The 122,217-nt window shown below is 38.6% G+C and overlaps 7 protein-coding genes across 8 annotated transcripts; 4 read left to right on the top strand and 3 right to left on the bottom strand.

The window, feature by feature from the left end:
- Positions 1 to 4,624: 4,624 nt before the first annotated feature.
- Positions 4,625 to 14,309, bottom strand: cmpk2 (cytidine monophosphate (UMP-CMP) kinase 2, mitochondrial). Its single transcript, XM_079458888.1, has 5 exons — positions 13,592 to 14,309; positions 12,953 to 13,067; positions 12,444 to 12,645; positions 11,233 to 11,466; positions 4,625 to 8,549 (listed from the first exon to the last, which is right to left on the bottom strand). Exons 1-5 carry the CDS (start codon positions 14,165 to 14,167, stop codon positions 8,429 to 8,431), a joined length of 1,248 nt encoding a protein of 415 aa, XP_079315014.1. The 5' UTR covers positions 14,168 to 14,309; the 3' UTR covers positions 4,625 to 8,428.
- rsad2 (radical S-adenosyl methionine domain containing 2) lies at positions 14,258 to 17,681 on the top strand. Its single transcript, XM_079458889.1, has 6 exons — positions 14,258 to 15,439; positions 15,518 to 15,679; positions 15,860 to 16,089; positions 16,268 to 16,417; positions 16,755 to 16,787; positions 17,041 to 17,681. Exons 1-6 carry the CDS (start codon positions 15,106 to 15,108, stop codon positions 17,203 to 17,205), a joined length of 1,074 nt encoding a protein of 357 aa, XP_079315015.1. The 5' UTR covers positions 14,258 to 15,105; the 3' UTR covers positions 17,206 to 17,681.
- Positions 17,682 to 18,399: 718 nt separating this feature from the next.
- On the top strand, positions 18,400 to 47,712 carry rnf144aa (ring finger protein 144aa). Its single transcript, XM_079458729.1, has 8 exons — positions 18,400 to 18,538; positions 28,800 to 28,950; positions 31,112 to 31,216; positions 32,108 to 32,168; positions 37,487 to 37,697; positions 39,427 to 39,574; positions 40,358 to 40,447; positions 43,006 to 47,712. The coding sequence occupies exons 2-8, from the start codon at positions 28,816 to 28,818 to the stop codon at positions 43,135 to 43,137; spliced, it is 882 nt and encodes a 293-aa protein (XP_079314855.1). The 5' UTR covers positions 18,400 to 18,538; positions 28,800 to 28,815; the 3' UTR covers positions 43,138 to 47,712.
- A 1,426-nt stretch (positions 47,713 to 49,138) lies between these two features.
- Positions 49,139 to 67,787, top strand: adam17a (ADAM metallopeptidase domain 17a). The gene is made up of 19 exons (XM_079458730.1): positions 49,139 to 49,590; positions 50,069 to 50,201; positions 50,749 to 50,882; positions 50,974 to 51,062; positions 51,832 to 52,009; positions 52,515 to 52,645; positions 52,739 to 52,825; positions 56,548 to 56,661; positions 57,062 to 57,206; positions 57,289 to 57,380; positions 57,482 to 57,634; positions 58,101 to 58,300; positions 62,661 to 62,764; positions 62,865 to 62,999; positions 63,864 to 63,994; positions 64,095 to 64,173; positions 64,272 to 64,360; positions 64,673 to 64,729; positions 66,175 to 67,787. Exons 1-19 carry the CDS (start codon positions 49,476 to 49,478, stop codon positions 66,565 to 66,567), a joined length of 2,559 nt encoding a protein of 852 aa, XP_079314856.1. The 5' UTR covers positions 49,139 to 49,475; the 3' UTR covers positions 66,568 to 67,787.
- A 75-nt stretch (positions 67,788 to 67,862) lies between these two features.
- Positions 67,863 to 70,837, bottom strand: iah1 (isoamyl acetate hydrolyzing esterase 1 (putative)). The gene is made up of 6 exons (XM_079458731.1): positions 69,693 to 70,837; positions 69,567 to 69,619; positions 69,339 to 69,481; positions 69,095 to 69,256; positions 68,347 to 68,468; positions 67,863 to 68,249 (listed from the first exon to the last, which is right to left on the bottom strand). The coding sequence occupies exons 1-6, from the start codon at positions 69,753 to 69,755 to the stop codon at positions 68,076 to 68,078; spliced, it is 717 nt and encodes a 238-aa protein (XP_079314857.1). The 5' UTR covers positions 69,756 to 70,837; the 3' UTR covers positions 67,863 to 68,075.
- itgb1bp1 (integrin beta 1 binding protein 1) lies at positions 70,163 to 74,195 on the top strand. Of its 2 annotated transcripts, XR_013786792.1 has the most exons (8): positions 70,406 to 70,531; positions 71,153 to 71,282; positions 71,385 to 71,463; positions 71,547 to 71,677; positions 72,587 to 72,679; positions 72,815 to 72,964; positions 73,280 to 73,532; positions 73,711 to 73,863. XR_013786792.1 is itself a non-coding variant. In XM_079458732.1 (7 exons), the coding sequence occupies exons 2-7, from the start codon at positions 71,211 to 71,213 to the stop codon at positions 73,349 to 73,351; spliced, it is 597 nt and encodes a 198-aa protein (XP_079314858.1). In that variant the 5' UTR covers positions 70,163 to 70,531; positions 71,153 to 71,210; the 3' UTR covers positions 73,352 to 74,195. The 2 variants fall into 2 exon arrangements, 1 of the variants encoding a protein (XP_079314858.1); XM_079458732.1 differs by having other exon boundaries at positions 70,163 to 70,531; positions 73,280 to 74,195.
- Positions 74,196 to 74,936: 741 nt separating this feature from the next.
- Positions 74,937 to 121,024, bottom strand: asap2a (ArfGAP with SH3 domain, ankyrin repeat and PH domain 2a). The gene is made up of 28 exons (XM_079458157.1): positions 120,469 to 121,024; positions 106,827 to 106,899; positions 98,148 to 98,293; positions 97,613 to 97,687; positions 92,643 to 92,692; positions 89,988 to 90,117; positions 89,796 to 89,881; positions 89,243 to 89,318; positions 88,988 to 89,074; positions 87,593 to 87,696; positions 87,312 to 87,381; positions 86,301 to 86,388; positions 85,568 to 85,616; positions 85,281 to 85,447; positions 84,589 to 84,722; positions 84,016 to 84,110; positions 83,731 to 83,920; positions 83,036 to 83,121; positions 82,712 to 82,827; positions 82,033 to 82,100; positions 81,599 to 81,706; positions 81,318 to 81,525; positions 79,418 to 79,564; positions 79,107 to 79,212; positions 78,602 to 78,687; positions 78,408 to 78,493; positions 77,388 to 77,501; positions 74,937 to 76,580 (listed from the first exon to the last, which is right to left on the bottom strand). The coding sequence occupies exons 1-28, from the start codon at positions 120,592 to 120,594 to the stop codon at positions 76,506 to 76,508; spliced, it is 2,946 nt and encodes a 981-aa protein (XP_079314283.1). The 5' UTR covers positions 120,595 to 121,024; the 3' UTR covers positions 74,937 to 76,505.
- Between the last annotated feature and the right edge of the window lie 1,193 nt (positions 121,025 to 122,217).

Genomic DNA, 122,217 nt, shown 5'->3' on the forward strand with positions numbered 1-122,217 from the left:
TATGTTCATTTAAGGTCCAATGTGTCATTTTTTGGAGGATCTATTGACAAAAATGCAATATAATAGACATAACTGTCTTCAGAGTTGTGTAAAGACCGCACATGAGGAAGCGTTATGTTTTTAGAATGAGATTCTATGTAGATTTCTAACTACATACACCGCCGGTCTCCTTACATGGAATTCTTGATGAAATTCTTAAAGAAGTAATAATCGAATCCAGTCATATGGCTCTACTTTACTACTAAGTCCCTCTGCACTTCTGTCAATGATCTAAGGAGCAACACAACAGCGCTCTTTCCTAATGAATCAAATAATCCATGCAAATGAAATCAATAACCCTTCACATTACACAATTAAACAATCTGATCATTCATCTTGACATGCTCGAGCCAGCACTGAGCTCTTCTTTAAAATAATTGTATAAGTGTATTGCTGACCCCATCAAGGCGCATTCGGCCCAGGACACTGAAACCAGAGAGTTTGAAAATGTATATCTGTGTCGACTACAGGACTGACAGACGGGCCGCAGCACGGCTGTCTCAGCACATCAGCGTGTAACAGGATCAACATAAACCCATTGGGACGTCTGTCCCATTCGGCCAATTATGGCACTCTGCTGCCAGCATCCGACTGAATAATGTCTGATTCCTGATAAAACTATAAATTACAGCCATATTCTGCAATGTGTTTTTGTGTGACTGGGCTATGAAAGAAATATCAACCATGGTCGCTCATAAATGCCAATCACACACATACTCGCAAATGCAGGCGCATCATCTTATCTTATCTGGTCGCTGAGCGCAGGATCATGCAGACTCGTTGGAGACCCTGAGGTTGTAAAGCATCCCGATATCATGGCTGGTGGTTTATTAGCATCTCATGTAGGAGATATTACTCTAACACAGTCATTACACAGCTGCTGATATCAGGACTGATGCACTGAATCATTCGCACTTAATCGAAAGACCAACGTGCCTGCTGTAGTCGAACTAAGAAAAGGCCATGGTTTTATAGTTTGTGCCTTTGTTCTGGTATTTTTGTTATATTTAGTTCCATTCATATTTTGCTAGACAGATTGAAAATGAAATTTCAATAATTAGTTGTAACCAAACTAACCATGCCAGTGATGAATCATAGTATTTCACCCTCATGTTGTTCAAACCCACATATCTTTCTTTCGTTCGTGGAACACAAAATTTGGAGAAATGTCTCAGTAGTTTTGTGTCTAAACAATGGAAGTCAATGGGGGCCGATGATGTTTGGTTGGCAACATTCTTCAAAAAGATGTAAATGAAAAAAAGTGTTATTTTTGGGTGAACTTTCCCTTTCAATCAAAGGTGTGGGTACAAAACAGAACTGTTTATTTTTATCAATTGATCAATGTGTTTAAAATCAAATATATTTCTTGCAAAATGAACAAATGCAATTCTTTAAAAGTTAAGGGGGGTCGATTACTTTAGCTTCACTAGAGAGAGGTTTTTTAGGAGTTTAAGGATTCTCGTTTCTATGGTAATAGCAACCAGGACTATGGGTAGTGTAGTTCTTCGCCAGCTGTTATATCGTTTTTTCAAATAAAGCTAGAACCACACTTAATTGGCCACTACAGGAAGATAAATTATGGCTTAACAACCTCAAAGCACATAGTAAATCTCTTTTTAAAGATCTATATTATCACTAAAAATCTATTTCTTTACAGAGACAATGATTGGCGTTTATCTACAGTTATGCTTTACTCATTTAAATATGTTAAGTGCATCAGTTAAGAAAAAGGCCTTCAGGGGATTCTGTGAAAATTGGACTTATCACGCTTGTGAGTGGGTGGCTGCGATGTGTAGTCTCATAAGGGCATTCTGCTCTCCCCTGCCTCATGGCTGGATGGCTGCCCTGGTTGCCGCGGGTGTAAAGGCTCATTTAAAGAGCTCGGCTGGGATGGGACACTGAAGGTCAGTCTGAGAAATGCCTGCAGCAATTTTCCCTCACACATCCTTGCTATTCCCTCTACCATTACCCCTCTCTCGCTCATTCTCCATTTCTTAGCCTGCTGGTTATAAATCCTCTGGCTATCGGTTGCAGTGGCCCTGCTGGCATTTTCACGAGCTCACGCATGTCTGCGGGGCCTGGGTGCCGTGTCACAGTCTCTGAGCAGCCAGTGCTGTGACAGACAGTGAATGTGCGACTGAGCGCACATATGGCAACCGATGCTCTCTGTATTTATTAGGTCTCAACATTTATGACTATATTTTGTATAAGGCCGACTCTCCTTGAGATGCTCCTGTAAAATACAAGTTGGAAGGTTAACGTTGCTATTTGTGGTCTTGTGTAGTGAAATGTAAATGGATAGTTCAGCAGAAATATAGCTTTCTGTAATCTTGAGTCCCTGCAAAAAGGATATTCAGTATTAAAACATACATGGTATGTTTTCATTGTTTTAGACTGTTCTGATTGGCTGATTAATTGTGATATACTGCTTGTGTGTGTGTGTGTGTGTGTGTGTGTGCGTGTGTGTGTGCGTGCACGCATGCATTTGTGTGTATGTGTGTGTGTGTGTGTGTGCGTGCGTAATAATTATATTATAAATTTATAAATATATAATCTAAATAATTTAATATATCTTTGAGAATATATTGAATGACACATAATATCACTGCTGTCCTTCTGAAACATCCTGAGTTTTATTTTTAGCCATTTGTGTTTGTCACTGGGATTTGCAAATATCTAACCAATAATACTAATATTTTTTCCATTTCCTGAGAAACAGCGAATTCGAGGTAGGAGGTCTCAGAAAGACGTTGACAATATATTACAATATTAATATAATACTGTGCATAAGGAATTGCTGCTTTTCTTATATTTAAAACTATAAGCACTTAAAGTTCCAATACATGTAAATATATTATTTAATATATTGCATTATATTTTCCAATATATTCTTATATATATATATGTGTTCCATATGTAAGGCTGAATTAATGACGTTCTTTGTCATTCAACACTTTAAAAACCTAAAAACAGTGGCATATTTCAGAATAACAGCTTTCAAATCTCGAAGGAACATTCAGCAGTGTTACCTTTGGAACAGAGCAATAGGAAGCTGGCACTGAGCCCGAGTTCTTGTTACCTTTTCTTGGAGATGGCTGCCAAGCACGCACACAGATGATTATAGAGATGAACAGCTTTAAGCTCCATATTTTACGAGGAGGAGTGGGTGAAGTCTGAAGTATGGAGATGTCCGGGTCACAGTCAAGAGATTCACACAGTAAATGGGTGTAAAGGGATTCATGAAGCTTATTCTGGATAAGGAGGAAGGATTTAACTCATTTCTCTTGATCCCTCCTTGGGATTCTTTCTCAAACCCCCTTCAACAGTCAACAACCATGAGGTGACAAACTTGAGTTGAAATGTCAAGGAAACTATTTTAAAGCAAGCGTTCATCCCAAAATAAAAATACTTTCATTATGTTTACATTCCAAATGTATGTTTTTATATACTTGCTCAGTAACTGATGTTTGTTTATTTTTTATAAAAAAAACATTTAAAAACTGGACATGTAGATTAGTCAATAATGACAGAATTCGTGAATTATGTATGCAATTTTTATGAGGTATACCTTCCTGCTCGTGAGTTGTTGTAAGTGATAATTAGAATGTGCTCCCTTGTGTTCATGCAGAGCTGTTTTGCACTGTTAACCAAAATAAAATAAGCAAAGATTTGTACCAGTTAATGATTCACATCATCATTCCTCAGAGCATTGGCCCAACTCAACGGACTTCCTTATTTTCCACCCAGGACAGTCTCAGCGCCAACTAGCTTACGTCTCACTACTAACATTTATCAAAGACTCGCTTTCCCCTGACACTCCAACAAGAATGCAGAATAAAGTCGCTCTACTTGCATTCATGTTTTTTTGAAACACTCCACATTCCAAGATCTGTTTTGACCTACTATTCGTTTTTGGTGACGGAAAAAAACGAACAGCATGTCACACGAAATAAATAAATAAACAAGGAGATGAGCGAAAGGATAAAGAGACACGTTTGGATGGTGATGGTTGATGCTGATGAAGTTTAAAGCATGCCTCGCTATTATTAAAACGAAAATAAACCATTTTCAAGTGTACAATTTACACACAGCTGTGTAGCAACCAGGCAGCATTCTTTGATTTATTCCCATGGGTAAGTATGTGAGGGGGCCAAAAACTTGAGGGCTCACAAGATTCAAGCTCTCCATGGGAAATCAATGCATATGAAAGGACAGCGCAGCTTAAAATAAGAGTACACTAGCAATACAAAGAGTTAAATTTGCAAGATTTTGGCGGCACTCGGGAGAACCAAAGTTCGTTCACCATCCTGCTTTTGTATTACGAGCCGTCATACTTCACACCTTCCTTCTTTTATCCCCTCAATGCATGTGTGTTGTTTTCCTGCCTTAGGCTGTCAGAATTCAAGCAGAGCGAATCAATCTGATATTTGATGAATCTCAGTCAAAGGCTGATTCATTTCACCCGAAAATGATGATATATGATGCTCATATATGACAAGGAAGCTTTATATAATAAGTGTTGTGTCACACTTCAATGAGTTATGACTAGTATCCAAAATGACTGCTAGACACTGATAGGAGTTTTGGTGTGGGCTGCGCTTGTGCAGATTTTAATGAGATCTCGCAGCATGTTCAAATATTTAACAATTCCTGGAGTAGCTCCTCTATCTGCTGTCAGGAACACCCATCGCAATTTCAGCCCAATTTCAAGGAATGCTCTGAATGAGGCACAAACGTTTGGATGAGTTTCTTTTGCATATGTTTGTGTATACAGCATCGTTTCAGGTTTTCATTGGGATATATGATTATAGTTTTCTGCTTTTTATACAGCAGTATGTATTGTCAATACAAACTACATCAATATAAACAAGCCCAGATCAAAACGTCTGTACAGGTCAATCTCATTTAACCTGACAAGCACTCTTAAAAATAAAGGTGCTTAAATGTTTTTTTACAGCGATGCCATGAAATTAACATTTATGATTTCAAAGAAGCATTCTGTCTAAGGTTCTTTAAATAACCATATCTTTCATTAAATGTTTTATAATCTGAAGAACCTTTTTTTTGCCACAGAGAACCTTTTGCGAAACCGAAAGGTTCTTCTGCTGTTAATAGTTAGTTATGAACCATTTAGACCAAAATGTTCTTCTATGGCATCGCTGTGAAGAACCTTTTAAGCACCTTAATCTTTCCTAGTGTAGGTTATGTCATGGTTTGGGGTGAGTATGGCTTTTTAACTAAAATGTTCAACAGGATCAACAGTAATTGCCCCGAGAATATTTCTCAATTGACAAAATCAGTACGACCTATAGAGTAGATGGAAGACAGCTAGATTTTCTCTCTCACACACATGACTCCCTCTATGATCACTTCTTCCTCAATACATAGGCCCTTCAGTTGGTAGACTCCGTTGGCCCAGAGAAGGAGGGTGTCGGTGCCAAGTCTCTATATCCCACCCCAGCCACCCTCCTATACCACCCCCAATCCTTCATCACGCTTCACTCATTATTCATGTTCATAGGGACAGCTTTCATTTGATCTATTACTTTGGCGGGGGGACCACTGACTGCTGTGCGGCTCCATCCCCGCTGGATCTTTAATTATTGCAGAGAGGGTTTTCTCTATCTTGTTCTTTGTTGTGCTAATGAAATATTGAAGTGGCCGATGTAGATTGCGTGGGGCAGCTGGGGAAAAGGGTGGCTTACCTTTCCCCTCAGCACGGACCTTCTGCACTCCGACCTGTTTTTTCGTTGGCTTTTTCAAATGCAAATATGATTTAATGTTTATTTAAGGAGTGATGGGTCAATGCATTCGGCTTTGTTTTCATTTTTGATAACTGTAAAGATGGAAGCGTCTGCTTCGGGCAGAGGAATCTGCTAAATGAGTAGATTTAAATAGAAACTTTTCCATAAATACTTAAGACATATATGAAAAATTAAGGTTGCAATTTAGTTTAGCTTGTATGGTTTTAAATATGTGCATGAAGTATGTTTTTTATAGTTTATAAAAACGGTCTCATAACACAATTTCTGTAATGAATAATTTATTCACACTGGGTCCCATGCAGTGAAGCATATTTGATGCTTAGTGTCTAAAAGAATCAAACCCAAAGGTTTTCATACTTCCGTTCTATATCATATTTCTGTTATACACCACAAAGAAGACTATTAGTAGACTATTTATACAGCTCATTTATTTTACATTTAGCGCACAGTCAGTATTTTAAAAGTACATTTTAAATGATCTGATGGAACCTAGTTCATACAAACGCGCTCTCAAATGCAACTGAATATATAAAGCAACTCCCTCAGAGAGCAACAGCAAATAGATGGAAAATTGATCAATCTGACCATCTAACCATTGGGGACCCATGTGGACGAAAAATCTCAGAAATGTATCTTAAACCAGTTCAATCGTAGAAATATCAAAGACCACTGCTTTTTATGCCTTGGGTGCATTAATATTAACCCCTGACAATCTTATTTGGAAAATATGCAGTTAAATGTTTAAAAATAAACATATAACAGCATCTACAGTCTGAATCTCAATAATTGGATGAAGGGAGTGTGTAATTGCGCAGTGGTGTGGAAAGCCATCTGACAGTGATCTACAGGAGACCCTTAATTGCCATATGAATTTACCCCAGTCTCTTCTCTCCACTGCCGAGGCATCAGGGTGTGGGAGACGGGTCATTCTGTCTTTCCCGGCCCACATCCTCACTGAGCTCATAATTACTAAAACCTTTAATTAATCTTGCTATGGGTAAATGCAGCGCTTACCCTGTAAATGAATTAAGGGATAAGTGTGGCATTGTATGCGCGTGTCTACGTGTGTGTCGTTGGCGGGGGTTTACGCTGGTTTGTGAGGTGGTGCTTGGTGTGTTGGTCAATGGATTTTGTTTAGTTAAAGGAAGGGTTGACCCAAAAGTAAAAATGTATATCCATGTTTGCTCCCTCTCGTGTTGTTTTAAATGTGTATGTGAGCAAGTCCATGTAATTGTGATCCTACGATGACAAAAAAGGTTTTTACCATATAGCTAGGTCAGATGTCAAATTTGGTGGTTTAAATATCCAGGGGAAGTCTCTCGTAACGTTTTTAAAGCACTTGGGTTTTTTTTTGTTTTCAGTGAACTGTCACATCCATAATGGTCCAAATTCTTAAGAAACTAACCAAAAGTTATGTAGAGTCATGAAGAGCCATTCCTTCTCCATGTGTTGGTATTATTGCTTCTGGTTTGCACATTTTAATTCACAAATTCTCTCAAAAAACAGCCCTCTTTTTTTGTCACATACTCAACACGTTCATTTCCCCCCTTATTTAAAAATAGCCAACTCGCGCACAGACTGCTTTTTTTCTGATGTCTGGACTGGAATTCGTATTTCAAGTTTTGACAGAAAATGTCACATCCATAACGCTGGAATTGTCATGTTGCCCAAAAGAAGAATTTTGAAAACTCTTTGGCCGTATTAAAATAGACAGTGAACACAAGCTGTCCAACTCCTCATAAGACAACAACGTTCCTCAAGTTTTGTAAGGCAACACATAACTTTGTGAAAGGAACACACTGAAATGTAAGCGAAAATGAGTCTGAAGCAATGAAAATGAATTTACCTCCGTTTTCAGATTTAACGATTTTCTTTTAATATTAAAAAGATTGTATTCAATAAACTCCTTGTAGGCAGACAGATGACTAAACACCACTAGAAAGTAAATCAAAGCGTGAAGCGAGATTGTATTTGTAAACAAAATAATACGATTGCATCATTTCAGACGGGTATTAGGACCCCTAAACTGAATGCAAAGGCATATTGTCCTTTTGGTATTTCTTTGTAACTCTTAATGAATTATCATAGTCACCCGTCCAAAAGAAACAACCACAAATCAAACAAACTTAAAATTGCCTGGATCAGATCTATTGCTTTTAATATGGTCGTAAAGTCCCCTGCTTCCATCTCCTACAGGGGAGAAAACAGAGCTGACCAACAATGAGTTCTTGTGTTTAAATCTAATTGAGGTGATTGATGAATTCTCAAACCTCTTTAGTTGAATTCCTGTGTTTCAGTGGAAATAATTCAGAGTGAGGAAAGTGGACGCTTTGACCCGGCATATGAGAGCTGACATCCAGCTACAGCGCCCGCAATATCTTTCCCTCTCGTGTCATCACTAAAGCTCTGTGGGACGGGGAATATGTTGTGACATGTCCAGATATGAGGCCTAAAATATATGCTGGCTGCTTGCCAACAGCCTCTCTTTCAATCAACAGGCTCTGCTGACTGGGATTTACAGTGGGACCGGTGGAGAGAGGATAAAATGATAACACTACACTACCATCTAGTGGTTTCAGAGGGATTGCATTTCTTGTAGTCTGATCGGTTAAAGATTTGAGTGTTTACAAGTGACATTTGTTCCTAATTAACCGCAGCACTTGTTGTAGCACTTCTTGTGGAGAGGGGCTTGCGTCCACGCTGATGCAGGCAGGATTCTGGATTCTCTTGTAAGCTTCCTCCACTCTGAAATCAAGAAGACATTTTGACATTTAATTTCTGATGCCAATACGTTAAAATGTAATGATAAAAACAAGAGGCAACAACAACGTTTTTATGTTCTCTCTGACTCTGAATATGCCTGACAACCCATTTTATGCAGTAACCATATTTGAACCAATTATCAAGCACGGTAAATGTTAAATAATTTTTCTATCAGAAACCAATGCTAAAAGGGTAACATTGACGAAAAATGTCAAGTACTTTAACATCTGAATGACCTCCATTTGTTTGGAAGCTTTTTGACTCCTCCTTAAATTGCAACGCAACCGAACACACGAACCCCGTGACAGTGCATGCGGTGTCAGCATCTCGCCATGTGGCTCCTTGGAATGTGTGCTGGAAGCTAACACTCAAATATAGTCGTTAGTTTTGTTTGTTTGCACACAAAAAGTATCCTCGTCACATATTAATTTATATTGAGTCGCGTGGACAAGTTCATGATGTCTTTACGCATTTCAGCACTTTGAAGATTGGTTGCGTAACAATCTAAGAAGGAGTCATAAAGCTTCCACAACTACCTTAATTTGCATTTTGGGAAAAATGGAGGATGTTAAAGTTTAGTCGTTTATGGCAGAATTTTCATTTTTCATCAATTAATGTAAATCTGCATCTTCAGTAACTATACGGACGTGCTCAAATGTATTGGTACCCTTAAAGCTCGTTGAAATAATGCTTCATTCCTCCTGAGGATTGATAAAATGAAAAGCTATTATATCATGTATACTTGCATGCCTTTGGTATGTCATAGAATAAAGCAAAGAAGTTGTGGAAAGAGATGAATTATTGCTTATTCTACAAAGATATTCTTAAATGGCCCGGACACACTTGTTGGTATCGTTGGAAAAGATCATTCATAATTGGATTATAGGGATATTTCAAACGAATACGTTTCTTTAATTAGTACCAAACATGTATCCAATCTTGTATTCCGTAATTCAGCCTATTTGAAAAGAGAAATGTCACTGTGCTGTTTGGTATCCTTGCATGCCACACACTGAACATGGACCAGAGAAAGTAAAGGATAGAGTTGTCTGAGGAGCTCAGAAAGAAAATAATAGCATGGTAAAGGAAAAGGTTACAAGACCATCTCCAAGCAACTTGATGTTCCTGTGACAACAGTCGCAAATATTATTAAGGAGTTTAGGGTCCATGGAATTGTAGCCAACCTCCCTGGGCGCGGCCGCAAGAGGAAAATAGACCCCAGATAGATCAGAAGGACAGTGCGAATGGTAGAAATAGAACCAAGGATAACTGCCAAACAGATACAAGCTGAACTCCAAGGTGAAGGTACTTCAGTTTCTGTTCTCACTGTCCGTCGATGTTTGAGCAAAGGTGGGCTCCATTGAAGAAGACACAGGAGGAAAACATAAAAAAGCCAGCCATACAAGGCACAAATCTCTAGGAGAATGTACTTTGGACAGATGAGTCAAAACTTGAGCTTTTTGGAAAGTCACTTCAGCTTTATGTTCACAGAGGAAAAAAATCTATCTTTCAAAGAAGTCAACACAGTGAAACATGGAGGAGGAACAGTTGTGTTTTTGGGCTATTTTGCTGCATCTGGAACATCTGGTCTCAATCGCAGGTCATGGGTCCTTTTACAGGATAATGACCCAAAACACAGCTAAAATCACCCAAGAATGGATAAGAACAAAACATTTGACTATTCTGAAGTGGGCTTCTGATCTGAATCGTAACGGACATCTATGGAAAGAGCTGAATCTTGCAGTCTGAAGAAGACACCCATCAAACCTGAGACCGCTGGAGAAGTTTGCTCAGGAAGAGTGGGACAAACTACCTGTTAACAGGTGCAGAAGTCTCATTGAAAGCTACAGAAAACGTTTGCTTGCAGTGATCGCCTCTAAAGGTTGTGCAACGGGGTCCCATCATTTTCGTCCTTGACATTATCTTTTGTTTTATTATTTACAATATTATGTCGAATAAAAAATATAAAGCAATATCAGATTTCTATTAAATATGGAATTAACAATGGTGGATGCCAATCCTTTTGTCAGTTTCAAGTTATTTCAAAGAAAATTGTGCATTCTTTGATTTTAGCAAGTATGAAGATGTCCACCCCTAACCCCACCCTTTAAAACAACCATCATCGGAGCAAAAGCACATCATATGAAACCATTGATATTGTACGAATTATATCGTAAAAATGAATAAATCAGACACCAATTCACTAAAACTTAAAAAATGTATACATTATGCTATTGTGTCGGTATTGTTTATATAGCATACTGTATGTATTGAGAAATCCTGTTTTTCTTTTAATATTATTATTCCATTTATGTACAGTAGGTGGAGACAGATACAATTTACATAGATAAATCTGAAACATCCAATTCAAGTATCATAGCTTTATTAGCTAAACTAATTTGTGACACTCATCCCTGGAAGGACTTTTATATGTACTGTATATGAAAATGTAATAAAACATCATTAGAAAACCTAAACATGGATACAGGTTTGTTGCTGAATTAACTTTGTAAGTTTTTTTATTAAAAATTGCAACAGATTTGGGCTAATCTGGTAATATACTACCAATTTTGGAACAAAAAGTTTTGTGTTTTACAAAATAAAAAATCCCCAATTGAATTACATTTTATTTTATTTAAACTTGAAAGACACAAGTTTAACTTACTTCAGTCGGAAGTGTTGATTGACCTCCAGCTCATTCTCCTCAATTGTCTTTTCCTGTCCCCTGTCCCTCAATCTTCTCATTCTTTCTTCTGGATTGACAGTAAGCAGCATCACCAGGTTTGGTCGGAGTAGGTCTTCTGGCCACTGGTAGAGCTCTGAGTCTGTTCTGGGGAGATTTTCCACCCTCCCGCAGACAGCTGTGGCTATAGCATACGCTGCTGTGCTGTGCCAATACCTATCAGAAACCGATCAGAGATTAGTCTGTCTAGGGTTCAACTCTACATTCTGTACTTTTCATATTCACTATCAGTGGCGGCGTTTCACCATCATCCCTGGCCATACAACAACGACATTCCAAAGTAACGGCGCCATAAATTATACCACATAAACAGAACCTGAACAAGAATCCACGAATCTGAATGGTTGAAGCAATGCAAAATCTGTGACAAATTCATCCAAAGGAAAACACATCTAATCCAAAAGACGCGCAGATATTTAGTGCATTGAACTGCGACTGCGCAACACTGGCACATGGAGTACATCTTTGAATTATTTACAGATAACGTAACAAATAATTATTCATCTTGCAATATTTAAACATCTGGCTTGGGCAGGTGAGATAGTGACGGTTAAAATAAAAAAATGATAATTGCCAATTTATTGGCATATATCGATAATAAAGACCTCCCTTACCTTACCATACACTTTATTATTAAACACCTGTTTTTCAAATAGCTTCCTAAATAGATTTTTTGTTGAAAATAAATGTCTGTATGGTCTAATATGTGATGTATGACAAGCGAAAGGTGGAGTTGAACTGCAATAAGATAGAATCAAAATGAATGGTCACGAGTCTAGGTCACGCGTACTTGCCGAATAATCGTTGTTTTTACACTCTAAAATACACATGCTTCTTAAAAATATTTGATTATTTTAAAACTTTGTTTCCACTGTTTTGTCTGAATGCTGGGTATGGCAACTGCCATACGGAAAAAACACCGCCGCTGTTCACTATACCGCCAGGATTGAAAATGTATGATGTCATTTTCTTTTGAATTTTTGTAAAGTCACGTCACTCTTCATTTTGGGCTCTAAACTTGGACTGCTAGACAAATTTTTCACAAATCCTGCATTAATACAAACATCTGCTACATTCTTCAATGTGTTGCACCGTACACGTTCAGAATCATGGGAGTGTATTTGTGGCCCTACCTGTCCACTATGACGGGGGCTTTCAAAGATTCTTCTCCGATCTGAGCCGCAGTGATGTAATTCCCTAGAGCATAAAAGGCCCTGCGGATGAGGGGTGGTTCTGAGTCAAAGCGCTGTCTGAAAGGAGCCAGGCACTGGGGAGGAGACTTCAGCAGCGTGGCATTCAGAGACTCCCGCAGGGCTTCTGTGAGAGTAGTTTTACCTGGTGTGCGAAGAATTCGGGAGAAGATGAAGTGAAGTCATTCAATAAACTATATGGCAGTGTTATAGTTGGATGTTATTTTGTTGAAAAAACAAATTCAACTTTTTGTACTGTTTGGATACTACACCTATTATATATACTATACCTGTATAATTAATAGTGTATTCAATAAAGTAGTATTTCCCAATCCCAGTCCTCGGGGCATCTAAAATATTCTGGGAGGGGTGCCCCGAGTATGGGATTGGGAAACATTGATGTAAACTGTGGTATGTTAGTGTGGCGAACATGCAGCTGTCTCTGTATTAACCTGTGGCGTCAAGTCCCTCAATCACAATGACAGGAAAGCCATCGCCTCCGCACGACTCCACCTGTTCATCCACAAGCTGCAGCACAGCCTTTGACTCGGGAAGAATGTCAATGCACTGAGATGGGCAAAAAAAGGATCAGTTTGCTTTCGTTCATAAATTTCATTGTTAAATAATCCACGACCGATCCAACAGTAATTGATTAGAGTAACAGCATGATCAATGTAATATAATATGGTAGTTGACACAAAATGTGACCGGTAAAGTGATAGTTCAGCCGAAAATGAAAACCCTCTTGTCATTTCAAACCTTTACGACTTTCTTTCTTCCGCATGAACACAACTTTAAAGAAATTTGGTAACCGGACAGCACTGGCCCCCGTTCACTTCTATTCACACAAAACCAATGGCCGGTTAACAACATTATTATATATCTTATATATCTATTATATTACATATATTAAATATCTTATTTTGTGTATTGTGGAAGAGCGGAAGTCATACAGGTTTGAAACAATACAAAACAAGTAGGCCTATGTACAAAAATGCCTAAATGTACCCATATTAACCCTACCTAAAAGATCCATATTACTTCTGGTGTAAATAAAGTACACCTATAGTGCTTTTTGACTAATAATCTACCTCCTGAAGAACCATATAGGCTTCATCCCTAGAGTAGAAGACATCGGAGCTCCTGATGCCCAGTGTGGACGGGTGATGTAGAGGTTTTGATGCGGGAGTGATGTACTGCCTCTCCCCCTTCTCCGCTTGATTGACAGGTGACCACAACTCCTGCCAGCAGTACTGACCGTCGCGTTTGTACGAAAACATACATACCGATTCATCCCGACGAAACGTGTTTAATATTTCCTCCGACAGGCCCGGGGTGGTTTTGTCACGTATCCAAAATCCTTTAACGACGCTGTTTTTGACATCCGGTATAAAAGAACACGTCTCCAACACGTCGCAATCTCGTGCACGTTTGTTAGACAGCTTGCTCTTTATTTCCGCATGAGTTTGCGCTTTCTGGATTCGGTTGCCGCTGTCGACGTATAGCGAGAACAGTTCCCCGTCACCAAAAAAACGCAGATAATCGTGATGGAGGATGTGCGGTTTCGCGCTTAATGTAAAGTAAAGAGGTTCGGTGCGCACATCCAACTCCACGGCGAATACACGAGAACACATCTGTCCACAGCGAAATATTGCTCTCGATAGCATCGTGCACCCTACTATAGGCGTTACTGAGCGCGGTGTTTGGGAAACATATCAGAGAGAGAGATGTGTTTACAGAGAAACGAAACTAGACGGGAAAACGAAAGTAGGGGAGTCAGTCCAAGTTTACGTAACTCATGCTGCGACTGGTCAGCGAATTTAAGATAACAAGCTTATAGTCACATTTAACCTTTTACTTGTCATTCCAAGGCTACATTTTAAATAAGGAATGCACCGTTTTCAAAGACCGAGTGCGAGTACTTGCTGATGCGCGTTTCTGGTACTCACGGATGCCTGTGCATTTTCTAAACACAGTGAGATAAATAGAAATATAATAGCTTCTTAATGGCACAAAGTTGAACACATTATGAAAAATAAACAATTGTATGTTCTTTGCACAAACTTGCAATGCAAGTTTAACAACATATCTCTCAATTGATTCACATGAGGTATCTGTCTTTGGTATCGGTGCATTTTTATGAGTATGAGTAGGCTACATGACTGTCGGCCCATCCCTTATATTTAATAAGTTTTATTTTATGTTTGATAAAAATAGCCATGATTAACCTACAATGCCGTGTACCCTACTTTGTAAATTGCTGACCCATAAACTAATACAAAAATATGAATATTAAAAGTAAGCAAATATGAATTCAAATGTATTTATTCGTTGTTATCTTTATTCGTTATGCTTTATTATTATGTATTGCTTTATTCGAACGTTTTGTCTTAAAACGTGTATTCGTGTGTATTGAAATGTGGTTGCTTAATTATGCAATGAGAGTTTTTCATGAGAAACATGACTCTTGTTTACTCGTGATCAGCTGTTTGTCTTTCGTTTTCCGCTCCACCCAAATAAGAAAAAGAAACCGATCAGAACTGCAGAGCTCGCAGTATAAAAGACGAGGAGGAACTATTCGGTCCTCACACTTCAAACTTTCATCATGTTCATATCAAGCCAATTATCGCCAACTTTTGCAGCGATGCTGATGCATATCCGCAGCATCATTTCGAGCCTGTGGATATCATTGTTGATGCTGCTATCTGGATCGTGGGCGAAGCAAACACCTGTTGTTACCGGGACAAGTCCTTCCAAAACTCATTCCAACGAGAAGAAGGAGACATCTGATGCTCGGCTGACCACTCCAAGTAGTGTAAACTACCATTTTACCCGACAGTGCAATTACAAATGCGGCTTTTGCTTCCACACCGCAAAGACCTCGTTCGTTTTGCCTATTGACGAGGCAAAGGGAGGCTTGCGACTTCTGAAAGAAGCAGGTGATGTAACATTTTGGCTTTTGAAGTTAATGCGCATGTTTCCTTCTCCTTTTTAATATCGTCGTTTGGCCGTTTTAGGGATGGAAAAGATCAATTTCTCAGGTGGGGAGCCCTTCCTGCACCAGAAGGGAGATTTTCTGGGACAGCTGGTGAAATACTGCAAAGAGGAGTTGAAGCTGCCGAGCGTCAGTATTGTTAGTAATGGCAGTCTGATAAAGGAAGCCTGGTTTCAGAAATACGGTAAGGCGTGTGAGAATCATTCATAACCAGCAGAGGACAGCACGTGTTCATTGATTTACAACAAATAGCCTAATAAAAATCTCATGGGATCTATGTCTATTGCCGTTGTTTACAAATATACATCTAAGAATTCAGTTTATTCTTTTTCTTTTTGCCTAATTATACAATCATCTTATACAGGGGACTATTTGGACATTCTGGCTATTTCTTGTGACAGCTTCAATGAAGAAACCAATAAAGCCATAGGTCGAAGTCAGGGAAAGAAAAGTCATTTGGACAACCTACATAAAGTACGTAACTGGTGCGGGGAGTATAAGGTGGCGTTCAAGATCAACTCGGTTATCAACACCTTCAACGTAGAGGAAGACATGAGAGAAGACATCAGTGTTCTAAACCCAGTTCGCTGGAAGGTAAAATTACTTATTTAACTACAGACCAAAAATGACCCATATACTCTTTTGTTTACTAAAGTGCATTTGTTTATCAATGTTGGGGTGATGGGTTCAATTCCATATGAATGCACATGATGCAAAGCCTGAATGCATTATCGCCAAATGCGTAAATGTGAATGTGTTGTAATGCACACAGGTCTTCCAGTGTCTGCTTATTGAAGGGGAAAATGTAGGGGAGAACAGCCTCCGTGAAGCAGAGAAATTTGTCATCAGCGATGAGCAATTCCAAGACTTTCTGGACCGCCACAAGAGTATTACATGTCTGGTTCCAGAGTCCAATCAAAAGGTAATGTTGAAGAACAAAGCCTATATTTTGTCTTGTATATTTTTACAATTTGGGAACTAAAGTGGTTTCAATTTACCAGCAATACAACAAACAAACATGCAGTTTCATATCATACTCATATCATACTCATGTCATATCATATAATATCATGGATAAAAGCTTTCATTACCAAAGCCTTTATATACTTCCAATTGGTATACATTACCAATTGACCTGGAATGAAAGTGTACAACACTATTCTGAGATGGCAACCCGAGACTAATAATAAAGACAATTTAAATCATACTACTGTTTTTAATAATAATTGTTTATTTATTAGTCTATTTTTGTATTACAGATGAAAGACTCCTACCTGATCCTCGATGAATATGTAAGTATGGGAATATGAATGTAATGATATTTTCTTTTCAGCATCTATTACTCTGTAAAGGATTTTTATTTTATATATACAGCATTATTATATTATGCTATCAATTTAGCCCATATTTTCTTTAATATTGGCTTCAAATTACATTTCTTTCTCATAGATAATGTTTTTTTTTCTCTTGATAATCACACTGTCTTTGTTATATAGTCAGAATTAGTCAATAATCATAAATTGACTATTTTATCTGATGCTACAGATGCGTTTCCTGGATTGTCGAAAGGGCAGAAAAGACCCCTCAAAATCCATTCTGGATGTTGGTGTACAAGAGGCCATAAAGTTTAGTGGTTTTGATGAGAAAATGTTTCGCATAAGAGGAGGAAAATATGTATGGAGCAAAGCAGACATGAAACTGGATTGGTGACTTCGTGGAACCAAACATTGTTCTTCTATGCGGCTTTGCTGTAAAGAACCTTTCAAGCACCTTTATTTTTGAGAGTGTGATTAACTGTTGAATGTACATTGCAGTAAATTACATTAGGCTACTGCATTGAAAAACAAATAATTACGTATATATATTATATATATACACATTTTAATGTTTTCATTTAATGTAATGCTTATTCTTTTGTATCAAATGCAATGTACAAATCAAGCATATTTTTATATGACTGTTTTTACTACTGTGTGTTGTTCATCATTTTGTTCAGCTTTTATGCCTTTTTTGTGTGCACTTTATTGTTGTTTTTTTTAATCATGTAGTACATTTGTATGTACTTTGTCATAGGACGAAGCATTAAGATAAGTAAGAATTGTATTAGTTATTAAATCTCGCCTAATTTAAACATTGTTTTTTTAATTGTTATTTGCTATTTAGAAAATAAATACTTTTGTTGATAACACCTTGTAGGTTGTAATGATGTTATTATAATTTTATATGTAGCTCAAAGAGCATAGAAAGCTACACTGGTATTTACAATAACTGTGAGTATCGATACCGTGTAAATACTACACAAATGATAACATTGTAAATAATTTAGCCCTTGTTTAAAGTTTTTCCTTAAGAGCCACAATAGTTTCAAACCTTCTCTCTCTCTCTCTCCACTTCACTACACTCTCACTTTTGAGTAAATCAGTGGCCAAAAAAAATTTACATTTAAGATTTTTATCAAAAAGAAAAATTCCAACAGTATTGTTTTTTCTTTGTTAAATCAATAATATTGTGATAATGTCAGTATAGTAAATTATCTTGGCCAAGATGTATAATAGTGAAAATCTGATATTGTGACAGCGCTATAGTTACATTTACATTTAGTCATTTAGCAGACGCTTCTATCCAAAGCGATTTACAGATGAGGAAACATTGGAAGCAATTATAACAACATAGTCAACAAAATACATAAGTGCACCAAAACTAGTCCATTAAAGCCTAGCACAGTCGTAAATGTAGTAAATAATGTAGTAAATAATAATCAATGTAAAAACATATGCAGCAATAACTTATTGATCACATCGTTTTGCGACGCCAAAACAGTTTTTATTGAAGTGGTTGTTGGTGTGATGTAGATAACACGTGAACTCGAGTGTCTCAAATGTACCCAACAGAGGGCGCTTCGCTTCTGAGAGACACACATATCCAGACACACAGACTTTACAGCACAGCACTAGGAAATGCTCAGACTAATGGCGTCTTCACAACGCGTCGGACGGATCAGCTGATTCCCACATCTGCCTGGAAAACTACATAAAGACTTAAGGTAAAACACTCATCATCTGTTTCCAATGTGTCTGCCTGACATTACGCTCTTTCATTCACAGCATTCTTGATACACTACGACTTTCCGTAACGAAACGGCGTTCGTCCTTTTAAATAAAGCAGTTTGTTTATGTGAGCGAGCTCAAAATGCAATAACGTCTCTATTTCATTTGGCAATGCTATATTGACCTATGACGGCGAACTGCACTTTCTTCCTGTTCTGCTCTGATTAGATATATTTGTTGCGAGGTCTAAAATGGATGTTTACTATTGTTTTAGACAGGTTAATTCGGATAAATGATGTAGTCTGGAAACCTTTTGGTTTGCTTACATGCACCGCGATTTTATGCATTATTGACGCGTGCAACGCTGTGAACGTCATGATGTACAAAAATGTTGCACGCGCTCGTGATGCCCAGTAATGCTGCCCACTGTACCGTGGGCAAGAAGCACCCACGGTTTTGATAGCACGACCCTTGGCCTCCGAAGTATGCGGTTTATTGGTTTGCATTTGATAATGCCCCTGCCTCTCAGACACAATGACCTATTTGAATTATGAAGGGCAGTGCCATGTGTGTATACAGTTCAGGTGGTGGCACATCAAAAAGGTCATTTGCGGTCAACATGTATATTATATTATTATCTCAGTGTGGTATTTACAGTCAGTTTTAAAGAAAATATCTAGTTTGCTAAAAGCCACTGTTTTAGTGTACTTGCTCTGCTATTTATAAGAACATTGCTTGTGTACAGTATCAATAATGCTGTCTCCAAATTTGAATTCGGATGAGCTAGCATTATTTGTCACTTTAAACAGTTAATATTTAACAAAAAAAACTTTAGGTTATGTATACAAGTTCCTACTTTTAAGTACTTGTGAGACAGTATTTGGTTTATATTCCCAAATGTTAGAGTTATTTCAACCCAACATTGGGTAAAAAATGGACAAACCCAGCTGTTGGATTATAAATTAATCCATGCTGGGTTGTTTCAAATTAAAATTCTTGGAGAGTAGGTCAAACATTACCTAGCACAGTGGTCCCCAACGTGGTGCCCGTGGGCACCTGGTAGCCCGCATGAACTCGGGGCTAACCAATAATAAAACTGTGACTATACCGATCAGCCAATTCTTATAAGCAAGTGTCATAAGCTTTAATATATTTTTTAATATAAGAAAACTGAATTTGGTTCTGTGAGCGTAAAAATAAGGGCATCACAAGGTTAAAGTTTGAAAGTATGTTAGCCCTCTAGAGGATTTTAGATATTTTGGAAGCCCTCGCTTACAAAAAGGTTGGAGACCCCTGACCTAGCATATGCTGGGTTGTTTTAACCCAGCCGTTAGGTTTGTCCATTTTTGAAACAACGATGGGTTGAAATAATAGGGCAGAGCCTAATCTGATAAGTGTTTTCTCCTGTTAGATTTGACTTTGTTATCAATGCATTTTAAGCATTATGACCCAAAATGTTGCATTTGCATTCATTTTCTGTAAAATGCCAAACCCTCAGGAGAACAAGACTGTGCACTCATACTCTTGCACCTTATATGTGGTAAGGTGCACGGGATCGCTCTATACTAACACAATAACAATAATGGCCTGTGTGTTGTGTAATTTCACAAGAGAAATGATACATTTTATACAGAGATTAGATAAATGTCTTAGTCATTTCAAAAAGAAAGACACACCCAAATGAGGCCGTTCATTGCTTTTTCCAGACCATAAAAGGCACATAAAAAGGGTTTTGTTTTAGAAAGATAACTCATGTTTTGTGGGTTGTGGCCATCCAGCTGCACTGGCAGCATTTAAATGTGGTCATTTTCTTATGAGATATTTGGTTAAATACATAAATGTGGAACTCATGTTTAGCTGGAAGGATGTGTATGGTGTGATTCTAGACTGTACATCCCTGGAAGACAACAGGAGAGAAGTTCAGATTTTGTTTGCATTGTGGGCGTAATTGCGAGCCACTTGCTCCAATTTGTATTGTTACGTACCATCTGTTGCTACAACATTAATTGTTAAAACTGTAGTAATAAAGAAGCTTGACCATCTCTCTTGAAAAGTCTGACCACACTTTTGCCTTGAATTTCTAAAGGAAATCCATGAAGACAGTATCTAGCTGTCCTAATGTATTTTTACCCATACAATAGCCTTGTTTGACCTCTTCAACCCCCCAAAACGCAGATAAAAGGACCATTCTGCAATTGAATGACAAGTAGTATTACAACACATCCATTGTTTAACATTAGATCTTATTGCCTTACCAACTCATGAATAATGAATGACAATACAGTTTTCCAATCATGTATTATTTACTGTAAGATTCTATATCTTTACCACTGAATACCTCCTGATTCAAATCTGTGTTGCCATTACAGCTCAAGGCAATGTTTTTTCCCCATAAACAAGCAGCTAGGCTGTATATATATTATATATAATGTTGTTTCATCATTCCTATAAATGATATCAAAAGCTGCATTGTTGTTGCCTTACAGCTGTGTAATGCAGACACTGACTAGACTGTCTCAGGGCAGAAGGTAAACTCAGCTGGATCCCAATTGCAGGGTAAATACCAGTTGCTTCATGTTTACAAGTGGGCACAAAACAGTTTATTAAATGTCAATATGTCAAGAACGCATGGTTGGTGAAAACCCTCTGCAGAACTACACCATTTAAAACCTGCCATAAGGTGCACAGTTCCGTTTTTTAGAGAGAATCATCTGAGCCACAGGAAAGTGACGTCATCCCTGATTTGCTGATGGCACCACAACAATATTCAAAGTCCCAAGCCTCCAAGTGAGATTTGATGTAAAAAAAGGCAACACACAGTGGAAATGTTATGATTCTTTTATATAAATTGCTTTGAATAAAGAAATTTGAATGGAGAATCATGATTCGGAGTGAACAATCGTTCTGCATGCTTGTGGTTTCACCTGTAGCAATCTGGGTGACGGGCATCATTTTTTATTCATACAGTTCTCACAGTCGGCACCCACTCAAACCTAGAAGCTCGCAAGGCAGTTCATCAAGCGTTACCTCATGTGTTTGGTGATATAATGAAACATTGGCATGTTAATATTTGGATGGCAGTGTGTGAACTCATCATGCAGTGAGTACTGGAATTCTACGCAGGTACAACACGGCATAATTCAAAGCCTGTTTTTGCTATAAAAGGATGAAAATTCTATCATCATTTACTCACCCTCTTGTCATTTCAAACCTCTATGATTTCTTTCTTCTGCAGAACAACAGTGGAACCCATTCACTTCTGATGTACGGACACAAAACCAAGTCAATGTTTACTGCCACTGTTTGGTAACCAACTAAATGTGTGTTCTGTATAAGAAAGCTTTGCAACAACAGACGTTACAAACAAATGGTTTACTTATAAGTCCATTGTGATATATTTTTTAAGTTATTTTTTTACACGACGACTTTCAGTTTGGTGCAGTTGTTTAGCATGCTGTGTTATTGATAGCCTGTGAATTATTTTTGTGTTATTAACATTTCATTGTTTGACGACTTCACCTCGGGCCATTTTTGACTCAGTAGCTGCTGTGGCTTGCTGCCTCAATTTTACAAGCCTCTGCTTCAGTAGGTGCAAGTTAAACAAACTACAGGGGCCTTCGAGGGGGCAAAACTGAAAGCAATTCATTACTTTTTTTAACAAAGCTGTGCTGATGCGTGGTATGACACAGAACATTTTGTGCTTGTTGTAGTAGAGTTTGTGTTGCATAATACTTGTTGTTTATTGGACAGGATAAGGATTTCATTTACTTGTTTGGTGTGTTTTCGTCAGGGTGTGTTATTTGACAGCGAAGGTGAGGAGACCAGTTTATACATGTAGTGAATTCTTTGCTGATAGTTACCTTCCCCTCTTAACTGAGTACTCCATCTTGAAAAAACGTATCTTTAAAAGAGAGATTTATTTTTGTTGGAAATCATTTTCTATCATATCTTTCTTAAGTCAGAAATGTAAGATTTGTTTTCTTGAGTCAAATTATAGAGGTATAGACTTTATTTTCTTCTTTTAATTCAATAGTTTGTTTCCTAGGGCACAAAACCTTGAGTGACAACAGGCGCCGTTCACCGCAGGCTTTCAGCATTTGATTGTGTCAATAGAAATAACGGCTCCACTATATACTTGTCATTTCCACTTAACTTTGCAGGCACATATAGGGTGTGGCAAAAGGGTTCTGTGGAGGAAGATGTCGCTTTAGATCTAATTCGGACTTATTTTGTTTTTTTCAGGTCTTAACTTTTCTTTAGCCTTAAAGTTAAAAGGTTTCTCTGTGTCCGTTCTGCTATAATCATATAGTATTCATCATTGAAGATGATGGCGCTTTTTTAATCACACTGGGAAATATTTTCACAGAAGATCTGTAAGCAAATATAGATGTTCAGAGGGAAAACCATCTCATTCTGGCAGGTTGACCTTTACATCCTGATATAAACTTTGATTAAACTGTTTTGTTTTCCAGTGCCAAGGTACTTCTGCTGCAGGGTGAGTCTGATAATCTATCAGAACGTGTGTCACTTCCTCGTAAATTCGTTTTTCATAATAACTGAGTATTTGCCTAAAGACATGAAACTGCATTTCGAGAAGTGCCTTGTTTTAGCTTATAAAACAAATTGGGTTTAACAACATTATAAGCTATTCCAGCTTATTGATTCCTAACTGGAAATATACGTATTGCACAATAATTGTTTTTGTGTTTGCTTTGTTAAACTTATAAACGACAAAATTGAATTATATGTATGAAGAATAGAATAGAATAGAATTAAGAAATATTTACTGTCATTGTTCAAAAAACACTGATAGAACGTTTAGCAGTGCTGACTGTAGGGGTCCTGTCAACCACTTCAAACTGTATGGAACCTGGCTAATAAGCTCAACCAGATCTCTAAGGTTTACTTTTCTGGTCTGGTTAACCAGTATGGTCTAGTTGGTAGTTAAGTTGATGAACCACCGAAACCAGCTTGAAGCAGCGAATGACCAGCTCCAAAAACTAGAAACCATTTAAAACCATTTAAGTTTACAGAACTGGAAACATCCCATGTCTGTAGAAGTGATTGGACTGATAAGTACTATACTGTAGAAGGACACCATGTTCTTCAGGCTACCACAAAGCTGCCTACCAATCTAGCTCATGACGTTCAAGGAAGTTAAAGTGACCTATTTGTCAGATATGGAGACCCATACCCCAAATGTGACCTCTGCATTTATTTAATCCAGAGAGTAGTGAACACACACACAGCAAGACGTGAACACACGTACACCAGGCAGTCCTTACCCGCCAGGCCTGAGAATCGCTAACCTTCTGGTCACGAGTCAGACTCTAACCATTAGGCCACAACTGCCCGAAGTTTCTTAGCGAGACAGATGGTGTCATAAATGACGCATGTCAGGATGGAAGGTGCATGTTTTTATACAAGATTGGTATTGCGACCTTGTCCAACTCACCAAACTACAAAATAACCCACAATACATAGTATATAGCAGGGGTATTCAATGAAAGTTCCAAGAGGTCTAGTCTTTATATTTTCTTCCAAACGGAGGTTCATTAGAAAATGTGAACCTGCTTGTGAAAACCCAGCAAAAGTCCTACATAAAATCATCCTACAGAATATGATGTGATAGTATAACAATATCTTCAATATTGACTGAATAATACCAACATCTTAGTGAAATCAATGCTTGAAATTAATCTTTGATGCTTGCTATATTATAATAATCAATTTGATTATGAGATGTTAGCCTGGGTTTTCACAGGGTCACACATGTTTACATGCCAATGCTAAATGTAGATAAAAACGTTATGGTTAACAAAATATCACAAATCTGGTTGAAAGGTTGGAGACGTATAGCAAAATGTCAGAAGACTGACGGATACAAATGCTATTTGCTGCATTTTGTTTACTGTTGTGTGTCCATTTACCTGCTCTGCTTGTCTGCACTAGTGTTGTTAAAATAAGAACGTGTTTGCTGCTCTTCGTGTGGCGTGTCTTTGGTGGGAGAGAAGCAGCACGAGCGGAGCGGAAAGGGTTAGAATGGAGCGCGTTTGGTGCTAAAGATAAAGATATTAAAGGATATAGCGGCAAAAGATGTTCGTGTGATGTGATTCTCCGTTTTGAAGACACAAGGCTCAATTTAAACAACCAAAATAGTCAAAATTGCCTATTGAGGATGACTGGTATATAGGATAGAAGTATAAAGGCTAATCTCTTGAGATATCAGCTGAATAAAGCAGTAAAATCTATAGTAAAGTTCAGTGCTCACTTTCAGTGATAATTGTTCCTGCTCACTTCACCTCTGGGATCTCGAAGTTCTTAAAGATGTGGCCAGAAATAAAAGTGTGCTCAGTCCCTTTGGGGTGATCAATGTGGATCATTTGGCTAGGGCTAACAAACAGAGGCGAAACAGTGTTAGACGTGTGTGTGCTTTGACCACACCGCAGCTTTTGTCATCATAGTGTCATGGCCACTTGAGGTAATGCACTAGCTGCTTTCATCTTTTTATCCTCCATTAAAAAAACATGACCGTCTATTTTTTGTCTAATAGGTCATAGAAAAGAATTGACAAACAGGATCAACTTAATTCTCTAGTTAAGACATTTTGTGTTGCCGTACGTTTAACTTAACCTTGTGTTGTCCCTTTTATTTATTTAACACAAAACACAAGGCCAAACCCATCTTAAGTGCAGCAACTGCATTCCCTCTTGTTAGAAACCTGAGCTCTTATAAAACCTGCATTGGGATTTGTCAGATGGTGATTTTGGCATTCATTCAGTAGCACAGTTGTTAAATGAGGGTATAGTTTTTGACAGGAAGCTAGGAGTGACCTTTACAGAAAGACAAACTCAGTGGTGGTGTAGCACCTCACCGGGAGCACACACACAGCCTGCGGTCAGAAACGAGTGCAGCGTGTGAGAACACACTCGCTTTTCCCTGCAGATTTACAGTTTTTGCTAAAGGAACATTCCTGTACGTTCACTTCAAAACGCGCGTGACCTCTTCAAAATCTGGAAAGCTCTTGATATAGTTAGTTCACTGGTTTGAGCTCAGAAGAGTTTGTTAAAAGTTAGAAAAAAAAGAATTTTGAGACACACATGGTACACTGTTGGATAAGTGAGAATCATGAATGACGTTCAGCCCTAACAGATTGGAGACTAGTAGATCATAATAGGGCAGCAGTGGATAGTCGGAGGAAATGAGACTCCATAGCAGTTGAACCTAAAAAGCTTGTCTGATGGAAAGAAGATTATAGAACGTTCAATATGTACAGACGATATTGCCATGTCTTCTGGGCATCGTTTTGCATGTGTAATTGAAGATGGTCTGAACAACACTATTTATGGCTGCCTGTCTTATCTCAGTCTATTGTGTTTCTGGCATCCAGCTGGTCTAATATGTCTGAAAGTGTTATGAAACATCACATTATTTCATTATGATTGTGAAATATTATGCTTTTATGTTCTGGTAAATGGAGTTGAAACGATTCTTTTTCGCTTTTGAAGATTGATGGTGTGGGCGATTTGAGCCTGAGTGTACAGTACTTTATGTGCGATATTTGAGGTCTGAAAAAAAACAGAGCATCTTTTTTGTTATTTTGACCTGTTTCTCAAGTTTCATTTTCTGCAAATAAACGCTAATTGAAACAATGTTTTTATTTTAAATATGGTAGAGATATTGTTAATAGTTCACAGAATGAAACAAAAATAATAATTTGACCTGAACACATGAATAATCATAAAAAGTACGTTTAGAAAAAATGAAAATTAGTTTGAAATGGTCGTTTAGTTTCTTCCGCGGCTGTATAAGAACCTTTTTTATTAAATATTCAACACAATCTCACTGCAAAACGTAACTTTTTTTACTATGCGGATCATATTGGCTTATTCGTATGAATGCGTATCTCATTCGTACATTTAAGCACGATTTGCTTTCGTCCCCAGTGACACTAGAGCTTCTGTCACGAGTTGCGAAGAGGATGAACCCAACAGCAGGCAGCAGTGAAGGGGTTAACATAAGATTTAATAAAGACAAAACAAAGACCCACGATGGGGATAAAAAAACACAAACTAGAAAACAATGATGAGACAAGAATCTAAAACAAAACCCTTATAGACTAACTTAAAAAAACACGACACAACGGGTAGGCAATGGGCAAGGCAGACAGGTCAAGGTAAACACACGTCAAGGACCATAGTACACCGAACAAGGTAGTTTGCACAACGAACGAGCACAGGACTAGAAGACTAGAAAATCAAGACAAAAGAGGGCAGCACCGTGACAGCTTCAATTTGTGGCTTCAGTAATGCTTTTTTCTAGTAATCTTACGTAATAAACAAATACATACTAAACTCGATTTTAAAAAGTATTTATCTTTTGAAAACTATACTATGTTCATATATATAAAGTATATGTTCAGCTTATTTTAAGCATTTTTGTCTAATAAATAGTTAGCACATAGTCTTCATGGTTAAGCTCATTCTCATGAAATCTTTCTAAAATGTTTAAGTTTCAAGGCAGACTGCCAGTGTTACAGCCATTTTAGGATTGCTTTGAGTTGGTCTCCTTGGTTGGTCTACCAAGGAGTCCTCTTCACTACTCCTAACGTCTCACTGGTTTCGGAGATAGTTTTAGCGCTAAAACGCTTTGTGAAGTACTCTTAACAAAGTGCCAAAATTAGGACTGACTAAGTTTCTCCTAAGTTATGAGCTACTTTTAAATGTTTTGTGAATACGGGCCCTGATTGGATATCTATTGAGTGCAGTTCTCCTCTGCATTACTCAGGGGTCAATGTGGATACGCTGGTAGACAGAAGGCAGAGTGGCATAGATGGATGATGTGGACGAGTGCGGGGTTGTGATGGATTGAAAAGAGAGTGACGCAAGCTCGCCAAGCTCAGCCTGCAAAATCAGCATCTCCAATCTTGACATATACTGTAGGAGGCTATACTGCTGTCTTATCAAGCCATCAATACCTCACCCCATTTGACTTACAAAGCCAAAACAGGCCAAGAGTGTTGATGGAAATTATTTGACTCAACCTTAGAGGGCTCTGACTTACTGTAGTGCTAAGGGATCAGGGAATGGTTTCATTCTGGACTTTAAAACAGACAAGAAACCTTCTTAATTCACAGCCTTCCTGTTCTCAATTGTAGTTGGGATTTTTAATATGACTGCTCTTATACAGAAATGAGAAATATAAAGGAATACTTCAACCAAAATGGAAAGTTCTTGCATAACTGAAGGCATTTTGAAGAACACTTGTAACCTAACAACATCAGCCCCCATTGACTTCCATTGCATAGACACAAGACATTTCTCCAAAGATCTTCTTTTGTGTTCCAGTGAAGGAAGGGTCATACAGATTATTAAACCACATGAGGGTGAATAAATAACGCAATCATTTTTACACCACACCACCATTTCCATTCTTGTCTTGCATGTTTTGAAGAGGTGGATTTCATCTGGTTTTGCCTTCGGCCCCCTGATGTGCGTGAGATCCCTGAAATCGCTCACGGCTCACAACAACTCCATAAAACCTCCGCCCTGCCTCCTGCCACACGTACAGAATGGAATCTGTCATAAACATTCTAACCATCACAAGCCAAACCGTATCTGCCTCGTGCCCCCTTCCCATGTTGCTTAGCAGCCAAGCCGGAGTGTTGACGTTCTCACGAGAGCTTCCTGTAAACACTTAAGAATACGCAAACATCTCGCTGCACAACAGCCCACTTCAGAGTGAAAAAATGGAAAGAGCTGAAAGTCTCATATATTCGAGACATCCAAAAATATCCCTCTCCGGAAAAACTGTAAAAAGTAGAGACGTAGGCAGAGAGGAAAGTGATTTATTATTTTCTCCTCACCTTCTCACTCACGTCTGCTTTGGCCTCTCCTACGCAGGCAGCACCAGACGGGAAAAAATTGCTGCCGCAACTCATTCCATTAGAATCCAACAGGATGCATCTCGGAAAGGCTGTGCTTACGGTTACATTAAATAAAAGGGGGTAAATGCGCTTGACCCTTTCACCACTCCGTCTATCGGACCTTCTTGGCTAATTTAATGTGCATTTAAAAGTTTGCTCGCCGCAATGGTTGTGAGGCTGTTGATATAAATGCCTGGGCATTACAGATGCACTTAGCGTTGCTGGAGCAGGAGTCGGCAGTCTCGATTGACAGCGCTTAAAAGCTTTGCACTGTTTGTATTGGCTTATCAAAGCGTGAGGCTTTCTGTAACGTGACCTGTTATGTGTTTCAGCTCTGCAGGGGGAACCATGACCACAGCGAGGTACCGACCCACCTGGGATTTGGCCCTGGACCCGCTGGTGTCTTGTAAGCTGTGCCTAGGAGAGTTTCCTTTGGAGAAAATGACCACCATCACCCACTGCCAATGCGTTTTCTGCACCATGGTGAGTACCAGCTAAACATAGACCTCAAAGTTGAAACTCATCAGAAGAGAGCAGCACCCCTGCTGGCCAAACAAACAGCATCGCTGGTCCTCACCAAATGTTGTTGTTGTGGATGCTGGTGCTCAGGAGGGGTGGGAGTCAGCAGGGACCTGGCGATATTATATTATATGAGTAACTCGATAATGACACATTATTGGCGCTTTCTTTGCTTCGTGTTCAAGGACCAGTTCGGCCAAAAATGAATGACTTAATGTACTTACCCTCAAGTTGTTTCAAATCTGTATAAATGAACATAGAGAAAGCTATTTGGAAGAATGCTTGTAACCAAACCGTTCTTGGTCACCATTGACTCCCCTAGTAGGAAACATTTCTTTGTCAATTTCTTTGTTCTGTTGAACACAAACGAGGATATTTTTTAAGAATGTTTAAAAAAGCAAACTTTTATGGGGCACTTTTGACTAACATTGTTATTTTCCTACTATGGTAGTCAATATTGGCCAAGAACTGTTTGGTTACAAGCATTCTTCCAAATATCCTTTTCTGTTTTCATCAGAACAAAGACATTTGTACAGATTTAGAACAACTTGAGGGTTGGTAAATTACAGAATTTGTCCCTTTAACTTGGGTTTTATTTCTATTATTGTCACGATACGGTAGGGGAAGAAACCAAGCGCAGCCAGCAGTGCACACATGAATAGCCTTTAACGACAAAATAAAACCCACGATGGGGTAAAACAGTAAGGTAACTAAAATACAAGAACAAGTCTTCCCACAATGGGGCTACAACGAGAACACAGGATAACCAGACTTGCTGATAAAGTGATCAAATAATAATCCACAGTCAGAGGCAAGGCAAGGCAAGGGATCAAAAAGGCAAGGCAGCAGGAAGACGAGGAAACATGCAAGTAATAAAAAACAATTCAGCACAGGACAGGACCGCAAACACAAGGACAATATATAGGGAGACTAACAAAGGATAATTTACAAGATGTGGGGAATGAAACACAAAAAGGGAAGCTAACGAGAGAAGGAGAGGGGCGGGGCCAAAGACGAGACCGGAGAGAAAGCACATTATGTCGTGACTGACAATAATGTGTTTCTCTCCACACAAAACACCCTGTCATGATCCTGCGATAAGACTAGAAAAACCTGACAAGATGCGGCACAACCATGACAATTATTCCTTTCTCAGTGTGCTCTGTTGCAAGGCAGCTTTACCGAAGACATTTAGTTTAGGAATATTATGTAAAAATATAATGTAATTTTATTTTCTTATTGGTTTTAGATCATATTATGGTGAGCCACAACATGATTTAAACTTTGCAGTCATTGTCTGTGCTTTGATTCAGGAATGATGATGTTTAATGCTTTTTTTGTCTGTATTGTTTCATCCTTGATGGTCTTTATCCCATTTTCGTTAAGGACATCTTTAAATATATCGGTGAGATATAGCCACAGACATTTCGAAAAGTGTTTCTAAATATAAGCGCAGATTTCACAGCTATATCGAGAACCTCATCAGGCCGACTGAATTGTTTTTATGCCAGCAGTGTGATTCATGGTGCATTAAAAAACATTGTGAGCTTCTTCGGACCTCTGAGATTTGTTGTTTCTCTTTGCTGCATTTTTGCTGTAAACTGAGACCAGTTTTATTTTCAACTCAAGGCTGCAAGCAACATTTGAGGAGAGGAAGCTGTATCTAGAGTAGGGTAAAGAACATTTCATGTGACTCTGAGAAGCCTTGTCTTGGTTGTGTGTTCAGCAAAGTGTGTTTATGGAAACAATTCCTTTCCTTGCCAAACATTCCTAAAAGTTTGAAAACGTTTGTTGTTGTGCTTTGTTTGAGAGCATTTTGTAAGTGAAAAAGTAAATTGATTTTTTTCGGCCGAAGCATTAAAGAAATAATAAAAAAAGAGTATTTTTTCATGGCCTATACAAACAACCTACATACTGTTGCATTGAAGGATAATTGGTCTTGGAAAAGTGTCTGCGTCTTCATTAAATTGAGACATTACACAGTGTAATTATTATGAGAATGTTAACAGTTCATTACGAGTGAAGTTCCTCTGCTTACACCACACACTCTCCTTGACACAGTAAACAGTGCAAAACAAGGACTTTACACGATATTTTTTATTAACTCTTTTGTTGTGTTTTTCAGTGCCTGAAGCAGTATGTGGAACTTCTCATCAAAGAGGGCTTTGAAACAGCTATCAGTTGTCCAGACTCGGCCTGTCCAAAACGTGGACATTTACAGGAAAATGAGGTACCGTTAACATGAATACAGGGAATTTAACTCATTTCAAGGATTAGATTATAACAGGAAAACCTAATCCCTGTGCAGGACTCAAAGATCAAAACTTGGTATTACTTATTTTGGTATGGATTTGTGAATGTGATTTATTATAAAAAAGCAGTACCTAAACTCCTCCCCTAACCCCAGCCCTAACGTAACCCAACCTAGCGTCATCGTATTTAGCATCCTTGTAAAATTGCTGTGAGATTATGTTGGAATTTACATTTACATTTATTCATTTGGCAGACGCTTTTATCCAAAGATGAAATTGCATGGGGTGTTTGAGTTGGTATACTGTATGTCTACCAGCATAGAAATGTTAGAGGTTTAATAATAGCAATAGTAACCGTGCTTTTAAATAATTCAAATATTTACCTCAAATATCAGAGGGTACTTTAAATAAGTAATGTAGGTCAAAGGGGTAAAAACTGACAAAAAGTTAGTCCTAGAAGAATGTCACTCAATGAATATCATTAATAAAAAAATATTGAATGTAATTGTAATGTTTATATTGTGTAGCACCAATATTAAAGAAACAATAATAAAATTGAGTCCATGGTATAGTCTTTTTTTAACTCTTATATTACTTACAAAGCATTTACTGTAGTACTGTATTATTTACTATTTACCGTTTACCTCTGTTAAATCAGATTTTCAAGATATAATCATAAAAAAACATGGTTAATTAAACATGTATTAAATATCTTTGATAAAAATCAATCACATCATTGTTTTAGTAAACATTGAGGGTTAACAAAACCTGGCATAGTCGCTCGCAGCTGTCGAATAAAAATGTGTTATATGTTTTGTATCCAATAGACCACACTGTGCATAATTGCTTTTGTTCTTTCTATCTCTCAGATTGAATGCATGGTGACCACAGAGATAATGCAGAGGTACAGGAAGCTGCAGTTTGAGAAGGGTGAGTAGAAACACCCTGTCTGTCCATGAAAGGGGGGCGATCAGCATCCCACAGCACCTGATCGGCCACGTGTGCATGTGTGTGTATGGAGAGCTCCATGATTTGCTGTCCTAGATGACTGAGGGTGACTCACAGTAGACAAATAGGCCAGAGCGGACATTCGTGTGAGGATGAAGGAAAGGGAGTGGACTCGCAATGGACACATGCCGGTGCAGCTGTCCTCATGCTTTTACCTGTGCTGGCTGTATCTTCGACAGAAACCGCCTGCCATCTGTCGACAGATCAATGTCTCCCAGTAGTGTAACCTCATTATAGTTACTGTTTTTTGTTTTTGGCCTTTTGGTTATTTATAGAACAGTGTGGAGACAGGTGGAGCCTCATAATATTTTGGTGCAAATGTACTAACCAGCAGGCCAGTTGTTGTCGTGTTATAGCGTTTATATATATACATATATTTATATTTATATGTATATATCAGGGATTTATCATCATCACCCGTTAAAGGGATAATTCACCCAACAATGGAAGTTCTTTCATCACTACTCCCCACTTCTTTCTTCTGTAGAACACAAAAATCTTAATTTTAAAGAACGTTGTTAACCAAACAACCTTGGTCCCCATTAATATCCATTGTATGGACACAAAACCACTGAAAAAAAATAAAATATCTATAGTTCCCTTTCGAGAGCGGTCACTTCGACATTGCGGAGAACCGCATATGAAACTCCTCCTCTTTTCCACTTTTCCTGAAGTCTTATAGGATAACGCCAGTACAAAAACTGGCCAATTGTCGCAAGACATGCACAGTATGCAAATGCTGACGGATCTAGACAGTATAAATACGGTGCATGTGACGACAATACCTCAAAATCTTCTTTTTCACGCTGCCATCGTTGAAGACGCAACTAGAACTTCTTTCACCGCATCCGATGGCTTCATTCTGTCGTCTTTGCGCGGGCCCCATTGGCCCGCAGGATACTCACGAGCACTGCATTGCCTGCCTGGGCCTCGCTCACGCGGAGGATGCATTCTGCGAGTCTGATTGTGCGCACTGTGCGGACCTGCCGGCGCGTGTCTTGAGGACTCGCAGGAACATCGCTCGTGGACTCATAGGGTCGAGGCTCACCGCCGCCAATGAGCCGCTGGTGAGTCCACCCATCCCGCGAGGTGGCGGCGACGACCCGGCTCCGGGCCCCCGTCCTCTGTCGTCACCTCATTCCCCAGTCCTCTAAGTGGACGAGAGCCTTCGTCCCCCGCATTCCATCGCGGACGCCGTTTCCTTCGGCGTCGAGGAGGATGATGACTCCATGTCCATCTCGGACAAGGACTGGGCAGGATCGGAGCGGGATCGTCAGTAATATCTAGTGGCAAGGTTACGAATTGCAACCAACCGCTCACTTACTCCCTTCCTTTCAAACACTGTGACGGCTGACAGAACCAATGTTAATTTTGACTTAAGTCTTTTGAATAACGCACCATTACGTTTTCGTGATATTTTAGTCATCTGAAATCTATCAGTCTTAGTCTAGTTTTAGTCGACTAAATATTGGCAGATTTTAGTCGACTAAATCTACAGTGGACTTACTTTACTAAATGTTTCTTCAGAATTTCCGGTCATTGGAAGGATCCATCAGTCTCTTGTGGAATGGTATTAAGGTTTGAATATGCAATACAGACACAGATTTAACGGTTGTAATACAAAACATGTATTTTTGTCATGATTCTGCCGCATCATGTCATGTTTCTCTTGGTTTAGTGGCAATGACAGAATCTCATGTTTTTTGTGGAGAGAGGTATTTATGGCCCTTTTGGCCTTCCATACTCTCTCCGGTCTCGTCTCTGTTCCTGGCCCTCTCGTCTCCTCGATATTAATTCTTGCCATTCACCTGTTCCCCTCTTGATTTGGTCCCTTATTTAATGCCCTTGTGTCTTCTGTCTTGTGCTGGTTCATTGTGGTTGTGTGGTGAGTCCATGTGTCTTGTCTAGTCTAGTCTAGTTTAGTGTACTCGTAGTTCTTCTTATTAGTTTATTTAAGTCTTGTTTAATTGTAGTTAGTTTTAGTCCTGTCTTGTTATTATAGTTCCATGTTTTGTTATGTTAACCCCTCGTGGGTGTTTGTTTTATCATTTATTATTGAAGTGTGCTAACCCCTTACCCACTGTCTGCACCTGGGTCCTCTGTCCGTGTCTCACCACTTACGATCATGACATATTTTATTTTATTCTTAATGTCAAAAACAATGGCAGTGGCCTTTTCACAAAAGATAATCTCACATAAAATAAGCATAAGGCCTGCTCTCCCTGAAAAAAGATAAGATATGCATTCTCCCTGAATGATATGCAATGCATTTGACATTCTTTCAAGATGAAGTACAATATTATTGAAATCGATAACCACCTAACTCTGAACTTACTGTCTTCTACTGTCTGTGCAAAATCAAAAACATTAAGAAAAATAAAGTGCAATTCTCAAAAATAATAAAACTTAGTTGTAATGCCCTTGCACAATCTATCTAAATACAGAAAATTCACTACTGTTAATGTTCACGTACCTTAAGAGAAGTTAAATAACTGCTAGGCTACAATGCCTTAGAATGCTTTACAATGCCTTGCTACTCTGTGCAAAGTCAACAAGATTTGAACAGAACAGATTAGTGCAATTCTCAGATGTAGAATAAAAGATCTATTGGCTGTAATGCCCGTTTGAGGACATTGAATATTTATACTCATATTAATTCAGCGAGACAATCTTCTTGTCAATACAGTTTTGAGGTGGTTTCCTTTAGCTTCTACTTTATTCCAAGTTTAGCGGAAACACAGTGGTTTATCTGATAAAATAACCTTCGCGTGTATTTCTGGATGAGTCGTCTGTAAATGTCGCTTCAAATTGGTTGTGTTTTTCCCAGCGATTTTTGCTCCACACGGTTTACATACGGTCTTGTCGTCATATGTGAAGTGTGATCAGATATCAATTCTTCGTTTTCTTCCTAGACCTAGCTATGTTATTTCTGTTGTTCGTGAAACATGGCATTGCCCTCGGAAATATGGACCTTTAAATTAAAATTTTGGAGCCTGACAGCCCCAGTCCCCTTTCACTTTCACTGTATGCAAAAGTCACATTGAGTTGAAGCAGCATGGTTGTTTCTTTAAGGTTTATTCAGTTTTGGTACAAATAACAAGAAGGGTGGCATGTATCTTCTTAACAAAGTGAAACAAGAGATCACAAATAAACAGACTGCTAACTGGGGCGGAATTGTGACTTTATCATAACCAGGCTCTCAAAAGCAGAGCCAAAAGTGCATGCGGATTCACACGTGGCCTGCCGCATCAAGAGTGTGTGTTAGGTTTGCGAGAGAGTGCATGCGGGGACAGATAAGAGTGCGTGCCATCCTGACTCAACAAGACTACCAAAAATCAGCTGATATTATGAAAGGCTTCCTTCAGCCATACACACATCGATAGAGGGCTTTTCTCTCTCATTAGGCAGACAGAGTAAGATATACAGCCACGAAAAAATTTCAATTAAATTTTATTTTCAATTTTCACAACAGGGTTCCTACGCGTTTTGGAAAAGTATGGAAAGGTCTGGATTAGTATGGAAAAAAAGAAAATTGAGGATGGAGAAAATGAGTGACAGGAATGAGGAATGAGTTTCCAGACTATTGTCCTATTCGGTTTTTAAAATATTACATTTAGAATTTCTGATAACGAATGTATTTTTATGAAGTTTGGAGCATGTTTCGAGTGCTGCCGAAAGATCGGAGAAACGCTGGAGAACTGTTTGCTGTGATTGGATGTTACGCAGTTTGCCAACAGTACCCATGACAGTCGGGCTCCCCCTACTGTTCAACTTAACATATTGAACACACAGCCGTGCCCACCATTTATGTCCCTGACATCCGGGGAGTTTTTACATGGTACGCAATAAAAGTAGCGTGTCGCTAAATGTTTAATGTTTTATCATGTTAGGGGGCTGATTGTAATATCCAATAATGCAAACTACAATATGCTGAAATTAAGAGGATTTAGAAAGAAGCCAAGTTAATGTACTTTAGTTCACTTTTCATGTTCATTAATGAATTATATATCACCAATCCTTCTGTTGCTGTGGGTTAAAGGTTTACAGTTATTATAATAAAATTAACAATTGAACAGTAAACCACTACTTTTTTCAGTTGTAAATTATGGTCTGAAAAATCTTCTGGGTAGTCTGTATGTTTGAGTCTGGAAAAGTATGGAATTTTCTTAATGGAAAATGTTTAGGAACCCTGTCACAATGTGCATTGTTCCAAAGCAGCTTTACAGGAGAAAATAAGAAAAACACAGAAAAGGTATAAACACAGTGCATGCTGTTTATAGAACAAGCAAGATCATTCTAATAAATAATATCTAATAAAAGCAGTCTCCCGGTGAGCAAGCCAACACGGCCCTGTGGCGAGGAACCCAAACTCCAATGATATGAAAATGGAGAAGAAAACCTCGGGAGAAACCAGTCTCAGTCGGGAGGGCCAGGTCCCCTCTGACATGTCACAGCTGCACTTAGTGACTGTGATTAAAAGTTACTGAGTAAATGTTTATGAGAAATAGGGAGAGCTTACTAGTTGTGATTTCAATTTTTTTTTATTTTCTATATTATATACCTAAAGTAAACTGATAATTTTGGTTTCATTTTGTGAACTACTAACAATATTTCTAATAAAAATGTTGTTTCTATTTGCATTTCCTAGCAGAAAATGAAAACTGGGGAAATGGGTTAAAATAACAGAAAAGACGCTTTTTTTCAGACCTCAAATACTGCAAAGAAAACATATTAAATTTTAAGCAATACAACAGTAATATTTGTACATGTATTTGGGTAAAGTTCAAAAAATATTTTTTTATGTGATATCACAGTTTGATGTGTCTTGTCATTCTGTCTTTCACATTATTGTGGATGAGTTTAACGTATATCACTCCTGAGCTTTGATTTGATTGAAAATCGACAGACACTGAACTAAAATGTCCACAATAGATCTAGAAATGCCAATTAAATGAAAATTTGAAATGGTCTCTTAATCTTTCATATATAAGTAGTATTTTTCATTTGTAAAATGTACAGCGCACAGCCTCTCGTGGCTTATTACTTTAATAATCACTTATTTATCTAATGAATATATAAAAAAGCTTTGACAAGCAGTTTATTGAATCTGGTATCCCCTGGGCAGATGAGACCCGTCTCCGATGGTGTAACCATGGTGACCTGTCATCCCAAATTAGCTCTAAAACTGCCTAAAATATACACTCACAGAAACTGTTATCTTCTCCCGTCCTTCCCAAAAGAGGTGTTGCTGGATCCGCGGCGGACCTGGTGCCCGTCTTCCACGTGCCAGGCAGTGTGCCAGCTGAAAGAGTCTGACACAGTACTTCCGCAGTTGGTGCGGTGTATCGTCTGCACACACGAGTTTTGTTCCGCCTGCAAGGCCAGCTGGCACCCGGACCAAGATTGCCAGGAGAACGTTCCCATGACCTCCTTTCTACCTGGAGAGAGCAGGTATGTGTTAAATACTTTTACTTTTACACAATTGGCAGAAGTTTTTATAAATTTGTTTTTTTTTTATTTTGCGTTTTCTTTCGAATCAAACTTATGGCTTTTGTGTTGGTGACACCGCTGTATCAGCTGAGGAACGCAGCCACGCCTCAGTTTCGATCAACCTCTTTGATGTGAGTTTACACGCTCACATTCTCCCCGCAGTCGGCGCGTGACTCCAGCAGTCATGCTGAAGCGTACTGACAAATAATGCTTGATGAATCGACGTGTGATTTGAAATGAAATACCTTGATCTGTCTCAATGTTTTTCCACACTGTTGAGTACCCGCATCACTCAGCCTGGGAATGGGTGTCTACTTTTAGATGTTGAAGAGCCTTTTGCTCTCGGCTCAGTGAGCTTTAGATTCACTCGCAGGTGTTAATTGACATTCATGTCACACACAGACTCGATTCATATAGAAGAGCATCAGTGAGGAGTGTGATCCTTGATCTTGGTGCAGGCAGGAATGAGCATTAAGCTGGAACTGGAGTGAATTACATACTGCAGACATCCAAGATCTCTGAATCATTTCATGTTTGATATGGCTTTGCATCAGCCGTTTGAATATCAAACAAATTAACAATTAAAGTGTATTTAAAGAGGCAGATTAACAGTCTGAACACAGCATCACATCAAATCACACACAGCCATTGTCTACCTTTCCTTACTCTGAAAATGTTCATTTGCAAAACTGAATGTATTCAGGTTGAGTCAGTAATCTTAAATGTTTACTCAAGCAGGGATGTCGTCTAAAGAAAATGTTTATATTGTTTTATAACCTTTTATTAAAAAAATTAATGACACGACGGAGGTACTACTGTAAAAGCTTGTGGGTGGGGTTATAGTTCACACAAAATAAATCTGTCATCATTTATTTGTCTTCATGTTCTGTATATGACTCTTTCTTCCGAGGAACACAAGAAGATATTTTGAGGAACGTCTCAGTGGTTTTGTGTCGGTTCAATGGAAGTCCACGGGGTCCAATGTTGTGTGGTTACCAGCGTTCTTAAAAATTTCTTCTTTTGTGTTCTGCAGAGGAAACATTTTTTAGAGGTTTGGACATTGCTTTTGGGTGAATATATCATAAATATGACAAATATAATAAAAAACACATTCTACCATTCTCAATCAAATCAAATAAGAATGGATTGAATCAAGTCCTGCCTCTATTATCTCCCAATGACTATTCTTTATAAATAATTATAAATAACTATAACATTACAATTAAATAATTTTAATTGATTAAAAAATGACTTTTCTGCATGGTCAGTGCAGCAGTGTGAGTCAGATTAAGGCCCTGCAGTTGTAAGAAAGAATTGCGGTCATTTAACTGTGCTATGAAAGCACAGATGTACAGTGTCACTTCCCTTGGATCAATAGAGCAGGAATTGTGCTGGAAATGAATGGGCTTGTACCTGTCAGCACGGTCCCTATGGGTCAAACTCTCCATTACCAGCTAAAACTGACTCTGGCCACTACTCTTTAGTACATAAAAAGAGATAAGCTTGTCTTGGAGAAAAAAAAGACAATAGCTTCTCCATCAGTTCCTCTTTCAAGATCATCTTTTGCAAAATAATTCTTATGTTTTTGTATTGGTGCTTATTAAGACATACATTGTTTCTTGTTTATACTTACTGTTTGTATGTCATTTAGTTTCTTTTACATTCCTTTACTATTTCTTTTTTCTTGCAGTTCTTTCTTTAAGGCCGATGATGACGACACCCCCATCAAACGTTGTCCCAAATGTAAAGTGTACATAGAGAGAGATGAGGGCTGTGCCCAGATGATGTGTAAAAACTGCAAGCATGCATTCTGCTGGTATTGCCTGGAGTCTCTGGACGTAAGTTTTGACCGCAGCCGGAGTGCAAAATATCTCATCTTTACAGAATCATTATTTATACACCCTCATTTATCGCCAATCTTGTATTATTTACCCGAAACACAAACGAGATGCTATTCAGAATCTCTGAGCAGTTGTTTTGGTATACAAACCAAGCATGGATGGGGATTTATAATGCCTTATATAACTTAAATGGACAGTTCACCCAAAAATGAACATTCTGTCATCATAAACGCCCTTGAGTTGTTCCAAATCTGTAGATATTTCTTTCTTATGAGAAACAAAGAGAAAGATTTTTGTAAGAATGGTTGTAATTTAACAATTCTTGCCCACTATTGACTACCAAAATAGGAAAAATTACAATGGTAGTCAAAAGTTTCTCAGTGTTCATCACTTGCAGTTTTGTACACAAATTCTGAGTTTGCGATTTAAACTTTTGGTCTGTTCCTCTGTGTGACTTTATCAGACTGGATTTGCACACAGATTTTTTGTTTACAGTAACTTTTATTATTCTCATGTCCATCCAGACACACCGCTTTGCATCTCCTTTTGTGTTTTAAGGAGACACCAAGCAATACAGGTTAATGTGAATTATGACATTTTTATTTTTTACCAGTCTTGCAGTATGTCACTATCTTTGTGTTTTCTGTGGTCATGTTACTGTCATTGAGGTGACACGTTCGGCCCTCATTGAAGTCCGTAAATGCAACAGTGTCCTTCACTCAGCTGTTCTGAACACCCACAGCGATAATGAACTCTCATAATACTGTGTTTTTTTAACAGGATGACTTCCTTCTCATTCATTATGACAAAGGACCCTGCCGGAACAAATTAGGCCACTCGCGAGCCTCTGTGATCTGGCACAGAACACAGGTGGGCGCACATGTTTTCTTCCCTCTTTCTTCTATCGCCGGTGTCCCAGAGTGCACCTGTGCACTTGCACATGATCACGTCACGGGCGTCCTTCAGAAACAAGCGTTTATTCAGAAAGTAGGTGGTTGCGTGCTGCACACAGGAGATTCATGCCTTTTCAAAGCAGATGCATACTCAGGACTGGTATAGTACATGACAGTAATTTATTTTTACATGATGTATATTTTAGATACATCTCCAGACTATCTCATAAGCTACAAATGCAAAGTACAAAAACATTCTTTATGCCTTTGGTAAAAGACCCCTCCTTCTCACATTGCTTGTGTCTTTGGCACATTCTGTGCTGACATTTTTTAATATCAGACTCATTAGACCCACTGTCCATTATGTATTTTCAATTTTCCTCCAGTACGTAAGACGTAAGCTGCACGTGAAAACGCCTCCAAAGGATGCCATTATGAGCAATTGAGGACAATAAAGTTTGCAGAAAATGGGTTTTGAAAGAACCCTTCTTACATTGCTGCTAATTTCCTTACTTAGACCATAATGCACTCAAATTCATCAATATGCCTTAATCTGTGCTTAACGACTACTATATGGTCATAGACTGCATGTCTTTCTTGGTTGTCAGATCATGATGACCTACATTAGCTCTAATTACTTTCAGGTAGACTAGGGTAGGTTTAGTCGACAGGGATCTTGTGGATAGCGCTGAACTTTAATGGACAAATATTTTTTGTTGTGAACAATATACTTCATAATAATATAGCATTGCTGTTGTACTATAGCATACCTTATTGCATTATATACAATAGTGAGCGAGCGTAACATCTGTTACGCAAAGAAAATATTTGTATCTATATATATGACGGTCAATATATTAAGTCTTTAAATATATATTTGAAGATCTATAAAAGAATACATAATTATATTACAATATATTGATTTATGTGTAAGGAATGGCTGCTTTTCATATCGCTGCTGTCATTCTGAATCCTCGGATTTTCCTATTTCGTGATCTTTTCGTGATTCCATAAATCATTATTATTAGTTCCCCTTAATGTTTGTCAGTTAAGCAAATAACAAACCAATTAAAAATATTAAAAAGTGTATGTCAACTTTGACAACACAGTGTTGAATCATTTAAAAATAGTTTTTTCCCATTTCCTGACAAACGGCGAATTTGGACATCCAAGGTTTTGGAAGGACAGCAGCGATATATTAAAATATTAAAACAAGCTGTTAATAACATATTATTCATATTATCATTTTTTATATTTATAATATAAGGGATTTAAGAGAGATACATTTCATAATTGACAGCTTTTTCTTGTATGATATTGCTTTACTTACTGGACTATAAACCATATGAACAAAGTGCACTAAGACTAAACTGAACATAATGTTGAAAAGGTGAGCTGGCCTACATTTGCACAAAGACATCTGTCGCTCAGCAGGGAAGAGTGAGTCACGTAAAGCTTCATAAGAGCCCAGCGGCTCCACCCCAGCCCTCTGAGTTAGAATTTTACAAAGCTTCAGCCTGTGTAGCATCAGAAATTTGACTCTTTATGAATTAGTAAAGATGGAGCTACCGGGCTGTGCGTTCCAGCGCGTCTGAGCCCCGGGGTTCTTTCATTTCACTGCTCTCTCCTTCTGTTCTCATGCTATTTCATAAGTGTTTTTTCAGCATGGGAAAGAGCTAAATTTACATAGAGAATGAAAATTGAGAGTGTGCGCAAAAGAAGTCCCTTGATAAATCGTTATGATTGTCATTCTAGGAATGGGATGATGTTGGGAAGTATGGAAATAAAGGGTCAATTGTATCATCTTGAAGAAATTATGATTTCTTGAAAAAGAGTTTCTGTCTTAAATAATGTGAAGAAAGTGCTTGATGCTAGTGATTGATGGCCCAATAGACCCTTTCCACATGACGTCACGCATCTTCCATTCTGCCGCGAAGCAGTGTATCGTTACATCCGCTAGCGTCTTCAATATGGAGTTTACCAAGTCCCTTGCACAGTTACCACAAATACGGCTAGATGACAAGTCGCTTACGACAAGATCAAAAACTAGATAAAGGATTCTTCGATGAAGGTAAGTGTTTTTTTTTCTTCTTGCGTTAGCGAAGGTGCTAGGATAACTACTCGAATATGTGTTCTGTCAGTCAAAAACCTTATGAAATATTAACATCCCTGTTACTGAACACAATAATAATCTTACGGATGTTTTGACCACTTGTTAAATTTCTTCATTTAAATTTTTTTTGCAAAACGGAAGTTGAGATACACTGCTTTGCGAAAAGGGGAAAGTTGAATGACGACATTGTGAAAAGTATATATTTTAAGAATGAATTCAATATCTTTTCTATTTAGATCGGATGCCACTATGTGGTGGATTATGGTGCTGCATTGATAAAGAGTGTGATTTGATATCTCGAAACAAGCAGCTTATTGCTATTACTTTTCTACTTACATTACATTCTGAGAGAAATCTATAGCGGTCATTCATTGTCTTGCTGCAATCTGTCTTGTCTGACTTTTATTTTGTTTTCTCTGTAGGTTGTTGGAATCTTTGCTGGCTTTGGTCTCCTTTTATTGGTAGCCTCACCTTTCTTGCTGCTGGCCACGCCCTTTGTTCTGTGCTGTAAGTGCAAATGCAGTAAAGGTGACGATGACCCTTTACCCACCTAACAGCCCGCCCCGTGGAGTCGCTGTATGAGGAATTCTGGTCATCTCCTTTAATTGTTTTTCTTTTCTTCCTCCGCCTTCGAGCTCTTCATCAAGCGGTGGGACTTGCGCATTTGAAGCCGCAACGAGTGTCTCACGCCAAGGTTACCGGCACAGCTATCTGAGTAGGCTAAACGCGGCAGGTTTGACCAGACCAAAAGGGACCTCATGGGTCTGCCGCTTGCTTAGGTGGAGGATTTGAGCGGTGAAGTTTCCTCTCCACAGTACCCCGGGCGACCGCATGGTGGCGCTAATCCATTCTGGCGCTAATCCATTCCATCTATGCTCTCCTGGAGGGTTCTGTTTTAACAGAAAATATATTCAGATTGTTTGTCTGTCTGTGTGCACAGTAGCAGTTCTGTCACGTGGTTTATTCGTTTTCACTTGTATTGCACAGAGATGGGGCTTTTATGTCACTTTAAAGTTGAGCGTATTTCATTTCTTAAAAGAAACATTACATTTTTAACATTAGTTTATTGCCTTTTAATCTAAACCCACAGATAAACAAAAGCTCTGTTCCAAAACCTAGTGAGCTGTCGTGCTTTCTATTGCCTACACAGGAAGCTCCTTTTAAAGGTCCTGTATATCATTTTTTGGAGGATCAAATGACAGAAATGCAATATAATATACATTTCTATACATCTTCAGAGGTGTATGAAGACCTTACATGATGAAGCGTTATGTTTTTATGACCTTAGAATGAGCTATTTCTATCTACATACACCGCAGGTCCCCTTGCATGGAATTCACCATGTTGTTTTTCTACACAAGCCCTAAACGCACAAACTGCTCTACAGAGCGCATTTTGTAAATACGTTATCTCCTTCGGCAAAGAAGTGTAAACGTGATGACACCTTAAGTTAGTCCTGTGTCAGCCAATGTAGAGTTTCGAAAGGGAGGGATGAAGTGAGCCGTTGGTCGCAATTTGCAACCTCATCGCTAGATACCGCTAAATTTCATACACCCTTTAAAGCCAGCATCATGGAAATTGTCTGCAGACAGCAACTCTGTGCATCATTCTAATGTGAAGCGCATGAAAGTCTCTACTCACTTTTGATTTCAGTAGAGTTTGGAATTAGCATGTTGCTAAGTAGTAGGATATGCTAATCAGCATAAAAATGAAGTACACACAAAACAAAAGTTACTATTCGGTTGTTATGTGGTGACGTACGGGCTACCGTTTCCGGGTCCAAGCATCTAATCATTTGAAGCTGCAGCTTAAACAGCTGGTAATGAGCACTGTTTACTCACGTGGCATATTTAAGCGAAGCATTTATTATCTCACAGTATACAACGGTTATGATCATGGTTTTCCGATAGTTTTACAGCTCGCCATGAGCGTATATTAGCATTTTTGTTGTTTGCCTGTAGCATCTTATTGAGCCTTTGGACCCGGAAACAATATATGACCTTCCATATATGGTAGTGCGCGACGTCAGACTGAACAGCCGATTAAAGCTATTGTAAATTATAAATATCTGTAATTTTTTTCACATCTTGGATTGAATCTGTCACTGGGCTCATTGCAATGCATTCTGGGATGCTGGGATGATTGCCTTCTCTTCAAAGGATACCTGTAATGATGAATTTTGACCAAATCAAGGCAAGGCATCTTGTTTCAAGGTTGCCTACTAGGAAAAGCCTTCAGCAGTGCACCTTTGATGCCTTAATGTTGTGTCTCCATAGGCAGCTCAGAAGGTTTTAGAACAGTGTCCTAGATTTTTTACTAGATTGACATGATCGCTGTTTTGATAGATTATATTAGTTTTTTTTTGTCCTGGATTTAAACAATTGTCCCATATTTGCCATCGGGGCTTCAAATTAACAACCAGTTAATACAGGTGGATTTCAGCAGTGGCATGTAACCCATTCAATCCTACGTACGGTGCCGCATGCTCTCGCATTACTCTATTTATGTCATACGCTGATCGGTCTGTTTATCGCCGCATGATGTTAAACACAAAATATATATTCAACCCAGCAAAGGTGCCATTTGGTCGGTTAGTAGGTGTTTACGTTAGGCACTGTTTGCCACATTGTCAGCACCTCCTGTTTCAATCATACGTGACCAAGTCCTGTCTACTTGAATGAAGGGAATATAGATTTATTTTAAATCCCCAAGATCACAATACAACAACATATTTCGAACCAAAAATTAACCTGATGTCAACCATAACTTTTGTTTCTTAAGCTCAAGTTGTGTTGCATTGTCCCTCATTCATAGAAATAGAACTGCTGCGTTTTATTGAAATCTATAATGTTTGATTTGAACCCTTTGATTTGATTTTAACTTAAGGGCTGCTCTGTTAACTTTATTCAAACACTTAAGATTACAAGTAGCTAAATACAAGTTGTCAAAATGTGATGTTAAAGTGATAGTAAAAATTATGTCATCGTTTACTCACCCTGTTGTCATTTTAAACCTGTATGACTTTCTTCTGCAGAACACAAAAGAAGATATTTTGATTCACTTACATTGGTTTTGTGTCCATACAATAGAAGTGAATTGGTACCATAGCTGTTCTATTACCAACTTTCTTCAAAATAAATTATTTTGTTTTCTGTGGAAGAAAGAAAGTCATAAAGGTGAGTAAATGAAGACAGAATTTTATTTTTGGGTAAACTATTCACTATACACTCACTTAATGTAAGTGCTTTAAGCATTACTGTATTTTTTTTAAATACTCATATTCTTGGAAGTGTATGAAATGCAAGATAAGCTGCCGTAAAGTATGATGAGTATGTCGTTAAAAATGTTTTGTCAATCTGAAACTTTTACATTTTTGGAACAGTCTCTGATTCTGTAGGGATTATACACTGATTTCAAGCTTGGTTTGCTTAAAAATATTCACGTCCAAGCAATGCATCTATGCAAGTTTATACAACTTGATGATAAAAAAGTGTGGCTTCTGTTGTCTTGAATTCACAAAGGACGAGTGGTTGCTAGTTTCTAGCTAAACGAAGAAATATATCAATGTTCAAAACAAACTTGATAATTTTCTGAAAAGCCATTGTGGAAATATTGACAACTGGCACAAATATTGTAAAGTGATGTATTGCTTTAAATAGACAGATTTGAGACTTATGATAATATTCTGATGTTAGCATCTTGCCTGCAAAGTTTGAAATACCTTGCAGATTTTTTAAAGCTTTTTTTGCATTATACAGTATATCATTTAAAAATATTGAAACAGACCACCAGCCATATTTGTAGCTGGATGATATGTAGCTCATTTCCTTAAAATCCGTAGTGAGATTTCCTCAGCTGACATTTTCAATTGATATAATGCAATATGTAATGCAAGCATGCCATATTGAAGGCAGACGATAAAGTTGATTGTCTCTCCTTCGTAACGTTTTGTTAGGCCTGAAAATCTCTGTATTCACAAAGTGGACTCCTAGTGAATAGCCTATTTGATTATTAGTCACATTTATGTCTAGGAGCTTGCATTATCATATTTTAGCCTTAAAATTTAAAGTACCTCACTAGTTTTCTTTTCTGTAGCCTAAAGTTACGTTTGTTTTCTAACAAATATTTACTCATATCCTCCAACTTTTGTGATGTTCAAAGATAAAACCTTTATGCATACGCAGAGAAAAACTGTTGTACATAAATTGGCAAATGTGTGGACTAATGTCGTTATTTGTTATCACTAGTTTTATCATTCATTTTTTCAATGAAGTATCTTCTCTACACCAATTTTCAACAATAATTCTAAGACTCTGTTATGATCCTCTGGTTCATTTTAAAGACTTCGATTAATTTACGTTTTTAACACCTTCACCAACATCTAAAGCATTTGCTGAAAAAACTCAGCAACAATCAGTGTGATAAATGGAAGCAAAGCACAGCAACAATGTCAGTTATAAATAGCACATGTTGAGCAAAACCTAATTGTCATTACATTCAGAAACATTCTCCATTTCATGTGCAACAAAGTACTGTAATGTATATGCATACATGTATATATTGACAATCGTGCCAAGCAGGTTTTTTCCAAGAAGTGGAAACCTTTTTGACAGAGTAGATATAGATAAATATGTACTTGATGTATGCTAAAAAATGTGTATGTACGTTTTGGTTGCAGTACTAATTTCATGTTTTTTTGTACCGTGTTTATAAAACATAAATTTTGTAATATAATTGATTTTCTTGAGGATAGTTGAAATGACACTTCATTCAGGCTATTCATTCAGTTGGTGTTTATTTGGTTCTCTCAGTTTTGGTAGCATAGCTTTGTGTTTCAAATTTTTTTCTAACGAAGTATTAGAACATATTGTGGAAATACTTCTTGAAATACACTATAGATCATTCAAACAGCCAAATATTGTGTTGTTCCTTTTTGTAAAATCTGCTTGTTGCACAAGACTTAGCTTTGCCATTTTTCTGTAATTACAGATGAATCGCCCTTGAACTTACTCTATTTGTATGTATCAGGCTTTTGTGTATTCCAGATATCATTATTATTTTGACCAACTGTAAAACATCACAGCAATTTTTTTCCATGTTAAATTAGGGACCTTAGGTGTGTACCTTTATCATTGGTTCTAAAATTAAAATGGGTTTTGTCTTTCAATTATCCTTAGGTGGCCTTTATATGTATGTGTTTGTTTTGATACATCATAAAGAAAATATTACTTTAATTCATTGTAAATCAGCATTAAATTGCAACATACAGTTATAGTGTTGTAAAATTGCATGTATGTGATGTCTTGGTCTAACAAACAAAATACAACCACAAAAAATTCAACATGACCTGTGTTGTCAGTGCCATTAACACTGTGAAATTAAAATGTATTCATGTTTATGGTTTTTACTTTATATTTGCATTTTATTTAATTGTCAAGAAAATTAAAGACCACTGTTGAAAACTGTAAAATAAAAGAATTCAATTAATTAATAAATTAAATACTATTTGTATTTGTCAAATACACATAGAGCTGGGCTTTGGTGATTTTCTTACCTTTTTTAATCTGTTACAATATTTTTTGTTGATTGATTTATGATTTTTTTAAAAGAACATTCTAACAGAGTATAATTAGCTTATAAAAAAGATAAAAATACTCATTTGCTTATTCACTGCTTCTATTTTACTTTCTTTATTGCTTAATACAAATGTTTACATTACAAATATATCATGTTAGTTTTCTTAGCAAAACAAACAGTATTGTAAAACAAAAGATGGATCTGTAATGGACTAAATTTGAAGGTTATAGCACTCAGTGCCGATCCTAGATGTCGTCTGGGGGCCCTAAGCAAAAAGCCCTTGTCATAGTTGCACAAACATAACTTTAAATTATAAGAAATAATAAATAATTACATTAACACAGTTAAATGAATAAAAACTTAAACTGACAGTTAGAACAAGTTAAAAATTTAATTCACATTTTGATTCCAAAGTAACGCGTGACACCAGAACCATCTAGCTGTTAAATATGTAACTAAATGATTAATATGGTTTACTCAAGAAAGCTAAACATAGGACAACACATCAATAATTCTCTATGTGATGACACAAAAATGACATATTATCATGGGCAAACGAAATACAGTGCATTGCAGTGGTGACACCCACATGAACACCGTACAGCTTGTTTTGTGACTAAGTCGTTACTTTAAATGCTATTGAAGTTAGAAACGTGTATATTAATGTGTATTGTAACTTTCGAGACGGTCCCTAAACTCAGACCATCAAACCCATTTTATGCTAGTGGAGGCTAAATACTGGATTTGTAAATTTGTACTTGCATACTTGCATAAACACTCAAATTAATCAAATAAATCAAGTATTAAAAAGGACATTTCCAAATGATTCCTGTAAAGTTGAATCCGCAAGTTATAAAAATAGCGTATAATGTTTTTGATTCGGTGCTCAAGGGGACCCCTGGTGGTGCAGAGGCCCTGCGCAGCCTGCGCAGATCTACCACTGGTAACAGTAACTAAAACACAAAAAGAATGGAAATTACATAATAAAAGTTTATACTTCCAGGTAATTGAAAGTTCACCGGAAACAGACGAGATATTTTTTTCACGTCTCGAAAGAGGATCCACACAGTTTCGCTCACGGTGGATGAAGCTTTGAGAGACTCTATGCTATGGTGGTTCGTGCTGCTTTCAAATATTTGAATGGACATTCATCGTTCTCCGGTGACACATCCCGTCAATATTGATATGTGTATGAATGATTTTTAAGGCGAGGTTTAAGGTGCCGTAACTAAAAGACATTAGATGTTGACAGCTGTGGGGGGGGACTTTAAATCCAGACGTGGTGCTTTGACACGGGTGATGTTACATCGCCAGTATGGAGTCGTTGGTGTTTTATTTTTTACTGTTTGCTCCGTTGTGTGTCCGTTGTGCTGTGAAACCAGCGTCTGTTGAAGAAGACTTGCGAAGTCAGGAAGAGTTGCAAGAATTTGGTAAGTTAGTTCGTTGAGCAAAAGAAAAAGCTGTTTAACTGTGATATTACAGGGAGAAGTCCGATGTGCTGTTTTAACTTGACATATGTGGAGGTTGTCTTTATCAGTCTTTCTTCCTTTTCCTGTTTTGACAATGCCTGTTTGTAAACGAGGTACACTTCCTCTTGCATGGAAGTTGCTGTATTGTAACCGCATAAGTAATGTAATTCACTTTATCTCCTTAAATAAAAACGCAATGTTTGAATCGCTTTGTTTAAGTATGTATGGTTTATTTGTGATGGCATAATAGACCTTAAAGATGTTTTACTGTTATTTCTAAACAACATATACAAATTTCAAAGCATGTAAAAAAGCCATGGTAGTTATTGAAATAGTTCTTTATCTAAACACCAAATTTAAAACCAAACGGTGTAGTTTTTAAAACAAGGCTATTGTTATGCTATGGCATGTAATGATATAGATGCTTTACATCACCCAGATGCGCTCAACTCCTTACTGTCAGAATTTGAGGTTCTTCCTGCATCGGGTCTGCATCTCCATTCGGTCAAAAAGAGGGATGTTGATGCCCAGTCACCTGTGGAGCGGATGGTTAGCTTCTCGGCACTCGACAGGTAAAGCTGACTGATCGCCATGTGTCTTACTTGCTTTTACACAGTGAAAAACTGTTAAGTCCAGAGAGTCAGTATTCAGATCACCAGACGGCTGCCTAGGGCTGATCAGATGATACACAGAATGTGATGATACTTTATGGTTTCTTCTTGTGACTCTGTGCTGTTTAATGTTTGTGTGTGATTTTTTAAAGTGATAGTTCACCCAAAAATTAAAATTCTGTCATTCTTTATCTCACTCTCTTTTCACTCACTGTCATTTCAAACCTTTATGACCTTCTTTCATCCGCAGAACACAAAAGAAGATATATTTCAGCTATCTCCCATTCACTACTAATGTATGGCCACAAAACCAATGCAAGTGATTGGGGCCAGTTAACATTCTTCAAAATGTCTTCTTTTGTGTTCTCCGTAAGATAGAAAGTCATACAAAAATGACAAGAGGGGGATTCAATTGTGACAGAATTAAAACTATTTGGAGAACCAGCCCTTTAAATAATTATTAGAGTAGATCCTTGAGTTGTAAAGCTGTACTGTCTTTTCCATGTAGGCAGTTCAAGTTGTACTTGACAGCCAACACAGAACTTTTCACAGAGGACTTTAAGGCTGTTTTTGTAGACAAGGATGGAAAAGAGGACCAATATGATGTTCAGTTACAGAATTTCTTTAAAGGGCATGTTGTAGGTAAGCCGTATAACAAGAATAATGGATTTTCTATAAGACTGGCTGAGATCTGCAGATATATATCACGGGACATTGTTTGATGTGCCATCAGGAGAGGAACACTCGCGTGTGCAGGCACACATCGATGGAGATGAGTTTTCAGCCCATATTCTCACCGATGAGGCCGAATATAATGTGGAGGTGATTTGCTCATTGTCTCCCCACCTTTAAAGAAGATGTGCTCATTTTTGTTGTGAAAATACTTTTCATATCCCATTTTGATGTGCAAAGACTATAGCATACTTTGCCTGTTATACATAAGCCATTTGTTGGTAGATTATTTACCTTTATAGTTGCAGAAAAGCGGACATTCACGAAATCCATTTTAAAACAGTAATATTTTCTATAAGATTGAAAGAAGTATGTAGAGTACACCAGCATCACCAAAACCAAATACAGAGATAACACAGTTCAATATTTTAAAGTTTATGAAATCAAATCTGTTTATTTGTCTCCATGTCTGTTATCTTCAGTTGACAAAATAATCTAACCCTAAAATTACCCCGAAATTTAAATGATGTCATAATTTACTCACCTTTAAATTGTTCCAAACCTGTATGAATTTCATTGTTCTTTTAAACACAAAGAAAGATACTTGGAAGAATGTTTGTAACCAAACAGATCTGGGGCACCATTGACTTCCATAGTCTGGAAAAACTGCTACAGTTCTCAGTGGTGCCCAGGAACTGGTTTCCTACATGCTTCAGAATATTTTCTTTTGTGTTCAGTAGAACAAGGAAATATACCGTTTTGGAACGACTTGATGGTGAGTACTAAATGATGAAAGAATTAAAATTTTTGGCTTAACAAGCCCTATAACAATGACTCATCCTTTCCTTAGGGGGGCGTGATAAAAATAAATTTGCTCTGCTTTTACAAGTGCATCCTACTCATGTGATATCTCTATCAGCCCTTGTGGCGATTCACAGAAGGACCCGCTGATGGGCGTTTGCTGGTGTACCGTTCGGAGGATATAAAGAACATCAGTCGACTGTCATCGCCTAAAGTGTGTGGATATGTGAACGCTGATGCCCAGGTACTGCTGCCTGAGGAGGCCAAAGCAGCGGAACAGACAGAACAGGAAAAGGGTGTGTATCTACGACTATGTCCTTAAAGACAACATAAAATCTGTCTTTACGGGTGAAAACTACTACCCATACTACATACACATTACTTATACTATTCTCAGTTCTTTGTAAAACTCTGTTCTTTTAAACTGATGTAACCAATGTCAGGAGAACAGATATTCCAACTTTAACCACATGCTCGTGAGGAGAGAATCATCATTACTGCATAAGTTGTGTAGGAGTTATGCATGTGGCTGACAAAGGCCACCCATTCAAGTACATAGTCACCCAGCAAAGACCTGCTATCATAAGAATTGATGATTGTCTGTGGACTGGTTGGTAGCCATAGTAATTCAGTCCAATAACATGATTCTTTGTCTTATTTTAGTCAAAAGATCCCTTGTTGTATTGAACATTGTAATGTATGGATGTAGAAGCTGTATTTATTTCACTGAACAGATGGATCAGAGCTCAGGAAACTGAAGATATTTTTGTTTGATAGCATGTATATTTATTTGACCTCCAGAGCCTCGTCAAAGAGAGAGAAGATCTTCACATGACCACAATAAGAACACCTGCCCTCTGTTGTTAGTGGCAGATTATCGCTTCTTCAAGCACATGGGGCGCGGACAGGAGAGCACCACCCTGAACTACCTGGTGAGCACATCAGCATACAAGAACATCAATGAACTGCACTGTGGTTGATCACATACACAGAGAATTACATTTTGTGTGTTTTGTTTCTTTCAGATTGAGCTGATAGACAGAGTAGATGATATTTACAGAAACACATCATGGGGTGATGATTTTGAAGGCTACGGTGTGCAAATACAGCAGGTGACATCATTTTGATAATTTAATAGTGGCTTTCATAGCAAAAATCCAGAGTGTTGTCCTTTTCCTGCTACTCTTCTTTAAATCATGAAATCACATTGGCAAGTTAGAATAAATTCTGTACAAAAAAACTGTACAAAAGTTTGTTGTTAGTTCAATTCAATTTTATTTATATAGCGCTTTTCACAATTTGCATTGTTCCAAAGCAGCTTTACAGGGGAAAATAAGAAAAACACAAAAAAGGTAAAACACAGTACATGAATATTTAACTTGTTATATAGTACATAATATCTAATGTCAGCAGTCTCCCGGTGGTTTATTTAGCATATTTTGCATTAATTGAATGCTTGGCTGAAAAGATGTGTCTTTAATCTAGATTTAAATTGGGCGAGTGCGTCTGATCCTCGAATAGTATCAGGAATGTTAGTCCAGAGTTTATGTGCTACGTATGAGAAAGCTCGACCCCCTTTGGTGGATTAAGTTATTCTAGGTGTTATCAAAAGTCCTGAATTTAGTTAGTCTATTAAAAAGTTTCAGGTTTTGTCACGTCTTGTAGAAAACTCCAGATGACTAATGTTGGGAAATTTGTGCAAGCAATCTCCCAAAGACCTTACATCCTACTTGGACAGCTTATTCCCTCTTACATTTAGACCAGCCTGCGCTAGCCCATTTGCACCCTGGTTATCCGATGTTCTCCGAGAGCATCGCGCCAAGCTCAGATCTGCTGAGAGGAAGTGGCTCATATCAAATGATCCTGTTGATCAGTCTCTCCTCCCTTCTTTCTCCACTCATCATCATCAGCAACTTTATTTTCAGACTCATGGTCCAATAAATACACATACAGATACTAACAACAACACCTACAAGACAATTGAAAACAGGCAATGATACCAGTGTTTCCCCATGGTTGACTGGTATCGCACAGCACTAAAACCAGGATTTGACAGCAGTATAATAATAATGTTACATGAGCCATTCAATCTGCAAATAAGTTTATACATAAAGTTTCTCAACAATGCATGACATGTGCTGACCCTATCCTACAGAATAGTTTACTTGCACTGCTCCACCTGGGTTTTTTAGGCAGTATATGCAAACCATCATTATAGGCAATCTGGAGCTTCTGGATGCTAGATTTTTTTAAGCTTAGTCCGTAAGGGGGCCGTATACAGAGGAGATATGTATGATATACAGTATGCTTTAAACAGGCTTATTTTAACTTTAGCTGAACACCAGTGGAATACACTGATGTCACCTCTGCTAAATCTCAGTACTACCACTTGAAAATCAACAGCTTGCCCGACCCTTGTTGGCTCTTTTAAACCTTCTCTGCTCTTCTTTGCCCGCCTGCCCCTCCTTCATCATACTTAACAGCAAATAATTTTGCATCTTTCTATATAGAGAAAACTTGGAAACGTTTCCAAGGTCATTGCTGCTAATCCCCCAACTACCTACAAGCTAGATCCCTTTCCCACCCACCCAATGTGTCACCGATACATTTCCCACAGCTTTTAAGGAGGCCCGTATAACCCGCTACTGAAGAAACCCACTTTTGATCCTGCACTGCTAGAAAACTAAAGACCAGTATCTCTCATCCCCTTCATTGCAAAAACCCTTGAGCTCTCCTCATTTCTCACACAGAACAATCTCTTGGACAGCAATCAGTCTGGTTTCAAGACTGTCATTCCATCGAGACTGCACTTCTGTACTCAGTCATTAAAGCCCTGAGACTGGGAAGGACGGCCACTCAATCATCTGCACTCATCCTCCTGGATCTATCTGCCACTTTCAACACCGTCAACCACCACATCCTCCTGTCGGATCGTGTTGTCAGCACCACCCGGGCCTGTAGTTTCATCCTCTACAATATTAGGATAATAAGACCTTTCCTGTCTGAGCATGCTATGCAAGTTCTTGTCCATTCTCTTGTCCTGTCCAGACTGGACAATTGCAATGCTCTACTGGCTGGCCTTCCAGCTTGTACAACCAGACCTCTTCGGGTGATCCAGAATGCACCGGCATGAACCAAAGAGGACGCGCTTCACTCCTCTATTCATTAGGTTGCACTGGCTTCCTATAGTCGCTCGCATCCAATTCAAATCTCTGCTCTTGGCCGTCCCACAAAGGGAAAAAATCACTCTCATGCACTTGTTCCAGATGTGTTCCTCATCTCTGGAATTATCTCCCTCTTACCACAAGATCATCCTGTAGTTGTCTGTAATAATCGGATAAAATCACCTCTTCTGTCAACATCTGGCCCATTAGTACAGTCTTCTCCCTCAAAAATATTATTAGCTTTATATACTCTGGTTGGTGAACTGAGACCAGTTTTACTGCATCTATGCATTGTTGTTCTTTTCTTGCACAAATAACTTCTATTGTTTTCAGCTACTCTGTAAGTCTCTTTGAATAAAAGTGTCTGCTTAGTGACTAAATGTAAACCAAAAGACACAAGTGAATCTGATATACACTACTGGTCAAAAGTGTAAGAACTTCTAAGCTCTTCAAAATTGGAATGACACAAAGGGAACTATTAGAATTATGTTGCGACAAAAACATTTCAACACAAAACTAATTGTTTAGCCTCAGATATTTCTGGGGAAGTTTACAAATGGCAGAACTTTTTGTTTTCCTACATTCTTTTCTACTATTGTAGTCAATTATGCCCCAGAACATTTTTTTTATTTCGTTCAGTCTTTTGTGTTCCAAAGAGGTGGGGTAATTCATGACCGAATTTTCTGTTTAAGTGCACTCTCCTTTTCCCTAATTCGCAGTAATCTTAGCATTATATCCAGCAGCTTCTTTGGGTTTCATTTTTAATATTAAAGAGTTCCCATCAATTCTGTGCTTTTATTGGCTGCTCTTTTTTTCATTATTCAAAGTCAAAGTCATCCATTTGAAAAACATTGTTCTTTTATTTTAGATATACTTTTATATTTGCACAATTAGATTTTTGTCTACAAAACTAATTTCACTCACCTTCAGATAAAAACCTTTTAAAGATAATGACAAAAATTTGACCCTGGTGTTCTAACATGTGTCTTAAAAAGTATTAAAAGTTGATAAATAAATTGAGAAGATGAAGGCCTTTAATAGTATTAAAAAGTCCTTAATGCCATATTCCAAGATATTAAATTTTCTTAACTTTTCATATTTGTCAAAAGAGGTCATATGCTTAAGTTTGCCTGAATTTAATCATTGCGTAGGCGAAAAGTGGGAGGTCCATTTACACCTGGTTGTTAAACTAAAATCGTTACCTAATGGGGAAATGTTTTCATGCAAATTGATGGAGGATAACCGTGAGGCTTGCAGCTCTGTGTGTCGGAAGGCGATTAGCATAGCTTTGTTTCTCTTTCTAATACACCTTACATGGGTTAGTCACTCAATTAACTCTCTACTCTTTGTTCCAGACCCTACTGAATTATGTTGCATAAATAAGGAGCTATCACAAACTAATATCTTACAACAAGTATATCGTAAATGTATGTTAAAGTGTGGCCAATCTAACTGATTAAAACAAAAAAGTGGTGATGAGGAATTAAAATGTCTAAAAGAGTCGTAAAAAGGTTTTAAAAAGTATTAAATTAAGCGCCATGATTCCTGTGTATATACCCTGTCTAAAACCTTTGACCAGTAGTGTGTATGTAACCTAATTTATTATAATTTATCATTTCTGCAATGAATCGATAGTATTTAAATGTTTTATATGTAATATTACCCCACAGATTATCATTAACAACCACCCCACAAACGTTGACAAAGGAGCAGTTCACTACAACATGGAAGGCAGCCCATTAGGAAGAAAGGATGGTGTGTGGGATGTGAAGAAGCTTCTAGAAGTAAGTGCCAGGCCTCTTTAAATATATACAGAAAGTTCTGGTACTAAAAACGTTCATCTCAGATAGATATAAAATAGTCCCACTTTTTTGTTGAAAATCCTGTTTTGCCTAGCAAAAGCATAACATTACGGAAGCGCCGTGTAATCTGTCACTTTTGCAGTTTCTTTCATCATTTCAGTATGAAACACAAAATTGCAGGTTACCTTGCATACTTATGCAAAGTGCATGAAATAACCTTTCCCACAAAATCCTTATAGCGCAACTTCTAAATAATTATTGTAAGCTTTTCATTGCAAATGGAAATGGGTTAAGATGAAGAGATAAAGACGTGAGATACAAAAAATTAGCTTTGAATGTGACCGTATGCACAGTTTTCTCATATCCATCTTGGTCTCCTCAGCAATTCAGTTTTGACATCGCAGACAACGCCTCTGCTGTTTGCCTGGCTCATCTCTTTACCTATCAGGACTTCGATGAAGGAACTCTGGGTCTTGCGTATGTGGCTCCGTCCAGGCAACAGGGATTAGGTGGACTCTGCCCCAAGCGTAAGGCTCTAGTCAATTTAAAATCAATGAAATACTGTATTCAAACACAGACCTGACCTTGCATATTCATGTCTTCCTGCAGCCTATTATCCATCACAGTCCGTCAGGAGACCCAGTTACCTGAACACTGGCCTGACAAGCACTATGAATTATGGGAAAACTATTCTGACCAAGGTGTGTGTTATGTGTTTCTGCAGACCAGAGCTTGGATTTTATACACAAGATGTTAGTTCATTTTTATCAGGTGAGACCGTGATGTATTCTCTGAATTCCAGGAAGCAGATCTTGTGACCACCCACGAGCTCGGCCATAACTTTGGAGCAGAACATGATCCAGACAACATTGCTCAGTGTGCACCAAATGATGACCAGGGCGGAAAGTATCTCATGTACCCTATTGCAGTCAGCGGAGATCATGTCAACAACAAGGTATTGCTTCTCCTGGGTTAAGTTTTTTTTCTTTTAACATGTAGCTGAAGATTTTAAACCCCCTTGGTTCCAGTGGATTGATTCCCACACCATTTGTGCACCGTGATCGGTATCTCATTGTGTGGTTGATTTCTGACATACAGTTTTCAGTAAAAAAGACACTCTAAGCTAGAGGGGGTGCTTTAAGGAAAGTAAACTCCCACAACGCCTTAGAGCGGCCATATAACAACTTCATTAGCAGCCATACAACAACTTCAACTTTTTGTAACAACCCTCAACACACTCATCATAGTGATGACATTTGTAATGGAAAGCTCTTACAAAAATGTAAAATAAAACATATTAAATAAAAAAATAAAGAATATAATGTGATGGGTGGATATACACCAAACATCTTCAGGCTTTTAGGATGTAATCATGTACCAGTCCATTGGTATGTGCTTCATTCAGCTGTTTCTTCTCACAGCACTTCTCCAGCTGTAGCAAGTCCTCGGTCAAACATACCTTAAAGATGAAGGCCCCCCAGTGTTTTAAGGAGAGGAGCAGCAAGCTGTGTGGAAACTCGCGTGTGGAAGAAGATGAGGACTGCGATCCTGGACTCCTTCATCTCAATGATGACCCGTGCTGCACAGCTAACTGCAAACTCAAGAAGGGCGCCAAGTGCAGGTAAAGTTGGCAATAATTGACGACGGGCCGTTCAATTGTTCAAAAGTTAATGCACACCCTGTGGTGGTAATGCGGCCAATCTAATTTACCTTTCGAATAATTGAACGGACCCTGTAGTATAAGCAGCATTAAAGCACACACTTTCAATTGTGAATAAATATAATCACACAGGTTCCATTTTCTTTTCTATATACAATTAGTTTAAATTGTTGGTCTGAAACTTTTAAATCAGATGACTGACTTTCATCATTCTTCAGTTATATTTATATTGTTTAAAGAGGTCGTATGGCGCGAATGTGTTTTTCTGTGTCTTTGGTGTATCATAAGTTACCCATGCATGTATTAGACAAGTAAAATTGCAAAAATGTAAGTGTCGGAACAAAAGATTGTGTGAACCGTAACAAAGAGCTGAATATCTCTTAAAGTGCAGGCTTCAGAGAACTGGAAAGTATACCCTGGCAACATTCATTTCTAAAATCACTGGCAAAATCACACTTAAACAACATATTTCCAATCATTAATTAAACCTGAGATCAATTATAGCATACATATAGTTTCATATAGAAATCACCTTTTAAATGCTGCTTCTGCTCATGTGAATTGCGAGAGCGCCGTCTCACATTGAGGCTTGCAAGTCAATCAAGAACCAAATTATTTCGGCATGTAGCAGTTTTAAAATGTTTTCCAGATAAGTTGTTTAACTTGTCAGAAGTTGAGCTACAAAACAAATAGTTTATGTTTTGACAGAACACGCTTTCAGGACAATACAATTCGTGAACAGGTCTGAACGTGCACTTGCTGTGGCTGCCACGTTTAAAAAGCCTGACATTATTATATAAAGCCTACAGCAGAGACATTTCTTGATTTGTGACAGCATATGCCCAATGTATGTGAACGTAGCCTACCAATATTTATACATGTATCTTTATAACCTAATCCTGGGTTAACATCGGAGAAACGCAGCTTTGCAGTGGTATTTATTCCAGATGGGGATGTATGCTGATAATCCAACGATATTAGAGCACATTCGGTTTTAAAAGAAATAAAGCTAAATCATGTTAGAGTTGGGTTTCGCCATTTTTATGAATGACGAGCATCGCAATACACACAAGCAAACAAGCGCAGTTTTGCACAGGCACTCTGATCTCGCTCGCTGTATTTCTCAATTTGCACAAAACCCAGAGCGAATACAAACATCAAGATCAGTATGCAACCCAGCATTCAATGAAAACACTCCTTATATATTGAAAATGATTCAAACCGAATAAAGCATTGATAGAATGCATAGAGCAAAATTAAAACGTTTTTAAATTAACACTTTTTAAATTAAATTATGTATTTATGATTAATATTAAATATAATTATAATTTACTTATAGTGACGAGTCAGCGCGCGCTGAGTGAAGATCTGTGAAGCGGTAAACAAGAGTCAACACACATTAAAGAAGTACCGCCGCACAGACGTTGAGTACCTACTGTAGCTATCGTTTATAACTATTTAAATAATGTTTTTTTAATAAAACCTTACCAATCCTTTACATCCTGCTCAAGTCGCGCTGGCAAAGTTAATGTATCTGCTTGATCAAACATTTTTCGTTTTATATTTCCGCCACACGTTTGCAGTATCAAACCAATCTCTACGCGCTGGGTAACTGGCCAATCAATGCACACTTCACTTTTCAGAGCAATGAGCATTTCTGTGAGCATTGCAAGAGGAGATACAAACATGCATGTTATGTGGAAAATATAGCGTTCTTGAACCTTACATTTTTTATACACATTGCATAACATCTAAAACAAACGCTAATATTCATTTTAGCCGTGTCATTAGGCTCCTTTAACATTTAAAAAAATTGTTTAAATGTGTTTTGTGAGTATTGAACCACGTGCCTGGGGCCTCATTTATAAAGCTTGCGTACGCACAAAACGGGGCTGAAAACATGCGTACGCCAGTTCCTGCGCAAAAGGTGGGATTTATAAAGAAAAACTTGACGTGAAAATATGCGCACCTCCACGCAAACTCTGACCCATGCGTACGCACATTTTAAAGACAAAGCAGTTTGGCGACACTGATGGTGAGTTGAGGAACTGACTGCGGATAAAGGGAATTAACCCTTTGCAAAATGGCAAAATTAAGTTTGACATATTTCTATATTTACAATATTTACAAGTTGCTCATAGGTCCCGGTTACAACAAAAAATACAAACTAGAAAAAAAGTTTGTTGAGACAAACTTTAAGTTGGCTTGAGAAAGCCGGACAAGAGAGTTTGAAGAAGTTTAAAGTAGTTTGATGTTTAAAGTAGGTTAAAGTTTGATAGATAGATGGATTAGTAAGAAAGAAAGAAAGAAAAGTTAGTTAGTTAGTTAGTTAGTTAGTTAGTTAGTTAGTTAGATAGATAGATAGATAGATAGATAGATAGATAGATAGATAGATAGATAGATAGATAGATAGATAGATAGATAGATAGATAGATAGATAGATAGATAGATAGATAGATAGATAGATAGATAGATAGATAGATAGATAGATAGATAGATAGATAGATAGATAGATAGATAGATAGATAGATAGATAGATAGATAGATAGATAGATAGATAGATAGATAGATAGATAGATAGATAGATAGATAGATAGATAGATAGATAGATAGATAGATAGATAGATAGATAAGTTTTTGGCTTGTACACTGATGGCCCACCGTAGTTTTGGCTCAATTTGAGCACTCTGTAATGTAAGTCTATGGGATTTTTAATATTCATTTTTAATCAAATCAGTTTGAAAAGATATAGCACACCAAGTCAGAACAGTCTGAAGGTCTGACCCGAGTTTGGAGTTTGTAGAGTTAAAGCTCTAGGAGGAGTTACAGTTGAAAAATTTTTGGTCAGAAGAATAAGAAAAAGAAGAAGAAGAATAATAAGTTTACATAGGATTTCAGTAAGTTGGCTTTCTCAAGCCAACTTAATAACATTAAATCACCATTATGGGTCCTGAAGATACATACATGCATGTTTAGTTTAAAGACATAAAAGGAACTATATGCTGAAAGTACGTAAATTTTATTTCTTTCACTTCCATTCTTAAATGGATGTAGGCCTATCACTGTAAATGATTAAATCTGATCGCTGAAAACATAAATTGCCTACTGCAGCAACATTTAAGTGCATATTGTATGATGGATGCGCTGGCACTGCTGGAAGACTTCGGAGGGAAAGAGTATTCAGGGACCGTGAGGATTTCCTAGCCCATGATGATGAGTGGCTAATAAGCCGCTTTAGATTTCCTAGAGCCATGATCTTGGATCTGTGTGCTGAACTTGGCCCAGCATTACAAAGACCAACAACACGGAACCGCGCCATCTCGGTACCAACCCAAGTACTTTCAGTTTTAGGATTTTTGGCAACCGGGACATATCAGCAGGAAATAGGCGACAGGTAACTAAGTTTACCTTTTTTTAAGCAAAACCTTAGTGATTTTACCATTCCTATTACTTTGTCATAGGTCTGGGATTTCACAGCCATCCCTAAACTCATTAATGCCTGCAGTTTTGAAAGGGATTATTCAAATGACCAATCGATACATAAAGTTTCCTTACACTGTTGAAGGACAGGTCAATATCAAAAGGCAATTTGCAGCAATGTCCGGTTTCCCAAATGTAATCGGCGCAATCGACTGCACTCATATTGCTCCATATGTAAAGGGCTCCATATGTAGATGAATTCATTTATGTGAATCACAAACATGTGCATTCAAAAAATGTGCAAATTATATGTATATATAATTTCGCTTCTTGCCCTTGCTCTCCATTGCTGTCATGATTTTGTTTTTAAAACACACAAATTTCCTTGCTCGTTTAATATATGCATGGCTAATGAGGTAATTTGCATTGTCTATATATGGTTGAATGTGGGCGGAGAAAGGGCGGTAAATGATTTTTTTTTGCGTGCGCAAATTATCAGGTAGGCTGTGATTTATAAAGTGAAAATTGCGTGCAGGTGTGCGTACGCACGGTTTTATAAATCTGATTTTTTTTTTGCGTACGCCATTTTTGGCTTTTGTGCGTACGTACACTTTTAGTAAGGTTCCTACGCACAGTTTTATAAATGAGGCCCCTGGTGTCGAACCCCATGTGCGTGTGTTACATTTATATGTTAAGTAAACGTTTCGTTCCCTCTTGTTTATCTGTTTTCACATACTGTGCTGCATTTTTGCAAGTATTGTAAAAAAAAAACAAGTTGTAGAATAAATATTAATGTGTAAAAACGTTGTGTTTTGGCTTTAGATATAGATATTAGCATTTTAAATGTTTGCTGCAAATCTCTGAATGTCAGTGTTGTGATTCTGCTCTGTGTGTATTTCAGTGACAGAAACAGCCCCTGCTGCGGAAACTGTTCATATGAAAGTTCACAGAAGATCTGCCAGGAGAGCATCAGCGCCAGCTGCAAGGGCATGTCAAAATGCACCGGTAAATCTGCATACAGTAATGAATCTAATACACTGTACAAATAAAACACATCAAACAATCGATGCAGTTACTTAAATTCTGTATCTCCGTGTATCACTAGGCCGCAGTAGCGAATGCCCAGACCCTGGAAACCTGCCTGATGAAACCGAATGTCTGGACAAGGGCCGATGTAGGAAGGGTGTTTGCAAGCCTTTCTGTGAGGCTTTGCATAACCTTGATTCCTGTGCCTGCAATGGTAAAAATACCCACAAACTGATTCTGTGCCTTTGATTTAGCTATTTTCTGTAATTGTATTATAAGGTAGACTAGGGTTCCTCATTTGGTTCATAGATGTTAGAATTTATTCCTCAACTAAGGGACCATTCACATTTCGTGTCTTTTGAACGCACATATTTGTTATTTTAAATATAGACGCTTGACGATCACGTAAAATAGGGAGTGACATGGTCGCGATGCACATTCGGTGCAACGCTACCATTTTTCAAGGCCCATCAGCGCTGCATCGAGATGACAATATTTCTGAATTCTACATGCGCACCAGTGGTCATGTGACGAGAACCAACCAATTTAGACACGCTCAGTGAAGATGGAGACAAATTATCACAGCATTAATAAATCTAATAGCAGAGTTATTGCCAGGTATTTTCAGTGCATATAATCCATATATCATTTGTTTATACCTCGGGCTATCGTGGGCCATGGTTGTATAGCAACGACAGACGCCAGGAGAGCTCAACTCCTGGGCAATTTAGAAGAAAAGGGGAAAGCACTGCGGCTTGAGATCCAGGGGGCCAGGTTGAATCCAGATCCAGTCTCCTCCCTTTACATTGTGATTGGTCAACACTGGATCCGGTCTCCTCCCACTGCGTTTTGCTTGATCGATTGGTGGACATGTCATACATTTACATTTATTCATTTGGCAGACGCTTTTATCCAAACGTTACTGCAGAGCAATCAGGGGTAAGGTGCCTTGCTCAAGGGCACTTCAATCATGACCTGCTGGCACTGAGATTCGAACCGGCAACCTTCTGATTACAAGCCCAACGTGTCACATCTGTTTAAGAACATAATAATTGGATATACTGTGATTTGTTTTCAGAAACGGAGGACTCGTGTAAAGTGTGCTGTAGAAACCGAGATGGGCTGTGTACACCCTTTGTCACTGATGAAGGGAAATTTCTGTTTTTGCGCAAGGGCAAACCCTGTACTGTTGGCTTTTGTGATGGGGCCGTAAGTGCGCTGCTGGTTTTGTGATTTAAGAATTACACTCGTTAAAAAGCCTTTACTTTTCGCAGCCATGTTGAGTAACACTGTGCTGCTTTTATTCAAGGGTAAATGCATGAAACAGGTCCAGGATGTCATTGAACGGTTGTGGGACTTCATAGACAAACTGAATATCAACACATTCGGTAAGAGCTGAAAGCGGTGTTATTTTTAATCAGGCGATGTGCAGAGATCTCTTTTTACCTTTTTGTAAGTGACAAAATTCTTTCCTCCCAATGTTCAGGAAAGTTCTTGGCTGACAATATAGTTGGATCAGTGGTGGTGTTCTCTCTGGTATTCTGGATTCCTCTGAGCATACTCGTGCATTGTGTGGTAAGACCAGACCATAATAAAAGCTTTTTGTTTCAGTCATGTTTTTCTGGTAACAACACAAATAAGGTTGTATCTGTTAGTAAATGCATTAACTAACATGAACTAAGAATGAACAATGTAGTTTTTATGTAGAATTTATTCATGTTGGTAATGGCAACACATTTGTTCATGTCGGTTCATTGTTCATTAACCAATGTTTAACAGTTGCATTCTCTTGATTTTAAGATTCCATTTGTAAATGCTGTAGTTAACAGGAACTAAGAATAGATTAACAGAATACTGCAGCGATTTTCTCTCTTTGCTTTTTAACAGGACAAGAAACTAGATCAGCAATATGAGGAGAACTCCAAATCCTTGATGTACCCAAGTGTAAGTCCTTCTTTCCAAAATCTCCCAGGATCAACTTCATTGTACAAAAATCAGCCTTACTAACACACTAAACCTGCTTTAAGGTCATCCAGAACCCCAAAATAACACAATAACATTATGCACTTGTGTGCTGCTGTTAGCATGGCTACTTTTATCAATGCTAGTGCAGGAGAGCTTGGCTACACACGTATGACTTGTGGCTTGTCTGCTCTGACCCGTGTGGAACTGCAGCAGATGGTGGTGGAGGTGTGCAGTAAAACCCACATTTCAGGTGAGTTTTATTGATTGGAAAGCCCAACAGGGCTGTGCCCCCCGAGTGTGATGCTTCGGCGTGGTGGTTGTGATATGCCACCATCGGACCGGCCGTCTGTGATGCTGCAGAGCATACACGGTTGAGCTTTGCCGTGTTAAATGTCTCATGCATTCAGTGTGGTAAAAATCTTTTGCGTGTTTCTGGGTCGTCTTTTTGGACGCAGTTCCGTATCGGTGCATTTTAAATGCACGGCTTTGAAACTCTGGATACTGCATATGCTCCAGGTGGCAGTTTTGTTTTGTTGTTGAGATGTGATTGTATGGTTACGGTTTAGTTGTTGAATGTTTTACTGCATTCAACACAAATATAGCATGCTGTTAATGTTAAATATAAAGATGGGCATTAGTTTGTCTACTTGAATATACAGATGGGCATTAGTTTGTCTACTGAACGGATAAATCGGTTTATTTAATCTGTATTGTTTATTTAAAGTGTAGGTAACATGCATTTTCTTCCAATCTCATATTAATAGGTAGTACCTATAGGGTAGAAATACTTAATACCTACGAAGAGTATTTAGTTTGATCACATTTGTAAAAGACAGAATGCATGAAATAGCATGTTACCCCACCTTTAAAATTTGCTACTGTTTTTGTATTTTGGCAAAATGAATGACATATTTTTGTTGAGTGCCAGATCAAATAGTTTTTGTATAAACCCATCTCAAGTCCCGGTATATTTATAAAACTGCTTTGCAACAATATGTATTGTGAATTAATCACGAAATGTTCATTATTAATCGTTTCCAAAAGAAAGGTTTCAGTGTCGTATATATAAGAAATATATTTGGATATATTTACATGTATGTTTGTATAAATACATACCTTTAAATATACACATATAATATAAACACAAACGTTTCTTTTGGAGTCGATAAATCGTGATTACTGGCAATTTGTATAGAAATTTGATAGAATGGCCCAAAACCGCTTAATGCCTAAATAGATGATAACAAATTTTCAGCTGTTCCTAAAAACTAATTTTAGTAATGTTGCAATGTTTACAAATATGCTGTTACTTTCAAGAACTCAAACACAAATGCCCATTACTAATGATGCAAATGATCCGTCAGTCAGTAGAACAGAACACTCACAAACTACGTATCGTGGTGTTCTGTATCTTCTACCTTCAGAGCGCGGAGATTCTAATCGGTTTGGAGTCAACGCCCCTCCGCATTGTGAAGCCCCCTCTACCGGCTTCGTTTTCAGCGGCAGCGAGACCTCAGCCTTCACTGGCCCCTACAGGTCCTGTCGTCTCACCGTCACAGGAGACGCTCGCCTCCCAAGGCCGTGCCAGCCACTCCGGCGCACACAAAGTGGATCCGCTGCGAATGGACACCATCGAGGAGGACCCGAGCGGAAACTCCTCTCACCAGGACGAGGAGGTGCAGGAGGAAGACTTCCCTCTAAGCGGCACAGCTGCCAAGTCCTTCGAGGACCTCACCGGACAGGGAACGCCATCCCGCGCGGACAAGAGACGCCTGTTGAGGCAGGCGCGCATTGAGAGTAAGGAAACCGAGTGTTGAGGACTTCTCATACTGTACGTACGTATATGCACCCTAATAAGTGTGCATGATTCAGAATGACTTGATAGGTCCATTTGGTATAATACATGCACCTAAAAATTAGCCTTAATGCGATTAGGGTGTCATTTGTAGATGCATTTGTGATTTAAAGTGCACGTTACATACAGACTGCTGACAAATTTGGGTTTGTTCTTATATATGTTTTTTAGCGTATCTTTATTATAGACTTGTATGTTGGGTCACATTAAAGTGGGACAGCCAAGATAAACTACTGCATTTCGTAAAATATAAGAATTAAAGAAATGACCTGCGTAAATATAATGTATAGGGATAGCACCTATTGCATGCTGTTCACCGCAACAGCATATTAAGGCATTTGTTTGTTTTTACAAACTAAGTTACAAGGCAATATTATTTTCTGGTAATAAACAGCATTAACTTGCATTTAACCTGGAATACTATTATAATACTCTATGTGCCTTTGGTCACAGTTTCAGTAGTGCTTTTGTAAATACAGATAATCTCATCAATATTATGACACTCATTTATTATACTTCATTAAAAATATAAGAAGCACTGAATCTGAAAACTGCTTTTTAATGAGTTTTCATGATTCTTAATGTTAAATTGGTTTAAGTAAATTCAGGTTATGCATACACTATACATCCTATTCCCAAGTGCATGAATTCAATTTCAAGCATACATGGGAACCACTAGAGGGGACACTTTATTTATCATTTTGAAATTGCACAGGGTGTTTCAAATATTTTTGCAGTCTTTAAGTTACACTTATTGTGACAAAAAGTTTTATATTTTTATTTTTACCACTACAGCTATTGTTTTACTTTATGTGACCAAAGTCATAATATTTCAGATGGACTAGTATTCCCCCTACTGTGAAATGTCAATACAATTTCTGTAACTTTGATGTTAAATTTTCAAATAAGTTGAGGTTTGTATAACTGGAAAGCCTTTTGATGTGTCTTTGATGCAGTCACGGCTAAATTAAGTTTTTCTTTGTAAAGTTGTTTTCACATGCCATATGTCAATGGAGCAATTATATATTTTTAATGTTTCTTATATGCCTGTAAATCCAATCAGATGTAACGATTAATACACTTCACTTGAATGCTGAAAACTGTACATGATGTCCTTCTGCTATCAAACAGTGTGTTTTAGTATTGTCAAATGTTACATTTAAATAAACTGTCTTTGCACTAAAATATTTAGAATTTAATTATTTTATGGATATATACCTAGATAAACTTTCTACAGCCAAAAGATGCCAAATGAGAAAATGTGTAACATCAAAAACTTTATTGAATATTTTGGAAATCAATTCAAATAGGCTTAAAACCAAAAAAGCAGTTCAAGGGGGTCAAACAATAACCTAAAGCGCCCCATTCATGTCTCAAATAGGTTTCAGTTCAAGTAATGAGCGGTATTAGATCCAAAAATGTAAACATCAAGAACCAAATTGTGTACATTGTGCAATGCTTTTCTTGAGTTTAATCGCACAGTAGACTGCTTTCGGGGCTCTTCGGATCCACGTCCCCCCAGTAGGGAAGAATAAAGGGCAACGCTGCCACACGCTTCTCAAGAAGTGTCCATAAATGCTCTGCCACAAACTGGTTGCCTTTCTCAGAGAGATGCAACCCGTCCAGAAGATACACTGAGAAATCCTGAGGGGAAATGCATGTTTTCTTTCTTAGTACTGCGCCATGTTTGGTTTTGCTATTGTGCATTGGAGTCTGTTGTTGTCTGTCTAGAGACCGTTACCTGTCCGTCTTTTTGCATGAGTGTCCAGAGATCCAGAACATCTACACCACACTGTCCCGCAGCTTGAACGCAGGCCTGCGCATACTGACCTGCCGCGGAGTTCAACCGATTCAAAGCTGAACCTAAGGGAAGAATATCTCATTGAAAATCATCGGTTTGAGAGACTTTTTAACTGAATTCCGGTGTTCTGCTTAGTGCTCCATATATACTGCTAACTTTTTTTTAAAATAGCATGTGAAAGCATACATACTACACATTTCGCGCTTGCATTAATGCACTGCACTAAATACTAGTATTGCTAGCATTTAGTTTTCACCCCATTATAATGTTACTACGTTGCAAAATAACAGAGTTTCTATTCCACAGATGATAACTGGATGTCACAGGCTGGATTGAACATGCACAGGTAACGACGTTATTGCTCACGTTTTTTGTCAATGAAGTATATACTGTGAAGCATGCAGCAGTAATTCAATTGTTTTATTTATATAGAGCTTTTCACAGTGTTTCATTGTTTCAAAGCAGCTTTACAGGTAGAAAGACAAAAATAAACAAAAGTTAGTATTTGTATTAAAATAGCAAGGGTCCATCTTTGCTCTTGATTATTGATGGAGATTGCCTGGACTAGAGCTGGGATGATCAGTCCACAGAATCTAAAGTGTAATACCCAGGATTAGATATACTAATCAATCAAATATATTAAGACACAGCCTAAAGGTACAAGACTGTGTTTGTGTGTGTGTGTGACCTTTAAGCAAGCACTCTTTCTCCCAGGCAGCTTCTTGAAGTGGTGGTGGTGTGATAAAAATGATTTTATCTTTAGATACTCCTACAGACACAAGGTACCTGACTGTGTCTTTTAAATTGCCCGAGTACTCTTGGCAGGGTACGTGTTGTTGTGGGTTCTTGTCTGTAAAGAAACACAAAAGCGTCTAATTTTTCTGCAGCTGTTGGTTTGGACCTAATGCAGTAAAGATGGAAATGCTCTTTACCTTCTAATGCACAATCGTTGGCGCCAAAGAATACAGTCACAGCCGCGACAGGGGCATCAGAAGCGGGCACGATGCGAGGAAGCACTACTTTAGCCCACCTTGTGTTGTACCCTGACAAGCCTCTGTTTACCACGTCGCATTTTCTGATGGATAAATACAACACACAGTCAACAGCTGCTGAGATATAAATGCGGTTATTTAAATATACGTCACGATTGTAGCGCACACCTGGCGAGTTTATGCGCAATATCGGCGCCCCATCCATTCGCCTGAAACGAAAACTAAAACAAACAGCGCGCGTGTCAGCGCGAAAGTGAAAACACAAACTGCACGGCGTGTCAATATTTATCTTACTTGTGTTATTGAGTCGCCGAAGAGAATGATTTGGGGCCATAAAGCTCTTTTCACTGTCGACATGATAACTGCAACACGGCGGTCAACTTCACAGTCCTCACTTGAAAGTGGAAGTAGCAAACAAATGTCCTTCCCCTTTCTGTATTTTTCCACAGCCTAACGTATTTTTGCGGCTGAGATGAATAAAGTAAACGCAATGGACACGAACGCATTGATGTTTACTTTCAGTCAATTAAACGCCCGTTTTGTAAATCCGACATCTTTGAGAATCGATTATGACCGAAGAACTACGACTCCCAGAATGCTCATCGTCCCGCCCACATTGAAATGTATATCAAAAGCTGCAAAAACCGAACAGAACATAATTAAATAACATAAATAGTCAATAATATATGATTAAATAATAAATAAGCGTGCTTTTGGGAATTTCAATTATACATCAAATAAATACAATTATTAGAATTAGTTGTGCGGTTGTTTGTTTGACCTACAGAACACGCGTGACTGAAAACGTCTACACGTTGATATTGATAGTTTAAGGGTTACGTTATTCAAATTTTAGGCACGTTGCGTTTTATAATGAATTATCAGGAAAACAACACGTATTGCAAGTCAGTGTGTTTTATAAAGTCAATGTGAAGTGAGCACGTCTCTGTTTATTCAAACTCCATGGAACCGTTTTAGCGCCGCGGTCTCTTTAAGAGGTGCAGGGTGGAGCTGCACAGGAAGTGAAGCGTCAACGCGAGTCCATCCGAAACAGAACCGATGAGCGTCGCTTTGATGAAATGACCACATAAGTTTTACAGTCCTACTCTGATCACATTGACTTCAAACCCGAGGTATGCCCACCGTGCGTAGCTATCAGGCTCAAACTCTCCATCCACGTGAAGATAAACGAGCACCAAACAGCCTCTGAGCTTGAATGAGTACAGCTAGACGCGGGCGAGTGTTTATCCTAGCAACGGCTCTCCGTCGCTTTCCGCGGTTATTGAATTAACGATGGAGTCGTGAATTGTGTTGTTTTCTTATTACGAGACACGAGAGTACAAGAACTGAACGTGTTTGTGGCCATTCCTAGAAAGTTGCTCAACGCGTTGTTTTTATGGGGCGTGGGCTCGCGGAGAGCGTTGAACCCCGATGTTTCTGAAAAAATTCAGAAATATACACCATTTATTGTAGTTGTACACAATGACGGCATTTACTTTTAACTCTATTAAATGTTTACCTTGAGTTAGGCTGATAATGTAGCGTTAATGCCTGATCATGTGTGTATGCATTTTGTCAGACTAGGAGTGTTGTTTTTCTTTATAGGTTGGTCGAGTTGTATGAATAACGATACGAAGATCGTACAGCACTTAAATACTTGAGATATCAGAGTGTCTTGATGTCGTCAGTGTACTTCACTCTGTAAGAATGTGAAGTTATACGCTTGGAAATGTGAATGTTGATAATCTCCATAGACTCTGCTGCCATCTGCTGGTCAGCTGGAGAACTGCAGCAGTGGCGTCATGGTGAAGGATGTTTCGAAAGGTCAAGAAGCGGCACAGCAGCAGCAGCTCCCAGAGCAGTGAGATCAGCGCTAAAAGCAAGGTCATCTCACTGTGCCTGTGCATACAAACATAAATCGATTTTTGACTGGGATTCAGCTTGTATTTCAATAAATCTTGATAAACGTTCATCTTCCCTTATCAGTCGGTAGATTCCAGTTTGGGAGGCCTGTCTAGATCAAGCACGGTCGCTAGCCTCGACACAGACTCCACCAAGAGCTCAGGTTAGCCTTCATTGATACCCGTAGAAGAGAGAGATTTTGTGCGTTTACTTGAAGGTGAGTTTCTCACCCTGTCGAATCCGCAGGTAACGCTGTGTCTGACATCTGTGCTGAGTTCAGAGTGAAGTATGTTGGAGCCATTGAGAAACTGCATTTTGATATGAGCAAAATCCTACAGGAACCTCTAGACCTCATCAGCTACATCGATGCCGCTCAGGTAAGGAAATCACTACTTTTATCATCTACTTTTAAGGACGAGTGTACCGAATCGTTTATTGCCTTGAAATGTACCTACCCTGGTGTCATCCCAGGTGCATATAACTTGAACACAATCAGACACGGTAGATAATGTCATCATTTTTTCTAGATTTAGAATGTCATTTAATGAGGTCCATTTTGAAGCTCCAAAATGTTATCCATTAGACTCCATATTTTAAGCCGGTTAGTGGTTGTTACGTCACATAGAAATGTCAAATATACAGATACAGCCCCAGCAAGGTAGGGTTAGATTTGACAGGACAAAAATGAGGTTGAATCACATTGGTTCTTTGGAACTGATTCTTGGGATAATGTACAATGTATTATCAATTATTTTAGTATTAAAAAATAACATCTATTTCATTAAATGAGTTTATTGTGATAAAAAATCATGTTTTTGTGGTCATGTTTTGATTATGTTCGTTGGCTGCCCAACTGCAGTTTCATTGATATTAATTGGAATGCACAATAAAAAACAATATCACGATTTATCTCTTTTTGCAAAAACACTTTTAAAATATAATATGTAAGGGGACAGGTTTTTATGGAAATGCTGAAAATTAAGTTATTCACCTCATAAGTGTCAACAGGCACTAGAAATCATGCTATATTATTTGGATTATTAAACATCAGCAAATGTTTATCTATCTTATGATGGTGTACAGAATAGGTACATAATAGTACACTTTTTCTCACTATGATGAAAAAGCCTAGTTCCTAACTTCTCAAATTCTGTACATTAAAATGTAATGTTAACTATATAAAACAAATGTTCTTGGGTAAATAAGACATCTGACATATTTTTTACCCTATTCCTTTCCCTGAAACTGTAAAAATGTTGAATATATTTGATGTGGTCATTTTAAAGCAAGATGGAAAGCTACCGTTTGTGCCCGGAGATGAGGACATGCTTCTGGGAGTGTCTAAGTATGGTGTTAAAGTGGCTTCATTGGATCAGTATGTGAGTTCAAGGAATTTTCTCTGTCAGCTTACTGTATCTTTACATGAAAAAAAGAAACGTATGAAGGAATGTGATGAAAACTGAACATTTGACTGTATGGCATTATGTGATATGTGGATTGTCTCTGTCCTGCAGGATGTACTTCACCGTCATCCACTCTATCTGATAGTGCGTATGCTTTGCTATGATGATGGTCTGGGTGCAGGAAAAAACCTGCTAGCACTGAAAACTACTGATGCAAAGCAGCATGAGTGTGCGATCTGGGTGTATCAGTGCAGTAATGCGGTAAGAAAGACACAGTGGTTTAAGTGCACGTAAAGTACTGTGTGCATTGCTTATATTAAAAGATCTCTCTTAAATCTTTCACACTGAAGCATGACAAAAGAAAGAATCGATTAATAGTTTAATGGCAGTCTTTAGGAAACCTAATGGTTTAATGTTGCTTTAATTGATTATGTCGCCTGTAAAGTCATTGCGTACATTCAACATAATTGGACTGGTCGGTACAGCATGACTAGCTTAGTTTAATGGGAACACTTCTAAATTTGCCTTAGACGAGATTCTGTTGTCCACTCTAAACACATGGTTTGTACCTTGCAGGAACAAGCCCAGTCCATCTGCAAAGTGCTGTCTGCCTACTTCGACTGTGCTCTGGCCTCAGAGAAGTCCTGAGTGTCTGCATTTGAAGTTGCCGTTTTAAACTCGTCTGAAAAATAAGTTACCGTTTGGTTTGTAAGTGCTGGTGATTGGTACTTGTACGGCTTGAAAGGGCGATCATCTCCATCACATGTTTACACCATAGTCTTTCCCAGCATCCTTTGTTCCCGACATCACCCGTAAATTCAGCTAGCAGGTTTGGGCAATGTCTATTTTTGTAACCTAATTTAAATTTATTTAATGTAAATGTACAGTAACCTCAGTGCACTTGTCCCACCATGCACCAGTAAATCTGTGATGGTCTAGGACCTGGTGAGATTTGTGTAAAGCATGGTACAATGTTAGTGTGTAACACAGGGATTTTTTTATCAAAGATGCTGTAAACCCCAGACCCGTGGCGCTCTGTAAATGCAGGGTGATATGACAATCAGAACTTTTTGTCGAACTTCTGTAATCCTTCAGTGTCCTGGTCCAGCTGGGAACAGATCAGTTAATGCGGTACAATAAAACAGTGCAAATGTAATTGGAACAAGTGGCATATTCTCCTTTAAACAAATGCAAATTTTGAAAAATGTAACAAGACCACATACACACTGCATCTGAATGTGGTGGTCACTTCACATTTTGCTGCCTAATTCTGTTCTGTAGGCATACTAGGGGTGTAACGGTTTTAGGGTCACGGTTTCTGTGCGGTTCAGATTGTGCGAAACTTCTGTTCCATACACATATGAAATGATCATTTAGAGGATTTACTCACATTAAATGCGTTCGGTCATGTACACACTGAAGTTTCAGAAGTGACAAAGTTTAAGCAAGTGGAAAACCAAACATCTGTTCCGGATGCCTCCTGGACGCCTTCCCCGGAAGGTGTTCCGGGCCCGTCTGACCGGGAGGAGACCGCGGGGAAGACCTAGGACACGCTGGTGGGACTATGTCTCCCGGCTGGCCTGGGAACGCCTCGATGTCCCCCCGGAAGAGCAAGAGGAAGTGTCTAGGGTGAGGGATGTCTGGGCATCTCTACTTAGACTGCTGCCCCCGCGACCGGACCCCGGATAAAGCGGAAGAAAATGGATGGATGGAAAACCAAACACGTTTAAAACCTGACTTTCTGTGGAACACAGATGATGATATTTTGAGTGTTTTGTGTCCATACAGTGCAAGTATGTTTTTTGGAGACCAAAACATTTTTGTGTTCTGCAGAAGAAAGTCATACAGGTTTAGAGTGTCACGAGACTGAATAAATGACAAAAGAATTGTCATTTTTGGTTGATCTGCCCCTTTAAAGTAAATGGTCATCCTACCTTTATCCTGTAGATGGCAGTGTTTTCAGCCTATTTAAAGTGGTAGTTCTCAAAAATTCTGTCATAATTTACTCACTCTCTTGTCATTTCAAACCTGTTTGACCATCTGTCTTCTGCGGAACACAAAAAAAAAGATATTTAGAAGAATGTACAACAGTGGCCCTTAACATCTAATGGACACAAAACCAGTGGAAGTGAATGGGCACTTGTTCGGTTACCAACATTCTTCAAAATATCTTCTTTTGTGTAATGCAGAAGAAAGTCTTACAGATTTGAAACGACACGAGAGCCAGTGAATTATGACAGAATTTTCATTTACTTAAACTTTCAAATTAAAACAGCTCAACAGCTGAGAATGTAAAAATCCCTTCGGCTAATACATCACAACAGTTCAAGTATTTAAAACAATGCAAGCAAATTGAAATTCATTAAGGTTTTGTTTAATTCCAGTTTTCCCATGTATTGTACATATATTTATATATTAGCGTCAATGAGAGTTATGGTGGGTGGGTGACTAGAAGTTTATCCTAACAGTACATCTACATATAGGTCATTATCAGTTGAGCTCTCTGTTTACAATTAAATATGCACAAAGCAAAGTCTACATATATTTACAGAAGGCCAGGTGCCATTTATATACAGTCCACTGAACAATGGAGAATAAAGGCATCCCTTCACTGGCCGAGTTACAGATCACTCTCAGTCGAGCTCCATCATGACTTACAATATTTTAATTAAAAGTTACATAAGAGACTATCAAGTTGCTCTGCAACCACATCAAACACTCATCACATAAAACGCTCCACTATGGTACTGCCATACAGAACCCTATTCATTCATTAAACGTTTCAATACTTGAGAAAAGATTAATAATGGTGGTGTTAGAGCACGACTGGTAATGATGAGCCATTTTCTCCTGAACACAAAGCACTAGAGAGAAAGAGAGAGGATTATTACTGTTACAGAGTCGTTTAGCCAAAGACAGGAAGAACCCTAGAAACATTCGGAAAGGTCAAAATATTTAGTTCTAGACAGTCGCACACATTTGTAACAGCACAGAATTCACATTCTCGGTTGTTACATTAAATAACGGATTAGCACATACCTCGCAAGGTAAAAACTGTTCAGCATATTCCAGCTCTGCACACTAAAGGAAGTTCGAAATAACTAAGAGCATCTAAATAAAGAACATAGACAGCTCAGAACTATTATAAATATCTATACACACACAAACTCTCCTTAGTAGTTCATTGTTCCATTCATCCCCCTGCAGGACCGTCGTTGTGCTAAAAACTACCAGCAGGTACAGGATGAGACCTTCTTCCTCAACACTAATAGAATCACCCAGCATCATTTCTGTCGATTTCGCTCACCCATTGCATTTCTGAGATATCCAAGGTGTAAGAAAGGGAAGGCTTATTTAAATGCCCAGCACTGGGGCAGGTAATGCCTCCCCCCAAAGGACGCCAGCGCATATTTCTGTTTTAGCACCATTACAGAGCTGTAATTTCCCAAAAGTCTTTTGAAGTCACAATATTCCCCATACATCCTTCATTTCCATGCCAGATATGGAATGTGTCCATACGCGACATAAATCAGTCATAAGCGCACAAATCCCACAGTTAAGTCGTCCTCAACGCCATTTAATGACTGTGATTAATTTTAGATGGAAAATGCATGTACTGCACCCAAGTCAGGATCATATCTGGTCTACAAACCAAAAATGAAGAAAATGATCTCCAAACTTGTTTGATGTGATCAGGTGTTACATTCCAGAGACTGCATTGCCCTAAAGCGACAGCAGAAACAAAGATGATGATGGTGATGGCGACAGAGGTGATGATGTCATCAGTCCAGATGTCCGACCGTCAGTCCATGATAAAGTGTACGAATGTGACCGGAAACGCTCCTCTTCTCATGGGCTCTCCCTCGATGTGGCCCAGCTACAGAACAACCAACAAAAATATGTTATAATACATCAGGCCATGCTGAGAACACAAGAGCTCTCTCCAGCCATCTGTATCTATCAACAAACAACTGCAAAAAAACTATTTTAGGCCACATCATAACTCTTAAATTTACTAGATCAACCTTGGAATAAATATAAACAGGCAAAAGATCTGTGAATCTCACATCTGTCAGGCCAGAAGAACCTGCAGAATTGCTATTCAAGAACTGTAAAGGCTCAAAGAAATGCAAGAAAGCCCATATTCGTTTCGTATTTCTTTCAAAGACACATGGCAATACACAATCAATTCTTATTTCTGCTATGTGACCTCAGGTGTGATGCGTGTTTTTATATGCACTGGACAGCAAGTGTTCTCCAGCTATTGCCAATTAAGGAAACCAAAAACAGAGCTGGAAAAGCAGTGAAGCGCATCCTTGTGTGAATAGCGCTGCCGTAATGCAGGCGGAAGACTGAGATTTGGGGATTTGGCTGTGCTGCTCGAGAGCGTCCTGTGAGAGTAAATGACTAAATACGGCTGGTGGAAATAAAAGAGATTTGGTGGAAAACAAGATGCAGCTGGTCTGTATTCGGCCAGAGAGCCGCTGAACTAAGACTGATGATGTGAATCAGCTTGCTTATTAATACGAAAGCTAAATAGCTATCTTTTCTGTTTCTCCCTTTACAATTCAGCTTTTTTTTAAATAAATAGAATTTTGCACAAACATTTTTTTAATAATTTATTTTGCCAAATGTCAGCCCGTCTTGAGCTGCATGGATTCATCTAGTCTGTGAAGTTACTCACCCACCACTCCTGATCCTCCTCACCGTCCACCACAATGATCTCTCCCTCTGAGAAGGTCAGCTCATCCGGGTTATCAGCAACACAGTTATACATGGCCTTTACACGCTTGGGCTTCTGCATGTATTTAGAAACACAAACAAGAACGTCAGGTGGTACGCCATAGCCTTATGATCCATTCAAATATATATATATATATTTTTTATGTAGAAGTAAAATCAAAGTTGAGTTAGATTTTTCATAGATCCCTAAAGTTTTGACTGAGTTTCATAGATCCCTTTATCACGATTATCATTAAAATATTTTCTGCAAGATCATGGCCATAGCCAGCTATGAGGTCACTGAGGTCAGGATCTCCGTAATTTGACAGCATCATCCAATTGAAAGAGTTGTGAGTGAGTGTATGCGTTGGTATGCAATCTCCGCACTGCATACCCGTAAGAACACACTTACGTACCCGTTTTCATGTAATGGCACACTTTAGGAAGTTAATATAGTAGGGCGTTGCGTATGGGAACATTTTAGTTTTTCTTTTATGTTTTTCGACGCATGATCTGAAAGAATGCCATTGTCAACTTTAGTAATATAAAACCATTTCCCAAAAACAAAATAGTTGACAGCAAGTAAACTGGTTCCAGACCCGCTCGGAGTGGGTAGAGTAGGACCAGTTAGTCATTTTGGAAAACCACTAGCCTTGTTTATAGGTAAAAGTTTATCATTTGTTAACTTTATTATTAATTATATTTATTGGAGTTGAATGATTCATAGCATGTATTGATAATATTAGGTAGACTATAATTTAGGACAGCCCACCACAGACCCCTCTTATTTCAAACCCTGGCTACTGCCATGTGCAAGATAATGACCCGTTTGGTTCAGGCATTCAAATTATTTTCACCGGCACTAATAACAGGTGCAAAAACATGGTTTTGCCTGTGAATGTCGTGTAAGACTTTCAATTCGTTGCTTCTGTCTACTGAACATTGTCCTTGATGGTTTTTCAAGATTCATTGATGCACGTACCAGGTAGGTTTTCCTGGGTATGTGGATTGGAGGCATAGACTGGCCAATTGTGTTTTGAGATGGTGGAGATCCCGGAACTTCTTTAGCTGCTCGGAAAAACAACAAAAAAACAACAGGAAATGACATCATAATTACCACCCAAATATCCAATTCAATACTGCAGCAAACCTTTTATTACTCAAAGACCAACTTACAGTTAAAATGGTTTCTTTGACATCTACCTGGTCTCTCGATGGATCCCGAGCGCATCAGCGAGCTTTTGTTCGGATTCTTTTCCACACTGCAACCAACAAAGGGAAAAAACGCATTTCATCACAGTTAATCAGCTTAAATTACCTTAAAACAATATGCAATGTCCACCCCCCCCCCCCCTCGTGTCTGCAGTACAGTTATAATAACTACGATATTGAGACTCGGGTCATGCTGGGTAACACCATTAGTAATCTGCGTGCTCTGCTTGTCTCTTCGACTGGCGCTGTGTGTGTGAACGAGAACTTGAATAGGAATTAATGACCTGGACAGAGAAGCGGTTCCCTGCAGACATTTTCCACCTCTTCAATCACAAAGGGCACACTCACCTTAACCACGGAGGAGAAACATCAACTCGCAACTAGTTTGTTTACTTTTTGGACCCATTTTACCATCTGTTGTGTTGATAGAGGGTGTGTATGTGTGTGGATGAGTTCTAGAGTTTCTGACCTTGCAGCCCAGCTGATGTTCTGACCAGTTCTAGGCTGTATACTCATACCCTCCATCATGCCGGAAGTTTTAGCCACGTGAGGGGGAGGACCACCCGGCGCGAGAACTGAGGAGAGAGGATTAAGGTGTTACGCACGCTTGAGATTATTAAAAAGTAGTCACGGGCTTAATTTTGGCCGCCCAGCATTTGACAAGCATCCCCTAAAATGTAGCCAAATCGTCTGATTGTTTGATCCGAATCGCTGCATAATTTTCACCAAACAAAAATCAATCCAATTTATCCATCCACCGTTCATCAGAAGCAAACTCACGGGAGGTGGATGTGACTCGTAACGGGGGGGCTGGGGGGTGCATGCTGGGGGGGTCAGAGGAAGATCTCTGCCTGCCTGTCAGATCCACGGTGCCAGGCTTCCAACCAGGTGAACCCTGAGCCATTCCGCCAAGACCAGACGGCTGAACTGTAGAAAGGTGAGAGACTATGAAAAATAGCATGAAACATTTAGAGATTAAATTCCTCAGGCTTTTGTTTACCAGATGTGTGTGTGTGTGCTGCAGTGTTACGGCTAACTGTATGTGTCCGTTGATGCATTTTAAGCAGAGATGAGCAATGTTTTTAATTAATTCTCCGTGTGCTGAGCGGCAGGGCCGCATGGGCATTGTGGGACTGACAGCGCAAAGGTCGACTTTATGCAAATAAGAGATGAAAAATGCTTAGCAACAACCAATCATTTCCTAACTCTTTCCCTACCAATGACAAGATTTTGCATCTCTGTGTTTTCACTGTTATGCTGTAGGGGGCGCTCTGTTGTGCATCTGCTGATATGGTTAGCATCTATAGATCCAAAAGCAAGAAATATTCTCTGATTTGATCGTTTCGAATCAGATCTAGACAAACACATTTATTTTTATTTTTGAAGAAACCTAACCGCATTCGAGAGGCCACAATAAATTGAATAGAATATACATATTTTTGGATCATTCTTTTATTTTGTTTTCAGTTGATATGTTGTACCTGTTTGTTCATATATTTATAGAACATATTTTTCAAAGTTTTGTGAAAATGCTCAACAATGCAGTTTTTTTACAAAAAAATCTGAACTACCTCCATTGCTGCAAGCAGATTATATATGAGCAATTAAAAATATAATATATATAACTTATCAATATTCTTTTTATTTTACATCACATGCTGCTTCACTAATTTATTAGCGACATATATGTTTAATTCAGATATCAAATAGAATTTGCATGCATGCATTGGCTAGTCTAAGGTTTTCCGTGGACGCGTTAAGTTTCTTTTGTACATCAGCACAGCTCTATTCTGCATCTTATTTCATTAGATCCTTGAACAACAGAGCTTATTGTCAAGACTGCAAGACAGAGATTTGTTTTCAAAGACAGTTGAGAACTATAGGATTCAGCTCCAAGTCCCAATAGTCAGAATAAAACATGCTCTAACACTGAGATCAGCTGTTTTCATCTGTAGGAAACTGTGATTGACATCTAGCAATAGGATAATGACTGATATCAGATGTTCTGAGCCATATGAACTGTTTTGAAGCACTTGACACCTGCTGCCAAGCATCTGAGCTCATAACAGCTCCTGCCAGCCCAAACACCCTGGGAGCACACATTCAGGTCAGTATCTTCACACGGCCGTTGCCATGGAGCTTTGCAGTGTAATTGGGGGAGAGGGTGAGAATTCAGGAACAGGTCAAATGAGAATTCTAACATTTTGAGATGTTGACATCTGTTGACATCATTAGTGGTCCAAATCTTTTTTTAAAGAAATGACAGGCACATTTTAACAATGAAGTTGAAAGGGTGGATGGCAGATTCCTTGTTTTATGTAGGTTTATTAATGATTTGAATAAGATTTGTATTTATATTAATTTCTATGCTCAATTTTCGTACTTTATTTGATTTTTACTTATTCGTTTAATTATCATTTATCTACTTATTTGCTATAGGTTTGATTTATTTTTATAATCAACAATGTTAGAGTTATAGTTTTTATGCCTCAACTTAAACTTATTTTGTCATTTCTTTTTTTATACAATTTACATATATATTTCAAGCATAATTTTATTCTAATATTATTTAGTACATTTTTTTATGTGATTTTAACAGATTCAACAGAATTGTTTTAATAGTTTTAGTAAACTATTATAACCTTGGTGAATGATCAAATATGAAATACATGGTCAATACCTAGATTTCGGGGTGGTAGAGGTGGCGCAGACGTGGACAGGGTGACGGATGAGGTGGTGTTGATGATGGTTCCATAGGTCTCATTGTTGACCAGGTTGGGCACGAAGCTCCGCTTGTCTTTGACCAGACTGGACGTGCTGGGCTGAACGGAGTTACTTCCTGGTGTGTAACAGCTAATGGGTCTCTCATCCCGCCGGTGAGGGCTAGACTGTTGACATAAAGATGAAAAAGTCAACACTGATCTAACACAATCCAGACACTTTCTTTGAGTTCTTCTTAACCTTCTCATCCAGATCTTCATCACTTTCATCGAGGTCCTCATGTTGAAGCCTCCATTCGTACTCTACGTGCACGTGAGCGTTGAACTTTCCGGCAAGTGCCTGGTTCAGCTGAAGATAAATAGACATTTACATTTAGTCATTTAGCAGACGCTTTTATCCAAAGCGACTTACAAAGAGTTCAGGGAGCAATAAGCGATATGTCATAAAAGAGCAATAGTGCGATAGGTGCTAATACAAAGTTACTAGTTACAATTTAATGTAAATCGATAAAATAGCAGTCAGTGTAAAGAAAGATGTACTCTTTTTATTGATGCTATTCAATCCGAGAAATATAAAAAGGACAACAGAACCAGCAATCTACTCTCGGAGACAAACACAGCATACAATTGTAAAGAAAGATGTTTAAATAATAAATGCACAGAAAAGTAGCTCACCAGTTCCTCACACTGTATATGTTTGAGTCGTCGGGCGATGTCAAGCGGGGTCTCACCAGCCTCATTAGCTAAAAACACAAACATTAAGAAAACACACATTCCTTTAGGCACTTTACAGAGTCTACTCCCTAAGATGCTTTTAAACTTAGTAAGCAGAACCTGGGTGGATGAGGACATCCTTAACATTTTCCTCTACATTCTGGGCTACTGGCTTCCTTTAGTGCACAGTAGTTTATGAATAAGACAAAACCAAGACTATCCAGATAGCTTGCTCACAAAAGACGCTGGCAGAGAGCTGAAAGAGGAGATTCCCTGGCACGGTTTACTCTCCCACATACAGTTCACACACAGAACTGCAGGCCACATATGGCTGTGAGCTATATTTTGATTCTATTGTCTGTGTACAGACTGTTAATGGGAGAGATTCCTGTGCATGACAACAGGCTTGCACAAACCCTCCCTAATCCCAAACTGAGATTTCCCAGCAGTCCAAGTAAAAACATGGTGCGAGAGTATCCTGAAGAGTGCCACCAGACAAAACAAAGAATCTGGGAAAAACACAACTTGCACCGAACTGATTTTTGTCCAATCAAATGCCTCCAAACTGGAAATGTCCCTCCCCCAATATCATACGCAGAGCTAACACAGAATATTTCAGTTTTACTTGTTAATTTCTTACCGATTTCTATCGAGGCCTTTCCTCTCAGCAGCAGTTTAAGACACTCGCTGTTGTCCGTCAGACAGCAGTAATGCAGCGCTGTGCTTCCTTTAACCGTTTGCTTATCCAGGTTTAAACTGCGGAGGGAAACGCACACAATTTTGCCTTTTTAAAAACATCAAATCTGGACTCTCACAGCTACAACAGTCCCTTTAACCTTCCAGACTAGTATGTTTGAATAGTTTCGGTCAAACGGTGTGAAAAAGGCATTCATTCAGATGTATTTGGTCGGCAAAGAATGGAAATAAAAACACAAGGTCATTTCCAGCCTCGGTTGTCGGGTACCTGTTTTGGGTGAGGAAGTCCACGATGTGAAGGGAGGTTCTGTCCACCAGTCTGACGGCTAGATGAAGGGCTGTCTCAAGTTGTTCCTACCACAGGAAATCAAACAAACAAACAAACAAACCTAGGTGAGACATGGAGAGGAAAATTTTGTTTGGTGGTGAAAATATTTTGTGGCTTAACCCATGAATGTTCAAGTATACAATGCCTGAGAAATTCTTCCATTAAAATGTATATACTAGAAATACTCATTATATATATATATATGTCTAAAATTACTAGTTTCTGCAAAAATATTTATTTTACAACAATAAAAATTGTGTTTCTGGACACATCTTGTGTAAATATCTACTTAAAGGGGCAGTTCACCCGAAAATTAAAATTCTGTTATAATATACTCAACTCTCAAGTTGTTCCAAAATGAAACTTTTTCGTTCCGTTGAACACAAAAAAAGACGAAACAATTCTGGGGCACGATTGACTATCATAGTCGTTTTTTGTCTCTACTATGGAAGTCAATAGTGCCCAAGAACTATTTGGTTGCAAACATTTTTCCAAATATCTTTCTTTGTGTTAAGTAGAACAATGAAATAAACACAGGCTCAGAACAACTCGAGTGAACTATCCCAGTTTAACAGGCACTTTGGTGTTTTGATAAAGCTCACTATATCATCCAATCAGGGTCAAGACAGACTTACATGGCCATTGGCCAGCGGTATGGGCTCCATTAGATCGACCCCCTCAGCGAAAACCTGAATTAGAGAGAAAATATCTCTGGCCTTCACGGCATCACACAGCGTGTGCAGTTTGGAAAGAGCATCGGGACACTTCTTCCGAGCGAAGCGTTTCTCTGTGTATTTGGCCATGATGAAGTCTTTCCTCGCCTGCCTGTGCCATTAGAGAGCAGAAAAGAGTGGACGTGCTTAATATAATACAACACAAATGTGATGGTCGTGAATTCCCAAAGAAAAACTCTGGCTTACATGTCACTGGCTGGATTTGGTTTGATCACATCTTCTGCTGTCAAACAGGCTTCCATGATCTCATTAAAGCCAGCATTCCCCACGTTCTTGGCCAGCTGAACACCACAGCACACAGCATACACACAAACACATGCATGAAGTCAAGTGTACAGCACAAACGAATTGCGTCAAACAACACCGAACAGCCGAACACGAACAGACTTGATGCATTTAATCAGGGTCCATTTAATGTGTTTTGTTATTTCATAAAGAGCAAATCAGTCTACAACAATGTGTCTTGGCGAGCATTCAGAAAACCAAGCTTGTCTCACTGCGGTTAACAGTTCTGCAGTCTTGTGTAATTGCCGTGATGATTGTAAATGACTCTTTGAAACATTGGGGCTGAAATCATGCATGTGGATTGACTCCCAATGAGCCTGATTAGATTTTTTTGAAGAAAACAATATAAAAATACAAAGCATGCAGGCATAAAGTCCAGTGCAAACCAAATAAACAAACTTATATCAGGCCTAGAGCAGCAGTCGTGAAGAATCTAAGCAGATGACAATCTGACATTAAACATCAAACACTAACCAAGAGCTCCGAGGTGCTGAGAACATCTAGTGTTAAAGACTGGATTCTGGAGTAGTGCACGCCCAACTCTCGGTGGATACCAGAACACTCGATGCATGTCAGGATGCCAAGGTTGGTGGATAGCCATGTCGGACCTGAGGGACAGAAAAAGATGCTATAAATGTTTCTGCGAAAGAAAGGTTTTCGATCAAGAACACACGTAAAAAGACAACTAAACAAAATGAAATACGTAAATCTCCAAATATTTTTGTAGTTTTAAAATATTACAAAATATCGGCTCACCTTAGATGTATCTCTATGATAAATCTACTCATAACTGTATAAACAAGTGTAAACTAATGTAAGAACTATGTTTAAATATCTCTTTGCTTATTAGTTAACCAATCTTTCACAGTAGACGTCGCTTAAAACAGAAATTGATAAGTAGAGGAAGTTATTTTGATAAGTCGTATTGTCTATATAAAATAAAGCCAACTGATGAATTAAATGCTACAATAATTGTTAATATCAATACAGACATATTAGTTTTGGCATCATGCTCCTTTTCGACTAGTGGTTGGGCGTGTGATTGGTCCGAGCAGACAAGCCAATGCAAATTCAATCATTCCAGTCGACTTCCTTTACAACCAGCTTCCACGTTGTACTTCCTCCGAGCCAACCCACAGCTTCCTGTCTATTTTCAAATCGCTTACCAGGAGCTCCGCAGTCACAGCAGACGTCGTTGCCGGCCATCCGCTTGACCTCAACCAGGATGGCCTTTGTGAGCTCCTGCACGATGTTGTTCTCGCCAACGTGCTGGTCACCCTTAAAAGCGTTGTGGAGCGCCTCCTCTTTACTGTTCTGCAACACTGAGATCCATCTGAGAGGAAACCCAGAGATTATCAGAGGAAGTAGAAAGGAGTGATTTCAAACAAAACTGGTTTGATAGGGTAACGGTGAATGTCCTGTGACAGCGTTCCCACTGGAAATATAAACTCACATTTGACATTCCGGCTCATCTTCTGCCTGGAAATGATACGTTCGGTCATCTACAAATCACAAAAAACAAAGATTGAGATGAATGCATTAAAAAAATTTACACCATAGATATTATTGTAAGAAATAAATTAAAATGACAAATAATGGTATTAATTTAAATCGTAAAATTTTTGTTAGAGTAAGAAAAAAAAAAGCATAATAAAAGTTTGTGACTCCCTATATTATAATATTTATAATAGAAACTATACACTTGATATATAAATATAAAGATATTTAAAGAGAATGTTCAAGAGAAGATAACCTCAGAAACTCCCGTTCATGAACAAACACATGAACTTGTTTTTCTCTCTGGCGTCAGTTTCCTGTGGTTACATGAGGAAGTACTGGAACATGAGAGAAAATCCCTCAACCAGGCCTAGCGTTTCCTCACAGATAACACTCACAACAACACCAGCTCAAGAGAGAACTATAACAAAACAGTGTGAACCAGTCTGAGGAGGTTTGCTGGCTTAAGATCAAAATTAACTGCCTAAATGAACAAAACCGTCCAGTACAAGTTGTTGGAAAAAGAGTATGTTAAAGGATAACCTATACTGCTTTATGCTATGCAGTATGTAAATACATTTCTTGCGACACAAACATGTGTTATAAACACTTTATTGACTCCTTTCATTGGCTCCTACATAATTTTGACAGATGTGTGTGTAAAGTAACATTGGCGGCGGTAACCGTACGGGAGATGAGGTCAAAACTCTTCTTTTCCTCTGGGTTGTGCTTCACCTGACAAGTGAGAAGATTGAGTTTGGCAGGAGGTCTGTTAGCCTGAGTCACAGAGAAACAGAGACAGAAAGAGCATAAGAGATACAACACTTAAACAGACATACAGTACAAAACATTTCAGTCACCAATTACATTTTACCCCAAAATACTGTCTTGAATGCACCTTGAAGAACACGTTTCTTTAAAAATATATCTATCACATTATCATTTGCATTATTGTTCACATAATGATTTACTTTCTGAAGTTTCAGAATCAGATCATACATCGATGTGCTCTGGATGAAGGTGCACAGATGCGATTGCTGTATCCCGCTTTCATTCTACACCCAACAACCCGCCTGCCAGTTGTCTTAGTGACAAGACAAGTGTTTGATGTGAGGTGTATTGGGGCCAAAGGAAACGCCTCCAGAAAAGCCTCTTACAGGGCATGTTATAATAGGCATTGGGTAATAAGAAAGATGCTCAGATTTATAAAATAAAAGAATGTTTCCTTGGAAACGAGGCTGGAACTTTGTGCAAAGGCCAGTTCACACCCACCAGGACGTTATTGATAGCTATCATTTTAAACATCAATCGAAGTTATAGAGGATTGTGGTGTACATCTGACAATGACAACGATACAGATGAATGACACTAATGGGGTCAGTTCAGAGATTTCATTTCAGCTGATTTCCAACAGATTATTAAAATATAACATGTTAAAATGTGAAATACGGGTTTGGAATGACATGATAGTGAGTAATTGATGAAAACATTTTGGGTGCGCTGTCCCTTTAAGTGCGTGCCTGACTACATTTGGGTAGGTTTGTATATTAACATCAAGTTACACACTTTAATTACATTTTTGTGCACGTTGATAGTCTTGCGGGTGTATTCATATTTAAAAAGCACAAAAATTCGGAAGTGTATTGACTGGCATGAGCGCATATAAACAACACACGTGAGGTCATCAGTAGTTTACACACCGTTCCGTGCGAGATGGTCAAATAACCGTTCTTCACCGTGCATTTTCTCTTCTGCCACACTTTACGCAGCCTAGGGGAGAGGAAGTGACATCATCACCATAATTCATCATCCACCAGCAATTCAACGGCAGACATTATTGCTTAAGGCCATAAATTCAAATAGATCTCCACACCATTCAATACGTGATAAATAATGCAGAATTTGCTTTAACCATCATGCATGAACTCAAACTCAAGCACTGTAATTCACGTTCTGTTACGTGATATTAAAGCACGATTACCCATCACTCTTCTTGTAAAGATTGCCGCTGCGTTCTGTCCCGTGTTCTTTGTTCCCCTGGGGCTGGTGTAGACTGTAGGTGGCGCTCTGCCTAACCTGCGAATCCTACGTGGACAGAAAATATAATCTACATGAATACTCATGGCGCACAGGCGACAGCATTAATGCGCTCAGGCCGTCACTATAGGCAGAAGAAATGGAAAGTAGTTTTTTGTGCTTCAGTGTTGTCACTGCAGTGAGGAAATGGGAGCAGTGGGTTTCAAGTGTCCCCAGAGAGCTGAGCTCATTCTGAAATGCACTGCTTTGGAACACAAGGCTCTGAGCCAGTGATGACAATACTGCCATTTTAGTACTAATGTTGATTTTAGTCAAATAGAAACCAGAATGGGTTGTTTTCAGATGGCTTAAATTTAGTGCAGAGGAACACAGGGCTGAACAACAGCCAGTGTTAACTGAACAGCATATAACACATTAAGAGCGATCAATACTTATATTAATGCATTTGGCAACTTATAGTGTGTTCAGGAATAAAACCTGTGACCTTTGTGCCAATCCTCTACCAACTAAGCTATGGGAACCACACTAGAACAACTTTATTATCTTTAACTATTTATTCTATACATTTAATCAAATATATATATATATATATATATATATATATGTATGATCAGATGGAAGAAAGCGTGTACCAGGAAGACACTTACTCTCCTAGACTTCGTTGCCAAAGGATGGTAGCATTAAAGAAGAGGGAAAAAATCATTCTTCAGACAGGTCTATAATGCACATATTTGGTCACAGTAAATGATGATGTAACAACAATATTATATGTGATGCTATCTGTGAAAACCCAGCGAAAATCATTTTGGGTGATTTACTGTTTTCTGCATAGAAATCATAATTTCAGGAAGATTTTGTGGAAAATTGAAATCAAACTTTGATGTTAGTTGAGTGACCTCATAGATAGTTAGAGACAATAGCCTGGATTTCACAGACTGGGTAACTTATAGTGACACATCGAAATTTAAGTTTTCCACAAAAATGATAGCTTGACAAAAAAACATTTTTGTGCGTTTGTGTGGAACAAACAGGAAGACGCTCGCGGTAATGGCGCCCTCCATGTAGACGTCAAGAAAAGGTGGATAATCAGATGTTTAGCAGCTGTTCACGTGACATTAAGAGGATTGTTTGCTTCTGATCATTTGCGTTCAGATTAAACGTGTGTAATCCCTTAATGTCTATAGCTCATATATACTAAAGCTGCTTGCTTGAGGACCTGTCTTAGGTCTAGTTTAAGATGCTTGCTGAGAAAAGGATTCGACAGCATTGTAATTTATCCTGTGTGTTACATTCAGCTTCATACACACTTTGCAGTGGTTTGTACATTGAAAAGACAAACCTCCTTCTGCTCCACCTGCAGAGATGTCTTCAGAACGTCCCGTAACTGAGTAAGCTGCCTGCGCTCTTCATCCTGTACCTGTTTGATCTGACAAAAATGACACAAACAGAGGAAATAAATCAGGTACAAAACAATATAGAGGGCAGATGGGTAGACCTGTGTACTGTCAGTGGCTCATCTATAAAAATCCATCTTTTTTTTCCACAAGTACCACAAGTACGGAATGCTTTCAAGTATTTGTTTAAAGCCTCTCACCGAATGCAAGTCTGTGGCGAGTTTTTCTATTGAGGGTTTGAGGTTATCCACCGCTTTCAGACCATCCTGGAAGAAGCTATAGCAAAAAACAATACGTCAACTGTTGTGCTACCAAAAAACATAAAATCTGTCAATACCTTAACCTTACGGCTGTCTCTAGTGAGCTTTCTACCAAGACAGCACTTTTGAGCCACAGAGATTCATGTAAACCATACAGAATGTGCCTATAATGACCTCAAAGGGATAGTTCACCCAAAATCTCCCCCTTTACGAGAACTGTTTAACTTTCTTCAGCAGAACATAAAAGAAGATATTTTGAAGAATGTTGGTAACCGAACAACAGCGGTACCCACTGACTTTTGTATACAATTGTTTAGACACAAAACCACTGCAAGTCAACGAAGAAAGAAAGCCATGCAGGTTTGAAATGACAAGAGGGTGGGTAATGATGACAGAATTCAAATTTTGGGGTAACCCTTCCCTTTAATGCGGTCTATGTTGGCAGCTCAATGTGCCAGACACATTTTAGTAGGACGGATGTGACCACACTTACTTGCATTGTGCATGAAAGTATTTGATGAGATTCTGCAGTAGGTCTACACCCTTCTTGATCTTAATTTCATTGACTTTGAGGAGGTACTGAAAAACAAAGGCATACGCTGAGTCACACACACTTCACAGGAAGCCTCCGTGGAATCAAAGCAACATAACAGGATTCTCCTTCAACACGAGACTCTCCTCTGACCTCGCACATCTGAAGCTGGAAAAAACGGCGCTCCTTCTCCATCTCCTCAGCTATCTCGGCTCCGCTGATCTCCGTCCGGATCATTCCGTGTTGTCGAGCGTGCTCTTTCTTCTCCTTCTCTATTTTGGAACTGTATGAAAGATACACATACCACCTTAAAACCGAGACACACACGCACAGGAAACACAAGCTCTTCCACTCATGCAACAGGGCATTCTTTTCCATATGCTCCAGCGGCATACTGTACCCACGGAAGCAGCACTTCCTCTGTGGGGAAGGAGAGCTGGAAAGCGTCGTGCCTGTTCTCACAGACAGGGTTCCAGAGAAAGCCTCATGCGGTTAGCTCAGGCCCTCAGCGTGAAGCAGGCTAACAGCCGGCCGGCTCTGGAACCTCTGCTTTCATATCTGGTAAGTTGCTAGAGATGTGTGACCGGGAGATGGCTACAAACTAGAAGCCATTTCGCGGACTCTGGTAAAAAGCATCAAGCGCTGAAAAAGTGCTGTGTTGCCATGAGGAGCTGCCGAAGAGCTTGGATTTTAAATTTGTCTGCAATAATTTCTAAACTACACTATACTTCAGTTGTTTTAAAAGAATAATGAACAACCAGCATATCGTTTAGTTTTCTTCACGGGACATGCACGAACCAATGTGGTCTGAAGATATCAATAAGGCACCATCACACTGGAGTCATTTTGATGACTTTGTTAATGCTGTTTATGATAGATGTACAGTATGTACTTTTTTGGAGCTACGCTGCCATTAAAAAGAGTTTCTTTCAGAGTTTTAGTATTTTTGTATTGTATAGTTGTATTGTATGGGCTATATGCATGCGTGATTTTCGACTTTCACGGTTAGAACCCTGGGCAGTTTCCAGTTGGGGAGACTTACAGCAGAAAGAAATGGAAAACTGAGTAAATAGTAACATTTTGCAGATGCTGTACATTGCGGCACACAGCAGTGGTACATAGAGGTGCTGTTCTACTGTATTTGAATGTCATGATGAAATGTTACCTTATGAAAGTATCATTTCAAATACACAAATGGATGGAACAGTGTTTCTGCTAAGAGGGACGGAGAGGGACAACGGAGTGGGGGTCCGGAAGATTTTTTATGGGTTTAAAGGGGGGTGTGACCAAAAAGGTTTGAGAATCACTGATATAATATAACATATCATATTCAAATAAATTAAAATCAATTAAATGAAGTTGTCTATCTGTCTGTCTGTCTGTCTGTCTGTCTATCTATACTGTATATACTATATTTGTTTATATGTATAGTACAAATATCTAACATTTCTTATATCGAGATATATTTTCTTTAGAAGAAAAATAACTTAGATACGACTTGTTATACCTCTTTATTAAGTACTCAATTTGTGTAAAAATGTTTTGTTCGTCTTAATCCTAAACTTAATTTTGATATCTCAGAAAACCAAAGTTAATAACTTAATATAATATAATATATTTTGTACTTTAAAACAAGACAAAAAAGGCTAAGTTAAATGTAATTATAGGGGTTCAAAATATTTAACTGTACTTTTGCGGATACATTCTGACACAATAATGCACCCAAAAAAGGTACCACATTTGATGTTTAGTGTACCTGTAAAGGTACAAAAAGAAACCTTGAAGTGGTACAGCCCGAGCAACAGAAAATGTACAATTTTGTACTTTACAGTGTAGGTTCAAAACACCTTCTGTTTAGCTGTAAAGAGAAAGTTATATACGTCTGGGATGGCATTAGTAACATTTTTAAGTAATGCATATATACATAAGTGAAGAAATTGTCTAAGCAGACTCCCTCAAGACAGCACATCACCTCCACATGTGACTCAAAAGAACAGTCCACCATTTTCTGTCATATAGATTATGTTCTACATCAACCAATTAACTAACAAAATGGTGGAGCCTTGCTTTTGTCTGTGGGAAAACAAACCACACAAACAAACATGAATCACAATTGGATGCTCTACTAGTCTCTAGTCTCCTGAGCTATTTTAGCCACCTCTATCGCCTCCCTTTTTAGGGAGTTTTAGGCATTTTCATTAACTGGATGTTTGTAGACTATAAGAGCAAAGGCTGTGGCACAAATTACGCTTTGCCAGAAAGCCGAAGCCTTGCGCAGACACAGAGATCAAAGTAAACTCAAACTGTATCGGTGATGATGAAGAAAACCAGTTTAACGGAGTCAGGACCAGTGTCGCATTAGAGGAGGGTTTCGGGACTTTCTGTCTAAAAACATGAATGTATTCATCACAAACCAATACAAGACATTGTGAAGCATGTATTTGACTCAGCAAAACTGCCAATGATGAAAAACAATCATGATATATCCAAAACTAAAGCACCAGGCTTTACGGTAAATCAAATAAACAAATGACGTGTCACAAGAAAATATATTACCCTTTCAGTAAAGAATGTCCCTTGCAGCTTGGAAAATATATAGAAAGTGCTATATAAATGTCATACATTGTTGCACGCAGAACAATCAGTTTGATAGAACAGGAAGTGAGGTGGCAAGAATGACTGCTAGTATTTAGAGTGCTGGGCGGCAGGTGATACACTGATCTCTTTATTTCCTTTAAATTAATTGAATTCCCCAGACTGAAGCATGACAGAAATAGATGAAAGAAGATTATTTTTAATATGTCTTACACTTTAGTTTCGTAGTCTTTCCAGGCTTTATCAAAGGGCTTCTTTAGATCCTGCAAGATACAGAGAGGAAAATCATTAAACAGACATATGAATCAACTTTCAGTTTGTTATCCACACCGTCAACTATATAGAGTGCCGCAGGGATGACATGTTTTTGAATGCAAACCCAACGCGGTTTAAGCACTTCTGGTTCCATCGCCCCAAAGTCAATGGGTTTTTTGAACGGGGTTTGGGATAATAAATGCCTAACAAAGTCCGTGGTCAACAAAAGCTTATTCTACAATATAAAACACACTAGAAATAGACCCAGCTCTTCTGTGAATACTTGACAGACAAATGAAAAAAAAAATATTAAGTACACTAACCCTCTCTCTTTTCAGGTAGTGGTCTAGCTTTTGTTGAAACTAGTAACTTTGTATTAGCACCTATCGTACTATTGCTCTTTTATGACATATCGCTTATTGCTCCCCGAACTTAACTTTGGATAAAAACGTCTGCTAAACGTTGAAATGACCCGCTCATGATTTTTTTAAAGCTTTAAAATGTCTTAAATCGGCGGTTGCTAACAAGTTGCTAAATGCGCCTCCAGGAATGGAGTGCGTCTATATGCACAAAATAAACGGATATGTATTAAAAATCTGCTTATACATGTTTTCACATATCAATAAACCGTCTGCGCAAAAACGTGTTTACATGGAAATTGGAGACTTGCCAGGTTTCTCGGGTGCAGTGACCTCACCATTGATAGTTCGTCTAATAAAAATGCCGAGGGGAAATCGGTCAGAAGCGGTATATTTATATGTTATTTTAATGTTACTTCCGTTTGGGACATTTATTATTGCGCTAGACATGCTCACATAAACAAAACAGAGGAAACCGGTAAAGGCGTATACATGCAACGCGAAATCGGAGTCTCTGCCGAGCGAGTTTTGCTTGCACCATTTATGAGCTTTCCCCGAAAAAAGAAAAATGTTGTACGCGTTTACATGACTTTACTCTTATTATACTTCAAAAGCTGATGTCATGTGAGACATTGTTGGGGATGCATATAAATCTCAGAAATAATGCAACATACTGTATATATATATATTTATACACATACTGTATCTGTAGGGCAAACTTTCCTGCATAACAAAAAACAAACCTGAAAAGATTTTAAAATAGTTCCCATTGATTTTCATAATTGCTGTATCACATTCTAAATTGCATTATGTTGTTTATATAGCATTTTACATTTTTATTATTGTTACATTCCCGGAACATTACTTTACAAACTTTTACAAAGTGTCGATCCACAAGGCAAACTTTCCTGTATAACCAAAAAACGAACCTGAAAAAACTTTCAGCGAACAAAGAGCGACTCTTCTTTTTTCCAGATCCTTTCAGCATCACTGCACATCAATAATGAGTACATTCCATGTTGTGTTCTTATCCGCCATCTATTTAATCTAATTAAAATAAGTCAAATATATCTTCACACATAACATGAAGGATTAAATCAATATATAGGCAATTTTATACAATTATTTGTTTTAGCATTATTACTGAAAAGTTACTCCAATATTATGCGACCTACGGACTGTCTTAAAGACCAGAGGAGATAACCGGTTGAGTAAAAGGAGATTATTTCACCTTTTCAGGGGATTTTGAATGTATGTTGTTGAATTTGAATTTGAAAAAAAAACGTCATTATAGAACACCAATCGGGTAACTTCAGGGATTCAAAGAACAATTCAGAAATCTCGCTTATTAACTCAAAAGCACAGATGAGGCTTACATTAAAGGAGACAGAAAGAAAAGAGCGCGACTGCACATTTCTGAATGGCAGACATGGTAAACACGGTATCCAACAGTTGCCTAGTAATTCATCGTTCCCCATCACACGGCACCAGGATACATCTCTTTAACAAGATGAGTCACAATGGCGTCACCTTCATTTTCAGACCACAACATTTCGTTATCAGCCGGAGGAGCAGAAAAAGCCTGAGTGGGAGGCTTCACAGATGAATGCCTTCGACTATGAGGCCAACGCTGAAATCACTCCCTCTGAGGCCTACAAAACTGTCTACTCTAGCAAAGTCAGTGTGATTGACTGAACAGGGGATGTACGGTACAAAACACACATACACATATAAACACTGCAAGACAATAGAGCCGGCAGGAACAGACAGCACCATTATCAAGTTGGGGGGATTTGGTATGATGTCAGCTTGTCTGTCTGTTTTCCGCCTGCTCAAGCACTTCCGTCCAAAATGCAAGGTCAGAGAGAGGGAACGGTTGAAGTCAGGCACCTCTCACATGACATAAAAAAACTTTTTCATTGATACAATACATAATTCCTGCATGTGAAGATGCAACATAACAGTATGTAAAATTCAATGTTTTGAAGGAATATCACACGAAACCCATTGTACACGCTGTGAAACACAACAAAATTTATAGTATGTTGTTATCAAAAGCGTTCTGCAGATGTTGTCCATATACAATAAACTGACAACAACACAGAGTACTCATTTAACAGCCTGCGCTTCAGAAGACAGGTAACAAAAATGATGACACCCAAAGTCATTTCATTTCCCAGACCAATTCGCTTAACAGGCTGACAGGTTAAATGAGGCACAAGTTCAGGTTAATGACTGGAATGATGGTCTTAGTTCAAACGCGTAATCTTCATCCATTAGCTCCGGTTTCCTGCTGAGCTCTGAAACAAAGCACAATGCTTATATAGACCAACCAAAATCTTAAGCACTTCATAAGCGCTGCTTAAACCAGACAGCAGCCTCCAGTCCTTCCCATCACCTCTACGAGACGCTGACAAAGCAGGATTTATTTCTTTAAATAAAAATCTATTCCGTCTCAATAGGGGTTGATGCCGGACCAGTTATTTTATACTAATTGGTGACATTTGTTTTATTCTCCGTGGAGCCAGTAAAGCATGATATATGTATATTTTGAGACAAAGGGCTCTAGTTTAATGATCTAAGTGCATGGTCTAAAGCACATGCCGCAAGTGCACTTAAGGCGTGTCCGAAACCACTTTTGCTGATCTAAGGACGGGAAAACGGTCAGTGCGCCAGGCGCATGGTCTAAAAGGGTGTATTCTCTTAATGAGTCATGGGTGTGTTTTGGGTAAAACGTGAAGTAAACCTATCAGAGTCCCATTCCCTTTAAGACCCAGTTGCGCTCACGCCATGGCGGATTCGCTATTAACCACAGCAGAATTTCTTTAATATAACCAAAAACATATAGCGCCATTGACTTTAGACCAGGTTTCAGTCCGTCAGTGACGCAGTCCATTTCAGTTGCCTGAAATAGACAAATGCGCCTGAACAAACCTAGTTTTCAGACCAGCACAACCATGGCCGCACAAATGGGCCATTTCATTTTTAAACAACGTGGCGCAGGACGTGAAAATTAAAATGGCGTCTAGGCTGAAACAAGCAAAAATCTTTGCGCCTGGCACAGCATTGCACCGTGTGTATGACAGAGCCCAAAAAGTCCTTAATCCAATCAAGTGAAAAAGTAAAAGCACACCTTTCTTGTGCTTCTCTGCTGAGCTTTGCTGAAGTTCTTATCAAGAATGGGCAATAATATTTATGATGCACGTAAAAGTGGAACACTTAAACAAACTTCATTGGCTAATTTGGTGGTCAATGATACAATCTCTAATGAAGAACCAGCAAAGCTTAACTCAATGTCAAGGTTACATTGAATGACCACCAAGGCACAATTAGAGCCCGGTTTGGGGTCTCTCTAATGCAGTTAACTGTCTCTTTATCTTTATCTATGCATTGAAGGAATCACATTATCCAGACAGAATGTCCTTTTCAGCCCCATCACAGAAAGAAAAAGAGTGGAGTCTCCAAGGAAACGAGACAGGGAGCTGAACGAAGCGCCTCATTAGGAGTAAATCACATGAGGCTCCCCACTAAGAGCTAAAAAGGCAAAAGTCATGTCTTGGAGAGAAGGTCATGAAGGTTATGGAGGACATTAATGAATGGAGACATTCTTGATAGGCATTGTGAGAATCAGTTCAGCAAAAACCTTCTACCCAACTGTCTTATGAAAAAGGATAGTCATGTGAGCGTGTGCACACACAGGGCATTTGAGCGGGTAATGGTGAACATGAGCAGCGGCACTCCCACCAGAGGGGGTCTACTGAAACTTGATGAGATGACAGTTTGACACCCTTTTCCGAAAGAGATGTGCACTACCACCTTTCGTATTCTAGTCACTTAAAACTGCAATCCGTAACTTTTGCTTCTTATCGCCATCTCTGTTTGAAACATAAAAATGCAGGTAACCTGCAGTTATATTCTTAACGTGCACACGTCATCTGCAGCCAGGGTTGCCAGGTCCGCGCAACAATACCAGTACAATAGTCAAACATAACTAGCCAGAAAAAACACAGGCTTGGCAACATTGTAAAATTCAGCCTCTCTTCTTTCTGTATACGGACATGACAGTTAACCTGACATTTCCTGTGAAATCCAACCTGAGCATTCAAACTTTGAATTGAAACGTTGTGAATTGGGAAAAGGTACAAAGATAGTTTTCAGATCTTTTATGCACTTGGTCCATCAGTGTTTTTGTATTTGTAACCTAAATAAAAAATCCTGGATTGCAGCTTTAACTGCTTACAATCGCCTCCTTCAGTATTAAGATTATTTTAGCACCACAGTACACCAAGAACGCCCTTCAGCTACATACAATGGGATTTGCCCTTAAAAAGCACTGGCCAACCATTAACACCGATGTTTTTGAACTTCAATACATTTCAGGTCTAGCTTCTTATTCCAAACACTTGTCAACTGAGGTTGGTGTGAGCCAGGCAATATTATCCATCCACTACATACTGGCCGATGCGCAAGCATCTGCAATGTTTTGAGACAGCCACTGATCAATACAGAGCTGAAAAACTGCCAAAAAGCACAAGAAACCCGTTTATAGGTTTAAAGTAATGAACTTACCCCTTTAACGCCTTTCAGATCTCCCTTTAGCAGACTGTCCAATGGGAAGGTAATGATGTTATTCATGTTCTGAAACTAGAGAAAGTGACACATTAGATAAACCTCTTCCGATCTTCCCAGCAGTGTAATTGTGGCTCTTATAATGTTATCATAACTGTTTAGTGTGATAAACACACAATGCTGAAGAAGAAATATAATTATCTGTCGCAGCAGGAGAGAAATGACACGGTTTAAATGAACTATTCATGCAAGCAAAACGTAAGGGAAATTATTCATTCTGTTTGCAAATACTGACAAGAACATTTCCCCAAACCACAAATTACCGAATGACTGGAAATGTTCAGCTTAAGTTTATGAAGCGGAAAACCTGCAACTGCTAAGGCACATTCATGAAAGCTGATCCACCCTGTAGAGCAATGACTGAGGATCAGGTTTTGGATCCAGTGGTCTTAGCACATTAACAGCTTGGACAAAAGCCGCTTGAAACGCATTTGCGGCTCACAGAACTGACACGTACAATCATTCATGTCCTCACCAGGTTCTTGAAGAGGGCTGTAAGCTCCTTGGTGAAGACTGAGAACTTGAGGAAGGCTGATCCCAGATCAGGGTCATCTCTATAGACGCAGTTCTCTCCAAACTTCTCCAGCGCTTGCGTGTACTGTTCCTCATTCTCGACGTGAGCTGAAAACAGAGAGAAGTGTCATGAAATATACAATTTATACATATAAATTGTACATGGACTAGAATGTGGTATTTTAAACCGATTAGTCAATTTATGACATTCATTCAAATAAACAAGTTACATAGAATATTTTACATGAACTAGTTGATCTGGTCTTTTTTAACTATATATATATATTATTTGCATACTGGCAATACAAAATATAAAAATACATATATTACTTAAAATATACAACCGTGGAAAAAAGCTTTTCTGAATTGACTATTTATACTATGTATATATTTATGTAGGTACATGTTTAAGTCAAATATTTTGTTTATATTGTCATTTAGAAATGTTTCATTTTGTAAACTAGTGACAACATTTATCCCAAACTCGGAGTGAAAATATTTCAGATCCTGAATACTGTAAAGAAATCAAGTTCCTATTCATGTTTAAACAAGTAGGCTACTAATGTTTTTACATGTATTTTAGGATCAGTAAAATGTTGTATATATGATGCAATACGTCACAACTTTCATGCATCTTTGCATTCTCTCAGTCTTTCACACTGAGGATGACTTTGTCTCTCCTGAGGTTTGTTACGATTAAAATGCAACAGACACTGGACTGGAATTGCCACAATAAAAGCAGAAATACTGAGTAAAGGCAAAAGTAGAGTGTTTTTTTCCTGTACTATAGACATAATCATTATAAATTAATTTTGTATTAAAATGTCAAGCACTTAATGAAATGTTTCTGACATGTTTACTGTATGTAACTACAATTATATGACAAAAAACAATCCTCGTTCTCATAGCATCAAGTGCTTGGCTGTCATCTTATGATTCTTTCCTACTCTTGGCTATTTCATTTTGGCTTTAACTTGGTTGCCCTGTGTTTCCCGGATTATCATAAACACTCAATCTAATCACACAGCTTCATATATCCACCGAGACACACAGACTATTTATTGTTTTAGGGAAACTGTTCCACTCTGTCCATTGTTACTGTATGATGACACAAAACGATCCTGATATGACCTGATGGAAATGTAAACAGACCAAAAATCCAAAGCTTCCTCTAAATTCCATCAAATTACCAGATGTCTTTCTCTCCCGGGATAAAGCCCAATCTTGCTTTAAAACAAGCATGTCATTCGCTGGTTATGCCGCCGTCACACACTGATGTCAATGCAGCTTGTCTACAGGGAAAATGTGTCATTTACAAGTACGAACATGCTGTAAAGTGTCAAGATGCTTGTCAGAGCACAAAGCAAACCAATGTGGACCGTTTGCAATTACCACCTGAAGCTCCTTCAAAGCTCCCTTGCGAGTGCCCTTCCTCACACAAACTGGTTAACGTTATCAGGAATTTCCTCAAAAAATACCATTACCAAGAATAGCCTTTCTCTTTTACACTATTTTTAGTCAATTTCAAACTAGTCGGCTTAGATATTAAAGGTCCTGTAATAATTGTACTGTATTAAATCAAAACAATACCTTGATATGTTCGTAGACATGCAAAGTTCATATATTGATTCGTCAAAGCTATAGCCAGTTATTCTTCTCTGAAATGGGCGTTTCATGCAGGAATGTCTGTTTTTGTTTTAGTCCGTGTGACTGACGATTTTCCCAACCGACAGCTCGGTTGCCAGTTGGCTACAATCACAGCATATTGAAGCAAACAATAGATCTGGTTCAGACGCAGCGGATTGCAAAGAAATAAAATAAGAAAATAATTCCTGTATTACTATAAATATATTACTATAGATTTGACAACATACGAGGAGTAATATCCAATTTATTACGGTGATTTAAAGGAGACAGCAATATGGCCCGTAGATGCGACCTCTGGAGGACACGACCTCTGAAACGAGCTGCTGATTGAGTAACATTTGCAAACAACAAAACCACTACAAACGCATCAATTATCAGATAAATTTACAGTGTAAGAGTTGATGCTTTCCATCACACTTCTCTAAGTGTCTGGCACAGCGTCGAGTCTGAGGAGGATGGGCAGGGAAAAACTCCAACCCATATTTTGAATTTGGACCGCGATACCAATGGTACAAAGAGCTCATTTAATATTAACAAGATGCACCGCTGCCGTTACAATGAAGGCGAGGAATGCAACGCTCAATATGTCGATAGAGCGAAAGGAAGTCCTGCCTTCCAGGAAAAACGAACCAATCGTCAATCAGTTAAGACTGACGATTCTCTGGGGCGGCCTGTGCGCCGTAGATAAGGTGACCTTGAAAAGGGTGATTTTTTTGCGCAAACCAAAGCTATGATACAGTTCATGTCATGTTTAATTATTGATAGAAATATGCTGTTTAATTGTGATTTTTTTATATGCCTTCCCCCATTCAAGTAGATTCAAGTCATTGCTATGATTAAAATATTGCTGCCCAGAGGTGTTGCAAACATGGCTGCCGAGTGGCTCAACATCCGTAAATGGCCTTTGGTTTTACTTTGCAAATTGTAAGATGACTGCGCAATATAAGGAGCTGTGTTTAATTTGTTTTAAGTAATTTACAAGTCATATCTTGTAGAGTAATTTCTTAGGATTTCTAAAGAGGCATTTAAAGGGTTAGTTAACCGAAGAATGAAAATTCTGGCTTAAATTGTCCATGTGACTACAATGGTTTACCTTAGTTTTATGAATTTAATGAAGCAGCGAGAATACCTCTTGTGCACACAAAACAAAATACTGACTTTATTCAACAATTTCCCAGTAGAGTACACATTAAAATCCCATTAAACAGAAGTCGCAATGGTGTATTGTAGCGGCAAAATAAAAGAACTGCAGATATGGTCTGATCCTGAGAAAATAAGTAGACTTGAAGAGTTGCCCGGGTAAAAACAAGAAATGCTGGGGCCACATAAAAAAATTGTCAAGCTGATTTCTCCCCGTCCGACGGTCCTAGGTAAACTCCCGATGATCTTTAACGGCTCTAAAGATTATCTTATCAGATTTCTCTGCGGTGTGATGTGTGCTAAGAGCCGCCCCGATCGCAAATCACAACATGATGAATATTTACAATCAGAAATCCTGATGTGCGGAGGGAATCGCCAAGGACAAATGCACAAGAACTCTGATGAATGTAACGTGGAACAAAACAATACCCAATCAGAAAGCCAGCTGACAGAAGTATAACAACCGTAGTTATCACTTTAACAAACCCTTTCTTTATTCTGTCAATTTTCTGTCAATAGCATTACACACACTATCAACAAAATAAAATTAATTATTATTAAAACTCTTTCATAAGTTTTTTTTTTTTTATCTTTTGGTGTGCTCCCAGCATAAGCTAATTATTTGCAGACTACATTTTGTGGGCTCTCCCGTCACAAAATTGGTCCCTAAAACCTGAGGGTCTCTAACCAGAGACCTGTACCATGAGAGCACCTTACGGTTTATTCAAAGCATTAACAGTGCATCCAATATATACTTTAGTAAACCAACACTATAGAACTTTTTCTCACGGTTCCCCCAATGTCGCACGCTTTCACTGGCAGGGGATGGACGGGGCTGTGTGTACCGACCCGAACACAGAACTTGCAGAGTTTGGTTGTATCTGCTAAGAAGCTGTTCAGGTAGCAGCGGCAGTAGATTTCATCCGGTTAAGAGATGTTCTACCGCTGCAATAATTTTAGAGGCATTTTTTTACGGTGGAAAAACTACAATGTGTTGGTTTAACGTGTGTGTGCATTCGCTAGGATTTGAACCTATGACCTTAGCATTGCTATTGTCATGCTGTAGTACTTTACTTATTAGAACAGGAACTGTCATTCATGGATCTATACAAGTTGTAGTAGAAATATTTTATGTTTTAAAGACCCCATAGGAAAACCCTTGGTCCTTAAGCCAATGGTTTGCTGATCATTTAGGCAAAACAACATTCAATTCAACAGGTGAAATGGCAAACTCAGCAGGTTTCTGAAGTCCACTTGAGACTCTGAACATTACAGATCTTGTGATCTCCACATGGTTTGACATTCACCGCAGGGGTCTTCACACAAAGACCGGTTTCCAGCTGATGTCGCCGCTAATGTTGTGGCAATGGCCAGGTGGTGTGTATAACCTCAACACAGACTTTGTTTGGCCTTCAAACAGCCCTGTCTTGGTTCTTCTACAGCGTTTCAATTAAGCATTTGTATGGATCTTTTTATTTTAAAAGCCACATATGAGCTTTCCACATCTTCCAGTCATCTGCAACAGTAAAACGATGCCTTTAAGATGCTTTCGACTTTACAGTAACTCAATCCTTGAAGGTGGTTTGGCCTTTTGTGACCTTCTGAATGACAAACTGTTGAGGAAACTCCACTCAATGCCCTTCTCATATGTGGTATTTAAATGAATATTGACTGTTAAAGGGTTAGTTCATCGAATGATGAAAACCTGCTGTTAATTTATTCACCCCCAGGTCATCCAAGATGTAGTAGACATTACATCACCCATATCTTGGATGACCCGAGAGTCAGTGAATTAAAAGCAAACCTTCTACAAGATGCATATTAGTGTGTAAGGTCATTTAGACTAGCTATACAAACTTCCAGAAATAGTGTACGAAGTGCTCTCATAACCTGTATCACCTGAGATTATTATGCGGTGTCAACAATCTGCCATGTGACCACAGACATGGTTGTGAGATGAGATTGTAGCGTAGGAGGCTGGTCCAGTTGAGTAATGCTTTAGTCATTTTAAACACCTGTGTATACCGCACCTGGTCCATGGGGATATTGTTAGGGAAAACCCTCGTAAACCACAATCTATTTCTGGAGTTTATTCAGATCCAGATGTAGCACTTCAGCTTGTGGTTATTACCTTTGGAAGGGTGGAAGAAATTTGACAATGATGATATGGTTATGCTTACGCTTGAGAGTGTGAACACGGAATGAATGTATGAGATGTTCAATGTATTACTGTATCTTAGCGGGTTCTGGGTTTGATTCCAGACACAAAATGTTAACTTTAAATGTTTTAGACAAACGTACCTCAAAAATGCTATAAAGTAACTTGACTATTGACTTGCTCACTAGACACCATCACACTTCATGGCAAGTAATATCATATTGGGTCGATGGCCAGGCAGGGTGTAGAAATGTAACAATCTGCAAGTTTAAAGCTATGGTCACACTTGACTTTAAAATGTACCAGAGCAGCCTCATAGCGGCTACAACCACACTCTGCAAACTTCTATGACTTTCTTCCAAGACGTTTTGAAAAATGATGGGTCCTCTGTTCAGTTACCAACATATATGATATAGCATTCCCAGTACATAAACTGTATACAAAAGTATGGATCCTTTATGCAGTAAACTGAATAGGAACCTCTTCCATCCCATTCTGTTTTTCTCTCTGCAGCCCGCGGCTCGCTTTCAGACACCGAGTGCTATGCATTAATAACCCAGCGCTGTCAGACCGAAGTGCTTGTTTCTTTGGCTGAAGTGAGAAAGATCTGTTGTATCACGAGTGAAAGTTAATCTCCCTGACCTTGCTGGAAGAGGCACTGGCCGCTTACTCCGTAAAAGGCCCAGAGTATATGAGATGGATGAAGCCAATCTATAATATGGATAATTGCCCGCATTTTAATATATTCTGAGAAATGTTTTGTGTCCCTGCAATGGAAGTCAATGGGGGCCAATGAAAAAAGTCCATAAAGGTGAGTACGCATATGTTGAATTCTAATATTTTGGTAAACCATTTCTTTAAGGCCTGCCTGAAAATCAGTAGCTTAGATGATGATTTAAATTCTTAAGCATACGATGTTATTCATTGTGCCTGTGTTCACTGTGGAATCTACTGAAGTAGATGTTCATGTGAAGAGGGGTAGAAACCACAGCAGTGAATTACACACTCCAGCACTGACTATATCACGCCGTTACTGTATTCTCCAGGTGTGAAGTAGACCTTATATCTGCAGAGCAGAGCTGTTGAAAAACATCAGTTTACCACATTTAAGAGTCCTCTGATGAGGAGATCTGTCTCTCATGTCAACCGTGAGAGATTTACTGCCCGGGTTGACTAAAACCAGTTAAGAGCAGATGTCCCTGTTTCTCGCTGATAGCGGTTAAGAGCCGAGAAATTAATCAAACTTTCACCCGGGTTCACCGGCCTGTAAGCAGAGAATTTGAATTACTGTGGGAGAACACAAAGCTGCTATCAAGGCTTATGTAATAAGGCTTTTTCTAAAGCAACTACTTGCAAAACATCACTTTTATCTGATATAAAGGGAGTTGTGTTCAAGCTAGTGTCCTACTAGCTTGAACACAAAAAAAACAGTGTACTTGACCATCTAGAGCATCAAATTTAAAACTTCAAAAAACTTAAATATTAAAAAAGTGGATATGGGCAATTCCATAAAAATGTCAAGATTAAATACAAGTTTTGGTTTTCACCACACTGATAGGTCAGATGTCGATATTTGGTGGTTTAAATATCCTGTGAAGTCTCTCTTAACGTTTTTAAAGCATTTTTTTAGGCATAGTTTTCCATAGTCAGTCAGGTAAGTGAATTGTCACATCTACAATGGTTTATAGTCCTCATAAATGGGCACATGGAAATTATAATAAAATAACTATTTTATGGTCTATGAAGAGACATCCCGTCTCCATTCGTTGGATATTATAGCTTCTGGTTTGTACAATTTAATTCACAGAAATCCTAAAAAGAATCTTGTCCTAAAAAAATGCATTTCATTTTTGTTACATCCATATCGCTTGAATTTTTCTCTCTTTTAAAATTGAAAACTTGTACATAACCTGATATTTTACTCAATTCTACGATTATGAACACATGGTTCAATAGATTGGTAATAAATACATTCTCAAAGCATTTATATTTCAAGTTTTGACTCAGAATGTCACATCCATAACACTGGAATTACCCATATGCCTTTTTTGCAAGCAATCTCTCACGGTTTTCCCCTTGAGGAAAATGAAATACGTTGACAGTCAAGATGCTCCAATAAAAATGCAGAGTATTTACTTTTTCACTTTTTGGTAAGTCCTACAGTTTATCTACACTTGTTGTATTCTTTTTGCAGAGAAATGACAAACAGACAATACAAAAAGCAGCTATTCAATACTACATGAAATGTTAAACTGTGTATGTTATGCAAATTGTGTCCCAATGTAAATACAACAAATCAAGTCAAAGAGGTGTGGACCAGTAACATGCAAATAACCAAAGGAACTATAATATCTTCCCACACGACATGCATACAGGACAAGCCTGCAAAGAGGAAACAATAACAGCCGCAACGCTGGAAACCCCATCAGCATGTATACGGGCGAGAAACACACACAGATAGACACAAAGGGTGTGTCCCGACACAGCTGTCCCCTGGGGTGTGGGAGACAGCTGTCCCGTCTGAACAGAGCCAGCAGTGTTCCTGGAAATGTCCAGATCAGCAGAGCTCGCCCCTGTGTTCTCGGCCGGGCCTCCTCTTGCAGTTGAAACAAATTCAGTCTCTGAATGAGTGGGGTTGTCATAGCCAAAGCAGGCGGCACAATGGAGAGCTGCTCAAGCTTAGTACCGGTAGCCGGTACAAAGAACAGTTAAAAAAAGCCCCATAACTGGAGCCATTCTATCTAGAATCACTCGGAAAAACTCCAAAGCGTTAGTTATTTTCAACTCGAGGAACGTGGTCTTGCCTACCGGATCAACAGAAAGAGAAGAACTGCATCTTACCCAGACGTTTCATAATAAAGTGGCTTTAACTTGTTGGACTTTTCATTCAGTCCTGCATGTTCAAAAATTTGAGGAATCGAAGAGACAATTTTTCACAAAAATAAGTGAAGTTTATTATCAGATTTAAAAGTTTCACAGCGCGCTGTCTATATTGATATTGAATCCCCACAAACTCCAGTCGCAACAAAAAGAGTAAAGCAAGATTGGTTCGTGATCGGTTACTAGCCCCGCCCACTGGGACATCTCATTGGTCCTAAATCTCCCAATCAACACTGCTAGACTTCTAGATGTCAAATCTGGTCCAGAAGCACAGAAGTTCGTGTTTCGTTAAAAAACACATGACACAGAAGAAACATTAGGAAGTGGTCTATAGTCAACATGAAATGCGTTCAGATTGTTTGTGATAAGTGCGTAAAGAAAACTGCAATTTTATGTTTTAAAAAGAGGTGGCGCTATAAAGACAAAAATTACAGACTGCAACTTTAAAGTTTATCGTATAAAAACAACCCCGAACAGTAACAAATATCTGCTTAACGCTCTGAGAGTAAACAGTAGACCATCTTAACCCATCTCTAGTTAAGAGTGCAAAGTTCTGATTTAAACCCTCAAAGGAAGTATCAACCATTCTACTCTGTGACATTTAGACTTAGAATATGCAAAGACAACATCTCTGAATCTACAATTTTATCACCAAATGTTCTCGCAACACTCTTTCAGTGTTGTTTTCCAAATATCAAATCATAAAGTGATAGCTATCAAGACGGAGTGCAGTTTGTGTCAGATAGATGTAGCGATGCGTCTTCAAACTGTAATCGAATCACACTTCGTGTCAGTGAAGAGGCCGAGAACACTTACCCAGACCAGAGGTGTAGATGGCCTTGACTGACTTCTTCATCTTGTACAGAACACTGCGGTCCACATCCAGGGCCTGATCACACAGAGAGAAAAAAGAGAGAAATGTTTTACATGTAGATTCATCTTAAGATACAACCACAATTGACTCCAGTAAGCACTAATCTGATTGGCTGACTTTATGCGAACTTTGATGGACCGATTACACAAAAATACAAATTCTGTCTTCATTTCCTCACCCTTGAGTTGTTCCATATCTGTAAATATGTCTTTGTCCTGATGACCACAGAGAAAGATATTTGGAATAAAGCTCGTAACCAAACAGTTCTTGACATCATTGACTACCATAGTAGGAAAAATGACAATGGTAGTCAAGTGTCCAAGAACAGTTTGCTTTCCTGCATTCTTCAAAATATCTTCTTTCGAGAACAAAGACATTTATACAGATGCAAAACAACTTGAGGGTGAGTGAATGATGACAAGAGTTTATTTGTGGGGGAACTGTTCCTTTAAGCAAAAAGTTAGGATACACATTTTTTATGAACTGTCATTTTTTTATACTATAAAGTTTTAACATATCCACCATTTTCTGTGCTTTCTGTACAACTTGGCTGTGCCATTTATCCTTTTATCACTGTATTATTGAGGTATATTGTATCTTTGATTACTCTACCCTAAATGTCAAGTAAACGAAATGTATGTCCATCACTTCGCTCTTCAGGTTCTTGAAGAATTAAGGCTAATAGAAGAGCAGACATTTGCTGCAGACGAACACGACTACACAACATATATCTTAAGAGGTAATATAGATGTACAGGATTATCAGTGCTACTGTAACTACACACACTTATCAAAGACACCTAATTATATTCAGGTCACATTCTGATATAAATCACATCATAGATTAAGGAGTCCTTCACAGCTGGAAGAGCTTAACTCCCTTTCCTCTGTCAAAGACTCTTGGGTGTGTGTGTGTGTGCGTTTGTGTGTATATGTTTAGAATGTGGTCCCTGGTGTCCAAATCTGCAAGTGATTCATTATTCAAAAGCAAACTCCTACAAATATTCAGAAGCAGTCCATGCTCAGCAGGAGCGAGGCAAGTATGGAGGCAGGCCCGAGCAACTGAACCCGTACCCATCCACAAAAGAAGATTCCCTCAGGAGCACCACAAAAATACGCCAGCTGAAAGGACCATCAAATTCAGTGCAAGTAATAAACTGTAACATTAACATGAAATGTGACGTTGTGAACTGTAATGTAGTTTCCCAGTTGCATGGAAATTTCTTACACAGGGCAAGTCAAATGGGTTGTAGACAGGAATTCAGGTTGACTTAAAGCAAAAATACGCATAGGGTGTTAGTTTTTGTGCTACATACTTTGGTAATGATTTTGCAATAATATAAATATAATCGACATGGTACAACGAAACACGATGTTCTTTGTTTTATCAACTTGAGAGGAAAAGCAAAAGAAAGTGAAATTTCATATGAACCTGATAACAATCAAACATCTGTGACAAGCTGTAATATAGGGAACTAAAGTATGAATGTGATAGTTCCTCTGCTGAAACACACACACTGCTTCTGATCTAGATCAGACTGGGTCACCTGACGTTTCCTTCATCACTCTGGACCTTTTACACCGTTCATATGAGCCCCAATTAAACACCAACATTTGTCCCATTCTCACAAGAATCTTCACTGGCACCAGCATGGAGGAAGGTACATCCAGCTTTTATGCCTGCCGTGCTCAATATTGCTGAGTATTCGGTTTCAGAGCGGCAGGCAGAACTGATGATGCTTTTACTCACGATAAGAAGGCGTAACAGGAACCACCCAAACCAATGTGACTACGTGACAAAGCAATTTCACTTGAAAGTCATGAAACTCTTTTCTTAAACCCAAAGAGCCTTCTATCTGCCTTAGCAGCATCAAAGCCATCACAAAACCTAAAAAGGGACCACTTTAGATCGCTCTACAGAGTGAGTTTAGATCTGCTGGTCAACTTCCTCTCTCTTCCATATCTAGACTTTAGAATAGATGTCCGCTGTATAAACTATGAGTTTCTGTTTTATGTGCGAAAGAGGTGCGTTAGAGTGATGGGCTGTAAAATCTGACAATCTGATCAAGTAGTTCTCTGTTATCTGAAACCACCATCGGACTCCATTTATTTTCATCTCTACAGGCTCTGTACTGCTTCACTTTTGAGGGGGTAAATAATCGTATTTTATTTGGTCTGTGTAAGTGAGGCACTCAACAACCCGTCACAGAAGGTAAATAGTATAAGAGTATCACATGTAGGCTTATTTGTGTGATACAGATATTATCAGCCTCAAGCTTTAAAGGGAAATGTTTAATTTGATATGCAAAATGGAACAGGTGCCAAACAAGAGCTCCTCTTAACTGGAAACAGAAACCACTTCACAAAGTCTGTAATGCCAGCAGGTAAAGCTGTGGTGCTCAAGTGGGAAATGTGGGTTTGACTTCAGCTACCTTTCTATCTGTCAGTGGTTTCCTGTTCCATTTCTCTTCGCTTCAATAAAAACGTATGAATAACAACAGGCATTACTATGATATTATCATCTAATACATCACATTACTAATATTTAGAATGCGCATTGTAGTGTAGTCATTATTTTAGATGGTCAACGTTTTTACATTACGTTAAATCATCTATATAAGTTAAACAGTTTCAACTTATTTGTATAAGCTACAGACACGAATAAATAGGCAAAATTTTAAACCGCAAGTTGAAATGACTTGGAAAATGTCAATTTGATTGTACTTAAAACTTTAAGGCCGCAAAAAGGGTTTTACAGTTCTATATTTTGGGGTAAAATACCCAAAAACCAGCATTTGACTATAGTAAAAATGCAAGCTATCGTCGCTGTCCGTCTGAAACCTTGTATCTCCATATTTTGTGACAAATCATTATTATTAGTCACCCTTTATATTTGTCACTGGCTTCTGCAAAAATAAACTATGACCATACAATATTCTATCATTTAAATAGTAGTGTTTTTCCCTTTTCCTGAAAATTGAAGGTTTCGGAAGGACAGAGACCAAATGCATGTGTCTTCAAACAGGACAAAAAGTATATTTTGCTCGAAAAAAGGTCACTGCACAAGTGTATAAATAACTACCTGGCTTCACGTCTCTAGTGGAACACCAAACCTTTTGAAGTAAAGGAAAGGCCTTAAACTTTTACACCCCACTGCTCATATTATAAAGGGCGGAGGGAGTCTACATTCACACACAAGCTGTTATGACAACACAGTAGCCTTTACATGCCTCTTTCAACATTTATCTTCATCGGTTTTAATTGAAGTCCTTGAAGTGCTTAATGGGTTCCTTAAAGGAATGCAGAATGCCCTACACTTAAGAGTGCTCATCAAACTTAATCTGCCAATGTTAGCAGTTAAACCAAAAGAGCAACATCAAAAGTGACGTGTCTAATTCAGTCACCATAAGCATGGTAAGTCACCATAAGCATCACCATTAAATAAGCATGAATGAGCTGACAGAATGTTTCTGACGGTGTGAAATGAATTACGCACCTCCCACATGCTCCCATTAAGCTAACAGAATACCTCACTCAATCTGAAACTGTTTTCTAGGGTACTCTGTAAAAGCTACATTTAAAGACATTTACAAAAAGAAAATGCTACAAAAGCTCCTTTAATATTTTTTTGGCTTTATTCTTTTCCCGAAAGTGAACCCATCATTATCATTCGCAGCACACAGGTGATAATGGGAGACGCAGCATCTGCCACAGAAATGACACATTTCTTGTACTTGGCTTCATTGTGCTGTTTTGGCACCTGTGTTGCTTTATTTCCGCTAACTAATGAATAACAGACACAGCCAACACATTACAAAACCGAAGGTTTGATGACCATCCCGGCAGAGTAAAATAGGGACCTTCAAGTCAATATGACGTCAGGCACCATCTGTCCTGCTCGAGTCTGGACAGCAGCATGTCTGAAGGTGCCAGGCCATGGCTGGGGTGACTGTGTCACTCTATATTCCCCACGCTGGAGGGAGAGAGCTGGGTTTCAAAGCTTAGCGCCCTACTCAAGCAACAGCGATCGTAATTTATGGGTCACCGGGGAAGAGCAGTGCAAATGGGCAGAACTTTCTCCTGACAGATGCTACCTTGTGGTAACGAAGCAGGTCAAAACCTCCAAACAATACTTCCGGTATATGGACACAAAAACACAGAGACATTTCTCAAAATACATTGTTCTTGTGTCTGTGCAGATTTTGAAAACGTGTCTGTGCAGATTTTGAACATGAGGTGCAATAAATGCATGCTTAAATTTAGTATCAAAGTTTGCACACATTGTAATACAATGCATTTCTGTTCTTTTAAAAACAGTTCTCTCAACGACGCAACAATAGACACCAACATAATGTGTGTGTAAGCTCAGCTCACCATCCGAGAAACAGCTCAACCACAACCAGCCATCAGCAGAGACATGGCTGACCACAGCAAGGCCCTAATCTACAGTCTTGTTAAATCAGACTTGGCACGAAACGTGGTTTTAATACACTTACCCTATACTACATAAGGTTTTAAACCATAATGCCATAATAAATTGGGAATAGGGTGAATCTAAGACTTCTATATCTGTCAAATATTTATCTATACTGTACTAGGGCAAAAGTCAAATTAAAGGCTTGTTGAAAAATTAGTGTTTATATACACAGTCTTCCTCTGATTATGCTTAAAAACTGATGACGTGAGATCAAGTAGACACGCAAACATTTTCTTTTATTGAAACGGCAAAAACCGATTCTGAAATCGCAACGGCTTCAATTCTGTGTTTCTGCAAGCTTTTGGATGTGGCGGCATTTAACCGTAATTCATTGAGAATTTAACAATTTAGTCCAAGCCCTATTTCGGTTACCAACCTTCTTCAAAATGTCTGCCAAAAAGTAAGTAATACAGTTTTAAAATGACCAGACGCTGAGAAATCTTTGTGTGAACTATCCCTTAAATTGTCTTTCCCAGTTTTGTTTTCCTGTATCCGCCATGTAACATCTCAATCGCATACAAGTAAAATAACACATAAAAAACTTGCGTTTGCAGGAAATGCAAGTTGGACTGTAGGTAGGTGGTGACATCACTGCCTGCGAAAAACCTGACAAATCTCAAAATCCCAAGTAATTCAGGACGTGTGTATGACTTTCTTCTGTAGAACACAAAAATTTATTTTGAGAAATGTCTCCGAGGTTTTGTGTTCATACAGTGGAAGTCAATGGGCGCCGATATTGTTCAGTTACCAAAATTCTTCAAATATCTTCTTTTGTAAACAGCAGAAGAAAGAGTCATACAGTTTTGGAATGACATGAGGGTGAGTAAATAATGAAAGAACGTTCATCTTTGGGTACACTTTCCCTTTAAAAGAGAAGCAGTGCTTTCAGAAAACAATCCATGGGAATGCTTGAAGTGCGAACACTGAAAAAATCTGAAGGAACGAAAAGCTTAAACTCTGAGGTCATTGTACAGCTACTAATAAACACAGTCTTGCCCCAGCTGTATTCATATGCTATACTTTAACAGATTCCCAGCCCACTGAACGTGGTGGGAAGTGGAACAGCCATGACCCGGTCTGCATTGTTCTCAGATTTGCAAGTATTTGATGATGGTATGTCTAACGTAGGCCACCCCCCTTCCATTCCCACCTACCCAAAGTAAAAAAACAAAAGCGACAGCAGTGCACAACATATTTCTAATTTATCATTTTGTACTTCCTCTCGGTGCAGACCTTCCAATGCAACCCAGATGTGAGTGCCGCCTACTCTAAAACGCAAATTAGGAATCATGGGAACGCCGTCTGCGGAGCACGTGTCTGGCTCCTGTCTGGTGTCATTTTATTCCCACTTTTATCCCCCAAACCAGACGAAAAATATAGCCCAAAACACCGTTGAACTTGGGCCAGAAGGGACTGTGAGGAATGCGATTATCCAATTCTGAGGGGAAAGGAGCCATATCAAGCAGGTTTCACAAAGACACCAGATGTTTTCATTCAACAAACCAATATTCTGAACAGGCAAAGAGGTGGTACTGTTTTGGGCTCCTTCATGTGTGATATGTGACACCACTCTTGTCTTTGTAAATGAGAACCAAGAGTGCGGTGTGTGATTATGGAGCAGTCAGATACTCCAGACAGGCAATAAACTCCACCCTGTGTGGTCCGGTCATGTGTTGGAGGTGTGGGTGTGATCGCTGATTCTCAAGTGTCTAATTTGTCTCAACCCTGGATGAGAGTTTAATTTATCTTCATGAGAAGTGCATAAAAGTGCTTGCATTAAGAGTTGCTCTCACATATATTACCTCATAAACAGTATCAAGCAAAAAGGCCATTTTTTTTATATCTTGATATTTATATATGGTTGGGCAAGGATGTGTGAAAGACAGATAAGGGCAACACAGCCTATCAAGAACAGGACTTGAATCTTTGTGGTAAAGCCTTTTTGGATTAACTGAAACAGTTTGCGCCTTTTGTCCTCAATCCGTCTGAAAGCTTTCGGTCTCTCAGTTTGGGTCGAGTCGAGCAGATGTTTTTGAGCAGCGGAAGAGAACTGGATTTGGTGGTTGGCCCGGTATTTTATTGCGCACACTCTGACCCGGGATCAGAAAGGGACATCCGCCCATCGGAATCAGGGATAGCACTCATGGTTCACATGTGATCTGCTATAGAATGCCGACTACAAAACCTTCACATTTTTGTCGGTTCTAAATGTGTCCTCAAAAAGGCACAAACCCACCTGTTGGATAGTAAATTACAATATGCTGGGTTGTTTCGTCCCAAAATGCTCGGTTCAACATTTTCCGGGTTAATTTGTCCTTCTTGGACCCAATGCCGAGTTGAAAATAACCCATTATGTTTTGAGTAATTATGTCACCAGTGCTCTTATTGTAGATTGTGTCCATCTAAAATATCTGTTTAGACCTAGTCTAAGGCTCAGATGTCAAGGACTGTTGGCTGAACCTGATGCATACGGCCCACATGGAAACAACACAAAGCTGTCTGATTGAAGTAGTAAGCTGTCGTGTTTACATCGGTTTACAATGAAAATTCATCACAATCCACCAAACACTGAATTATAAAACACATGCGAGTTTCACAGCATAGACAGCGTTGTTGTAAACTTGACTGCACACTAGTCTGTTACTGTGGGAACATTTTCACGCCCCTAAATACGGCACGGCACAAAAAGAAACGTGTCTGATTGCTTTACCTGTCAGTCATATGGCTTTTTGGTCATATGGTCCTTGGCCATTCAAAGCAGCAAAGGTTCGAAACATACTTTTGTTTGGGTTGTTCATTCTGTTGCGCTATATTTAGCTATTTAAAAGTATGTTCAAATACACATTGCTAAATAACCATGAGTCTCACAACATCAACATTCTACTCAGTTGAAGTAGAAAAACATTTAAAATGACTTACTATTGGTTTAGATGTTATTCTGAAATGGTCACCTTATTTCTTCCCTAGATTTACAAAGAGCTATTCCAATGCACTACAAATGAGTCCTCACTGCCAGTTAGGAACATGAATGGCTTCTTCCCCAGTCACGGGCTGTTGCACAAAGAGGAATTTAAGGGGATGCAAAACACATTCTCCGGTCATTAACATCCATCATCATCACTCTTGAAATTTTAAATGTGGTTTGCTGACACTGCATTTGGCATCAAAAAGTGAATTTCGAAGAGCTGTACACACAGACGCAACACTTTAAAAAGGTTTTGTACAGATAAAGGAACAATGGCGATCCCTGTTGTAGGGGCGTATCATTTTGGAGCTAAACGGGTTTGTGTGTGGTTGATTGTGCAAGTCAGTGTGATTGCTATGGCGAGTTTCTTCTCTCAAATGCTTTGACAATACACCTTGTCTAGTTTATCAGACCGATTCGTATCACAGCAAGGGTCTATTAGCTCAGCCTGGGACAATTTGCTCACACACACACAACACAGGTTTTAAGCACAGGGGAGTGAGACAATAGACTTTAATGCGACAGTGTCTTAAAACTGCAGTGCGGGGATTTAAACATTTGCTTCGTTCTCATCCAATTCACATTCCACACGGCTGGGGGAAAAAAACAGAAGAAAAAGTTGCACGGGCCGTCAGTGGACTTTGTGCTGACACTTTGCACAGCAGTGCTTCGGCCGACCCAAAGTTGAGTCCCGGCTCCTGTTCACCTCTCTCTCATCCCACAGTCTCTTCACACTGCGGCTATCCAAATAAAGCTGTACATGCCAAAAGATTATTTTTAAAATGTAAATAAATTAAGCTGGCAGATCGATTAAACGGTTCCAAAATAAATGTATATGTATATATATGTATATATATATATATATATATATATATATATATATATATATGGCTGCATGTTTATAAAATTTGTATATCTGTTTATAAATGCACACATATCCATGTTTGTATTCAACTAAAATGTACATAAAAATATATATTAATTAATATTTAAATAATTTATACTACAATTTAGAAATATTTATAATATTTACTTAAATACATTCATGTATGTTTGTGTATTTACATATATAAATACACATATATAAATACACATATATAAATACACATGCCATACACATATATTATATAAACACAAATATTTATAATGGAATTGATTAATCGTGAGTAATTGATTTGATAGCGCTAAAATTTTGCTATAAATAAAAGAAGTTCTGAAAAACATTTGAAACCCCCCTTTGGGAGTCATGCAGCCTAATCTTGTGGGCTTTGCTGGACAAAAGACTAAGCTGGGCTTTAAAGCACGCCGGAAACCTGACAACTATCATATTGAAAATCTAAATCGTGCCTTTCTCTCATGAAAACAAATTGTGTAATACGCTATAAAACACAATGGGCTTAACTGGAGTGATTTCACAGGGTTGAATTTTATAAAGATGGGTCTCTTGTAGTTTCATGGGACTGCTCTCAGCAACCAGTGTCAAACAAACACCTTCTCTCTCAGGACTGCAGTGAAGTGCTCCATAAAAACAGAGATACGTTAAAACGCTTCTTCTAGGAACACACACACACACAAACATGCGTGTGAAATCCTTGCAATAAAAAAATGGACTAATGGAGGAAAACCACACATATGGAAAACTTTTGCTGGCAGTTAAACCAAACAAAGCCACCATTGTCTAAGTGTGTGTTTGTGTGAAGGTGGCTGAGAGAGTAAAACAAAAGGAGAAAGCCCAACACACTACTGTGAGCACAGACAACAATGACTTGGTCAAAGTCCCATTAGGAAACTTTAAAAAGAATCACTGCAGATTTACTAACCAGAATTGAAAATAATCTATTTGCACGCTTACTTCACAAATTGAACATTTATGACATTAGTGTTTGCGGTGAGTATGGTACAGATTCTCTTGTTTCTCATCTCTTGAAACCTCATCAGTAGTTCAGTCCATTTGACTTTAGTGTGAGCACTTGCCAAACAGGACGACCTTTTGCTCGGCACGGACCACTTCAAAGAGAATTCTCTATTTCATGTCTTTCAGGGTCGTAGCGTGTGACGGTGTTAGCAGACATACTGGACTGACCGTAAAACTAGCACCTACAGCCATATCACCATATAACAAAGAGTGAATGTTAATGTATTTAAGCAGGAAAAAGTCAACAATTCCAACATCCCTAAAAAGTATAAATAATTAAGAATAACTATATATGAAAAGACATAAACATAAAGACATTGGCTCCTGTTTAAACAACCCAGCTTTTTATTTACAAGAAAAAAAAAGACAGTAAAGAAATGAAGACCAAATGTGTTGGAAACAGTTCCCATAGTCCTCACAAAATGGACAAGATTTGACTTCTGTTGAACCACTGTATACTAACCACACCACCAGTTTTCCAAATGACATACAGACATGATTCGTTTTTATAAAAAGACAAATCTTTGGTGTGCTGCTTGTTTTTCAGAGCTGCTGTTTCACGCTCACACATCTGCACAAGCTTTCAGCATCAGCACCAGCAGCATTAAAAATTCAGCAGCTATAAAAATAGCAGCGCTGCAGACCTCTAGAGAGTCTGTCCAAATGCGGCCGTGCAGGTGACATTTGCACAATGTAGAAAAATCCCCTGGATCTCTGGAATCAGTGAGGAAAAACACATTAAACCCTGCAAAGGCCTTTGAAGACATTTTACGTCGTGCTGCTTTAGCCACGGTATTAAAAAATACACAAAAAGCCTTGTGCTATGTTCCACCCTAACTTCCTGTTTGAACAGGAAATACATCAAAGAATGTCACCATGGGAAAAATAATTAAGATTTAATTGAATAACAGAAATGATATTTAAAAAACATGATAGGCATTCATAATCTATCCACTAAAGATGTCAAGCAAATATTTTACAAAGCCGCTCGCCCCTGGCTGTTTGGTTTGCCTAAAGCGTCAGTAACAGGATAAGCAGGGGCCTCTGGGAAACGAAGAGCCATCTTTAGAGGACATGGCAACAAATCAATGCGGGAACTTCATTAATGAAGAGGCAAAGCTTGACAGTTAACAATGGCACTGAAAAGGGAGTTGTACCTAGTAATCTGTGACAAACCCCCCAGACCGAGGGCCTCCCCTGCCCCCATTAACACTCACTAAACAAGGGCCAGTGCACTTCTGAACCCCAGCAGATCAATGGATGCTGCTCCACCCAATTAATGGGATTTCCTCAAACCCGCTCTCAAACGTGTCATTGGGATTCCAGATCCTTCGGTCTCTACTATGCGAGTCACTGTTGGATTAAGACATCCAGTTTAGTGGGAATTTATGTTTTTAAGAAATAAAGACGACCAAAAACCTGACTATATCGCAAAAGAACTTCATACATTTTTCATTTTCATACTTTGTACATCTCAACAATCTAAACATCTCACTTTAACCTTTCTGTGCATTTATATTTCAATTCTAGGGTACTTAAAACCCCCAAACAGCACCTGTCCCACCAGAGCAGCTGTAATCACACCAGACCTAGACTAGACCAACTATGGATGCACTGGTCATGCTGGCCTTCCTCCAACAATAACCAGTCTAACCAGCCTGTAACAAGGACCAGTTTTTCAGGACATCTTGGATTTTAACTCAAACTATGTGTTAATCCCAAACTTTGGCACTTAATGCTATGTCCTATAGAGGCTACCTCAAACCAAGAAGCTTGTTGAGAACAGGCGTGCTGTTATTTTTCAGACTTTCAGATATTTACATGGTAAAGAGGTGGAAAATCCTGATGAAGAAAGGCGTAAATCTGTATCTCTAGGCAAATGAATACAGAAATTTGGGGGTGGCCTTCTTTGGTCAGTAAGCAACCATTCATATAACTCCTTAGACACCAGCAACACCTTTAGAGTATTATTCAAAAAATATAGTTCTTCATGCTGTCTTGAAAGTATAGTAGATACATGACAATCAGTGGTTTGGAAAGTGCATCTTGTCCTGTTTATTATCCGGCAGAAAAATGAGTCCCCTAACTAAGTGTCTGAGGTAAGAAGACCCTTGAGAGAGAGACACACATTTCCAAATGTGATGAGACTGCTAACTCGATGTCATTGTACAGGCAAACTTATTTCCCCAAAAAACAGCAAAAGACCAAATGAGATGCAAAAGCTGTCCAGTGTGAAAACAAACGCAAAACAACAAACTTACAGTGATTCTATAAAACTCCAAATATGTGGACAGCACTATTTATGTCCCTGAGCAGCATTGACCACAAAGCCAAAAGAGTGAAAAAACAGCATGCAAGAGGAAGACCAAAAAACAAACATTCAGCTCGAGACTTCCCGAATGCTTCAACGGAGCACGCAGCCATGAGACTGAACCGTTACCCATTTGCAGAATTACCTTGAAAGGTCAGTATCCATTTAATCAACGGTGTTTCAAAAACAAAAGCACGCTCCACTTTTAACCAGTCAAACACATACAGAGAAAAAAAAGATTTTTTTCATCACATGTTAGTACTCTTTGCCAATCAAGGCAAGGCATGTCTTGCTTGTAGACATAAAACCATCAAACATATAAACTAGGCTTCTACTATTATTTAAAGGAACAGTTTAACAGTTGTGTCTTTGAAAGATGATTTTAAGGCAAGAATTTCATTTCCTTTTAATTAGTTTGGCATCAGAAAATTTGGAATATACAATGGACGTAGCATCCAGACTTCAAAGCCAATGCAAGCTCGACAGATCCTAGACCCCATTCACTATAGAATAGTATAGCAGAGACATTTCACTAAACTTCATATATGGGCAACTCCCGCATTATGGGTGACGTGACATTTTCATTCAAACTTGAAACAAACATTCTCAGAGAATGTATTTATTACCAATATATTGAATCTTCTGTTTACATTTTAATAAACCTGTGTCGATAGAAAACATCAGTCTACGCACGAGCGTTCGATTTCAAAAAGGAAAAATAAATGGTTTATGGATGTGACAAAAAGGATGCACGTTTTTGTGGGATGTCTGTGAATTAAAATGTGTAAATATGAAGCAATAGAACCCGACAAATGGAGAAGGCTCTTCAGAGACCACAGAATAGTAACTTTATTTTCATTTCCATGTGCCCGTTTATGAAGAATACAGACTGTTAAGGATGTGACCATTCTGTAAGGAAACAATCCGTGTTAAGAAAAACTATGCTTAAAAAACACACAAAAATAGCTTTACAATCTTCAAGAGATACTTCGCATGGGTATTTAAGCCACCAAATATTGACGTCTGATCTGAAAACCTTTGGCAAAACATAGATTCTTTTTCCTTCTGAAGGTCAACATTTGCATGGTATTGCCCCAACGCGTTCCAGATAGTCATAAGGCTTCGGAGGGACATGCCAATGATCGAAATTGATGTTTTCCCTTCTCTGAACTTACACAAACTTCTGGTACACCCCAGTACGCAAGCACCTTTCTCCCCACATCCGAGAACGTCACGTAGCAACCATCCTCCCCCTTTCTACGATAAGAAAATCTCAATAGACTATCCGTACACTAAATAAGTGTATACCGCCTGCAGCATCCATAGCCTGAAGCTGTGATGATGATGATGATGATGGAGATCCCACAGGAAGCTGCCTTCATTCAGCACAACACAAAAGCAGCAGAGCTGGGAAATGCTATTTATATCTCACCAGGGCGAGGCTTCAATCGTTTACTACGTATTGATACAATGAAGACTGTTTGTCAACTTTTGCAACACTCACACCCCATTAAAGACAACCATGTCTGACGGACGATGTTTTAAACTGTTGGTACATCAGCAGTCCAAATGGGTCTTAATTGTAACAGGTGTCTTAATCGTAACAACTATTGCCAAGCAAGTTTAAGACCATTTTTCTTCAGAATACACTCAATATTCTGATCCTGTGCATTATATTTGTGTTTTATATACCGTTTATATCTCATCACGATGAGACGGCGCAATACAATGGGTGACAAACGGGTGAGGCATCACCAACAAAGAGGGGCGAGGATCTGCCTCCCTAATAACTCAGTTAAGTTACCCAAGGGGGGAAAGAGCTGACTCAAGTGGTCTCCTAACCAGGGGGCGACCGGCCACACCGCACAATGAGCTTCCGACAACGCCATAGGAGCAGGTTAAATAAACTCGTCTCACCTCTTCGAGCGCTGCTACGGTATTTCTGCAGTGAGTCATTCTGGTGGTGAAGTTTGAGGCGGTGGGCGATTTATAATCTTCGTTCGTCTCCGCCACAAACTCCGCCACTGTGATCTGGTCCGGCATTGTATGCGTCTCCTTTCCCAAACACCCCGAATCTGTGTCAATCCTTCCAGTCACCGCTTCGTTCACTTCTCTGTCGAAATTCAGAAATCCAACGACGACGTGAAACTCTGAAGAGCGTCCGGAAGTCTGACCATCGCTGTGTTTTGTGCTCGGCGGATTAAAACAAGTTGGGAATCAATAAAGAAATAGTAGCCAACTACAGAGAAGAAGTGCAGGTTGCGCGACGGGAAATCTCTCTCCCGCGGTGCTGGTTCTCGCTACTTCCAGTGCGATCGCAATCCACTCGTTTGATAATAAAACGTGTTTTTCATCTGTTAGGGTACAGTGGTGTCTCTTGTCGTGCTGGGTTTGCTGCAGGGTGCATGGGTCGATGGGAGCTCTCGCGGTGCAATTCAATGAAGGCGCAGAAATTGACAAAGTAAAGGTGGAGGACATTCAATGGGAAAGCGGTGACCAATGAGGAACGGAAGCTGTGAGTTCACAGCCAATCGGATTGGGAGTAGGGCGTGGTCAGTCCGTGCGTCGTCGTGAGGAGCGTGAGCGCCCCTCTTAAGGTGGAGAAGGACGTTTATGGCGCGTGTAAATAAAGAAATTCATGTTGTGTCTCTTTCTGATGCTATTAAGAATCTTTAAAGAAATGTATTATGGAATAAATTAAGTTTTATCAAACAATTGCCCCTTTATTCCTAAACTGTACTTTATTATCTGCACTGTAACTTTAACGACTGCATTAACTCATCTATTGCACAGCTACTTTAATAGCTTATGTCTATAATGTATGCACACTTCAGTCACTTGCACTATTGTTTAGTCTAAATTATTATCTGTTCATAGCCACCTGTACATTCATGTTCAAAGTATATAGCCATCTGTATATATTGTTCATAGTACTTAACATTTTTTTCCTAATTTTGTATTCTGTATTTATTCACTCTGTATATCCTGCACTTGCTAGTTGCACTTCTGGTTAGACCTAAACTACATTTCGTTACACTGTACTTGTATATGTGTAATGACAATGAAGTTGAATCTAATTATTTGCATTATATATTTAAACAAGTATATATATATATATTGGATCATGTATAAGCAAACATTAAAAAATATATATTTGGATACTTTTAGTCTGTAAATGTTACTATTCCTCAAAAAATGCACACTCTCATTTAAATACCGCACCGAAAATATTCTGAATCGGAATGGGGATCACATCACATTTTGGAGATTGTATATCCAAAACACTTATACCTTTTCTGTGCTTTGTCATGACATTTAAATGTGATGGTCTTAGCTCATTTAGCCTCAGGGCAGTCGTTTTTAAAAATAGTGTGGCAGAACTAGCCTGAGACACAAGGCCTGCTCTAAACTTCCAACACACCATGCCATCCCGCTCTTGTGTTCGAGCATCACTGAGTGTGAACAGTAATTATAGCATAAAATCATCTGTAGTGGTTTAAACCATCTGGCTTTCAGAACACTGGCACAAATGTTTGTCATGTTTCTTTAAATATAGCTGGCTATAGTTTATTCAACACAAATGATGTGTGAAATTATCGCCCGAAGCGGTCAGCACAACTCGATCTGTTCAATCTGTATCAATTTTCAATGTAACCTGAGATTTCA

The sequence above is a fragment of the Barbatula barbatula genome (genome assembly GCF_947034865.1).
Source record: "Barbatula barbatula genome assembly, chromosome: 6".
NCBI classification, from domain to species: domain Eukaryota; kingdom Metazoa; phylum Chordata; class Actinopteri; order Cypriniformes; family Nemacheilidae; genus Barbatula; species Barbatula barbatula.

Bases quoted from the DNA above. Each gene is read 5' to 3' on its own strand.
- cmpk2 (XM_079458888.1), bottom strand. From the start codon at position 14,167: ATGCTATCGAGAGCAATATTTCGCTGTGGACAGATGTGTTCTCGTGTA. The intron at 13,068-13,591 runs GTAGATTATTAG...TGCCCATCTCAG, and splicing joins CCTATATGGTTCTTCAGGAG to TGCATTGACATTCTTCCCGA. The intron at 11,467-12,443 runs GTAGGGCCACAA...GGTTTCTGATAG, and splicing joins GCCCCCGTCATAGTGGACAG to GTATTGGCACAGCACAGCAG.
- rsad2 (XM_079458889.1), top strand. From the start codon at position 15,106: ATGTTCATATCAAGCCAATTATCGCCAACTTTTGCAGCGATGCTGATG. The intron at 15,440-15,517 runs GTGATGTAACAT...TGGCCGTTTTAG, and splicing joins GCGACTTCTGAAAGAAGCAG to GGATGGAAAAGATCAATTTC. The intron at 16,418-16,754 runs GTAATGTTGAAG...TTTGTATTACAG, and splicing joins TTCCAGAGTCCAATCAAAAG to ATGAAAGACTCCTACCTGAT.
- rnf144aa (XM_079458729.1), top strand. From the start codon at position 28,816: ATGACCACAGCGAGGTACCGACCCACCTGGGATTTGGCCCTGGACCCG. The intron at 28,951-31,111 runs GTGAGTACCAGC...TGTGTTTTTCAG, and splicing joins AATGCGTTTTCTGCACCATG to TGCCTGAAGCAGTATGTGGA. The intron at 39,575-40,357 runs GTAAGTTTTGAC...TTTTTTTAACAG, and splicing joins ATTGCCTGGAGTCTCTGGAC to GATGACTTCCTTCTCATTCA.
- adam17a (XM_079458730.1), top strand. From the start codon at position 49,476: ATGGAGTCGTTGGTGTTTTATTTTTTACTGTTTGCTCCGTTGTGTGTC. The intron at 63,995-64,094 runs GTAAGTGCGCTG...CTTTTATTCAAG, and splicing joins TTGGCTTTTGTGATGGGGCC to GGTAAATGCATGAAACAGGT. The intron at 64,361-64,672 runs GTAAGACCAGAC...GCTTTTTAACAG, and splicing joins GCATACTCGTGCATTGTGTG to GACAAGAAACTAGATCAGCA.
- iah1 (XM_079458731.1), bottom strand. From the start codon at position 69,755: ATGTCGACAGTGAAAAGAGCTTTATGGCCCCAAATCATTCTCTTCGGC. The intron at 69,620-69,692 runs GTAAGATAAATA...TGTTTGTTTTAG, and splicing joins TCGGCGACTCAATAACACAA to TTTTCGTTTCAGGCGAATGG. The intron at 68,250-68,346 runs GTAACGGTCTCT...ATTTCCCCTCAG, and splicing joins TCATGCAAAAAGACGGACAG to GATTTCTCAGTGTATCTTCT.
- itgb1bp1 (XM_079458732.1), top strand. From the start codon at position 71,211: ATGTTTCGAAAGGTCAAGAAGCGGCACAGCAGCAGCAGCTCCCAGAGC. The intron at 71,283-71,384 runs GTCATCTCACTG...TTCCCTTATCAG, and splicing joins AGATCAGCGCTAAAAGCAAG to TCGGTAGATTCCAGTTTGGG. The intron at 71,678-72,586 runs GTAAGGAAATCA...GTCATTTTAAAG, and splicing joins GCTACATCGATGCCGCTCAG to CAAGATGGAAAGCTACCGTT.
- asap2a (XM_079458157.1), bottom strand. From the start codon at position 120,594: ATGCCGGACCAGATCACAGTGGCGGAGTTTGTGGCGGAGACGAACGAA. The intron at 90,118-92,642 runs GTAAGACATATT...TCTTTCATACAG, and splicing joins AAAGACTACGAAACTAAAGT to TTCCAAAATAGAGAAGGAGA. The intron at 81,707-82,032 runs GTGAGCTACTTT...ATTTATCTTCAG, and splicing joins ATATACAGTGTGAGGAACTG to CTGAACCAGGCACTTGCCGG.